The sequence below is a fragment of the Gigantopelta aegis genome, chromosome 9 (assembly GCF_016097555.1).
Source record: "Gigantopelta aegis isolate Gae_Host chromosome 9, Gae_host_genome, whole genome shotgun sequence".
Lineage (NCBI taxonomy): Eukaryota > Metazoa > Mollusca > Gastropoda > Neomphalida > Peltospiridae > Gigantopelta > Gigantopelta aegis.
In genome coordinates, this window is record NC_054707.1 from 65,517,906 (window position 1) to 65,662,084 (window position 144,179).

Here is a 144,179-nt window from a genome sequence, read left to right on the forward strand (position 1 = left end):
CCATTGAGCCTTGCGGAGCGCTCACTCAGGGTTTGGAGTCGGTATCTGGATTAAAAATTCCATGCCTCGGCTGGGATCCGAACCCAGTACCTACCAGCCTGTAGACCGATGGCCTGCCACAACGCCACCGAGGCCGGTAACTGCTTTAAATGCTGTGTTCAGTTTCAAAAGATTTCAAACCCATAACCATCTAGTAGGGTACTTATCATCTGTTTCGTTTTTATTATGTACCCTCAAATTAATTTTTGGCACAAAGCCTGACATTGGTAATTTAGATTACTTCTTCAATAGCAGAGATGAATTTAGAGCTGGAATAAAACCATGGAATTCAGATTTAGATCACCATTCCAATACTCAGGATGAATCACTAATCATATTATGAGCTATTATTTACCTAAAAACAACAACATGAATTTTGAGAAACTGATTTGATGCATGGTTTATTTAATTGCACCATGGAGTTTGAGTGAATTGCAAAGCAAGGCGGAGCGGAGCAGATAATTTTGTCAAGCTCATATACCACGAAGGTTTCGAGCATGTCCATCCCGGGTCCCGGGTCCCATCTCTGGATAGCCAGAGACCCGATCTGAGACAGATCAAAGCAAGGCACAGTTAATTTAGATCACTGATTGGATACCGAGAAGGATTTAACTACATCATGAACTTGCATGGACCCTCAAGCGAGCTGAAAGTAATATGGGTAATTTTAGATCACTGATTTGGTGGAAAGAATGCATGGATGGTTTAATTACCAGTATATTTAAGACTCCAAGATTTTGATACATATACATTGTTAATACCATTTGCATTAAAAATGATTTTTCTATTCCAACCAGTGTTGGAGAGTGGTCTAGTGGTTAAGCCATCGGACATAAAGCTGGTAGGTACTGGGTTCTCCTTCTGGAACCGGCTCCTACCAAGAGTTGAGTTTTAACAACTCGGTAGGTAGGTGTAAAAGCACTACACCGACTTCTCTCTCACAAACAACTAACCATTAACCAACTGACCTGTTTCAAGCATGCTATCCTGAAATCTAGAGGCTTAAAACATCAATATCAATAACCAATAAAACATTTGGTGGGGGGGGGGGGGGGGTAAGTTTTACATTGATGTGTGGTTTGTCTGGGATCAGAAAAAATAAATAAATTATTTAACGACGCACTCAACACATTTTATTTATGGTTGTATATGGCGTCAAATGTATGGTTAAGGACCAGATAGACAGGAAACCTGCTGTTGCCACTTCAAGGGCTACTCTTTTCGATTAGCAGCAAGGTTCTTTTATATGCACCATCCCACAGACAGGGTAGTACATACCACAGCCTTTGATATACCAGTGATGGTGCACTGGCTGGAACGAGAAATAGCCCAATTGGCCGACGACGGGGATCGATCCCAGACTGACCATGCATCAAGCAAATTCTGTACCACTGGGATACGTCCTGCCCTGTCTGGGATCAGAGTATCTTCTTTTTTTTTCTTGGAAAAAAAAAATAACATCTTCACTCTTTAGTTGAACTGGCAATTTGTCAAACCTTGCAAGTCGTTCTCACCTGTTTTTCTTTCATCTTGTTAAAACAGGTCATTTATAAAGCTAGCAATTAGTTCCTTCATTAACTTAAAGAAATCTTACAAGAGAATAACATCATTTGTACCTATCACTCACGCCAGTGGAGACCAGCATCTAGCCATGTAGGCTATTTTAATTGCCACGTCAATTTAACTACTTGTTATTGTGTTACCATTAGTGGAAGTCAGTCTTTAAAGACTTTTTGCACAAGGGTGAGCTTTTATCAGTTTAGGTTTTAAAAAATGATGTTTTGAAATAAAAGTAAAGTAGGAATAAGTCCTTTTTTGAATTATAAAGTACTTGTATTTCTATTAAGTTTTATTGCATTGTCTATAAGGTTACAAAAATTTAAGAAGAAAAAACAATTATGATTACGGTAATGCTTAAGTGCTCAGTCTTTGTAATACTTTTGAGCTACTCAGTTTTGTGTTTTAATTTTCTTAATATTTCCATCTCTTTTTAATTTTATAATAATTGTATACACACTATATTGTCAGTCATAGAGTAAAAAAAAAAAAAAAATTAATCAAATGTAATACATACAGGAATATGACGTACATAATATGCTGAAATTGGGTTTTTTTTAAGTTTACATTTAAGTTTTTTGGTGTGCATAATTTCAATGATTAATTTTCTAACACCGATTAAGATAAAATGTTCACATGACATTTGATTATTTGTAGTTTTTATGTCAGGTATTTCTTTTCCATATAGTTTATTTTGATTTGCCAGTATGTAAAATAATATTTTTCTGTACTGATTGTAAAAGAGTTATTCAAGCATGCATGATTGATTCTCTGGTTATCTGTCTATTAAAATGATGTATGCGGTCAGATATAAGTGGCATCAGGACAAAAACCTAACCCACAATGGTCTGAATAAACCATTTTTACAAATGATCGGGTTACTCCCTCCTTGACTCCCATGTTTTGACATGAACTGAGTGAATTTTAATAACTCATTGAAAACCACTAAAACATATTCAAGTAGTAATCACACTGCTGAATACTGGAAGTAGTAATCACACAGATAAATACTGGAAGTTTTTTTAAATAAACTAAATTTGAACACGTTTCCATCTAGAAAGTGTTGAAGCATGTCTTTCCTTGTTACAAACTAACCTTTCCAAAGACTTATCTGTGGGGGTGAACAACCTTTGAGGAATATCTGTTACAGAGATAGGCAGGGCTTGAAACAGCCTGTGGCCAGATGTCCTGTTTGGGTGACTTAAATATTAAAAAATAATGGCGTTAGTTGGCCAAATTATATTATTTGGGCGATCTTTTTTTAGAGCTCTAACATATGAGCCACTATTAATATTTGTATTGCATATATTTATTCCACATTAAAATCTTGCTTGTGGTTCATGGTTCGCTTATCTCAATTTGACAACATCCATTATTATTTTGTGGGCCACCACATTTTTTAGTGAGTTTCGAGCCCTGGATGAGTTTTTGTTATTTTCCCATGTCAATGTCAGACTCTTTCACTCTGTAATAACTTTATCCAAATGTGTTACATGTGTCTTCATTAACCAAATATATTGTCTACATCTTTAAAGCTGTAATGTCGAGAATAGATTATCTGCAATATTTTCCTTCCCGTAATATCCAGAGTAAAAGACGGCATCTAGCTCAATCATGATGTACAGTGCTCACATGAGGTGTTCAGGTCGAGTGATTGAATTCCCCTAGATGGACACATGCGAGTGTAATAATCTTTTTATTATCCATAGTATTATTGTTGTTTTCTTTATAAATAACAAGATCCAACTCAAAATGTTTCAGCCACAATAGAAGGTGAAATGACATCGTATTTCAAATGCACAGTCTGAGCTAGGACTTGAGAAGCAACGTCATGTTATGATGTCGCTTCCCAAAATTACGTCATTACACTTATTACACGTGTGCTTTGTATGATTATTAACATGGTTATATTGAACCATATGGATAATAAAAAATGTCTCCTGACTGCATGCCACAATACAATTTTTGACACCCAATGATTGATGTATCAATGTGCTCTAGTGGTGATATTAAACAAAAACAAACATATTATTCCTTAATCTTCTTTAGATTGAAAACCATCAGGTGAACATTTGTGTGTTTTCCTGTCAAATGTTGTATAACTGGTATATCAAAAGTTAAGGAATGTGCTGTCATGTCTGTGAGAAGGTGCATACACATGTAAAAGATCCCTTGTTTCTAATGGAAAAATGTAGCGGGTCTCCTCTGAAGACTATATCAGAATTACCAAATGTTTGAAATCCAGTAGCCAATGGAGTACATCATTAAATAAAACATTTCTTTCTTCTTCTTTTTTTCCAATAGCCAGTGATTAAATAATGATAATATTCTGGGTGTATCATTACACAAAATAAACTGTGGGTACTAAACATTAATAACTATTAATAAAAGGACTGTAGACAATAAAGCCAGCATCTAAAAGAATACTGGCTTCTGTCCAGAAATGTGGTCTGGTGTTTCTGGGCATCAAATAGCATAATCGTCTCTTTGTGGGTTCCAGAATAGTACAGCCAGGTATTCTGTTTCTTCAAAATTACGAGGTTGTCCGTGGTGTGATAGTTTATATAAAAGACTTTGTTGTAATGATATCACTACAAAATATTGATTTATTAATCATCTGCTGTTGGATGTCAAACATTTGATAATTCCGACATATTGTTTTAGAGGAAAACTGCTTCATTTTTCATTAGGTCAGGTCAGGTCTAACATGCACATTCAGAGCAAGCTGTTGTAGCACACGCATTTGTGGTGCTATTGAATTTTGGGGCATTTATTGGTGCTATGAATTTTGAATGTCCTGTAGGATTAAGTAAAATTTTAAAATAATTGCACAATTTTCATGAGATAATTTTGGCACATAATTTGAAACGGTTCATCAAAAGAAGAAATGGAGCTTTTTTTATTAACAGCAAAGGGTCTTTTATATGCACTTCCCACAGACATCTTGTTCCAGCCAGTACACCACAACTGGTATATCAAATGCTATCCTGTCTGTGGGATGGTGCATGTAAAAGATCCCTTGCTGGTAATGGAAAAGGTAGCAGGTTACCTCTATAAGACTGTGTCAAAATTACACATGTTTGATATCCAATAACCGATGATTTATAAATCAATGTGCTCTAGTGGTGTTGTTAAATATATACCATGGTCTTCGATATAACAGACATTTGGCACTGATTGGGATGGGGGAAAAGCAATGATAAAATGGGCTCACGGAGGAGTTTTGATCTTACAACGCAAGCACTTCAGGCAAGCATTCTGTTGACTGAGCTGGATCCCACCCCATGGTTTATAGCATGTATCGCATTCAGTGGATCCAGTGCGGTCTGCTCATCCCTTTTTGTGTCCATGACTGCTGTGCCAAAATCTCTGGTATGTGTTTTCCTGTCTGTGGGGAATTACTTAAAATATCCCTTGCTGATAATCATTAGGGAGGAAATGTTTTATTTAACAATACACTCAACACATTTTATTTACGGTTATATGATGATGGACATATGGTTAAGGACCACACAGATATTGAGAGAGGAAACCCACTGTCACCATTCATGGGCTACTCTTTTCAGTTAACATCAAGGGATTTCTTTCTTTTCCTCTCATTCAATAGATCACACTGGTCTCGGTGGTGTCGTGGTAGGCCATCGGTCTACAGGCTGGTAGGTACTGGGTTCGGATTCCAGTCGAGGCATGGGATTTTTTAATCCAGATACCGACTCCAAACCCTGAGTGAATGCTCCGCAAGGCTCAATGGGTAGGTGTAAACCACTTGCACCGACCAGTGATCCATAACTGGTTCAACAAAGGCCATGGTTTGTGCTATCCTGCCTGTGGGAAGCGCAAATAAAAGATCCCTTGCTGCTAATCGGAAAGAGTAGCCCACGTAGTGGCGACAGCGGGTTTCCCCTCAAAATCTGTGTGGTCCTTAACCATATGTCTGACGCCATATACGTATTTGACCGGAAATAAGCCCATGTCTTTGAATAAGCCCACCTCCGTTTTGATAGCATTTAAGAAATTAGGCCCTCATTCGTAAATAAGCCCACCCCCAACTTCGTCACCTTATAAATAACATGAAATTGCAAGTTTGCTCAAAGTTCATTTAAAAGGTCATACCTCCTGCAGATAATTAAACACAAATGTAACACAATATTTTACCACCAGTGAGATTTAGCAGTCTAACAATAACAGTGTGTAACATTGTTTTCAATTTCATGCCTGCAGTATTTCTCTGAAGTATCCAAGCCAAGTATGAACTAAAAACCAGTGTCTATTTTTACCACTACACTGGGTCCGCAGTTAATGCTAATTAAGCAAATACCGTATTCTGATTGGCTAAGAACAATGACCTTAGATTGACAATTCTTTGCAGTGTAAGCTAGCTGCCCTTTTCAGAAATGTGTGTATAGGCTATTGAGTTTGTTGTTAATTGCTGTTGTTTTAAGTCTTCTCAGCATTAAATTTTGGATGTAAATAAACAGCACTGGTAAGTAATTGTAACATAGAAGGTGTGTTTCTGATAATTAGATACTAGTAAAAAAACAACCAATTTAATTAATAAACAATTATTATTTATTAATAACAAATGGAACACTAATTAATAGATGTGCTACTGAACGTTTTTTTTTTTTTTCCTAGTTCATTTAAATATTGTTATTTATTTTAATTATTATTATTAAAAAAATTTTCAACAAAACTGGCCCCTTGTCTGGGAATAAGCCCACCCCATGCCAAGCTCACAATCAGTTGTCTTGGCCCCCTGGGCTTATTTCCGGTCAAATACGGTAACCGTAAATAAAATGTGTTGAGTGCGTCGTTAAATAAAACATTTCTTTCTTTCATTCAATAGATCAAGTATTGAAATAGCTGTATGTTAGACGAGTAACAACAGTAGTTTAAAATGTGCTCAGGTGTTATTAAACAAACTTACTTTCTTTTCTCTATTAAGTGGGGATGTGGTGGGTTGGGGGAGATGTATCTAAGTGTGATTGGTTGCAGGATTGGTCACCCTCAGTGGACTCTGATTATTTTCCATTCCAGTCATCATTGGTACATCAAAGACCATGGTATGTATTGTCCTGTCTGTGGGAAAGTGCATTTAAAAGCTCACTTCCTGCTTTATCAATAGAATTAGCTATATATTGGTACTGGGGTTTTCTCTTTCCATTGACAAAATGTGGGACATGAAATAACCAAATTTTAAATAGTGTCGGGGTGTCATTAAATAAATTTCCTTTCCTTTCTTCAGTTAAGTAAGATAGTGTACTTGAGGTGTGACAGTATCTTATGTTCAGTACTTGAGGTGTGATATATTTTATAATGGATCCACCTCAGTAGACTGGGATTCTTCCCATTCCAACCAGGTCCATATATCTGGTTAATGCTGCCCTCTCTGGTGAAAAATGAATATTGTTTATTAACACCTTGGCACATTTCAAACTACAGCTATTTGGTGTGTAACATTCGGTTAAACCCATCAGACTTACGGCAGATAGGTTCTGAGTTGATAATTAATCCACCACCAGCACAAATCTACTATGCAATGAATATACTCTCTTGGCACACAGTCTGTATGCAGTACATTCTGTATCACACGTACAGTTAAAACCACTTACACACAACAAGAACAAGTCCATCAGATTTAAGGCTGATAGGTTCTGAGTTCGTATGCCACCACCAGCTCAAATCTGCTATGCAATGGGTATGGGTAACTATATTTACGTGCCCCTATCCACGAAGGTTCAGGCACGCCCACTGCGGAATTAGCCTCTGACTTCGCCAGTGACTGACTCCGGAGCAGGGGGGGGGGGGTAAGTTTGAAGTGGGCGGAATTTGGAAAAAAGCCATTTAGTTAGCGCGGACCGACTAGCAGACACTTCATAAACAAGAAATAACACCGAGTGGGAGCCGTGTTCTGATTGGCTGAATTTCGATTCCTCGGTGAAGCCTGTTTTTTACCTAAGTCTACAAAGAGTACTGCATACCGATACATGTCTGGACTCTAAAATTTTAGCCAAAAATGGTTAAGACTGCTCGGCCGAAAAGTTTTAAGGTGATTTTGAGCAATTGAACGGGCGCCAAAATAAAATGCGTTAGACTACTTATAAAAAAATAAACATAAGAATTTAGAACTGCTTCCAAAACGTTTAAAGTCTAACTAGCCCAATAAAAAAGGTTGGTACTCACGGAGGTAAAGGTTGGTAGGAGGTTGGTATAACAGGACTCATGGTGAGGTGATGGACTGTCCAGGCCTGAAGTTGGGGAGTCCTTCAATCAAGACCTTGATATTCCTGTAGATGGCTGCCGGATATATATCTCTCAGCACTATCTTGAGGATACGATGGATCGTAGTATTGGTCATATCCGGTATCAAGAGTCCTTGCCTGTACAGTCCGTCCTGTTTTGCAGTCACGTGGATCTGGTTGCCAGTTCCTGTTGAGTGAAGTTGGTATTTTCCAATTCCGTTGGGTAGGTTTCGCCAGTTGTTCTCATTCCAGAGTCCCTTCAGTTGGTTGGTGTCGGTGAAGTCGCCGTGGATACAACCCTGCCATTTGGATGGGATGTTTTCACAGACGATAGTCCATTCGGATTGGTCGAGTGTCCCCGGTTCGGACACCGTTGACATCTTCCTCCTCTTGGACTCCCCTCCGGCTGCAGGGTCGGCAACAACATCATCAGTAGAAGGCGCTTGTGGGCTCGCTGGGGGGTCCGTCACGATGACGTGTCCAGTTTCCATCTCAGCAGGTGGGTCGTCAGGAGGGATCGCCACTGTCAGTGGAGCTGACAGCTTTGGTCCCCCCTGTTCCGCTCCTGGCGAGTGCTTCCGGTCAGAAACTGGGAGCGGCTGCGCAGAGTGAACCGCCCCCGGTGGTTTAGCCACCGGGTTTGGATCACCCTGTCTCGCTCCCGTTGGTCTGATCTTCCTCTTCGGGGCAGGTGGGACCGCTCCTGGCGGTTGAGCCGCTAGGTTTGGTCCCCCCTGCGAAGTCTTAGGTCGCCGCCTCCGGTTCCTCCTCTTCGATCCTGATGAGTTGGTAGCTCCGTAACTCAAGGTTACAACAGCACTGTCTCCATTGTGTTCAATGCGGTACTTGACTAGTGGGCCAAGTACACGCAACACAGCCCCCAGGGTGGGGGGGAGAGAAATCACCACGTTCTCGCTAGACAACTTCATTGTCTGAAGGTCGAGGTAAGAATGTGTGCTATGCAATGAATGTAGACTGTTGGCACACAGTCTATATGCAGATAGTCCTAAACCAATTAACTTCTGGCTGGGTCAAAGTTCAAGGTGAACACAACTTTTGATAGAGAAGTTAACACCACAAGTCCTGTGATTGGTGATAAATGTGTGTGTTGGTTGTTGAAAAAAAAAATACATGTAGTTTCATCGTTACCTGTTATCTCTGAAATGAGCAGCTTCACCCCCAATTTTTTCTGGTTCACTTTAAGGGTAAGGGGTGGAAGTATTTATATCTGTGGTGTTTACCATATATCTTCGCCTGTAAGTCGATCTCGGCTATAAGTCGAGTCCCTAATTTCAAGCCATGAAAACTTATTTTTTTATTGACCCGTTTATAAGTCAACCCATGAAAAACAACTTACAAATATTGAAGTATTTCTTATTTTCAGCACATAAGAACAATAATGTACAATATTTGAACAAAAGAAAATTATTTTACAAACTTTGGTTTTCACGTTTTGTACATCGCAATATTCCAATCAAACTACATAGCATCAAAATGAAATATTCCCTTAGTAGATAGTGAAAGCTGTTTGACTGTTACCGTATGGCACTGTACAGAATGGTTTTGTGCACAGACAACAACTTTATTTATAAACACTGACAACAGATCACTACAATAAAACTGAAAGTACATGTATCATCGGTTAATCACATGTTTTGCCGCCATATTAATACATGTAAGGAGGATAACTCTGGAAAGTACACTGGTTTTGTACCAAGTGATGTGTGACCCTATTGGTCTAGTGAACTGCAGAGATCAGTCTAAGTTATTTTAAGGGAAGGCTCAGTAATATTCATGAAGTTAATCACTGACAAGACATTGTTTGCACAGCCATTAATGACAGTGAGCAGATTTCAAAATAAACTCAGGCAACAGGTAGTTAGTATTGTTTACGTTTTAACTATTAGTGATGACTGTTATTTTAACTAAGTGTTGTCTTGGCATGTGAGCGAGATCGCACGCCTTTTCGCATAACCAAAACCGTTCTAATGCCAAAAAAACAAAAGGTTATAAAAAATAAATGTGTCAAATTAACATATTTGAGTATAAATACAGGGCATACTTCAACAATAAAACTTGTAAAATAATCCCCAAAACGGTAATATTTTTGGGTGAAATTCGACTTATAGGCGAAGATATACGGTATGTCGATTGATACACTGCAGGTAGGAGTTTTAGTCACATATGTTACTATTGTCATCTATGGGATTTGATTTTGTGGTATACACTGCAGTACATTCTGTACCACATGTACAGTTAAAAGCACTCACACACAGCAAGAAAATGTCCTGTCATTGGTGATAAATGTGAGTGTGCTTGTTTTAAAAAAAAGTAAGTTTCAAATGGGCAAAACATGTGTTCAATTTTATTTCATCTAGTACCACTGTGTCAGGTAGCCTTGTGCTTGAAACAAATTTGGGGTACCTGTAAAAAAAAAAGTACTAAATTTTGTGCAGAACTAGGGTAATCATAGATGCTGCCCATTACCTGTGAACTGACCCCAAACTTTTTCTGCTTCACTTTAAGGGTTAGGGGTGGTGGTATTTATATCTTTGGTGTATATGTCGATTGATACGCTGCAGGTAGGAGTTTTAGGCACATATATTACTATGGCCTATGGGATTTTAATTTGGTGGTATACACCCTTACGGCTGATAGGTTCCAAGTTCTTATCCCACCACCAGTACAAATCTACTATGCAATGAATGTAGACTGTTGGAAGACAGTCTGTATGCAGTACATTCTGTATCACACGTACAGTTAAAACCACTTACACACAACCTGCCCACCTGCCTGCCCTGCTGCACATCTCACAAAGCACACTTAAGTAGCATGAAGAGTTTTTATGAGTGTATAACAGGCACAGATCAGCACCTTACGAGATAGATTACCTAGGTGTTGCTTTGTAATGCACAACTCATGTCAGCGTGAAGTGCTCTCGTAACAAATTGGTATCCGGTAACAGACAGGATGATGTATTTCCATACTTATATTCAAATAAGGTTTACAGTTGCCCACAAGTGGTACATCAAAGGTTGTGGTATGTGCTGTCATGTTTATGAGATCCCTTGCTGCATTATTGTTAAGAGTATGGCCTATGCAGTGGTAGTGGGTTTCTTCTCTTTCTCTCTATAAAATTAATGTGAAAGTAACCATATGTTAAGACACCAAATAGCCTTAGTTTAAAATGCTATGATATTCCTTTCTTTTCCTTTCCTCTTTTTTTTAAATATGGTTTAAAGAAACTGTTCTAACTGTGCTGCCATTGTAACATGTTTTAATATGACCGTCTATGATCTGTCATATTATGGTATGGCGTTGTCTGTCCATACATACGTCCGTCAGTACATTTTTCTTGTCCGAATCATATCTTGCAAACAGATACATACAGGACCATCAAACCTCAGATGTAGGAACAACTTGGAATGGCGGTGTGTCACGTACTATTACTAGATCACTGTGACCCTTTTCATAGTCTACTGCAAATAACAGTAAATCCTTGTCCAGATCATATCTTGCATACAGGACCATGAAACCTCAGATGTAGGAACAACCTGGAATGATGGTGTGTCGCATACTATTACTAGGTCACTGTCACTTACTTGTCATGGTCTACTGCACATAACAGTAAATCCTTGTCTGGACCATATCTTGCATACAGGCCCATCAAACCTCGCATGTAGAAACAGCTTGGGATGTTGGTGTGTCACATACAATTACTAGGTCATTGTAATACAAGTAAATCAAATAATTTGTTTGTATTCACCAGTCCTGATGCACTGGCTGGAATGAGAAATGGCCCAATGAGCCCACCGATGATGATCGATCCAATACCGACCATGCATCAACTGAGCACTTAACTACCAACCTACGCTTACATTTTAAGCCGTATGTAAAAATGTTGTGATTGATTGCATGGTGTTGATAAATTGAAAGTTGTTGGGATCAGTTCTCATTTCCTGTGAGAAGGCTCATATATGTGCAATGTTTGCATGCAAATCTCTTTTTCCAGATGCTGTTGGTGTTTTTAGCACATTTGTATTCTTAAATTAATTATCCTGGATTAAAGTCATCGTAGGTCTGCAAGGTTGGCCAGACAAATTCCAAATTCCATCATCATATCTTCACAATGCTGATTTTATCGTGCCTCGGGTGGGGGGTTTCTCTGATGCCAATTCCATCATCATATCTTCACAATGCTGATTTTATCATGCCTCGTGTGGTGTTTTTCTCTGATGCCTATTCCATCATCATATCTTCACAATGCTGATTTTATCGTGCCTCGGGCGGGTTTTTCTCTGATGCCAATTCCATCATCATATCTTCACAATGCTGATTTTATCGTGCCTCGGATTTTTTTTTCTCTGATGCCAATTCCATCATCATATCTTCACAATGCTGATTTTATCATGCCTCGGGTGGTGTTTTTCTCTGATGCCAATTCCATCATCATATCTTCACAATGCTGATTTTATCGTGCCTCGGGTGGGGATTTTCTCTGATGCCAATTCCATCATGGGGCAGAACGTAGCCCAGTGGTAAAGTGCTCCCATGATGTGCGGTCGGTCTGGAATCGATCCCCGTCGGTGGGCCCATTGCACCATGACTGATATATCAAAGGCCATGGTATGTACTACCCTGTCTGTGGAATGGTGCATGTAAAAGATCCCTTGCTGTTAATCGAAAAGAGTTGCGGGTTTCCTCTCTTAATATCTGTGTAGTCCTTAGTCCTTTTTTTTTTTTTGTTCAATTCCATCATATGACAGCACCTACTCTGAAAATTTTTTATTGTGAGATACAGTGAAACCTGTCTAACCTGAACAAACCAGAATCATGTCAAAACCAGCCAAGTTTCACGGTCCCAAATTTTCTAACTTCTAAAACGCGACCCTCTAAACACCGGATTCTCTCTACAAATCAGATCAATCTTTGGTCCCTTTCGTGATCCAGGGGTGGGACGTAGCTCAGTGGTACAGCGCTCGCTCGACGCGCGTTCGGTCTGGAATCGATCCCTGTTGGTGGGCCCATTGGGCTATTTCTCGTCACAAACCAGTGCACCACGACTGATATATCAAAGGCCGTGGTATGTGCTATCCTCTCTCTGGGATGGTGTATATAAAAGATCCCTTGCTGCTAATCAGAAAGAGTAGCCCATGAAGTGGCGACAGCAGATTTCCTCTCTCAATATCTGTGTGGTCCTTAACCATATGTCTGATAACCATATGTCTGACTGTAATTAAAATGTGTTGAGTGCATCGTTAAATAAAACATTTCTTTCTTTCCCTTTCGTGATCCTGTTTAGACAGGTTTCACTTTATAGCACATTACTGTTTCAATCCAATTTCATCATACATCATTTATTGTAAGACACAATCGCAAAGATATATGTGCCCGACTTTAGTACAGAGTTGAGAGGAAACGAAGTTGGCAGTGATAAAAGTTGTGAAGAATAGCCCATACTCAAAGGCATGTCTAAGAAAGAACACACAAAATGATGAGTTGTTTTTAATATTCTTGCACTCACTGGCATGTGAAAGATGTACACACGGAACAACTAACATTCACTGGAACCGAGCAGAAGGTGTGGAATTTGGTGTTCCTGCTTAGCGTGGACTGACATCCAATTATCTTTCTTTAGTGTAACGGCCTACCTGAGAGAAAAAAACAAAAAAACAAACCACAGTGTGACTTGTGGAGGAGTAATGATCAGTTAAATATTCTTCTTCCTCATCGTATACCGGTATTTATTGGTTACTGGAGTACTTCTAATTACACCAAAAACCAAATACTAACAAGCCAATCACCATAGATACATACTGCATGCATGCTGTGTTTAGTTTTGTATACATAATAACCTTTGTGGAACTGATACTGATAGGTAGATAATACACCAGTGGATGCAAGGTGTTAAATATTATAATTAGAATATTTGACTGATATTGCAGCCTAATAGTCTACTCCTAATGGTTAGTTACAACCTGTCTTTTACTAGTATATGGTTTTGGCAGCATTATATGTTGGATTCTATGGGGGTTTTCCATTCCAACCAATACCCCCGTAACAGGTACATCAAATGTATAGTTTGTTTTGTTTAATGGCACCTCTAGAGCAGCACATTGATTAATTAATCATCGGCTATTGGATATCAAACATTTGGTAATTGTGACTTGTAGTCATCAAAGGAAGCCTGCTATATTTTTCCTAATGCAGCAATGGATCTTTTATATGCATATTCCCATAGACAGAAAAACACATACCACGTACAGCCTTTGACCAGTTGTGGTGCATTGTTTGGAGCACGAGAAAAAACATTCATTTGAACGAATCCATTGAGGTGGTTCAATCCTGTGATGCAAGCACCCCAAAATGATAACGATGATTAGTTTAATAATACACCAGTGGGTGTGAAGTGTTAAATATTATGATAACTAGAATACTTGGCTGATTTTGTAGCCTGACAGTCTACTCCTAATTGTTAGGAACAAACTGTCTTTTACTAGTACATGTATATGATTTTAGCAGGATTATATGTTGGATTCAGGGTGGTTTTCTCATGCTATCCAGTGCCCAAAAACTGGTACATCAAAGACCATGGTACTGTCCTGTCCATGAGAAAGTACATATAAAAGATCCCTTGCTGCTTGATCAGTAGCCAGAGTGACAGCAGCGAGGTTTCTTCTTTGCTTCTCACATTACAAAGCAACGTAGCCCAGTGGTAAAGGTTCTCGATGCATGGTCTGTTTGTGATTGATCCTCATCGGTGGGCCCATTGGGCTATTTCTCATTCCAGCTGGTGCACCATCACTAGTATATCAAAGGCTGTGGTATATGCTATCATATGTGGGATGGTGCATATAAAAGATCTTACTGGCGTAGGAAGCAGGGGGCAAGGGAGTTATGTGCCCCCCACTTTTCAAATATGTTGCTTTATACATGTATTTGCTTTATAATAATGTAAAAGTGTGTAAATATAAGCAAGTACTTTACCACTAGGCTACGTCCTGTTCAAATGCTCTATTGGTATTGTTAAACAAAACAAACTAACAAACTCTTATTAAAAATGTAAGCTTTTTTCTTTCTAAGACTATATGTCAAAATTACAAAAATGTTTGACATCCAATAGCTGATGATTAATAAATCAATGTGCTCTGGTGATATCGTTAAACAAAAAGAAACTCTGCCAAGTTTCAAAATAATCAAATGTTAAACAACAAATAGCCATTGGTTAAAATGTGCTGAGGTGTCGGTATATAAATATTCCTTTCCTTTCCTTCATTTTATAGGTTTGGATGATACATATAGTATGTAAAGCACTGGTCAGAATTACCTATATTTGACACCCAATAGCTGATGTGTATTTTTGTCCTGGGGTATCGTTAAATATTTGACCAGCCTTGGTGGCGTCGTGGTTAGGCCATCGGTCTACAGGCTGGTAGGTACTGGGTTCGGATCCCAATCGAGGCATGGGATTTTTAATCCAGATACCGACTCCAAACCCTGAGTGAGTGCTCCACAAGGCTCAATGGGTAGGTGTAAACCAGTGATCCATAACTGGTTCAACAAAGGCCATGGTTTGTGCTATCCTGTCTGTGGGAAGCGCAAATAAAAGATCCCTTGCTGCCTGTCGTAAAAGAGTAGCATATGTGGCAACAGCAGGTTTCCTCTAAAAACCAGTGTCAGAATGACCATATGTTTGACATCCAATAGCCGATGATAAGATAAAAAATCAATGTGCTCTAGTGGCGTCATTAAATAAAACAAACTACTTTTTTTTTCGTTAAATATTCATGGATTAATTCATTCTGGTCAGAATTATAAATTATACGATGACTGACTGACGTCAATAGAATAATCAGTTCTGTGATCCATCACAGAACATTACCATTGAGCTATACATGCTGCTCCTGTTTAATAGCATATGCCAGTTGTGAAGCATTAGCCATACCAGTAATATGCCTTTTGTTAGTTTGGACTTGAATAACACATACCAGTTCTTTAAACATTCAGTTCACTTTAAAAGTTTGACATTTCTGGCTGGGGAAGAACATAATCCATTTACCCTAAATTATTCAATATTTTTAAAAGATCTCTAACATGCTGTTATGTTAAAAATAACTTGTGCTTCACGGATACATGAATTGTACATCTACATGTATAAAGACCATCTGTTTTTGAACAGGCTAGAAGAAGAAGGAGGAAATGTTTTATTTAACGACACACTCAACAAATTTTATTGTATGATTATATGGCGTCGGACATGGTTAAGGACCACACAGATATTGAGAGAGAGGAAACTCGCTGTTGCCACTTCATGGGCTACTCTTTTCGATTAGCAGTAAGGGATCTTTTATATGCACCATTCTACAGACAGAATAGTACATACCACAGCCTTTGATATGCCAGTCATGGTGCACTGGCTGGAATGAGTAATAGCCCAGTGGGCCCACTGACGGGGATCGATCCCAGACCGACCACACATTGAGCAGGCTAGAAATCTATACATTAAATAATCAATCATTTTGTTCACCCGATGCTCACACAGGGTGCACTCCTTCCACCTCTCCTGAACATGTTCCAACTGTTCTGTCCTGGACAGCAAAAGGAACGATTTTGGAACAGAAAGTTACTTCAACAACATGGCTGCCTCTATTGTTGTGGTCAAGCATTCAATCATTTCAATTATTAAACATAAAATAAACGCTTTAACTTACACACTACAGTAAATCAGAATAACGATGTCGCCTCTTTGACTGGTGGTCATGTTGTTTAACTAGTCCTTGTAATTTTTATACCTGCATTTGGCTAGCTAATTAGTAATTTGTACTTTCCTAAAACACAAACCTTGCATTGTCCGCCATTTTGTCTTCCGGCTGCACCACGTCATCTTCTGGCAGAGGCAGAGTAAGTCCTGGACAGTGTTCCCGTTCACTCCATTGCTGTGCGGAGTACTCTGGCTCACCAGGAGAGTGAAAGGAGCACACCCACAGTCTTAGTTTTGTATTTAACGCATATTTTGTTCATGCATTAAATTTAGGTAAATTGCTCACTTGATGCTCCATTGATCTATGATTTATCCCTTTCAGTGGGTCCAACGGGCTATTTCTCATTCCAGCCAGTGTTCCACAGCTGGTCTCACAAAAGGCCATGGTATTACTTACTACCCTGTCTGTCACATAAAAGATCCTTTGCTGCTAATTAAAAAGAGTAGCCAGGTACTAGTGGCATGGATATTCCTCTGTCATCATCTGTGTGGTCTTTAATCATATGTCCAATACCACCCATCTATAAATATAAATGCATTGTGGGTGGTGTTAACTAAAACATTTATTTATTTATTTATTTATTTATTTATTTTCTTTCTTTCTTTCTTTCTTTCTTTCTTTCTTTCTTTCTTTCTTTCTTTCTTTTTTTTCTTTCTTTCTTTCTTTCTTTCTTTTTTCTTTCTTCTTTTTCTTTCTTTTCCTTTCTTTCTTCTTGCTATTTTTTCTTTCTAAATTTAGGATATCATTCACATGGTCATAATCGGTTATGCAAAATCAAATAGGCCATCATTAATTTTTTTTATAGTTTTTTTTTTGCAATCCATAAATGGATTAGGTCAAATTTTAGTTCTTAGAGTCCTGATCCCATCATTATCTACCATTATCCGAGCTATTGAAGAAGGAATGTTAAAATCAATGCTATACAATTGAACTTTGGTCATTTTAATTAATTTCAGAGCTTACCAAAACTTAGTGGGAGATTTTTGTGATTAGCACTGTGTATACAGTTTTACAAAGGTGACAATACCTCAGATCAGACAAATACCTCAACTTTTCTGCTTGATCAACCACAGGGCACTAATAACATGCGTGCAGTTAGTTCGAGATGGTTCACCGGTACAATACTTCACAATAGGACACAACAGGACCAATAACACATTTATAGCTACAACTACTATCAATAGTACACGAAGTAGGACACAGAAGTAGACCGTTTTGAAAACAAAAACAAATAGTAAAATTCTTCTTATGTTTGGAAAATAATTTAAAATTTTAAATATTGGATCCACAAAAAGTGTCCATATATTTTTTAAAAGACTAGTTCATTAAGCTTTGTGACACATACTAACTCCAGTTTCTCATGCTACCTACATAGTAACTTAATCCTTATTTCTAATGGATCTGTGATTTATCGGATGACTTGCAGTATCAGCTTGTTACACTATATAGTGTGGGTAATAAACGTAATTAGTGTGAGTGTCCTCAACTATACACACGTTAGCCACTTAGGCATGGAGATATTCTAGCAGCTTTGTAAGGCAGCTGACTCTTGTGATTTGTTTCAACAAGTTCCTATGGGAACCCACAGTTATATGGAATACTGGGGAAAAAACTGCCACTGAGCAAGCGTGAATCTGCTTAAGTAGGAAGATATTAGAAAGCCAATGTTTACAGTGGGGAGTGACGGGGAGGAAGGGATAGTGGAGTCCATGACTGAAAATACTTGTAAAGATGCGAGACTATCGATATCCAGTGAGGGCCGCCCACGGGCCGATTCCAGAGGGACAGCATTATGGAAGGCAATTGTATGTATTTGTGTGTGTGTGTTCGGTCAATTTTCAGTTTTAAGTGTACTGAATAAATATTTTTATTTAATGAATGAAATGAATGAATGAATGAATAGAATGTTCAATAAATAGATAAACATATACGTTTTAAATTATATACAAATTTAGTGCAAGGCAATTGTATGTATTTGGAAAAATGTTAGTGTTAAATATACTGAATATATTGTTCTAATGAATGAATGAATAGAATATTCAGTAACTAAATAAATAAATAAATATGTACATTTCTAAATTAGGTACATATTTTGTGGAAGGCAATTGTATGTATTTGGTCAATTATCAACTTTTAAGTGTACTGAATAAATTGTTTTAATGAATTAATAGAATATTCAACAACAACAAAAATATAAATGTATATATTTGTAAATTATGTACATATTTTGCGGACAGCAATCATATTTATTTGGGTGTATTCAGTCAATTTTCAGTTTTAAATGTACTGAAAAATTATTTTAAAGAATGAATAGAATATTCAATAAATAAGTAAATATGTAAGTTTTCATATTATAGACATATTTGGTTGAAATATTATACAGCATGTTTTAGTTTTTTCCTTTTCTGACACCCAATAGCCAATGTTTATTTTTGTGCTGGGGTGTCATTACTCACTCATTCATTCATTTGTTTATTTATTTGTATTATATTAATCCATTTACAGGCCTGTAGGAATTAAATCAGCAGTTGGGGGTGGGGGCGCAATCTTTAGTGGGGGCATAAGCCAGATGTTTTAATTTATTTAGAGTAGGACAAAAAACATATATTGTCGAACTCAGTTTGGGAAACATATCTCCTGCCATCCTTCCCACTGGTTCCTATGGGCCTGATCTCTCAATTAAAGCTTTAATTTTATAGATTACAATCCTTAAAAATATATTCAGATTGTCAGATATCTGTGGGAGTCATTGTGACTTGGAATTCAAAGTTGTAAGTCGGCAAATACAAAATGTAATATGTTCATTATTGCACCTAGTTGGATTTGTTTTGGTGTGTGGGTTTTCTTATTTTTTTATTATCGACTTATACTCAGTCTAAATTGTTGCCATGACTTTTAGTAATCAGTCTCTAATAAGAATACACACTGAATTTTAGCAACTTAACATTTGTCATTAAAAAAGGCAATATAGCTTAATTATAGATCTCCACCTATGGTACAATAAGTGATAACAATATCAGATGTATCTCTTTGGTAGGGGGCGGGATTTAACTCAGTCGGTTGAGTATTCCCTTGAGGTGCTTGCTCACAAGATCGAACCACCTCGGTGGATCCATTCAACTCGTTGGTTTTTTTCTTGTTCCAACCAGTGCACCACAGCTAGTTATGTGCTTTCCTGTCTGTGGGAAAGTGCTTATAAAAGATCCCTTGCTGCATTAAAAAAAATACAGCATGTTTCCTCTGATGACTACGAGTCAGAATTACCATATGTTTGATTTTCAATAACCGATGATTAATTAATCAAGGTGCTCTAGTGGTGTCGTTAAACAATACAAACTTACTTTTAACTCTGTGGTAGATAACTCGCCTGAGGGGCAGTGGGTTTAATGGTCAATCATTGTTAGTGGTCCTGTCGGTTATTTTTACCCTCATCCAGTGCAAAATGATGGGTAAAGGCAATGGTAAGTGTTGTCCTATGGAAAAGATCCTTTTTGCTTGATATGAGTAGCCTGTGCATGGTCTCTTTTACTGTCCAGACAAAGAGTTGAAGTAATATATTAGTCTCTCAATTAGATAGTCATGGGTTAAAGGGACTGTCCTGAGTTTGTTGCAATTATTAAGATGTTGTGACTAACAGAGACTTTTTGACAACTGTAATTATATAGTAAATACATATTTATGCATATAAAACTGCACATTACGTATAACGTTTTTTGCTTTAGATGATGAACTTTTAACAAATCTATGTTTCATTTTATCCTGGGTTTTTTTATAGTCACTCAAAATCCAGTTTATATGAAGAAAAAAAATATACTGATGGAAAGAAATAGAGGATCACACAGATAGCAACACGAAATAATGACTGCATCAAAAATCAATTCATATTGTCAGAAGTTGACTGGGAACATATACACAGCACATTCAACACTACAGACATTCAATCCCACATTACAACTTTATATGAAAAATAGACATTACATGTTAATTACATTTGGTCTACAATTCCATGCATTTCTTTATTTCTTTCCATCAGTATATGTTAGAATTTGGTGTTATTTGTCAACTAAAATTATTCCAAGGGTTAAAAAATAAATAATAATTTTAATTTTTAAGTTGAAAATAACTGATGTATGATAATGGCCAACATTTAACTGCCAAAATTTTTATAGACATCCATGACATCTATACTGTGTGCTAGTCTAAGTTGCTGAGTAGTTCGCAATGGTCCTATAATGCCAAACATGCAACTCTTATTTCTGGAGACAGTGTGTTAAGTTGTGTATCAAAATGTCTTCTATCACGTATGGTAATTTTGCATGTTTTACACAAATTTCTGTTCAGTGGATTAGGGAGTTTAACCCAATAATTGTCTTCAGACATTACTTCCAGTGGTTAGTGCTGCATCAATCATGGTCCTTCATGACACCAAATTATATTTATTACTCTATAAAGTGATTTCAGTGTGGCCCATAAAGCTTAAGACTTTGATTGGGAGTTAAAAGCCTCCATTATACATAAGCCATGCGCATTGTGTGTGAAATGGTGTAGGAGTGGAGTTTTAATTACAGTCTACAAATAAGGGTATTACGTACTGGCATTGGCGGCATGGTCCTTAACCGGCCTCATTGGTGTCGTGGTTAAGCCATCAGACATAAGGCTGGTAGGTACAGGGTTCGCAGCCTGGTACAGGCTTCTACCCAGAATGAGTTTAAACGACTAAATGGGTAGGTGTAAGACCACTACACCATCTTCTCTCTCACTAACCACTAACAACTAACAACTAACCCACTGTCCTGGACAGACAGCCCAGATAGCTGAGGTGTATGCCCTGGATAAGTGCTTGAACTTTAATTGGATATAAGCACGAAAATAAGTTGAAATGACATGAAATGATGTGGTCCTTAAAGGTACAATATCCTAGTTAAAGTTAAAGGTTGCTTTCTTTAATGGCACTGCTAGAGTATGTGTGTATTAATCATCGGCTATTGGATGTCAAACATTTGTTAAATCTGTCATGTAGCCTTCAGAGGAAACCTGCTATATTTTTCCATTAGCAGCAAGGGTTCTTTTATATACACTCTCACATAGACAGAATGGCATATACCATGGCTTCAATATACCAGTCATGTCTCAATAGTGGCTCAAAGCCAGAGGAAGTTCATATTATAATTATTATTATTATTGTTATTGTTATTGTTATTGTTATTGTTATTATTATTGCTGTACTTTAGCCAACAATGTCTTGGAGTTTGCAGGTCATTGGAATATGGGTGGAGGGGTTAAGGCTATTTAATCTGACACATATCTCACAACAAGGTATTGAAATAAGTCTAAAATGCCATTCAGGCTATACCTGGAGGTTGTCACATGCCAATAAAGTTCAGAATGGTACTTTGTTCTCCACGAATGTTTTTGAATAAAAAAGCCACCCCTAAATCTTGATCAATTGTGTTCTGTTTAAATATAGATTACACACACACACAAGTATCAGCACAATGAGAACATTGATATGAATGAATTACCGTAGTGTCAGGATGTTTGTAAACGAATGATACAAGTAATGGCAGTGGTGAACTTCATGAATGTGTCATAATCTGTAGATTACCAAGGGCTTATTTCATTAAGCTCTTGCACCTTTGGGAGCTCGCAGTGCAATGAAAAAAACATATGCAAGGACAATGCAATAACCGACCTCTGTGGTGTAGTGGTTAAGCCATAGGACATAGGGTTAATAGGTAACAGTACTGAGTTCACACCCCAGTATAGGCTCCCACCCAGAGCAAGTTATAATAACTCAGTGGGTATGTGTAAGACCACTACACAAACTTCTCTCTCACTAACAACTAACCACTAATCCACTGTCCTGGACAGACAGCCCAGATGGCTGAGGTGTGTGCCCAGTACAGCATGCTTGAACCTTAATTGGATACAAGTTGAAATGAATGAATGAAGAGCTATCACTCAACTTGAACTAGTCTCATGGGAGTGATGGGCAGCGAGAGTCATAGCTTCACTTCACTGCCATAAGTTCAGTCAACCGTTTTTCACTAACGTTCACTAGTCTGATATTTACACTATACAGTAAACAGAATTACTACTTTGGGAACCAATCAAATAGTTTGTGAACGTTAGCGAAATGTTTCCTCCCTGTTTTAGACTGTAGTGCAGTAGTTTAATCTAGCAACATATTTTACACCCATTCCAATTCTCTACCATTGAGTTTTTGAAAATAAAAATAGTTATTTTAGAGTGCTAATTGGTTTTATCATGACACACTGACAGAGTTAATAATTGTTCAGGTGAAGTTAAGTGTCATAATTTAATGGGACTTTTTTAGCCATTTTTCATTGTACATAATGACAAATTCTGCCCTTCTCTATTGATTTACCATCATGATTCTGAATTCTGACATGGTTTGTCTAACTGCTTCAGACAAATGTTTTTCTTCTTGTCACTGAAAAACAAGAATATATGATCTTAATTATGACTTACTTCCAAGATGGATGAACTGTGTTATTGCTGTATGGAACTAATTTATATAGACATTTGCTGTGTAGTTGTACGACGAGCATATTACTGTTGCCATCATGCTGGACTTAGTTTATATCCAGTAATTGTTTTGGTGTACATGAGTAAGCTTCCAGGCTTACTGTATGAATTTCATTGGGGATGTTTGAAAAAAAAATGTATTTAGTGTCAGGCAGCTGTGTGTACAGAAAATTATGCTAGGGGTGGAAGAAAATCTAGACTATGGCAAGTGAATTTTTCTAGAAGGTTTGAGTCGAGATCCCCAGAAAATTATGTTTTAAAAAATTACTTTGATCAACTCCAACAACCCTCCCCCCTCCCTCCCCACACAAGCACCTGGACAGGTCGGTGAATTGTTTAATCACCAACTAATTAAGTGGTGAAAACACATGGTGGGGGTGGGGTGGGGGAGAGGGAGTGTGTGTGTCTACAAAGGGGTGAGTTTAAAAGGGCTGAGTTCTAAAGGATGAATCTGTAGAAGGGCAAGTCCACAGCCCATACCATTGTTCAGTTGGCCAGTAGTTGGTGTAAAACATGCTAAGTAAGCAGTGAATCCATGGATCGAGGGTTTGATCATTGCTATCATATTCCATACTTGAAATATTCTATAGGCAAGAAATAGGTACAGTATTGGAGGTGATATATAGGTTTTGTCAACTAATACAAGTGTTGAACACCCTGTGTCAATATATGACTTAAACGTTGCCCATTATCACCAGGTTAGGAGAGAGATAGCAATTATGTCATTATGTTGTTAAAGCAGGTTAAGAGATACATAACAATTATGTCATTATGTTGTTAAAATATTTGCATTAAATCTGTTTGTTTAGTCACAGGGTTAGGTCATGTATATCTCTATATACTGGTAGGTGGATTAGCACTGATAAATACTCCCATACTTTACATGTATGTTGGTGGTATAAGGTTTCATAAACCAGTTTTGATGGTGTTGTGCTTAAGTCTTTACATTTGTGACTGGGACATGCTGCCATCCAGAACATGTGCTTAAAAATTATATTCCATTGTCATTGTTCATCACTAATAGAACAGTTACAATTTTTGTAAGCATAATGTAAAAACAACATGATCAATAACAACTTTTTTTCTAACCATAGCAGGCTAGGACAAAATCATAGAGTGAAGTCACTTTTCTTTCAAACGTTTGAGAGAGCGAAGTTTTTAACTTGAATTTTTAATGTAAAAAATAAAATACTGAAAAACAAATTGTATTTAACCCAGTATAAGCAGCCACACAAAGGAGTAGTCAAACACAACCATTTAAGACAATTGATTGATGAATACAGGTGCAACTTTTAAGGTCTGTATTTTTTTTATTTTTTATTATTATTTTTTTTTTTACCATTTTCTAAAATTACCTTTCAACATGTCGCTCATCTTCTCTTTTCATTTAATTACTACTCCATACAGAGTATTGTCATAGTAGATTAATCTACCAACGTCAAGCTCAGATTTCCCAGAGGCAATTAGATGCATTCCACTGTCACAATTTCTTAACTGATACACAGTGGAGATGTCGCACTGAATAGGTACTAGGAACCGTGAAGGTGTGAAGATCGCTTATTTGCTGCAACGTTACATATTTTGTTTAAAGGAACATTTTTAATAGAATTTACAGTGGCCACTTAACGCCAGCATTTTAGTGACTTGGGAGTGCATTTACATTAAAAAGTCTTTTGATAGAGGAAAAGTGGCCGCTTACAGCAGGAGTCTGCTGATTACATGTGGCTGCTGGGACAGGTTTGCCTATTATATTATATAGGTTCAATATCTTTGTTTTTATGTATAATTTATGCATTGGGAGAAAGTGTGTGCGAAACTGGTTAATCACTCCCCGTTGACGAATATTGTTTTTAGTGTATTTTTCGGTGGAGCAAGTCCCTAAAAATATTTGCTTGCCATAGTCTAGATCCCCACCCTTGTATAATTTCCAGCACACACGCCTGACAATAGAAGTGAAATTATATGCATCAACAGTCAGTAACACATGTAGGCCTACTTTTAGTGCCAGACACTAGTCTGAGCTAGACCACCTATCTTTGAGTCTTTCGCATGATTTTGTGATGCCAGTGTCGCTTCGAATTCTCAGTCAAGTTCACCATTCATCCGTAATTGTGTACAATGTATGTGGTCACTATTTTTAAAAGGCGACACAGATTTCACCTTACTGCTTGTCAAAGCGAAGTTTTGGCTCACTTTGTCCACTCACATGAGCCCTCATAGCCACTGTGGATTCTTTTAAAAAGTATCTCTATATTACAAGAATGAATGAATGAATGAATGAAGGTATATTTAATGGGAAAATGTTAAAATGAGAATGTTGAAATGAGAATCATTATCAAAGGGGTGGGAAGTATAGCCCAGTGGTAAGGCGCTCGCCTGATGCATGGCTGGTTTAGGATTGATTTCCATTGGTAGGCCCATTGGGATATTTCTCATTCCAGCCAGTGCACCATGACTGGTATATCAAAGATCATGGTATGTGATATTTGCTCTAGTAGTGTCGTTAAACAAAACACATTTAACTTTTCATTATCAAAGATCCATATCAACTAACCGAAGTAAACTGGTGCTTGTGCTTGTCCGACTTCTGACTAGTATGTTAAACACCATCTCACTGCCAGAATTGTGTAAAAATAGTACCACAAATTAATGGAGCCATGTTGAGTATTAGCAGAAATAATGTTAACTGGTTTCAGGAAAGAAGGATGTTTTATTTAAACATTCACTCAACACATTTTAAAATGGCATTGGACATATGGTTAAGGACCACACAGACAATGAGAGAGGAACACTGCTTCCACAATGAAATGGGCTAGTCATTCCGATTAGCATCAAGTGATCCAACAGACAGGATAGTACATACCATGTGCTATTACAGTGACAGTATTGGTGTCTGGTTACTCACATTCTTCCATCAGTACTGTTGGTCTTACTAAAGACTTGATACATTTCTCATCTCTCCACTATGAATCAGCCGTGGACAAAGAATCAGCAAGTTGTGTTCTGGGTTGATTGATGGAAGCAATACTCCCACATTTCTAGCTCCTTTACAGCTTTGTCTGGTTGAACGTTTTCCTAATGGTTTTGTCAGACGTTTGAGCTAGAAATTCTTCCGGATTCAAACAAAACACTAATAGTTTCAGTCCAATTTTAGCATTGTAGAACGTGTTCAGGTGGAATTTGTTGTTGAATTGGAGGGGGGAATATTTGTTTAAATTATTGAACTACAGTCGAATCCACTTTATTGCATGTCGGTTTATAGCATAACTCAGTTATTTGCATCTTATTAGGCTGCACAGAATCATTTAGCATTAAATCAATGCAAATTATGTCGCATATTTGAATTGCTTTATAAAGACAAACATCGGTTAATTGCATATGAAAACCAAACAAATCTAGAAAATGTATAGGTATTTAGTTATACCATATATCAGCAAAAACAATTAAGTGTTTTTTTGTCAATATTGTCTTGACATAAAAAGAAACGGAAACTGTTTTGGAAAGAACAAAACTCTTCTGTTATATAATGATGTTAGTTTGTTAAGATATAAATAAACCACAATACTCACTCATAGCAAAGAATGTCATCTGCACATGGAATTTGAAATTATATTTTCTCAGAGTTTTTTATATGTGTGTGTGTGTGGTTGTTTTGGGGGTTTTTGGAGGGTATCATTGTACATGGATACAAAATGGATCTCCAGCTAGTAGAGACATTTAACAAAATTAGTAATAATCAAATTTAAAATTTAGTAGGATAAACCAGTCAAGAAAACATAATTTTAAACTCCATAACGAGATTAAATTCTTCACTATGGTAGGGCAAGATGTAGCCCAGTGGTACGGTGCTCGCTTGATGTGCAGTTGGTATAGAATAAATCCCTGTTGGTGGGCCCATTGGGCTATTTCTCGTTCTAGCCACGACTGGTATATCAAAGGTTGTGGTATGTGCTATCCTGTCTGAGTGATGGTGCATATGAATTGTCCCTTGCTACTAATGGAAAAATGTAGCAGGTTTCCTCTAACACTATACATGTCAAAATTACCAAATGGTTGACATCCTATAGCCGATGATTAATAAATCAATGTGCTTCAGTGATGTCATTAAACAAAACAAACTTTAAGGTTTTCTTTACTTTGGGTGAATATTGTTGTTTTATTTATACACTGACCAATATGTTTTATATATTAAACATATAAATAGAACATGTGTTGTTTGAAATACATTTTGTGTTTTCTTTTTACATCAAGCCAAATTGGAATTATTGGCAAAAAAAATACTGAAACGTTTTACAAATACAAAGCACTTAATTTGACACTTAACTGAGAGAGAAACCCAGTGCATCCATAATATCTTGTATATGCACTTTCTCATAAACAGTACAAAAAAGAAACAAAGAAATGTTTTATTTAACAATGCACTCAACACGTTTTTTTACGGTTATATGGCATCAGACATATGGCTAAGGACCACACAGATATTGAGAGAGAAAACCCGCTGTCACCACTTCATGGACCACACTTTTTCTATTAGCAGCAAGGGATCTTTTATATGCACCATCCCACAGACAGGGCAGTACATACCACAGCCTTTGATATACCAGTTGTGGTGCACTGGCTGGAACGAGAAATAGCCCAATGGGCCCACCGACGAGGATCGATCCCACACTGACCGTGCATAGAGCAAGCACTGTACCACTGGGCTACGCATACACAGTACAAGTCATTGGCCGTAATGTCCTCAATATGGTAAACTGGTTAAAAACCCAAGTCCACTGTAATCAATCTTACAACAGAGACAGAGCAAGAGGTAGTTGCTACTTAAAAAACACTTCCTGATCATCAATTTTACAACCAGCTTTTGTTTTCCATCTTAAAATAGAGTACTGTTATTCAAATTAAGAAATTAATACCAACTGTGTTAACATAAGGTTAAAAGTATGTTTTGTTTAATGACACCACTAGAGCACATTGAATTATTAATCATCGACTATTGGATGTGAAACATTTGGTAATTTTGACATATAATCTTAGAGAGGAAACCCACTACATTTTTTCATTAGTAGCAAGGGATCTTTTATATGCACCATCCCACAAGCAGGATAGCACATACCACGGTCTTTGGTATACCACATGTGGTGCACTGGTTGGAACGAGAAATAGCCCAATGGGGATCAATCCCAAACTGACTGCATATCAAGCGAGCGGTTTACCACTGGGCTATGTCCTGCCCGTTGTTGACATAAGGACAACAAGTATTAAATTATTTAAAGATTGTTATGAACAAAAAATAATCCAATGAATGTAAAAGAAATAACAAATCCTCTTATAATTAAATCTGAAACATACCAACTGTACTCACTAATAATAATGCTTGAAGTTCATATTTTATTTTGAATTATTTGATCTCATCAGATATGAGGTTCCTTGACAATATGCTATTTTTATGTTAAGTATGCATGACATTAAAGTGTGATGAATGTAATTGAAATTTAACACAGGGCTCGAAACAGCCTGTGACCAGGTAGACAAATGTGACCAATATCCCATTTGGGTGACTTAAATATTTAAAAAAATAATGGCATTAGTTGCTCAAATAATATTATGTGGGCAATCTTCTTTAGAGCTATAACATATGAGCCACTATTAATATTTGTATTCCACATTATAGTCTTGCTCGTAGTTATCTTACCATAATTTACCAACATCCATTATTATTTTTTGGGCCACCATATTTTTTTGGCGAGTTTCGAGCCCTGTTAATTATATATGACTAATTGAAAAAGATTAAATAAGATTAAAGTTTATATCATTACAGGTAGTGGAGAACTGCTTCTCATTTTGTACCATTTGCTTCCAGATTAAAACAGTAGAAGCAGAGATTGCTCCCTGTATCATACAAAAAGAATTTCCAGCTTTGACAAGCCATTGTTGGCAGGATGTAGCCCAGTGGTAAAGCGCTCACTTGATGCGCAGTCAGTCTCGGATCAATCTCTTGTCGGTTGGGACCATTGGGCTATTTCTCATTCCAGCTAGTTTTTCACGACTGGTATATCAAAGGCCGTGGTATGTGTTATCCTGCCTGTGGGATGGTACTTATATATATATATATCCCTTGCTACTAATGGAAGAATGCAACAGGTTTCATCTCAAGACTAAATGTCAAAATTACCAAATATGCTGTAGTTGTATTGTTAAACAAAACAAACTTTTTGACAACACATTGCACATTATTGCCAGTTCTTAGTTGTCTACCGCTGAGCTAAACCCCACCTCATTGTTGATGAATTGTTTATTCGCTACCATGTGATACCAAATTAGCTTCTCCGTGACTGTAATTAAGGATAGCAGTGGCCTCTATGGAGTAGAGTGGAGGACACCAAGTCTCTAGGGAGTATTACTTGGTGAACAGATATGCACAGATTCATCACAAACCAACACACATGGAAGGAAGGAATGTGTAGTGACAGATCAATACATTGATTAATCAACAACTATTTGGTATCAAATGTGGAATAAAAGTTAGCATTCAATTGTTTTGTTTAACGACACCATTAGAGCACATTGATTTATTAATCATTGTCTATTGGATGTCAAACATTTGGTATTCACTATTTTGACATTATAGACTTAAGAGTTTTGTTTTTGTTTAACGACACCACTAGAGCACATTGATCATCAGCTATTGAATGTCAAATATTTGGTTAATGTGACACATATATTTAATCTTATTAGAGAAGACCTGCTTAATTTTTCCATTACCAGCAGGGATCTTTTATATACATTTCACACATACCATGTGATATATAACTATGGGATATTGGTAGGGATAGTACAACTATGGACTAATTGAAGCATTTGACTTGTGTAGAAAAAGAAACAAATGTTTTTCAATGACATTCAGCATATATTCTAAACTTGGGACATTTCTAATACCAGCCTTGCATCTGGTATATCAATTGAAGACTGTGGTATGTGCTATCCTGTCTGGATGGTGCACATAAAAGGCCCCTTGCTACTAATGGAAAAATGTAGGTTCCCTTTTTAAGACTATCAGAATTATCAAATGTTTGACATCCAATAGCCAATGATTAATAAATCATTGTGCTCTAGTGGTGTCATTAAACAAAACAAACTATTTTAGATAGGGATGGTAAAAAATCTGATTCCATGGAGAGTGATCAATGCTGCAATCTGTTATTTGCATTTCGCCTGCACCATCATCTTTTACGATCCCATTCATTTAGCATTAGGCACAGACATCAGGCCAATGGTGGTACTTTTCATCACAGAAACGGTTCTTTTATATATGTACTTTCCCTACAGACAGGGCAGCACATACCACAGTTTGATGTACATCAGAGATGAAGTACTTTGACAGTAGAGCTACATTCCACTCTACATTGATGATGGAAATATATAATAATGGACAATGATTAATCATTTTATAATACCAAGAACTTCATCATAACACAAAGCTTCTGTGGTTTTGTTTTTGTACTAAAACTAATTTCAGTGCAATTTCCTGTGAAGGACCTCCTATAGTTTGTGAATTATCATGGTCTGGGATCAAATAAAAGATCAGTTGAGTATTCATTGTGATCTCAGAGGTCAGGCATGGTTAGGCTTGCCAGTGTTTTGGTTATTCATATCTGTCAATGTTAGTTTTTGTGTGTTTGACCGATGGTGTGGAAAACCAAGTCCAGTATATATAGGTTACACTCTACCAAATCAGGGAGAACTACTCCATGTCAAAGTTCGAAGTGTGTCATCAAATCTTTATGGAGTAAAAGCAGCTGGCACTTGGCTCTTGTTGGTAATATATCATGTTACTTTTTTCTTTTATTTGTGTTACACTGTTAGCTATTCCTATTACATTAATATACTTTTATTTAGTGTACAGTTGTTACAAAGTGTAACACTGAAAGTTGGAAGAAGGGCTTGGGCTTAATAATGTCACCAATGGCAGTTGCTGTTTTGCAATCTGAATTGCATATGACAAAGACATTACCTGTGGCAGTTTTTTACCCCTGGATAAAAAGTATTGCTGTTGGTTGAAGGGGTAATATTTGTTTTGTTTTTATTTGTTGCAAAGGTTACTGGTTTAAAATTGTTGTTTTTGGCTTTGACAACAAAATTCAAAATTGCCATAGGTAACAAAACCAAATAAAGTTTGAGTCTTCATTTTGAGAGGGAAACATTTTCAACAGGAGGAAAACATTATTTATCTTTTTTTTAAATTTCAATAAGAAAATATTTATTACATGTATTCAAATTAAAGAGTGGCAAGATGAAGCCTAATGGTAAAGCGCTCACTTGATGCACGGTCGGTTTGATCCCCGCCTGTGGGCTCATTAATTAATAGGGTTATTTCTTGTTCCAGCCAGTGCACCATGACTGGTATATCAAAGGCCGTGATATGTGCTATCCTGTCTGGGATGGTGCATATAAAAGATCCCTTGCTGCTAATCGGAAAGAGTAGCCCATGAAGTGGCGACAGTGGCTTTCCTCCCTCAATATCTGTGTGGTCCTTAACCATATGTCTGACACCATATAACCATAAATAAAATGTGTTGAGTGTGTCGTTAAATAAAACATTTCCTTCCTTCAAATAAAACATTTCCTTCCTTCCAAACAACAGGGTTACTAAAAATTATACTTCAACAATCAAAAGCATACATTTTCTTTAGTGTCAGATGCCGGTGTTCTTTACAAGGTGATGAGTATGAAGTCCGGCTAATCAAAGCAGAGTATTTTAATGATGTATAATAGTTGGGGGTTTTTTGTGTGCAAAAACAAGGGTTTATAAGAAAAGTAGGGCCGAATTTACAAAGCCTGTTTGTGTCTTACATGCATGTAACTATACACATACATTTACAATGCTTGTACACCTGTATTTAAGAAAAACAGGCTTCATAAGTTCAGCGAATATTCTTTAGATGTCTTAATTAACTTGTACATGACACCCTATTTTCTGGCAAGATGGCTATACTGTATACAGGTAGATGTACCGCCTGCATGGTTTACACGATCATTGGTACATGGCTATACTGTATACAGGTAGATGTACCGCATAAATGGTTTACACGATCATTGGTACATGGCTATACTGTATACAGGTAGATGTACCGCCTGCATGGTTTACACGATCATTGGTACATGGCTATACTGTATACAGGTAGATGTACCGCCTGCATGGTTTACACGATCATTGGTACATGGCTATACTGTATACAGGTAGATGTACCGCCTGCATGGTTTACACGATCATTGGTACATGGCTATACTGTATACAGGTAGATGTACCGCCTGCATGGTTTACACGATCATTGGTACACATTTATTACTAAATGTTAACATTGTTGGCTGTGGGAATTGAGTTGGTGTAGTTGAACTAATAGCTGCAGCCTGGTTGATTATTAAAATGCTGTGAATATCTTATTACAGGTCTAATAATAAATGTCTTATCTTATATGTCTAAAATAAACATGTTTGGATATTACAGGCCTGGGTTATGAACTTGTGTCCACAGCGGTGTAAAATAATGTATAAAGTCACCTGTGAATGCAAAGCACCTACAAAAGGTTGAAATATAATCCAATAGCCTACTAAGGGCAGAACTGTTATTGTCATTGTTTTTTAAATTGTTTATCATTGTTAAAGCAGATAGAATCATTATGAATTCAGATGTAAAAATGTCAAGGAAAATGCTGGTCTTCTAGTTGTGTAATGGCTGATGATTGCTGTAAATCTAATACATTCTTTATGCAGTTGTTTTAATAAACTTACTTACAATGAAATCTGAGCACATTTTAACATTGTATAATGTTTGATGGCTGGAATCTGAAAATTAGTGGCATATCCTGTCCTCTATGTAGGATCAATTTAACTGATTGGTTTTTTTTCTCATTCCAACCAGTGCATCACAACTGATCAAAGGCTGTGGTATGTGCTTTCCTGTCTGTGGGAAAGTGCATATAAAAAATCCCTTGCTGCATTAGGAAAAAAATGTAGCGAGCTTTCTCTGATGACTGCCAAATTTACAAAATGTTTGACATCCAATAGCCGATGATTAATAAATCAATGTGCTCTAGTGGTGTCATTAACCAAACCTAACTTTTCTTGTAGACCAGTAATGGAAAAAATCAACAATTTGTAGACTCATTAGCACTTCATGTATGGTTCCAGAAATAAGGACAATGCCAGAGGTAACAAAAGAGTGAACAATTTAATTATTAAATGCTTTAAACATTTGTCAGTTGTAATCACTATAATTAAAACAATTTATTTGATTGCAGTGACGTTGATATATTCCCATTACCATATTCAGGCTGGTATCTCTTTATTCTAAACAATGTTTTCACAGTCAAGGATGAGAACAAAAAAATAATTTAACATGCAGGTTCAGATCAAGCTGTTGTAGCCAGGTTCTGATGTGGGCCACTTCCTTCAAGACAACCATTTCGCAGTGATTTTTTATCCTTAATGTAGCCATATATGTTTGCATGAATGTTCAAGTGTCTGATAAATGTAATTCCTTTAGGTATGTTGTAAGTCATTAGCTTATTAGTTATCCTGTTGCTCATGCCAGAACCATATGCATTGGCAGCTGCTTTCGGCTAACTCTTATTATGGAACATTATGTTCCAATGCCGGAAGTCTGTTCTTGAAGCTAATTATTTAATGAGCTCCTAAACCAACTATTTGTGTATTACTCAATTACATGAGAGTAACTTTCAGCCAGTATTACAGCACAGGACATGACAGATGCTGCCTTTTTTCTCATCTGCTAATAAAGATCTATTAAGAGAAAATTTGAAACATGTTTTTACATCTATTTTACCTCTCTGACTCTCTAGTCAGTGTTTGATTTATCTTCAGTAGGTCTGGGGGGAGGGGGTTAAGGAGTGATTACAATCACCATAAATCTGGGAGGAGGGGGTTAAGGAGTGATTACAATCACCATAAATCATCAAATTAGGTGTCATGGTGTTACCACATCAGGGTTAGTACAGTAAATATTTGAGGAGGAGTACCTTTCATGGTGAAAGTTAGTTTTTTTCTCTTATACTCTATACAAGGTGCCTGAACTTTGGAAGGAGTATACCTTCCATGGTGGTAGCTAGTTTTTTCCCTTATACTCTTACACCAGGTGCCTGAACTGTTATGTGGTTAACACATAATAAGTGGGATGTAGCTTAGTGGTTGAGCATTTGTATTAAATCTGATGGGTCATAGAATTAATTGTTTAGAATAGACTTATACAGAATAAGACGAAAACATTTTCCCCTCAACCCAGTTAGATGCCATATAACTGTAAATAAAATGTGTTGAGTGTGTCGTTAAATAAAACATTTCTTTCTTTCTCAACGCAGTTAAGTAGTATATACTGTCTTGTGTATAGGAAGGTGCATATAAAAGGTCCCTTGCTGCTAATAGCTAACCATAAATTAAACAGTGAGATAGGTTGTCTTCAAATAAAAATAGTTCTTTATGTTTGCAGTGTGAAGATATTCCTTTCCTTTACAAAACATCCTCAGATTAAACAGTGAGCTAGGTTGTCTTCCAATAAAAACATTTTTCTTTGTAAAGATATTCTTTTCCTTTTATAACATCCGTAGATTAAGCAGTGACCTAGGTTGTCTTCAAATATTCAAAGATATTAATTTCCATTACATATTAATATCCACAAATTAAAATTCACTGCATTATCTACTTGGCAAGTGCCAGAGTTAGCCCTGAGCTAGCTTGTCTTCAGATAAAAATATAATCTTTATGTTCACAGTGCGAGGATGTTCCTTTCCTTTACATGACATCCACAAATTAAACTGAGCTAGATTGTCTTCAGATAAAAATATAATCTTTATGTTCACAGTGCGAGGATGTTCCTTTCCTTTACATAACATCCACAAATTAAACTCTGAGCTAGATTGTCTTCAGATAAAAATATAATCTTTATGTTCACAAATGCGAGGATGTTCCTTTCCTTTACATGACATCCACAAATTAAACTGAGCTAGCTTGTCTTCAGATAAAAATATAATCTTTATGTTCACAGTGCGAGGATGTTCCTTTCCTTTACATGACATCCACAAATTAAACTCTGAGCTAGATTGTCTTCAGATAAAAATATAATCTTTATGTTCACAGTGCGAGGATGTTCCTTTCCTTTACATGACATCCACAAATTAAACTGTGAGCTAGTTTGTCTTCAGATAAAAATATAATCTTTATGTTCACAAATGCGAGGATGTTCCTTTCCTTTACATGACATCCACAAATTAAACTCTGAGCTAGATTGTCTTCAGATAAAAATATAATCTTTATGTTCACAGTGCGAGGATGTTCCTTTCCTTTACATGACATCCACAAATTAAACTCTGAGCTAGATTGTCTTCAGATAAAAATATAATCTTTATGTTCACAAATGCGAGGATGTTCCTTTCCTTTACATGACATCCACAAATTAAACTGTGAGCTAGATTGTCTTCAAATAAAAATATAATCTTTATGTTCACAGAGCGAGGATGTTCCTTTCCTTTACATGACATCCACAAATTAAACTCTGAGCTAGATTGTCTTCAAATAAAAATATAATCTTTATGTTCACAGAGCGAGGATGTTCCTTTCCTTTACATGACATCCACAAATTAAACTGAGCTAGCTTGTCTTCAGATAAAAATATAATCTTTATGTTCACAGTGCGAGGATGTTCCTTTCCTTTACATGACATCCACAAATTAAACTGTGAGACTAGTTTGTCTTCATATAAAAATATAATCTTTATGTTCACAGAGCGAGGATGTTCCTTTCCTTTACATGACATCCACAAATTAAACTGTGAGCTAGATTGTCTTCAGATAAAAATATAATCTTTATGTTCACAGTGCGAGGATGTTCCTTTCCTTTACATGACATCCACAAATTAAACTCTGAGCTAGATTGTCTTCAGATAAAAATATAATCTTTATGTTCACAGTGCGAGGATGTTCCTTTCCTTTACATGACATCCACAAATTAAACTCTGAGCTAGATTGTCTTCAGATAAAAATATAATCTTTATGTTCACAAATGCGAGGATGTTCCTTTCCTTTACATGACATCCACAAATTAAACTGTGAGCTAGTTTGTCTTCAGATAAAAATATAATCTTTATGTTCACAGAGCGAGGATGTTCCTTTCCTTTACATGACATCCACAAATTAAACTGTGAGCTAGATTGTCTTCAGATAAAAATATAATCTTTATGTTCATAGAGTGAGGATGTTCCTTTCCTTTACATGACATCCACAAATTAAACTGTGAGCTAGTTTGTCTTCAGATAAAAATATAATCTTTATGTTCACAGAGCGAGGATGTTCCTTTCCTTTACATGACATCCACAAATTAAACTGTGAGCTAGATTGTCTTCAGATAAAAATATAATCTTTATGTTCACAGTGCGAGGATGTTCCTTTCCTTTACATGACATCCACAAATTAAACTCTGAGCTAGATTGTCTTCAGATAAAAATATAATCTTTATGTTCACAGTGCGAGGATGTTCCTTTCCTTTACATGACATCCACAAATTAAACTCTGAGCTAGATTGTCTTCAGATAAAAATATAATCTTTATGTTCACAGTGCGAGGATGTTCCTTTCCTTTACATGACATCCACAAATTAAACTGTGAGCTAGTTTGTCTTCAGATAAAAATATAATCTTTATGTTCACAGAGCGAGGATGTTCCTTTCCTTTACATGACATCCACAAATTAAACTGTGAGCTAGATTGTCTTCAGATAAAAATATAATCTTTATGTTCACAGAGCGAGGATGTTCCTTTCCTTTACATGACATCCACAAATTAAACTCTGAGCTAGATTGTCTTCAGATAAAAATATAATCTTTATGTTCACAAATGCGAGGATGTTCCTTTCCTTTACATGACATCCACAAATTAAACTGTGAGCTAGATTGTCTTCAAATAAAAATATAATCTTTATGTTCACAGTGCGAGGATGTTCCTTTCCTTTACATGACATCCACAAATTAAACTGTGAGCTAGTTTGTCTTCAGATAAAAATATAATCTTTATGTTCACAGAGCGAGGATGTTCCTTTCCTTTACATGACATCCACAAATTAAACTCTGAGCTAGATTGTCTTCAGATAAAAATATAATCTTTATGTTCACAGAGCGAGGATGTTCCTTTCCTTTACATGACATCCACAAATTAAACTCTGAGCTAGATTGTCTTCAGATAAAAATATAATCTTTATGTTCACAGAGCGAGGATGTTCCTTTCCTTTACATGACATCCACAAATTAAACTGTGAGCTAGATTGTCTTCAGATAAAAATATAATCTTTATGTTCACAGAGCGAGGATGTTCCTTTCCTTTACATGACATCCACAAATTAAACTGAGCTAGCTTGTCTTCAGATAAAAATATAATCTTTATGTTCACAGAGCGAGGATGTTCCTTTCCTTTACATGACATCCACAAATTAAACTCTGAGCTAGATTGTCTTCAGATAAAAATATAATCTTTATGTTCACAGAGCGAGGATGTTCCTTTCCTTTACATGACATCCACAAATTAAACTGTGAGCTAGATTGTCTTCAGATAAAAATATAATCTTTATGTTCACAGAGCGAGGATGTTCCTTTCCTTTACATGACATCCACAAATTAAACTGTGAGCTAGATTGTCTTCAAATAAAAATATAATCTTTATGTTCACAGAGCGAGGATGTTCCTTTCCTTTACATGACATCCACAAATTAAACTGAGCTAGCTTGTCTTCAGATAAAAATATAATCTTTATGTTCACAGTGCGAGGATGTTCCTTTCCTTTACATGACATCCACAAATTAAACTGTGAGCTAGTTTGTCTTCAGATAAAAATATAATCTTTATGTTCACAGTGCGAGGATGTTCCTTTCCTTTACATGACATCCACAAATTAAACTGTGAGCTAGTTTGTCTTCAGATAAAAATATAATCTTTATGTTCACAGAGCGAGGATGTTCCTTTCCTTTACATGACATCCACAAATTAAACTGTGAGCTAGATTGTCTTCAGATAAAAATATAATCTTTATGTTCACAGAGCGAGGATGTTCCTTTCCTTTACATGACATCCACAAATTAAACTCTGAGCTAGATTGTCTTCAGATAAAAATATAATCTTTATGTTCACAAATGCGAGGATGTTCCTTTCCTTTACATGACATCCACAAATTAAACTGTGAGCTAGATTGTCTTCAAATAAAAATATAATCTTTATGTTCACAGTGCGAGGATGTTCCTTTCCTTTACATGACATCCACAAATTAAACTGTGAGCTAGTTTGTCTTCAGATAAAAATATAATCTTTATGTTCACAGAGCGAGGATGTTCCTTTCCTTTACATGACATCCACAAATTAAACTGTGAGCTAGATTGTCTTCAGATAAAAATATAATCTTTATGTTCACAGAGCGAGGATGTTCCTTTCCTTTACATGACATCCACAAATTAAACTCTGAGCTAGATTGTCTTCAGATAAAAATATAATCTTTATGTTCACAGAGCGAGGATGTTCCTTTCCTTTACATGACATCCACAAATTAAACTGTGAGCTAGATTGTCTTCAGATAAAAATATAATCTTTATGTTCACAGAGCGAGGATGTTCCTTTCCTTTACATGACATCCACAAATTAAACTGAGCTAGCTTGTCTTCAGATAAAAATATAATCTTTATGTTCACAGTGCGAGGATGTTCCTTTCCTTTACATGACATCCACAAATTAAACTGTGAGCTAGATTGTCTTCAAATAAAAAATATTCCTTTATGTTCCCAATGCAAGGATGTTCCTTTCTATTGCATTCTTAGCATCCACAATTTAAACCATGAATGTTAGCTTGTTTTCAAATAAAAATTAAAATATGGGGCAGGACGTAGCCCAGTGGTAAAGCGTTCACTTGATGCGTGGTCAGTCTAGGATCGATCCCTGTCGGTGGACCCATTGGGCTATTTCTCGTTCCAGCCAGTGCTCCACAACTGGTGTAACAAAGGCCATGGTATGTATATGCATATAAAAGGTCCCTTTAATTTGCTGCTAATCAAAAAGAGTAGCCCATGAAGTGGCGACCACAGGTTTCCTCTCTCAATATCTGTGTGGTCCTTAACCATATGAGGAGTTCAAGTGCAAAACCTCGTAAACGCCACATCCATGAAAATTGAGATAACCATTGGAGACAAACCTTCTCAGTCCCTGGTACCTGATGAGCAAATACATTTTGCTTCAAAAACCCGTTAATCCCATTCTAAATCCAAGCTAAAATACGATTTCTTTGCAGAACCTCGTAAACGCTATCTGAGTGTCTGCAGAACCACGTAGTTTGTAGACCACCAATCACATGTGCGCATCAGATCACATGACGCATAAGATGGCCGCGCCCATAATAAGTATTTTTGCGCGCTGAATTCGTATAATTCCTTCAGATTTTGGCCAATTTATCCACGCTAGTTATGGAAACTTATGATGTAGCTGACGAACCTGTGATGTTATCACCAACAGGAAAGCGTAAACGACATCGGCCACGAAGTTCGCCCGTTCTATAGCCAAAACAGCTTGCTACAGTGGTGATGGTTTGATTCCTCGTGTAACATGCGCACATATGACCAGGAATTATGTGGTGTGCCAGTTTGTTCAATATTGTGAAAAATTACTTTAACACTCACTAGCCCAATTTCAATAAATCGTGTGTTTAAATTGGGGAGGGGGCGAGATGACTGACTGAACTTTCGTGTAATCTTTTGATGACTTCCAATGGGGGATGGAGTATGTTGTGCCCCAACTGGCATTATTTTCCAGTCACTTTCCATAATTATAATTCTAGAGTGAGTATATTACTGTCATTGTTATTACACTGGGATGGCACAATCGTTTTAAATAAGTGTCAGTTTTAACGCTTTGTGAAGGCTAGGAACAATAGGCCAGCAACTGCCAAACTTTGGTATATCCATGGACAAGTAAAGTTCTTATTTTGTAAATATTTAATTAACCTTCACTTTTAAGATGTTTCTAATTGTCTGTTGTTTGATTCTGCAACATGTCCATAACACTAGTCTCCAGAAATGGACTTACTGAGTTTTGCAAAGAAACCGAAGGTGGACTTACTTGGTTTTTCAGAAAAATCAATCGCATTTTGGTAATTACCAAGTTTTTTAATAAAGGTTCATTTCTTACATTAATATATTTTTTTTCATTGCTCCATAACCATTTCATGACACGAAAAGTGGAATTAGTGAGAATTAAAATTACCATCAGGTAAAAATCTTCATTTTAAAACAAATGAAGTCAGATGGACTTACTGGGTTTTGCGCCTGAACTCCTCATATGTCCAATGCCATATAACCGTAAATAAAATGTGTTGATTGCATCGTTAAATAAAACATTTTCCATCTTACTTTCTTTTGTGGTTGAGTATATATATATATTCCTTTCCTTTAAATAACCTCCACAGATTAAACAATGAGCTAGGTAGTATTTAAATAAAAGTATTTGTTTGCAGTATGAGGATATTAATTTCTTTTACATAATATCCATATATTAAACTGTGAGCTAGGTTGTCTTCAAATAAATAGATTTCTTGTTTGCAGTGCGAGGTTATTTCTTTCTTTTACATAATGCCCATATATACAACAGAGCTAGATTGTCTTCAAATTAAAATAATCTTTGTTTGCAGTGCTAGGATATTCCTTTCCTTTACATAACATCCACATTTTAAACGGTGACCTATATTGTCTTCCAATAAAACTATTTTTCTTTTTATGTTTACAGTGCGAGAATATTCCTTTCTTTTTCATAACATCCACATTTTAAACAGTGACCTACATTGTCTTCAAATAAATATTTGTCTTTATTATCCACATAGTTCAAGATATTCAGGGAAATATAATCAGTATGACCCACGTGTATCACAATGATTTCACATGCACCACGAATGACGTAATTTTGTGAAGTGATGTCATAACTTAATGCGACTTCCCCAGTGTAAACGCATATCAAATATGACATTTTGAAAATGACATCGTTTCGTCGTCTGTTTTTAATTATGTTTCAAATGTTTTGACATGGTCCTAGCTTGTTATTCATAAATATAATATTTTGGATAATGTGGATAATAAAGAAATTATTACATTCGCGTGTGAGTCATACTGATTTTATGAAACTCTGGTAATACAATAATCCTGACACTCATTTCATAAAATCATTACAACACACAAGCTCGTTTAATAATCTCTATCCACAGATTAAACGGTGACCTACATTGTCTTCCAATAAAACTATTTTTCTTTTTATGTTCACAGTGCGAGAATATTCCTTTCTTTTTCATAACATCCTCATTTTAAACAGTGACCTACATTGTCTTCCAATAAATATTTATGTCTTTATGTTTGTAGTGCGAGGAGCACCTCAAGAGGCCGGTTCACTGTCGTGGCAGGATGTACGGGATCCTGCTGGAGAGCATCCAGTACTTCATCAAGGACCGTTACGGAGAGGACGTGTGGCTGCGCATCCTCGACACGGCCAGCATCCGCAACCTGGTGTTCTCCACACACAAGACCTACGAGGACAAGATCATGGTGCGGCTGGCCGAGAGCTGCAGCAAGGTCCTCGACAACATGACCATCAACGACGCCATGTACTACTTCGGCCAGTGCTTCGTCGACTTCTGCCGACACTACGGGTACGACAAGATTCTGCGGGTGGCCGGGAGGCACTACCGAGACTTCCTGCATGGTATTGACAATCTGCACGAGACGGTGCGCTTCAGCTACCCCAAGCTGCAGAGTCCATCCTTCATTGTGGACTCGGAGGACTATGATGGATGTGTGCTGACATATCGGTCGAAGCGGGTTGGCTTCACGTACTATGTCATGGGGCAGCTGAAGCAGTGTGCTCTCCGATTCTATAACGTGAACGTGATGATCACGATTCTGCAAGAAGTGAGAACCGAGCATGGCTGCCATGTTAAATATCGATTGGACTTTGACAATGTGGGATTTTGTCCAAAGACGCCGTTGTTTTCTGGTTCCAGTAATATGCAGTACATTCCTGTCTCTAGTAGTACATTCTTCAAGGTATGCATTGCTTTTAGTACATATAGAAAGAATAGTTATAATAGAAAATATTCTTTAAATTTCATATAATATATGAATGACGTCATCTCACATATTTATCGTATTGGCTTCCTTCCAGATAGGGGCAGGACGTAGGCCAGTGGTAAAAACCCTTGCTTGATGTGATGTCGGTCTGGGATCGATCCCCGTTGGTGGGCCCATTGGGTTATTTCTCGTTCCAGCCAGTGCACCACAACTGACATATCAAATGCCGTGGTATGTGTTATCCGGTCTGTGGGATGGTGCATATAAAAGATCCCTTGCTGTTAATCGAAAAGAGTAGCCCATGAAGTGGCGACGGCGGGTTTCCTCCCTCAACATCTGTGTGGCCCTTAACCTTAAGTCCGACGCCATATAACCATAAATAAAATGTGTTCAGTACATCGTTAAATAAAACATTTCCTTCCTTCGTCCAGATCTTTTTGGTGTTCACAGAGGTATATCAAGCTAACATTTAAAACAAACGTAATTTGTTGGAAATATCTAATTTACATAATAGATTAAATTCCCACGAGATACTGCCAGAAGTAATATACAGGTGCCACTCCATGATAATGTTTTTTAGTCCCCTACTGTTCCAACAGGAAGGGACTATAGGTGGTGCATTTTCAGGGTAGTACGGTATATATTATAAGACTCCATCATTTGTGGTCATGAGTGATAGAAAAAGTACACCCTTGATAGTAGAAATTTCAATCTGGGACAAGGGTAGAAATTTTCATCATTGATGGTGTACTTTTTCTGTCCCATGTGAAAAAATATGATGGAGTCTTTTTTTTCTCATCCATTCAGTAAATGAACTATTATTTTACAGGAATAGACAAAGATGGCTGAAAAAGTAACTTCTTTATTTGACCATTTTATCGCAAGTAAACTACACTATCATATTTGCTGAGTTTGTTTCATGTATTTAACATCATAAATTAACAAGATAGCTTTTAAAATGAAGATTTTAACAAATAACAAATATTTATCTAAAACTAGTGTCTAATGACCTCAACTCACCAACTTGCATTAATATGACATCATATATTACCAAATAAAATATCTTTCATAGCTTTCTTTCATGGGATAGCTCTGTCCTATATACCTAAGGATAAGATATATTAGTTACCTTCTAGATCTGCACAGTATTCAGAGATTACTGCCTGCTTTTTGTTAAATAAGAATTGACAGTCACAAATCATATGGAATTGCATGGATTTACAGAGCAATTTTATGCTGAATTTATGATTGATATAATAATTATTTATAAGTACAAACAACCTGGCTCATATAGTTAAAAATACACATAAATCAATGACTCTCATTCTTGCTATGATTTTGTTTATGAAAATGATATCCTATTATATTTAATGTCAGATTTTCTGCACTTTATAACATTTCAAGGCTTAAAATTCATTTTGTGGGAGGACGGGACGTAGTCCAGTGGTAAAACGCTCTCTTGATGTGCGGTCGGTCTAGGATCAATCCTCGTCAGTGGGCTTATTGGGCTATTTCTCACTCTAGCCAGTGCACCATGACTGGTATATCAAAGGCTGTGGTATGTGCTATCATGTCTGTGAGATGGTGCATATAAAGATCCCTTGCTACTAATGGAAAAATGTAGCGGGTTTTCTCTCTATGACTGTCAAAATTACCATATGTTTGACATCCAATAGCCGATGATTAATAAATCAATGTGCTCTAGTGGTGGTGTTAAACAAAACTTCTTTTTTTTTTCATTTTGTGGAGATGAAAGCTCAGATTTCAAGATGGAAGCAATGGTAGAAATTGGACAGTAGTCTTGTAACATTTGTAGTGCAACCTGTTTAATAGCAATGTGAAAGACTTCAGACAAAAGTGGATAAAAACACAATATTTATATGGTTGCTTCTGAAAATCAAGAATTCTTGATATATTTGGAATACTGTCTAAAATAAGATGGAAGGAAACACTGCTTGTTAAGCTGATCATCAGAAAGCATGTTGTGTATTTTGAGCGCCATTTGATGCCTTCTCCTGTCAATTTCAGGCCTTGCATTTGGTTTTTCTAGACATCATCCAATTACACCAATTATATTTAAGTAGATCATATAACAGCAGAAAGGTTGTAGCTGATTTTATATTAAAAATATCTATAAATCTTTAAATCAATGGGTTCTAGTGGTGTTGTAAAACAAAAGGAACTTTAAAAAATAAATTTACATTAGTTTTGACAACCCTGCAGCATCATTATATTTAGTGCTGTTTTCTGTGCTTTAATTTTGTAGTAGTTTCCATTTTGCCTTGTCTTTAACCAAGACATGGTACTCAAATATACCAGACCAAACCTTGACCTCATAAGAATGTAGTTACTTTTGTGTCAAAAATATCAATTCTGTTTTAGTATATTTTTTATTTATATTAATTTTAACAACCCTGCATAATTATAACACTTAGTACTGTATCCTATCTCTTGGTTTTGTAGTTGTTTCCATTTTGCCTCGTGTTTGACCAAGACATGGTACTCAAATACACCGGACCAAACCTTGACCTCATCCTACAGGGCCGAGACATCATTGACCAGCGCATCACGGATGTTTTCATTCTCCGGCGCCCACTCGTAGACTTCACCTGGGAAAACGTAAGACTTTATCTCCTAAATAGCTTTCTCTTTTAAAACTTGTTAATAGGAAATATTGTTATGAGATGCAAGTAAGCTTAGCCACATTGAAATAATTTGGGTTTGATGTACCATACAATTTTTATACTAATATGGATTTATTCTTTTTAAAACTAGTGAAATGATCACACTGAAATTAAAGGGGCAGACCCTATTTTTTAAACGCTAAAGTATATTTTTCACTATTTGAGCCATTTTTGATGACTGAAATCAAACATTACTTAGATTTTATTGTTTAGATTATCCATTCCTGTACATCAGAAGTGTTTCTGGTCATCTTGTTGTTTCTAATACCACAACATCCATTTTCCATATTTTTAAAAACGCATGTGTGTCTGAGAAGTAACTGTTCAGAAGACAAGGTCTAGTCTAATTTGGAGGGTATTTCCTTGCTCTAGTTTCACTCTGTTTTAACTTTATCCAAATGTGTTACAGGTTTGTAAACTTAACTAAACTTAGTGTCCATGTTTACAGCTTAAAACGAGGGTCTGCGTCTTTAAGGTGAGTTAATTACACAGTAATATCTTGGTAGTTATCAACCGTTCCAGGGCTCACGCCACCGGGCGAAGTGAGCTCAAACTTCGCTCTAACCAGCCTGACTTCGCCATGCTAGTCACCGTAAGGCGACATTTGTGTCGCCTTTTTGAAAATAGCCATCACTTGTAATGTACACAATCACGGATGAATGATGAAACAGGAGGAACACCTATTCATAGATAATAATTAAGTGTGAATAGCCTGAGAGTTTGAAGAGACACTGGCACCACAAAATCACGCGACAGGCTCATAGATAGACGGTCTAGCTCAGACAACACCCGTGTCTGGCACTAGTAGTGGAGTAATTATGTAGTTTTACGTAGACTTTGTCATAATGAATAAATTCAACATACAAAACATATGTCGAAATTGTGAAATAGCGGTGTCCTGTCCTACATACCCAGTGGCCACTTAAACTGGATCCACAAGTCGCTAAAGTGTCTGTGTTAAGCAGCCACTAAATTGTGAAATAGCGGTGACCTGTCCTACATACCCAGCGGCCACTTAAACTGGATCCCCCAAGTCGCTAAACGGCCACTAAATGGATAAACTGGATCCCCCAAGTGGCTAAAGTGTCTGTGTTAAGCGGCCACTAAATTGTGAAATAGCGGTGACCTGTCCTACATACCCAGCGGCCACTTAAACTGGATCCACAAGTCGCTAAAGTGTCTGTGTTAAGCGGCCACTAAATTGTGAAATAGCAGTGACCTGTCCTACATACCCAGCGGCCACTTAAACTGGATCCCCCAAGTCACTAAAGTGTCTGTGTTAAGCGGCCACTAAATTATTTAAACTTTTTTTTAAATTGTAAACAACAGTGACAAGGTGCAGCAGATAAGCAATGTTCACACCTTCACGGATACAAGTACCCATTCAGTCTGACAACTCCACAGTGTATTAATTAAGAAACTGTGACTGTGGAATGCATTTAATTGCCTCTGGGTAATCTCAGCTTAACCGTGGTAGATTAATCTACTAGGACAATACTCTGCAAGGAGTAGGTATTAAATGAAATGAGAAGACAAACTTGTAGCAGCACTAAATTGTGAATAGCGGTAACCTGTTCAGAGAATGAATTCTAAACGGTTAAATTAGTGCATTTCAATTACATTTCATTATTTCTAAAGAAGGCAGCATGTGGAAAGGTAATTTTTAAAAACAACCTATAGAGCACATAGCCATCAATTAGCAGTACAGACGGTAAATAAAATAAAATAAAATACAGATTGTAAAAGTTGCACATGTATTAAGATAACTTCTTTTTGGGGGGATTAAAAATTCAAGTCTCCCTGTTGTTAAAAACTTCGCCCACTCTAAAGTTTGAGAGAGAAGTGACTTCGCTCTATGATTTTGACCTTCTGTTTACAGTTACTTTCAAATCCTGTAATATTCTTTATGTGTACTTTGTTTATCTATGTTAAGAAAGAATAATAACTCAACACGGGATTGTCGATTAGGCCACATAAGTGACATGTAATAAAACTAAGACATAAAATAATAATACTAAGACAAAAACAATAGATATAACAATTTAGATATGATTGTTACACAACAATGCAGACATGATTGCTGCGAATGTTATTTCTGGCAAAGTTCTAATGTGTAACTGTGCTAAAGAATGTTCCGAAAAGTAAATTCCTTCCAATATTTTGGGGCTGAATGCGCCATATGCATTGAGCATGTCCTATGATCAATGCACAGGCCCAAAATGAGAAACCTAATCGACAAAAACAAGATAAAGTCATGAAACACTTGAATACTTGAACACACCAAATCTACTAACATGGTAACTACATGATCTACTCAAACTTACTAGCACATAAACAGATTAATTTGTACCATCCGCATCAAAGTAGTATTTTCGCTACAGGTAGCATACCTGAGACAATGACTTTCTCACTACAATTAATGGATACCTACTATTTCCAACATGATAAAATTTAATGACATATTTCTAAATGTATATATTCTAACTCCTATTATCTTCATTTAATTGTGTTAGAGTACAGGCTGAGAACCCACAAACCTGACTTCTCACAACAATCAATGAATAACCACTAATCCTAACATGATAAAATTAATGACAAATTTCTAAATGTAATTACATGTATATATCCAAGTGTCATATTATTTTCATTTCACTATTTACCGTGATAGAGTACAGGCTGAGAACCCACAAACCTGACTTTCGCACTACAATTAATGAATAACTACTAATTCTAATGTGATAACTTAAAGACATATTTCTAATGTAATTACATGTATATCATTGGACTATGCAAATGTAAATGACATCCAGTTTGACGTGATAACAAAACAATGCCAGATTGTGAACCCACAAACCTGACAATAATCATGGATTTGTATATCCCATATGTTTACACGTTAGATGTGTGTCCACTCAAACGGATATATCGCTTAAAAGCATCGGATTTCCATCGACCTAATACCCAAATGGAGCAGTCAGACATGCCTTGTGAAGCGCATTCACTGGCTGCACCAATACGAAAACTATGGGACTTGAACTGCTTGATGCTCAAGCCACAAAAGTTCAAAACACAATTTAATTCCTGCTTGAATTCACTTCTTGTGACAAGCAGTTGGTCCTTATTTAAGAACAATGGTCCTGATTTGGTGCCTCGGACAGCCAAATACTCCTTTAAAATATTAACTGGGCAGTATAATGGATCTGTTTGTTTCGCCACATCAAGCTGGAACGAACGACCATTCGAGTGTTTGTATTTAACAAATTTAATTTGAATAGTTGTATCACCAAGTACAATGTCTGCCAAATTCAACGTGTTAGCATCCAACGCATGCCTTGAGGTAATTTCCCCTATTCGCAAAAATGCATGGAATGTCAAGGCAAACATGGCCCGATAAAGTAACCTCAAATATTTGAGAGAAGAGACATGGTATTCAGCATTTAATAACATATGTAAAATATTTTTGGTAATAGGCAAACGTGTGTCTAACACACCACCATTTTTCCTGCAGGCTTGTAGCAACTTCTGGATCAAAAATGCAGCAGATGGATCAGGAAAACTTTGTAAACGATGGGCAAATGATATGGCGGACACATAAGTAGTGATGGTAGATGCTGCATAATGTTTTGAATTCAAAAATGATATGAATAAGGCCAGGTGAGCTGTTGAAATGGGTAAAGCAACCGAAAGTTTCAATTCATGTGCAAACTGATGATATACCGTAGTTTAAAAGCTTGCTGATAGCACAACATTGATTCCTTGGTTAACATTCCTTGCAAAATGTTCTGCGAAACACCCATTTATGACGACAAGCTTGGCAGAGGAGGAATCTGTTCTGGGTATATATCTGCGTCTGGCATCAGTTGTCGGAAATGATTGAGTTTCTGTCTGGACAGGGCATCCGCCTGTTGGTTATAGACACCATAAACGTGACAGGCCTTAAACAGGATGTTGAATTGCATACAACAAGTCACCAGTTGGTGTACTAGAAACATAAATAATTTGTCCTTAGAGGTTTGCTTGTTTATTATGTAGATTAATGCCTTATTGTCGGTATGGAAACATATACATTTGTTAGCAAGATTTGAACCCCATACTCTTACTGCCAGCATAATGGGATACAGTTCCAAAAATGTTATGTTTTGCTTACTCCATTTCTTATTCCAAATACCACAAAACCATTGCTTCCCCAAGAGTGCTCCATAACCTACACTGGTGCTTGCATCTGTAAACAGCTGCAGTGAATCTGAACTTAACCATCTACTTTCCAAAAAAAAAGATCTACCATTATAGTTTCGTAGAAATGAATCCCACATCTTCAAATTCTCCCTCATTTGTTGTGAAATTCTGATATGATAATGTGGTTTGCTGATCCCTATTGTCATGTCTCAAAAAGGCCCTTCCTGGCACAATTACTGCACATGCAAAATTGAGTGTGCCTATTATCGATTGCAATTCGGAAAGTCTAATTTTTTCTTTAACTATGTAACTAGAAATGAGTTGCTGGCATTTTTGCAATTTGTCTGCCGGCAATCTGACTTCCATTTTCCCAGAATCTAGTTCATATCCCAAAAAGGTCATGACTTTTGAGGGGTCATAAGTCTTTTCTTTGTTAACTGGCACAACTATATCATTGAAAAAATATTCTAACTGTGCCAGTTTACTACTGCATCTATCCCGGGATTTATCCAAAATTAAGAAATCATCTAGAAAATGAACCACTTCTTTCATGCCTAACTTTTGTTTTAAAACCCATTCTAACCCACAACTGAATTTTTCAAACAACTGACACCTGGAGCTGCAGCCCATCGGTAAATTTTGATCATAATAATATGACACCTTCCACTTGAAACCTAATAAATGATACTGGGTAGGCTTGATCGGAATTAACCTAAATGCATTGGAAATATCAGTTTTAGCTAAATAACAATCCTTTCCTGTTTAATAAAGCTGATAGCATCTTGCACTGAAGAATATGTGACACAAGCATTTTCTGGAGGAATGCCATCATTAATGGAACTGCCTTTAGGGGATGAAAGATTATGGATAAGTCTGTAAGTGTTAGGGGTTTTCTTTTCTACCAAACCCAGTGGCGAGACCCAAAAGTTTGGAAATGGGGGCTTCCCAAAGGGACCAACATATCTCCCTGCAGATAACTCCTTGTTTATTTTTTCATCTACAACTAACATATTTTTACAGACTGCGAATTACTCATTTGATGTGGTGAAAAAGAACCCTTATAACCCACATCAAATCCATAATGAAAACCTTGCACCAGAAATTCCTTTAAATCAACTTGATATCCCTCTAACCAGCACTGCAATCGGTTTACTTTGATTGGGCTAGGCTGCATCCCTACTTTAAGGGGAACAGAGAAGCCAAATTCCGAGTCCCCTGCAAATTTTCATTGCATGTTAGTACGAGGTTGATTCGGTCTGAACTGTCCCCTCATGACAGGAGCCTGTGCTTTCCTGTTTGTATTAAGTGATGGACTGCTTTGTCTAAATGAGTTTGTTCTCCCTTGAAATCTGGGAAGGAGTCTAAATGGTTTGGAAATTGGTTTTGTACAATTTTTGAAAGCATGGGCTTCAAAGAAGTTAAAACAGTTATGTTGAAACGTGCAAGCACTTCCATACTGACAGGCTATACCCTGATGATACTTGAAACAAACCCCCTTTGGGAACTGCGAAGTATTAACCCGATCCACATGTGTGCCTTTCGGTACTCCAGGGGTAGAGCATGTTAAACATGCCTTTAAATACAATTCTAGGTGGGTAATCCCCCAAGAAGCCTGACCGCCCTGTAATAATCTTCTAAATTCTGAGTCATAGAACTGCCAGTCCCCCATTTTTGAGGAAATCTCGCATATGGTCTCAAAATGGTGAGGCAGTTTGCTCCCCAAATCTGGGCTTTTTTGGCAGATGATAGCACAAAAGCGATTCCAAGCTCTTGTCCATTGTGTGAAGGAGAGTATGGACTTTGGCGGCTTCTGTACGATGGACAAACCCAAGCTGCCACTCTCTGCATCCAGGGAAAGACTATATTCCTGATCTTTTCCCTTTTCTAAAAGAGAATGAAAGTCCACATATTCTCCTGACCAAATTTTTGTTCTCAATCTGTCGGGTACATGAGATAGCATAGGCAAGGATGTTGTAATAAACTGTGACTGCCCATTGGTGTCGCTAACCCCCAATTCCTGCCCAAGGATTGAAATGTTATTCCTACCTGTCGAGGGAATATCACTGATAGCAGAGACTGCACGGTTTACAGTTGCTGTAACAGCAGAAGATGCAGAGTCTGGCTGGTCGCCTGTATTGGGCTGCAGAGCTGATAACAACAAGTCAAATTTCTTATCAATGTGCTGAGTCACTTTCGTCAGCACCTCCTCAGTTATCTTCCGCACTAGCGAAGACTCAGAAGATTCTGTTTGAGATGTTGATGTTGAAGACTCAGACGATTCTGTTTGAGATGGTGATGTTGCAGCCGAAGTTCTCTGCTTACGTCAGGGTCTTTTCGGAGGAACATCGCTCCCACTGGAAGATATCTGTGCCTGTTTCGGCATCCTAAAGCTGAATAAAACTACATTAGTGGTATATTCTGCACAACCATACTCGTATACTAACCCTATCAACATTAGGCTAAGAAACCAACATACCCCACTACATACATTCATTATATCCTTGAATATCCACTAATTCAACATGATAAATTTACTATTTAGTGAATGGACAAGTACTTTCTGCACCCCTGTTCATGCCTAAATTGTGGGTTTGTTTATGGTAGTCAAGGCTATACTATCAATTTACCTACTGTTCAGCATGTGGCAAGCATTAATAATTGCTCCCCTTAAAGATTTATACAAATAGTACTGACCTTTGGCATTCAGATGAACACCATCGGGACCAAACAAATCTCTGCCATTCACAGTGTCAAACTGAAACTTGCAGTGTTGCCAAAACTTTATATTAAAGAATTTGCCACCACTCATCTCAGATAACAATATCTCATTTACCTTCATGGCTTTGGTATAATACATGTCCTTGTAGGTCTTGTCATTCTGCACCAACTGACTAGTTAATGTCTTACCTTGTTTATAATACCTAGGCAGTAATTGACATAACATAATCTGTTTAACTTTGTGCCTATTCGTAAGAACCGTACAAAACGAAAGTATACGATACGCAATTTCCTCCGCCGAACAGTCGAACGTGACATCATTGCCTCCGACCAACAAGAGCACACACTGTGGAAGTTGCGCTTCCAATACTCACATGTGCTGTAGAAGCAGTCTATTCACATTCAAACCACCAATACCGTAAAAAGAAATTGTTGAAATTCTATTTAGCCCAAGAGAAAGCTTAAAACGGTCATCGCATTCTGACTGAATGTGATGCATCAACCACTTACAAATCGAATGGCCAAGTATTAAAGTGTGTACAGGCATACTTATCACTATTTCCTAAAATTTTCGTCTCTTGAAATTTTTCTGTCAGGTCAGCTTGACGACTGGTTCCGAAAAGATAGACGAAAATCAGTTAATTATGCTTTTGGTTATGTGAAAAACGGACCGGACAGGTTGAACTGAACAACATTGATACGGACCTAGATATTTACAAATTCCCCATAAAATCTTTTACTAACGTAAAATGTCTTTGTATGAGGTATCAGATTTTTCAGATTCTATGTATGATGTCTGTGTTCATTTTATATATTTCAATATGGTTTAATATTTTCAGATTCTCTGTATGAAGTCTGATATTTTCAGATTCTCTGTATGAAGTCTATGATATTTTCAGATTCTCTGTATGAAGTTTGTGATATTTTCAGATTCTCTGTATGAAGTCTGTGATATTTTCAGATTCTGTATGAAGTCATATTTTCAGATTCTCTGTATGAAGTCATATTTTCAGATTCTCTGTATGAAGTCTGTGATATTTTCAGATTCTCTGTATGAAGTCTGTGATATTTTCAGATTCTCTGTATGAAGTCTGTGATATTTTCAGATTCTCTGTATGAAGTCTGTGATATTTTTTGAGATTCTCTGTATGAAGTCTGTGATATTTTCAGATTCTCTGTATGAAGTCTGTGATATTTTCAGATTCTGTATGAAGTCATATTTTCAGATTCTCTGTATGAAGTCATATTTTCAGATTCTCTGTATGAAGTCTGTGATATTTTCAGATTCTCTGTATGAAGTCTGTGATATTTTCAGATTCTCTGTATGAAGTCTGTGATATTTTCAGATTCTCTGTATGAAGTCTGTGATATTTTCAGATTCTCTGTATGAAGTCTGTGATATTTTTTGAGATTCTCTGTATGAAGTCTGTGATATTTTCAGATTCTGTGTATGAAGTCTGTGATATTTTCAGATTCTCTGTATGAAGTCTGTGATATTTGAACTGGAGAATCTCCAGCGGATTCAGCAGCTGGTGCGTGTGAACGGGACGTCGGTGCCGCTCATTGAGAATGTGAACCAGGCCATGGAGGAGCGGTCCACTCGGAGGCTGCTACTGCGTGGACAGATGAAGTACCTCAGCGAGTGGAAGGCCATGGCATTTCTGTGCACACCACTGTAAGTCAGAGGAACAGGAATCATGATGAATCTTGTTTTCATGTTTATAGTAAGCGCACTGTTCTGGGCTTGAATCTTGGGAGCCTTTGGCATGGCAGGATGAAGTAGCTCAGTGGTAGAGCAATATCCTGATGGGTCGAGGGTCCAAGGAATTATTGCCTTTGATGGACTTAGCCATTGTTGCTTTTCAGTGGGTGGGGTATCCCACTCTCACACACACACACACACACTCTCTCTCTCTCTCTCTCTCTCTCTCTCTCTCTCTCTCTCTCTCTCTCTCTCTCTCTCTCTCTCTCTCTCTCTCTCTCTCTCTCTCTCTCTCTCTCTCTCTCTCTCTCTCTCTCTCCCCCTTCTCTCTCCTCCCACCTAAAGTCTCTCTCTCCCTCTCTCTCTCCTCTCTCTCTCTCTCTCCTCTCTCCCTCTCTCTCACTCCTCCCTCTCCCCCCTCCCTCCCTCCCCTCCCCCCTCCCTCCCTCCCTCCTCCCCCCTCATCCCCTCCTCCCCCCTCCCTCCCTCCCTCCCTCCCTCCTCTCCTCTCTCTCTCTCTCTCTCTCTCTCTCTCTCTCTCTCCTCTCTGTCTCTCTCTCTCTCTCTCTCTCTCTCTGACTCACACAGACACAGAGAAATACTCCTCTCATCTCACTGTTCTCTCTTTCTCTCTCTCTCCTCTCTCTCTCTCTCTCTCTCTCTCTCTCTCTCGCTCTCTCTCTCTCTCCCTCCTCTCCCTCTCTCTCCTCCCTCTTCTCTCTCTCTCTCTCCTCTCCTCTCCCTCCCTCCCCTCCCTCCCCCCCTCCCCCTCCCCCTCCCTCCTCCTCCCCTCCCCTCCCTCCCTCCCTCCCTCCCTCTCTCTCTCTCTCTCTCTCTCTCTCTCTCTCTCTCTCTCTCTCTCTGTCTCTCTCTCTCTCTGTCTCTGTCTCTGACACACACAGACACAGAGATATATACATACTCTCATTCTCACTGTTACTCCCACTCTCACTTTCTTCCATCCCTCCATCCCTCCATCTCCCTCTCCTCTCTGTCTCTCTCTTATAACCATTTGTTAGGCACCAAATAGCCATAGTTTAAAATGTACTAAGGTTTTATTACACAAATATTTGTTTCCATTTCTCAGCTGTAAAGGAAACATGCTTAGTTACATAGACAGCTCTTCCACATTAGCAGTAAGGTTTCTTTTACATGCACGTCATGTTCAGATTGCAGTTTTCTGAAAAACCTACTTGTAAACGCATCATTTTATGCACAGTAAAATAATTCTAGCAAGTTATTTATTTGCTTTGCTCCTAGATAGAATTCTAGTGATTAATATCATGGTCTGATTTAAGTAATAATTCTACTGTGTTTTCCAATTTCAAATTGTTCAGTGTGGTTGTTTTACTGTCACATATTTAAGAAACAAGAAATTTGTAACAATAAGACCATTGATTATCACTGAAAAACACAGTAGGGCTATACCTAATTGTAAGTCAACTGTTTATTCTGGTTGTTTAAAAGGAAATTGTCCTATTTTTAGTATGAATAACAATTTCAAATTTCACCAGCTGATGACATCATTAGGTAACCTAATAACAGGCAATGGGTAGTCAAAAAGTGATTGTAACATAAATTTGTTTAATCATCTCTCATATAAGGATAAAGCCTATTTAAAAAATACATGTATCTTCATTTGTGATTTTAAAATGATTCAATGGGTAACAAATTTTGTACATAATAATGTATACTAGAAAAATTGTCATCATTACAAAACACCCTTCTTCTTTGCTTAAGTTATGACATACTTCAATAAAAACGTAGACTTTACAACCTCAAATTTTAGTAGAGAGCTAATCAGATTAATTTTTACAAATGTGTAGAATTAGAATAACTATTTGCTGGGCACATGTTTTAATGGGAAAGCACTCAATGGGGCCACCTATGGGGACAATTTAACAAGGAGCAATATCTCACTTTAGAAACAACCTATTTTCTAATGTAAAAGTGCAAAAACATTTATCTGTCTTGTTCCCCAATTATTAGTTTGTTTTGACTGAAGGCAAATAATTTATGCTGAAAATGTTATTCTTAACTTCTATTTAACATACCAAAAACATTCTGAACGGCACAATCATGATCGCCCCTCTGTACACTCCCTAAATTCAGTCCGAGGTAGACAAAACATTGCACTCCTCATTTGAACAAACTGCAAAACCAGCTCAAAATCTCATTATCTTGAAGAATGCAATGTTTCTCTCTCCTGGTTAAAAAATAGAATGTAATGAAATATACCGATATCCAACAGAAACTTTACATACGTAAAATTTTAACAATTTGATAAATATTGTTGCTAATTGAAAAGAACCAATTTCGAAAACACTTTGCATGTGTCATGAAGTGCGTTGTGATGTTTAGATGTTGAACTTCATGATACTTTCATATACCACTATACTATTTGTTGGTTTTCTATAATACAATTTCAAGCATTGTAGGGTGTATACTACCAAATCAAATCCCATAGACGACAATAGTAACATATGTGGCTAAAACTCCTACCTGCAACGTATCAATCGACATAAACGCCACGGATATAAATACTACCACCCCTCACCCTTAAAGTTAATCACAAAAAAGTGGGTGTCAAGCTGCTCATTTCTGAGATAGCGGGTAGCGTCTATGACTACCCTAGTTCCGCACACAATTTGAGTACTTTTTTTTACAGGTACCCCATACATGTTCTAAGCACAAGGCTATTTGACACAGTGGTACTAGATGAAATAAAATTGCATACATTTTTAGCCCAGATGAAAGTAATTTTTTTTACAACCAACACACTCACATTTATAACCAATCACAGGACTTGTGGTGTTCACTTCTCTATCAAAAGTTTGGTGCACATTGAACTTTGACCCAGCCGGAAGTTATTTGGTTTAGTACTACCTGTAAAGTTTCTGTTGGACATCAGTATATTATGTTTTAATAAAATGTCTTGTAAAGAGAAGATAATCTGTTTTAACAGAATCTGTAACTTGGAAGACTTGGAGCAGTGTGGACTGTACATGAATGACCTCAACATGTTTGACAACAGCCGAGACATGGTCCTTGCTGGCTCACAACACGCTTCCAAGCTCGAGTATCTCGTGGAACAGGTAAACCAGACAACTGGTGGACAGCAGTCAGTGGCATGTAGTTTAGTGTTAGAGTTATCAGTTGTATGGGGATAAGTATTTGTAGAAAGCCACCTGAAATATCCAGAATGCATGGAGAGTAAAATTATATACCCTAAATTTTGGAAATTTAATGGCTATAATTTTATTATTAGTCCTCTACCGGTCCAACCAGAGTGGACTATAGTTTTCATCTCCATCCTTCTGTCTATATGTCCATCCATCTGTTTTACATATAGTTTTGTGGATGTTTGTTTTTTTCTCAATGCCTTCCGATATTGCGCTGACATTTTGTGTATAGCTTTGTCATGTACTGTTACAGATCGGGTTTGACTTTTATGGCATTTTACCCATTTTCCACAGACCCTTGAATTTAGGAGATAGGAAAAATTTGTTGGGTCTGTTTGGGGACATGTATTGCTTTAGCAGCACTCTGAGAATGCTTGTTTTAGGTAGATAACAGTAAAAGAACTGCTGTTTAACATTTGTCAAAGTGCATGACATGCAGTGTCCAATGTTTTAAACATTTCAAATACATAACCACCTACAGGTAGTAGGGGCTTCTACTGTTCATTTTGTTTTTATTGTGTGCCTTCAAATTGTTTTCTGTAAGGCACTCACACAATGCACAGTCAGTGTGGAATCGATCCCCGTTTGTTGGGCCCATTTGGTTATTTTTCGTTCCAGCCAGTGCTCCACAGTTGGTATATCAAAGGCTGTGGTATGTATTACCCTGTCTTTGGGATTGTGCATATAAAAGATCCCTTGCTGCTAATTGAAAAGAGTAGCCCATGAAGTGGAGACAGCGGCTTTCCTCTCTCAATATCTGTGTGGTCCTTAACCATATGTCTGATATCATATGACTGTAAATAAAATGTCTTGAGTATAACGTTAAATAAAACATTTCTTTCTTTTCTTTTTCAAATTATTTTCTGGCAAAAAGCCTGGTGAAGAGTGAGATATATAACTTAGTGGTAGAGTTTTTGCTGTAGGTCCATAGGATCAACTATTTTTTGACAATCTGCATGTAAAATATCCCCTACTGCTAACAGTATGTGTCATGTTTGTGTGTTTTCTCATAACCTTTTATCAAGGGTTCTTTCTTTTCATCTCCGTGAAGAGAACTGTTGATTTCGTTTCTGTATAGCAAAGTGTCACATAAGACTGAGTAGCAGATTTGATTTGATTTTACATATATTCCTTGTTTTCTGTTAGCAAATGGAGACCAGCAAAAAGATTGGAGAAAACCTACAGCAACTGGACCAGTGGCGACAGAAAAGTAATGACCTACTTTACTCCATGATCCCGAAGAGCATCGCAGTCAGACTCATCAGGGGAGAGGATCCCATTAACACGTGTGAGGTAGAGCAAACATCAATTCTGACTGAGTCTCCAATTTTGTTCTAATGTTAAGTTTCCAATCATTAAAATCACTTCTCCTCTTCTCATCTGCACTTTGAGGTTACCAGGTGCTGCATTTTGAAAGGATTTTTTGTGTGCTCAGGTCAAGACGACTACCATACACACATTGTGCTAAGTATTGAATACAAAGATGAATGCTATAAATACAACTATGGTGGAGGCTGCCATCGTTGTTACTGAACATAGAAATGGCTATATACATGGATGCCATATATACAGCCTAGACTAATGAGGGCTGGCTATATTTTGGGGGGAAAGTCCAGTGTAAGACCATCACAGCCCATCTAAACTTCCCCATGTGTTATTATATGTTATACTGGAAACAATATAACAAATAAGGTTATTTCTATTTGAACTTCATAATCATATGATTTCTAAAATGTCCATTCTTGTTACAGGGAAATAATATATGTGTTAAACAAATGTTGATTATGTTGACTTCACTTTTTTAAAGAAAAATATTACTTGACGCAATAGTCTAGTTACATTGAATCTATTTTTAGTTACTGTAATCTATTTCTAGTTATCAGCTGTAATATTTGTTTAGTTACTTGTACAGTGAAACTCCTCTAAACCAGACACCCTCAAGACCAAGTAAAAAGTCTGCTTTTAAGAGGTATCCAGTTTAGAGAGGTTCTCTTCTGTACAGATATTTAAAAAGGGACTATGAAAAACATCCGGTTTTGAGAGAATTCTGGTTAGCAGAGGGTCTGGTTTTGAGAGGTTTCACTGTAATATATTTCTAGGTACCTGTAATCTGTTTCAGGTGTTTGAGCAGGTAACCCTCGTGTTCAGCTGTCTGATTGGTTTCTATTCTAGTTACCTGTAATATATTTCTAGGTACCTGTAATCTGTTTCAGGTGTTTGAGCAGGTAACCCTCGTGTTCAGCTGTCTGAATGGTTTCTATTCTAGTTACCTGTAATATATTTCTAGGTACCTGTATTCTGTTTCAGGTGTTTGAGCAGGTAACCCTCGTGTTCAGCTATCTGATTGGTTTCTATTCTAGTTACCTGTAATGTATTTCTAGGTACCTGTAATGTATTTCAACTTAACTGGATCCATTTCAGGTGTTTGAGCAGGTAACCCTTGTGTTCAGCTATCTATCTGATTGGTTTCTATTCTAATTACCTGTAATATATTTCAAGTTAGCTGTAATCCATTTCAGGTGTTTGAGCAGGTAACCCTTGTGTTCAGCTATCTGATTGGTTTCTATTCTAGTTACCTGTAATATATTTCAACTTATCTGTAATTCGTTTCAGGTGTTTGAGCAGGTAACCATCATGTTCAGCTATCTGATTGGTTTCAGTGAGTTTTGTGAGCGAGCGTCGGCCATGCAGATTGTAGAGTGTATTAACCACGTCTTTGAAGTGTTTGATGCCATCGTAGACCGATACAGAGCTTTCAAGGTGCGTTTCTCTTAAGACCATTAAACTACGAGACATCATTTTATGTGTTTGCCAAACTGTGATAACGTCATCTTTAGTACCAACAAGGTCATTGGTTTTGAAGCATTAAATTGTCCACTAGTATTGTGCTGCATTACACCAATGCAGAATTTTGTCATTTAGAAAATATGATAAATATTTTCCCCATTGCCATAGTGGTTAAGCGTTTAGCAAGCATTGTTGTTAGGAAAGCAGCGATGTCTTAAATATATTGGTTTCCGTTTTCTGTGTTCCTGTTGTTTGGAGTTCGGCTTTTGTGAATTTGTGTTGTGGCTAATAAAGTAGCAGATGAAGTCGCTATTGTACTGTTACTTGTGGTGATTAGGTTCTGTGCTATTAACATTCTATTATTACTGGTGCATTATGAGTAACCGCTGGGGTAATAATAATGTGATTTTAGGTGGAACCAGATAAGATAATAGGTAGAACCACTGTGTGATGTTGAAAAGATAATAGTTAATAATATTGTGACTGTGATTTTAGGTGGAACCACTGTGTGATGTTGAAAAGATAATAGTTAATAATATTGTGACTGTGATTTTAGGTGGAACCACTGTGTGATGTTGAAAAGATAATAGTTAATAATATTGTGACTGTGATTTTAGGTGGAACCACTGTGTGATGTTGAAAAGATAATAGTTAATAATATTGTGACTGTGATTTTACATGGAGCCATTCAGAGATGTGTAGATAATAATTAATATCTTGAATGTGATTTTAGATAGAACCACTGTGATTTTTTTTTTTTTTTTATGAGGAGCAACTCAATGATGATGTTTAAATAATTAGTTACTAATATGTTGAACATGTTTGTAGGTGGAGACACTGGGTGATGCTGTGTACATGGTGGCGGCCGGTGTCCCAGATCGAACTCTAGACCACGCCAATAGGCTGGCGGGACTGGCACTAGAATTTGTGGAGAAATCACAGTTTCTCAAAGATCCAATCTCGGAAAACAGGCTGCGAGTAAAAATAGGTCAATATTGAAAAACAAAATCTTATATATTTACACCATCATAAATCATATATAATATTAATACTAATGCATGTACATAAATGTATTATATTCATTATTCCAATTTTTAAGCCACTAACCATAGTTTTTAAGTAGTGTAAAATATCAGTTTGGGAAAATTCAATGTTTCTGGTCATTCGGATGTTTAGTTCAAAATTCATTTTATGCAAAACAGAAAAGCGTACACACATACGTACACAGTACACACACACACACACACACACGTACACACACGTACACACACACATACACACTCGCACACAGTACACACACACACAGACATGCACACACACACAGACATGCACACAAACATATATAACACTGTGTGTAATAATTTATATGCAGTAACTTAAGATTGTAATGGTATGTGAACACCTTGTTACAGGTATGCACTCAGGAAGTGTGGTTGCAGGAATTGTGGGTAGAAGAACTCCACAGTACTGTTTGTTTGGAGATACTGTCAACACAGCATCTCGGATGCAGTCATACAGTGAGGTAGTGATGTTACACATTTGTTTTCATTACAACGTATTTTTGTGCGTATATCCAATTAAGGTTCAAGCACGCTGTCCTGGGCACACACCTCAGCTATCTGGGCTGTCTGTCCAGGACTGTGAGTTTGTTGATAGTGAGTGAGAACAGGGTATAGTGGTCTTACATCTACCCATTGAGTCGTTAAAACTCACTCTGGATGGGAGCCGGTACCAGGCTGCGAACCCTGTACCTACCAGCCTTATGTCTGATGGCTTAACCACGACACCACCGAGGCCGGTACACATTCAAGTACAAATCATGTACAATGCAGCATTAACTGCCCTTTTTATGCACTATATAATTATTACATTTGGATTATGTGTTCTGTTTGTTTAAAAGCTTGCAGTGATATACAATGTTTAATTATTTTGTCCATTAAACAATTTAAGAATATTGTTCATTAAAGTTAATCATTTATTTTTGCATCTCATATATAATAGTTTCTTTGAAAATACAACATCTCAGAAGTGTTTGGTATGTAGAAAATACATTATTAGTTACATAAAGCACAATGTACATTTAATTGACTGATTTGTGCAAAATGATGCTTGATCACAGAATTTCATCAGATCATGACACTACAATGAAGAATATTTATCTGTTTATTATTGATAACATCAGTGACCAATAGCGATATAGTTCATAAAACTGGAATTAGCATAGCAAAATCACTTGGTTTTTACATGAATTAGAGCCATCGAAGCAAAATAGAACTGAAAATAGCACAAATTAACAAACACTGACAAATCTTGTTCTATATTTTTTACACAAAATGTTCTTCTTAAAATTGATTATAACATTTTATCTTTTGATCAGTTAGAACTGGTCAAAAATATCGAAAATGATTTAATTTTGGGATCTCACAATTCAGTCATATTTGGAATCCTTTTCATGGGTTAATTGTGTGCTGTATTTCATCCTATAACTTACCCATAATACCCGTGTCATAAACACATTTGATATTTAACATTATTAACTCTGTTAATTATTTTTGCTGTCAATAGGTCATTTGTTTACAGGCCAACAAGACTTGTATATCATAGTAAAATGTTTCATAAGATTTAGTTAAAAAACACATGTGATGAATGTTTATTGTTTATTAATTGAATCTATATAATAATATTGCATAACAAAATTTCATAAGTAAACTGTTCATTTGATTTCAGCCATGTCGAATACATATCAGTCAGTCATGCCACGAAAGTATAAAAGGTTCCAACTTTGTGTCTGTCTTCAGAGGTCGAATAAATGTAAAGGTAATATTTAAAGTGACATTCCTGAGTTTGCTGCATTGTAAGATGTTTCCTACTAATAAAATATTTCTACGATTAAACTTACACATTAAATATATGTTCTTGTTTAGAATATCAGTATCTGTATATTCAATGTGTTTCTGGTCATCTTAATATTTGTAAGAAGCCCAAACTGGATTTTGTCTTCAAATAATTTAGTATGTACAAAGAAAACAATATTTTAGGAAATAAAATGAAATTTTCCTAGTAAAAATATTAGAATGGTCAAAAACATGTTTAATATACAGCCACTAATATTTTATGCAGAAAAATATATTTGATATCTAATTACAATCGTTAAAAAGTCTCTGTTAGTTGATACCATCTTAAAGATTGCAGCAAACTCAGGAATGTCCCTTTAATTATTTATTATAAATGACTGTTGGATTTCTAAATATCAACACAGTTGGCGGGTAATGGGTTTGTTTGTGTAGGTATTTAACATTTATACAGGAATTGTCTGTTATATCAGATGTTTTGTCTTTCTTGACTGACCTTTGATACATTAGCCTAGTTTTGACGGGCCATTGTTAGTAGATTCACTTTTCTCCTACATTCCTAATCTTTATGCTGTAACTAACAAAATGTGAAGATCCATGGGTCACACCAATACCAAAGTGGATATACATTCGGTAATAAAATTTCTCTAGATATATGAGTAACTTCTGTCTTGTCCACAAATTGTCCATGTTTGTTCATAAAGTGTATATATTGTTTCACAAATTGTCTGTAATATCATAAAGTGTCCATGTTTCTTCATAAATTATCTTTTTGCGTATGTCCACGTATGTTTATAAAGAGCCCATGTTTGTTCACAAATGATCTTATGTTCACAAAATGTCCACATTTGATCACAATTGGACTTATGTGTTCACAAAGTGTCCATGTTCAGAAATGATCTATGTTTGTTCACAAAGTATCTTCAATTGCTGGCACCATATGCGCCTCTGGCAGCTTGTTCTTGCTGGAGTCCTCAAACCTCTCCTGTAAAGCCTTCTTTGCCTTAACCTCCAAGATGGCCGCCCTTGGTTTGATCTTCATCTCGACCTTCTGGAGGGAATACGTGCGGTCCATGTTGAAGTGATACCAGATGACTCCATTGACGACGCCGTCGGGGGTGATGTTGTTCTCACCGTGCCTGTAGTATAGCCCGTTGAGGGAGGAGTAGTGACAGGCCTTGAACCACCACCCGGATCTGTCCTTGCGAGAGCAGCTCGTCCACCAGTCATCGTTATCCTTGTCCATGGCACTGAACTTCATGCCATTGTGGTAACTGAGGGAGTCGCCAGCGGTGCCGTTGAAGCCCTTGATGGACAGAGGGAAGGACTCAGACTCCTGTCCGACGCGGAAATAGTCGTAGACGGCATACTTGTGCACCTCGAGCCAGTCCCACATGTCGATGCGGAGGCTGTAGTTGGTGTCACGTGTCAGGTAGTACATGTTGTCAAGACCCAGCCAGTATTCGGAGTTGACATTGCCGAAGCCGAACATGTAGTCATCCCAGTTGCGCGTGAAGTTGACGTCGCCACTGAGACGGCGCTGGATCAGAGTCCAGCCACCGCTGTCGGTGTCCATGTCACACCAAACATTGACGACGTTGCGGTTGGATAGTTTTAGGGGGTACACACCCGACAGGGTTACCCCACCCATCTGTAGCTCATTACAGTCTGAAAGAGTTGTGGAATTAATTAATAGATGTAATTAAAACAACATAAAGTGTTAAAGTGACATACCCTAGTTTTTAAACACTAAGGTATGTGTTTTACTATTGGGGCCATTTATGATCACTGAAATCAAACATTACTTATATTTTATTGTTTAGATTATCCATTTCCTTACATCTGAAGTGTTTCTGGTCATCCTGGTGTTTTTAATATCACAAAATGCGTGTTTCATATTTTAAAAAACACACGTGCGTCTGAGAAGAAACGGTTATGTAGTAGAGTTCTAGTCTGTTTTTAAGAGTATTTCACCGTGTCAATGTCACAGACTTTTGTATCACTCTGTTGTAACTTTATCCAGATGTGTTACAAGTTTGTGGGTTTAACTAAACTTAGTGTCCATTTTCATGGTCCGAAACTAGGGTCTTCACCTTTAACACTTACAGTTCAAACATTTAAGAATCCCACAATGCCTATAGAGAATGGTACTAGCCTTGGTGGTGTTGCGGTTAAGCCATCAGGCATAAGGCTGGTAGGTTCTGGGTTTGCAGCCCTGTACCAGCTCCCACCCAGAACAAGTTTTAATGAATTGGTGGGTAGGTGTTAAACCACTACACCGACTTCTGTTTCACTAACCATTAACAACTAACCCACTGTCCTGGACAGACAGCCCAGATAGCTGAGGTGTGTGCCCAGGACAGTATGCATGAACCTTAATTGGGTATAAGCACGGAAATAAGTTGAAATGAAATGGAGAATGGAAAAAAATATATAAATAACACAATGTCATATTGGTGACAGAATTTAGTTTACAGTTTTACTTTTTTGTCTCTGGTGGAACATCATATCTAAAGTATGACAAAAAGAGCATACAACAGATACTTAGATGCTATGTGATTGGAGTAGTCTGTGTTGTGCTATCAGGCTTCCTCTGTCACTATTGAGACCATGTGTCAAAATAACATATGTTTGACACCAAACAGCCATAGTTTCTTCTTCTCGTTTGGTTTCAAAACAGCCATAGTTTAAAATGAATGAGTTCATTGCCAATTTCCAGAATTTGGAGTTATATAGCTATTAGCAGTGATGGTACAACTCAACAATACAATTTCCATCAAAGTAATACAATAAAGTTTTAATCAAACTGTGATCTATGCCCAATGGACAGGATATATAGCATTTTGGAAATAAACTCTTCAGATACTGATTTCTTTTTTTAGTACATAAAACTCGGGTTTTGTCATTGCCAGAACTAAACAATATTGCCCACAGAAGAAATATTGATAAGTCTTTCAGAATTTGTAATAACATAATTATTGCAAATGCTCTTCATAAAAATGCTGAAAAACAAATCTCTTACCCCTTGCAATGTTGACGTCTCTGAGCGCTGGAAATCCCCTCATTCTCGTACCACGTGATTTTGAGTTCCAAGCCAGTCTGCTGAAACCACGGCTAACTCGATTCTCTAGTCGGCTTAACTTCCTGCAAAATCAACAAAAACAGGTTTAACAGTCACACCCAATAATTTATTCTTTATACGGGCAGGATTTAACTGTCGGTTGACTGCTCGCTTGAGGTGCTTGCATCGCAGGATTGAACCACCTCAGAGGATCCATTCAAATGATTAGGTGTTTTCACATTCCTGTGTTTGGGAAAGTGCATATAAAAGATTCTTTAGAAATTAGAAAACATGTAGTGAGTTTCCTCTGATGACTACGAGTCAGAATTATCATATGTTTAATTAATCAATGTGCTCTAGTGGTGTCGTTGAACAAAACAAATTCTTTTTCTTTTTTTCATTCTTTATACATGTAGTTACAAAATATAAATTATGGTAAAATAAATCTATTTGGTTTTGATGAATTGTCTCTCTCTGTTTCTGTCTCTGTCATTCTCTCCATGCCACTATTAGCATGACATCATGAACGGTCTCTGTCCATTATGTCATTACAGCACAGACACAAAAAGCTTAATATGTCAATGTGCTCTAGTGGTGTCATTAAACAAAAATAAACCTTAAGGGCCAAATTTCAAATTCTGTTTTTGATTTAAATGTGTATATTGACAGATTTTCAATGCTTAAAAACCTGTTTAAAACATCTGAATGACAAACCCATAATAGGTGATCAGGGCCATATCTCTGTAGGCCCCTACAATGCAGTGTCGAATGGACATTTGGCAAAGTGGTGTTTGATTCCATGAATCTCTATCTAGTGCCTCCTCTATAGGAGGACAACCACTCCTAAGGAATTCCTTTGTAAGCTCTCTCTCACCTTATGATACTGTTGAGCTGAATGTCTCTGTGTGTCTTCTCGTCACTGATATCCAAGTGTACACGCTCTAACACCATACACATGTGTTCGTTCTGCATGGACGTTGGGAGGTTGCGGTAGTTCTGGCTTGTACACACGCTCATGTCTTGCGTGAGACACATCGTGATGGTGGACAGGGCTAAAACTGATTTTAGTAACATGGCAGACATCTTGGTCATCTGAAACTGGGATGACATTAGTAAAATAAAGCACGTCAAATGCATTGAAGCATAGCTAGATATTTGGAAACAAAATAAATATAATATTTATAATATTATAACTGTTTTTTCTCACTTTTTAGTACAATGTATATCATTCCATTAAATTTATATGCAAATCTATTTGGTAGTAATTTGTATGCAAATAATTACCTATAGTGATCAAATTTTGTTTAGAATATTACTTATCAATTTTTGTTTTTCCAAAACTAGTCATGACCTTATATTAAAAAAAATCAGTAACAATGTCCAATCCATGCCAAAGATGGTTGTTCTCATATTATCTATACATTTAACTTTGTTTAAACATATTCCTTTCTCTGTGCTGTTCCTTATCTTGGTACAAGGGTGGGAAAATTGTCATCATTTTATCTGAGAGGGTGAATACAGCACCAACTTTTGTATTTTTTTACCATTTTAAAGTGTTGTATACAGTTTTTGTTCTGTGTTGATACATGTAGTTTGATGCAGTATTGGTTTGTTTACCTCGGCTCCATGCACAACTTCCATGGTCTGACCACAGTATTGGTTTGTCTACCTCAGCTCCATGCACAACTTCCATGGTCTGACCACAGTATTGGTTTGTCTACCTCAGCTCCATGCATAACTTCCATGGTCTGACCACAGTATTGGTTTGTCTACCTCAGCTCCATGCACAACTTCCATGGTCTGACCACAGTATTGGTTTGTCTACCTCAGCTCCATGCACAACTTCCATGGTCTGACCACAGTATTGTTTTGTCTACCTCAGCTCCATGCACAACTTCCATGGTCTGACCACAGTATTGGTTTGTCTACCTCAGCTCCATGCACAACTTCCATGGTCTGACCACAGTATTGGTTTGTCTACCTCAGCTCCATACACAACTTCCATGGTCTGACCACAGTATTGTTTTGTCTACCTCAGCTCCATGCACAACTTCCATGGTCTGACCACAGTATTGGTTTGTCTACCTCAGCTCCATACACAACTTCCATGGTCTGACCACAGTATTGTTTTGTCTACCTCAGCTCCATGCACAACTTCCATGGTCTGACCACAGTATTGGTTTATCTATAGCTCTCTTCCAGTTTTTACAGATTTTTGTTCAAAGTGGTATATCGTTAAAATGTGTTATTGTGTTTTTCATGAATATGACTCTTTTACAGTTTTTTTACACTGTTATATTGATAATTTTGTAATTTGTAATTTGGATGTTGGTCATTAATAGCCATTTAAAACCTGGTAGCCAATTAAATTGTGACCTGATGCTAAATATCCATTTATTCATTTACACCATTCCTTCATCCATCCATCCATCCATCCATCCATCCATCCATCCATCCATCCATCCATCCATCCATCCATCCATCCATCCATCCATCCATCCATCCATCCATCCAGGCATCCATCCATCCATCCATCCAGGCATCCATCCATCCATCCATCCATCCATCCAGGCATCCATCCAGGCATCCAGTCAGTCAGTCAGTCAGTCAGTCTTTAAACATTCATTCTTTTGTATGAAACCTGGTAGCCAATTAAATTGTGACCTGATGCTAAACATCCATTTATTCAGTCAGTCAGTCAATCAGTCAGTCAGTCAGTCAGTCAATCATTTAGTCAGTCGTCAGTCAATCAATCATTTAGTCAGTCATCAGACATTTATTCATTCAGTCATTCAGTCATTCATTCATTCATTCAGTCAGTCAGTTAGTCGGTAGTATTTACATTATGGATATATAATATATATACTACTCGAAATTTGCTAAGGATCATAAAATTTTTGTAGGATAAAATTATTCAGTGACCCCATATTGAAATATATCTATTTACACTAAATGGGTAAGCCCACTAGGGCCTCAATCACACGCTTGAGTGATCACCATGCGTCTTTGAGGTCACGGTATGCACGTGCAACTTGACAACCTCTGTACTGGCTTGCTGAGACAGCGTCGTCGTACACATGTTATTGAAAGGTTAGCAACAGTTTCGAGAACATTTTTACTGGATTTGAGGTCCTCAATGCCTCCTCAACATCAACGTCATCAGTTGACCACCGAAGAATTGGCCAGGGCATAGGGTTGCCAACGTCTTTGGTGTGAGCCAAAGTGTGATAAGCAGAGCATGGAATCACTTCCAGACGTATGGCTCAGCTACCAAGTGCCATGATGGTGGTCGACAACAAGCAACCATGCCAAGAGAGGACCGATTTCTTGTGGTGCAGGCCAGACGTCATCCCTTCGTGAATGTGACTACTTTACGAAATGAGTTGAGGAATGCTATTGGCGTTAACATGTCCAGGCAAACAGTTCGTAATCGTCTTCGGCAGAGTAGTCTTCAGTCTAGGAGAGCATGCATTCACGTTCCCATGACCCGACTTCACAAACAGGCACATCTGGACTGGGCACAAGATCACGTCAACTTCACTGATAATGATTCGGATCCTGTACTCTTCACCGATGAGTCAAGGTACTGTCTTGACTTTACAGATCGACGTGCTTGAGTGTGGAAAAGACGTGGGGAGCAATTTCAAGATGCCAACATCTCCGAACATGACAACTATGGTGGAGGCTCCATCATGGTGTGGGGTGGTATCAGCAGAGGTGGAAGAACAGACCTGCACATCGTGATGAGAGCCATGATGACCAGCGTACGCTACAGGGATGAGATCCTGGACGTCTATGTCAGACCGTATGCTGATGCAATCGGACCCCTGTTCATCCTCATGGACGACAACGCTCAACCTCATCGTGCCAGGGTGGTTGAGGACTACCTCCAGCAGGAGACCATCGTCCGTATGGAATGGCCAGCACGCTCACCTGATGTGAACCCGATCAAGCATGTTTGGAACATGCTACAGGTGGTGATTTCGCGACGTCCGGTCCAACCAACAACTCTCGTGGAACTGGGAAATGCCCTCACTGAAGAGTGGAACAATCTTGAGATGGCAGCCATCCAGAGACTCATTGGAAGCATGAGACGCTGTTGCCAGGCTGTGATTGCATCATGTGGGTCACACACAAGCTACTGACAGTTGTTGCTGCTGGTAATTGAACTGTTTGGGACATTTTCATGACTTGGAGTAACATTCTGAAACCTCCATTTTTGGGGGTGTGCTTCTTTGATGACAGAACACGTGTTACCTATTGTTCAAATTTGGTATACAGCAATGAAATTCAGGAAATAAACATGTCCTCGAATACATGCCATTTTTAGTTTTTGTGTGATACCCATGCCAAAAAATATAATACCACCCTAAATAGTGATCCCTAGTAAATTTTGAGTAGTATATATATAAGAATAATCATACAACACCAACAAATAGATATGTGTATCTTGCCATGTTTCCATTCTCAATAAATTCTAAATATCTTAATGAAACTTTCAATATGTTAGAAAACAAAAGGAAACCTATCATAATCATCATGGTAATTAATACAGATTACTTACAAAGATACAAGTAAACAAATGTTTATGAGTTATTATTTGTAATTTAAACATATTTGATGAGTAACAGATAAAACCATAATTTTACATGTAGGTCACAACTTGTCTTCATTTAAAAAAATATTATGTAAAACAAATATTTGACATATTATTATCCAATTTTAATCATTCATTAGGTTTACGGGTAAATACACAAATACATGCATATGGTGAAAAACTTACATATATTAAAATGTAAACATCCAGAAACAAATGTGCATACGAGCTATTATTTGTAATTTCAACATTTGATAAATAACGGATAAAAACATAATTTTACATGTATTGAAATACTTGATTTTATTTTAAAATATTATAAATATAAAACAAATATTTAAAATGTTACGATCTGATTTTAATAACCCATTAGGTTTACAGGTAAATAAACAAATACATGCTTATGCATGCATATATTGAAACACTTACATACATTAGAACATAAACGTTGTGGAAAATGTGGGTACTGCATTTTATATGAGTTATTATTTCTAATTTAAATATTTGATGAATAACAGTAAAATCATAATTTTACATGTATTGCACAACTTGACATCATTTTAAACTTATGTAAAACAAATATTTGAATTATTATCATCAGATTTAAATACCCCATTAGGTTTACAGATAAATAAACAAAATCATGTATATGCATGCACAACTTGACTTCATTTTAAACAAATTATTTGAAATATTGTCATCAGATTTGAATACCCCATTAGGTTTACAAGTAAATAAACAAATACATGCATATGGAGAAAGACTTACATACATTAGAACGTAAACTTCCAGGCAAATGCGGATGCTGGGAGTCTTAGACAGTGTGCTTACTGCAAATGTCAGGTCACAGGGCAGCAACCGGGGGAGAGTGGCGTGTTAGTGTTTGTGCTGTGAATCTAATCATCTGGCAGCAGTATGTGGTTATTACAAATTAAGGAGAATAGTATTAAGACATGAAGCCTGCCATTGGAGTGAGTTTGTTGAAATATGTGTGTGTGTGTGGGGGGGGGGGGGGGTCCTGTTTTACGAAGTGATCTTAGTGCTAAATAGCCGTAAGTCACTGTCTGATAATACAGTGAAACCCCTCTGAACTGGACACCTTTAGGCCCAAGACAAACAGGGCCATACCCAGATCAAAATCCAGAGGGTATGGCTGTGAAAAATGTCCAGTTTTAAGAAGGATCTGGTTTAGAGACACCCCATATAATCATTGTATGATTTTGTAGAACTATGATAGCTTTGTAAATATGGACTCTGGAGTGTACTAGATTAAAGAATCAGAGTATAGTGAAACACTGGGACCTAATTCACTAAACTCTCACAACTTTACGATATCGCAGTGCAATGCTAAAATACTTGCAAAGAGGATGCTTTGTTGTCTAGCAGAGCCTAAGAAACCTTTGTGAATTAGTCCTCTGGTCTACAGCAACTACCTTATCGACCTACTAATCATGGTGTGTATGAGAAATAGGCCATTTTGGAAGAGGTCAAATTTGGGCATTTGTGTGCCCTTTATAAAAAATGTGGTTGTTTATACTAAATGCCTTTATGACAGTGCTGTCGACATACCTGTCATATTGCTGTAATAATGTGTGTAGTGTCCAGGTAGTGTCAACAGGGAATACACTAGTGGGTCTAAATACAGTTTGTTAAATTGTGTTTTAAAAGGTTGGTCGTTTAACTTTAAAATTTAAAATTTTGTTTCAAATTTTGTTGAACTTATTTTGGTTGTTCAACTTGTTTAAGATGGTTTAACTTTGTTAATTTAACCTTAATAGACTTATATGAGCTTACTTTTAAATCTGTTTATAGTTCATTTGTATCAAAAGAGAACTAATGAATTGACATATAATATATACTATATAATGTTAAAATTGATATAAAAGACACAATTAAGTTTTTAACCTATACCATCTCTAATTATTTTATTAACAAAAATATTTCTATGTAAATAAAAAACAAATTTGTGTCGATTAAATCTCATTTTTAATGCAGAGATGAAGACAAAAGGCAGGAAAAGCAGAAATAAGCCATTTCACCTGCAGTTTTACTAACATTTAACCTTTGAAATTTGATAGTAATTTCTAAAAGATTTTTTTTTTTTTTTTTTTTTTTTTACTTTGATGAATGTTTTATTTTTCCAAAAATGTTATACAAAATGGTATGGCTTTAAAACTTAATAATATGTTGGGGGGGGGTGGGGGTGGGGGTGGGGGGTTAAAATTTAACTTTATTCATTACTGAGTTACAAGCCAATCCCTTTTGATGCAAACAGACTTTAAATTTGTTTAACTTCAGTTAAGTTGATTTAACTTGTAATGTTAGAGGAGGTGTTTCCTTTCAGTTGTAGAAAAGTGCCACACATTTCACAATATGTTTTAAAGTTAATAGTCACTCATTCAAATATGTGTTTAATTTAATCATCACTGATTCAAGTATGTATCAAATTTAATAGTCACTAAATCAAGTATGTTTCAGATTTAATAGTCTCTGATTCAATGTCAGATATGTATGGTACTATAACATTTAATAGTTATTCAAGTATATTTGAAATTGTTAAAATCATTGATTTAACATTTCACTTTGTTGATTTTTTAACAAATATTCCACTGTGTTTCTGTGATAAGAAAATATCAATTGTCATTGGTTATATATATAAAGTCCTATAAAGAAAAAGTAATCAAGAAAGGTTGCAGCATACATGTAGGTTTCCTTTCTTAGGTTGTTAAGTTTATGACACCCCGGCACAAAGTAATCAAGAAAGGTTGCAGCATACATGTAGGTTTCCTTTCTTAGGTTGTTAAGTTTATGACACCCCGGCACAAAGTAATCAAGAAAGGTTGCAGCATACATGTAGGTTTCCTTTCTTAGGTTGTTAAGTTTATGACACCCCGGCACAAAGTAATCAAGAAAGGTTGCAGCATACATGTAGGTTTCCTTTGTGAGGATATGAACTTTTTACTACAATCATTTGAAAACTCTCAGGTTGTTAAGTTTATGATGTGAAGCATCAAGAGTCACTCCAGAGCGAATACATGTTATTATTCTGGGTCTGCCCTGCCCAACACTAAACAGATGTGTACCACTGACCTGAGCTAAACTTTATATCCACTTTAACCCTTATATTGCTAACACACCATAGACTGGCATACAATATAAGGGATGAACATTATTTGAAATTACAATTTTATTATCTTTAAGGTTTCAGTGATATATCATACAGTTTTCAGTTTTATTTTATGAAGTGAAAATGTCAAAAATATGTGGTCACAATGAAGATAAAGTTAGATGCATGAGTGGCTAGAAATCCCAACCCAGCAGATCCAATTCTTTGTCTTGATAGGGTTCCAATACTTATGGTGTAAAAACCGGCTTGATTCCTGCATGTATAACTGAATGCCATATCAAGTAGTGTGTTGCCTGTATAATGAGGTTTCATGAGAGTTGCTTCCCTTTTCAGACCCCTTCAAATAAAGTGTGGTAACATTTTAAACTCTTAAGTGACAAATTTGTTATTTGTTTTTGGTAGAATGATAATATAAGGCATTATTCTTTGAGGTAAAAGTTAAACATTAGTTTTTTGGTTTAAAAAGGTGTGTGTACAGGGAAGATGGGTTTCAAGGGTAAAATTCCCCCCCCCCCCCCCCTTCCGACTTCACTCCCCCTGTACAAGTTCATGCACAAAAATGTAATTTGTTTCCTCTCTAAGACTATATGTCACAGTTACCAAATGTTTGATCTCAGATCATGATTAATAAATGAATGTGCTGTAGTTAAACAAAATCAACTTTTTAACTTTAATTTTCTGCACACGTCTGTTAATTTCTATATTGGCTAATGTTTGTATGCTCGACTACATAAAAACAATAGTTGAAAGAAGTAGGAAATGGTTTATTTAACGACGCACTCAACACATTTTATGTATAGTTATATGGCATCGGACATATGGTTATGGACCACACAGATATTGAGGGAGGAAACCCGCTGTCGCCACTTCATGGGCTACTCTTTTCAATTAGCAGCAAGGGATCTTTTATATGCACCACTGGTTGTCCTAATAAATGAAAATCTGCTCAGTCATGCAATCAGAATGTATTTCAATTGTTATCTAGTTGACAAGTAAACATTTAAAAAGCAGAATCTCGATTTTGAGACATTGAAAACATTGCTGGTGTACTTGAATAAAGCAAATCACTTACATGGGCAAGTGAAAATATTGGTGGACAAGTATATTTATTTATATACTTGTTTGGAAGACTAGTGAAGAATGCTGCTTATTTCTTATCACTGAACAGCACTCTTGACAGTTGAAGGGTTAACATGTCACCTGCAGTACCTTTTGTTTGGTTGATATTTTCAGTGTGTTAGGACAAACATTAGTACATGTCACTGTGACCTGTCTCCATAGACCTACACACAGTGTGTGCTGCTGAATTTGATGAGACAAAAATCAAAAACATTATACGGCCTGCATTAAAGCTTTTAAAGCTCATCTGTGTATTATCATTATCTACGTTTATGTGAACAAACATTAAAACAACTGAAAAAATAAAGCATTAACTCGATGTTCAATGTCTTGTTTAAAGAATCTATCTCAAGTTTTTTGTCATTGTACGATGTTTCCGACAAATAAAATCATTTGACTACTAAATATAGTTTCTTGTTCAGAATATTAGTATCTCTATAATCAAATGTTTTTATGGTCGTCCTAATGTTTGTAAGTCGCAGTAATTTTGTATATACAAAAATACATGTCTTAGGAACTAAAATAATACTCTACCTACATTGTAGCACAAACACTAGTGTAATCAGAAACACATTTAATATATAGCCACTGATGTTTTAAAGGGGCAGACCCTAGTTTCAACCCGTGTTACTTCACAGATACATGTGTGTTTTTAAAAATATGAGAAATGCATTTTGTGATATTAAAAACACAAGGATGACCAAACACACTTCGAATGTACGGAAATTGATAATCTAAACAATAAAATCTAAGTAAAGTATGATTTCAGTTATCAAAAAATGCTATAATAGTACAAAATAGTGTCTTGGTGTTTAAAGCAAAAAATTTTATTTAATGTATAATATTAGTCATTAAAATGTCAGTTAGTTGACCACATCTTAACGAGGACAGAAAACAGGACAATTGTTTTAACAGCTGACGAGTGTTGATGAAATCTAGAAACAGGTGTCAGCTTTTAAAATAAAGAAATGGGTTTCTTACACATAAACACACAAAATCTATTTCTTTTCAAAGTGGGATATTATAACATTAAACCATTAATCCAATCACTCATTCATGCATTCATTAGATAAATCTCGTTCCAGCCAGTGCACCATGACATCAAAGGCTGTGGTATGTGCTATCCTGTCTGTGGGATGGTGCATATAAAAGATCCCTTGCTACTAATGGAAAAATGTAGCGGGTTTCCTTTCTAAGACTATATGTCAAAATTACCAAATGTTTGACATCCAATAGCCGATGATTAATAAATCAATGTGCTCTAGTGGTGTCGTTAAACAAAACAAACTTTTGTTTGATTAGCTAAAAGTATTTGTAAGGATCATTGCCAATTTCAGATATTTTACAACAAGGAATTCTCATAGGAATAATTAGGTGGGTTTTTGTACTAATTTTAATTAATGGGTAAAACTGTCTTCTGACTATGTAGGCTGTAGTATTTAGAGGGCAATGATTGGCCTTATCACTTTGTGATACATGTAAAACTCTACATCTTTCACTCGGCTAGTCATTTTGACATGTTTATGAAAGAGATATTGAGATATTTGCTCTTTGTATAAAAATATCAAGTTGACCTTTATTGAAATGCATCTGCTTTCAATTTTGGGAAAGTTCAAACCTGTAAACAACTTCCATCAGTCCACACTTTGCAGTGCACAGGCCACGGGGAATACAGAGTGCATTCTGCACATGAAAACAACACATCAAGTGTGCACTGTCTATTTTAATTGGACAAGTAATAGAAATAAGTTTCATAAAAAGACACTTTCTTTTTGCCACAATAACTTGTTACATCTTTTTGTTCCAAGGAGAAAGAGGCAAAAAAATCCACAATTTATGTATAAATCCAAGATTTTCAATTGTAGCCAAGTATGTTAATGACCTTGAATGCTGACTGACTGTAATATCTTATGCTAATAAACCTCTTCAAAATTAATGAACGTTTTAACACCCCAGTACAAAAATACATCAACTATTGGATGTGGGTGGGACGTAGCCCAGTGGTAAAGCGCTCGCTTGATGCACAGTCAGTCTGGGATCCATCCCCGTCGGTGGGCCCATTGGGCTATTTCTCATTTCAACCAGTGCACCATGACTGGGATATCAACGGCTGTGGTATGTGCTATCCTGTCTGTGGGATGGTGCATATAAAAGAACCCTTACTGTTAATTGAAAAGAGTAGCCCATAAAGTGGCGACAGCGGGTTTCTTCTCTCAATATCTGTGTGGTCCTTAACCATATGTCTGATGCCATATAACCGTAAATAAAATGTGTTGAGTGTGTCATTAAATAAAACATTTCGTACAACCACTGGATGTAGGCTACTTCAGATGCAAGAACCCATTGTGGAAGGCAAAAGAAAATACTCTTACAGCATATTTAATATTTGAAGAAATTTTAATTATACTGACATCCAACAGAAACTTTACAAGGCTTGAAATTGTATTATAGAAAACAACAAACGGTACGGTGGGATATGAAAGTATCCTGAAGTTCAACATCTAAACATCACAATGCACTTCATGACACATGCAGTGTTTGTAAGGTGGTTTTTAAATTGGATTTTTTTTCGATTAACAACAATATTTATCAAATTATTCAAATTTTATGTACCGGTATATAAAGTTTCTTCAGTTTGTTTTGTTTAACATCACCACTAGAGCACATTGATTTATTAATCATCGGCTATTGGATGTCAAACATTTGGTAATTTTAACATATAGTCTTAGACAAGAAATTGTTACATTTTTTCCATTAGTAGCATGGGGTCTTTTATATGCACCATCCCACAGCCAGGATAGCACACACCATGGCCTTTGATATACCAGTCGTGGTGCTCTAGCTGGAATGAGAAATAGCTGAATGGGTAAAGTTTCTTTTCTACATTAGTACATATTATTGTGGCCCTGCACCATAAATGCTCTAAGAACATATTTTACTTGTAGCCCTACATTGTAAATCTCTATGATCCCGACTTTGTATTACTGTTTCTGTTGTAGGGTAAAGGAGAGCAGAAAACATACTGGTTGGCAGGTCGTCATGGTGATGCAACCACGCTTCGCATGTGTCAGCTAATCAAGTCAGAACATTTCCGCAGAAAAAATACACCCCGACTTGGGTAGGCAGTTTATCAGTAGTTAACTCTTATGAAACTTGGAAGGCAGGACAGTGGTAAAGAACTTACTTTACTTTTAAAAGTTTTATTTCTTTAATGACACCACCAGAGCACATTGATTAATTAAACATGAGCTATTGGAAGTCAAACATTTGGTAATTCTAACATGTAGTCATCAGAGAAAACCTGCTACATTTTTCCATATGAAGCAAGGGATCTTTGATATGTACTTTTCAACACATATCATGGCCTTTGACCAGTTGTGGTACACTGGTTGGAACGAGAAAAAACCCAGTTAGATGAATGGATCCTTAGATGTGGTTTGATCCTGTGACACCAGCACCTCAAGCGAGCACTCAACCAACTGAGCTAACTCCCACCCCTTTACTTTATGTATGATCAATCTATAATCCATCCCTGATGGTGGGCTCATTGGACTATTCCTCATTACAGCCAGTTCTCAACAACTGGTGTAACAACGACTGTTGTATGTACTATCTTGTCTGTGGAATGGTGCATATAAAAGATACCTTGCTGCTAATAAAAAAAAGCATAGTCCATGTAGTAGCAGAAGTGGGTTTTCCTCTTATTATCTGTATAACCATAATAAAGATCTGTGGAGTTAGATAAAACATTTCTTTCTTTTGAAACTTCTATTCAAGACATGCTGAGTACATTACATGTATAATGATAACTAGAAGCTGAATGTTAATGTTTGCTCTGCCAATTTATTTACTAATTGCAGCTATTGTCTTTATTTATTGTCTACCATAAAAAGTCTATGACCCCAGTGTTCTTTATGATGTGTGCTTACAAACTTTCATTTTGTATTTTGTACCTTGAGAAATTATAGCTACATTTGTATGTGAATGAATGAATGTGAATGAATGAATGAATGAATGTTTAATCACACCCCAGCTTAAAAATCCTCAAAGATATAAAATGTGACATTACCATATGAAATATTGATTAACAATTCATTGGCTATGTTACAAAATAATAAAAAAAAACCCAGGAAAAATATACAATTAAAAGGTATATCTTGCAGTAAAGTGTATTCTGTCAAAATGTAAATGTTTTAAAACAAGATTTCAATTTTTGATTCTTCAATGTTAGTTCATGGTGAGCTTAACTAAACTGTTCTACATGTTGATATATATCAGATAGGTTGGATTTCAACAGCAAAAATATCTTATGCACAGTTTTACATATATTATTTGGATTACGTGTAATATTTTATATTTTTCACCTCAAGATCAATAAACATTTAATTTTATTTATTCAGCTCTTTTGACAGCCAGTTTGATCTTCACAGTCTGCACCGGTCGGCAAGTACGACAAGTTTTTCATCAAGCTTCGACGTCAGTGACGACGACAGTGACCTTGACAATGAAGCAATGGCCGTCCTGAATGCAGAGCTTGAAGCTTGGGACTTGGAATGTGAAAATATAAACCCCTCGGGTATCTGCTTCCACTATTTCTATCAACATCGTTGTTGCCAAAACGTTTATATTAGTGCTCAACTCTAGCAATTTAGAAAATGTCCTCAGCAAACAAATATGCAGAGGGTGCGGGGTGTAAATTGAATATAGTCCACAGCAAAACAAAAAAAGTGTCACAGAGAATTAAAACCTTTGCGTTGGTCTCCATGGCATCACCGACTAGCGTGGGTAATTGCAGGGGTTGACTGCTATGAACATCTTACTGTTGACAATACATATCCAATATATGTTCAATATTTTATAGAGTCTGAGACTTTAACATCATGGCAACGCCATAAAAATTAACATGCTTGTGATGTCATTAGATTCGAGTCTAGACTTTACTTTTGTGAGCATGGGCAACTTAATGAGGTATTTTGTCATAAACAGATTGAATGTTGTACAGTAGTCTCATATTGTGTTTAATGAAACATTAATATATTTTTTTTAATAGATCAAATTCTGGAGGACCTGTGTTTCATTGACAAGGACGTGGTCCCAAGTAACTGTTCGTGTGGAGACAGTAACTGTCAGAGACCAGGGTCAGGCGGGAGGAGGTCGGGACTGTGTACTCTACCCGAGGACGGCGAGGTGTTCTATGCCACCAAGAACAGTTAGCTGTTGGCCTTGTGGTCATTACACACTCATACAAATGGCAAACAAAAGTGTATTCACTTGAGTGAAAATAGGAAAAGAATATTTGATGTGCTTTAGTGCAAGATTCCAGTAACCCACAATTTTAGTATATTTGACCTTTTGATACCAATGTTCTGTCCATACAGACTACCTATTGGAAGCATTCAACCTGGCAAGCCAAGCTGTATCAATACAGACTACCTCTTGGTAGCATCCAACCCGGCAAGCCAAGCTGTATCAATACAGACTACCTCTTGGTAGCATCCAACCCGGCAAGCCAAGCTGTATCAATACAGACTACCTCTTGGTAGCATCCAACCTGTATCAATACAGACTACCTCTTGGTAGCATCCAACCCGGCAAGCCAAGCTGTATCAATACAGACTACCTCTTGGTAGCATCCAACCCGGCAAGCCAAGCTGTATCAATACAGACTACCTATTGGTAGCATCCAACCCGGCAAGTCATGCTGTCAATACAGAATGACATGACAAAGGATATAATAAAGGTTTTGCAGCCACATTGTTACTGTTACGGATAGTGATAGGTCACCATTTTGAGGGTAGTTGGTGACGTCACAGTAGTTTGCTTCTTACTCTTTATGATTAAAAGGCCTGCTATACATAATACATTTTGTGGCCAATCTGTAAGTAAAAAATAATAAATAATTAATAAATCTGAGAATGTCACCATCTTATTAAGTCGCTAATTGTGTTAATCTGCGAATCTAACTAAACGATTAGTAGTGTTACTGAATCAAAATGAGACAAATTTACAAAGCCCATTTTTGTTAAACGCAGATGTTTAAGCATTGTAAATGTATGTAATTACTCACATGTAAGACATAAACAGGTGTTTAAGCATTGTAAATGTATGTAATTACTCACGTGTAAGACAAACGGGTGTTTAAGCATTGTAAATGTATGTAATTACTCACGTGTAAGACATAAACAGGTGTTTAAGCATTGTAAATGTATGTAATTACTCACATGTAAGACAAACAAATGTTTAAGCATTGTAAATGTATGTAATTACTCACGTGTAAGACATAAACAGGTGTTTAAGCATTGTAAATGTATGCTTGCTCGATGCATGGTCGGCGTGGGATCGATCCCTGTTGGTGGGCCCATTGGGCTATTTTTCTTTCCAGCCAGTGCAATCTAATTAAAATTAGCTCCACTATTACATGTGGATCTAACAGCAGCCAGTTGGAGCTCATGTCCACCAATCAAAACCTTACTTGCAGAATCATGCCAGTGATTTGAAAATAATTTTAAAATATTCCGAATTATCCTGAGGGTATACGATGTTTCATGTGAATTACGAATGCCTTAGTTAGACCAGTAGAACTAATTTTAATCAGATTGCTAACAACACTGCGTAGTCTCCAATGTCCAGGTAACATTTCGTCTGTAAATAATAATTTAAATATTAACCAGTCACACTTCGCCTTTTATAACGTTATTTGGGAGCATACAAATTCTAAAAATATCGGGCGAGTCTATTTTAGTGGCCGCAGTACAGCGAACCATACCAATACATACGCGATGGGTTATCAGTCTTCAATTTTACATTAAAAATTATTTATTTATTTATAAAAAAAAAACCCAACTAAATCAGTCTTCAGTTTTACATTACAAATTATTTATTTTATAAAATAAAACATGTTTTAAGGCATTCGTAATTCACATGAAACATGTCGTATACCCTCAGGATAATTCAAAATATTTTCAAATTATTTGTAAATCACTGGCATGATTCTGCAAGAAAGGTTTTGATTGGTGGACATGAGCTACAATTGGCTGCTGTTAGATCCACATGTAATAGTGGAGCTAATTTTAATTAGATTGCAGCCAGTGCACCATAACTGGTGTAACAAAGGCCGTGGTATGTACTATCCTGTCTGTGGGATGGTGCATATAAAAGATCCCTTGCTGCTTATCGAAAAGAGTAGCCCATGAAGTGGCGACAGCAGGTTTCCTCTGTCAATATCTGTGTGGTCCTTAATTATATGTCTGACACCATATAACCGTAAATAAAATGTGTTGAGTGTGTCGTTAAATAAAACATTTCCTTCCTTCGTAACAGTAATTGTGTGATTATGAAACCTCTATATTGACTAGTGTATGACAACAGTTTTGGTAATTTTAGAAACATTATGAGACAATTCGTCCACATGAGTCAAACATTTCAACCATTGACAAACTTTACAGTAACAACTCTATAGGCTCAAATCTGTATATTTATGAGTACCATGAACATATTATCGTTATAGTGATAGAAAGATTCATCATATTCTTACAGTAGATGTTTTTTTTTATGCTGAAGTGTCTTTACATATCTGTTCACCAATTTATTTTATAGATATTAAACATACCTCATGACAATGTGTTGACTTGTATTTTAATCATCATACTGGGACATTATGACCAGGGCTCATGCTTATAAAACTATTAGAGTCCAGACTCAATCTCTAATGATGTCACACGTATACAATTTGTTGTCATGACGTTACTGTCTCAGGCTCTATTAGTCTCGAGTCTAGACTCTAAAAATTTTATAAGCGCCAGGCCAGGTGTTAAAAGAACTGGCCACCATTTCTAATTGGTGCCTAGAAAGAATAGTCTTGATCACATTTGGACATTAACCTTTCAAAACTAAAATTATGATCATTACTAGCAGTGTATCTATTTGATATAATCCTATTTTAATCAATCTTTTTTCATTCTTAGGTCCACTTTCCATTAATGTGATTCCGAGTGATTTATCATGTTTTTTCCATATCTTCTTTTTCACAAGCATATTACCATACAAAATTTGGCATCAAAGTGTACTTTTAAGCCATTAGTAAATACTAAACAGTGTGACATCACCGCACTGAAAAACTCAAACGTTTTAAGCACACCAAATACCCACGCACAGAATCTTGTATATGGAAAAGGCCATTTAATGGAAAGTGGGCCTAATGTTTATTTCGTTCACAATTCCCTCATATCTCTCTCTTTTTTTAGTATAAAGTCAATCATATATTCTCGTTCATTACATAGTGGCAACTTCAGCTGGTTATCTCACCCTATCCACAACAGTACTGGTACCAGTACTGATGGAAAGTGAGATCTCCCAATTTCAGTTTAATTATTGCTGTAGTAGCAAATTAATTTATGAAATCTATTAAATAAAAACAACAGTGCATCCTGATTAGTTATTTTTATTCAAATATAACATGATACACATGTATGAATACATGTTTCAGTATGATAATGACATGAATAATAAAGTTTCGAGTGACACTGATACTCATGTACATGTCTGTCTGTTAAAGTACAAACCCTGGTCTCAGAAATATGTTGAATTTCTCTTTCACATAAAAATCATTTAGGTAGTACTAGACCAAATAACCTCTGGCTGGGTCAAAGTTCGAGGTGCACCGAACTTTTGATAGAGAAGTGAACACCACAAGTCCTGTGATTGGTTATAAATGTGAGTGTGTTGGTTGTAAAAAATAATAGTTTCATCTGGGTAAAAAAAATATGCAATTTTATTTCATCTAGTACCAATGTGTCAAGTAGCCTGGTGCTTGAAACATGTATGGGGTACCTGTAAAAAAAAGTACTCGAATTTTGTGCGGAACTAGGGTAGTCATAGACGCTACCCGTCATCTCAGAAACGAGCAGCTTGACCCCCAATTTTTTCCGATTCACTTTAAGTGTGTAAGTGTGAGAGGTGGTAGTATTTATATCTGTGGCGTTTATGTCAGTTGATACGTTGCAGGTAGGAGTTTTAGCCACACATGTTACTATTGTCGTCTATGGGATTTGATTTGGTAGTATACACCCTTTAAAAAGCACACACTGTCCATTGTGTTTTCAGGATCCTAAATCTGTTTCCTACTTGATGCCAAACACTTTGGAGGCAAGTTTTTCTAAATTCCAAATACAATAATGAATAAACGTAGGGATCTTAAGATAAGTTTTTCAACTACATTTTATATATATATATATATATATATATATATATATATATATATTATACTGACGTCCAAAAGAAACTTCACAAGGCTTGAAACTGTATTATAGAAAAGAAACAAATGTTTGTAAAGTGGTTTCTACATTGGTTCGTTTCTATTAACAACAATATTTTATAAATTATTCAAATTTTATGTATGTAAAGATTTTTTTTGGATGTCAGTATATTTAATATTATATAAAGATATGAGATTTTAAAAATCTTTTGTAGACCCATACAGCTGCTATGAATGCTTACTAGTAGTGCTTTGTTAAAATCATAGTAAAAGTGTAGTCCTAAGACATTTAACAATTTACCCAAACCTTTAACTTCAGACCACTCTTTAACTATAATTTTTAACGAAGCATTAGTTACTTGTATGCAGTGCCAGACATTAGTTCATTGGTGGGGGGGGGGGGGACGTGTCATCAGCAAGTAAGTGATGCACTGAAAGGAAGTGAATTTTTTTGTTTTTTTTTCAATGCTGATGAATGGGATACACATTTGTTGGTGATTTTATGTAGATATATTGGACTGGAATCGATGTAAGCACTCGCCTTTTGGCTGTAGTCTGTGATACCAAATGGACAATACATAAACTGCAGAAATGTCTCTGCCTAGATAAAAATAATGTTTAAAAGTGATTTCTGCTCTGTTTTAGAAAACCTTATGCACATTTGCTTGCTTACTAAGTAATGAGGTTGATATATTTAACAACAAACTTGCAATATTCAACTGGTGGCAATTACAGAAGAATCTGTATCAAAGTTTGTTTTGATTAATTAATTATTTAAGCAAATGGGCGTCTAACATTTGGTCATTGTTAACATGTCTAAAAGAAAACCAAAAACATTTTTCCATTAGCAACAAGGGATCTAGAACAGGTGAAACATGCTGGACAAAGCAAGCAGATGTCTGTAATATAAATTCATTATGAGAGGGTCTTTAGCTCCTCTGTATCAGATGCCAAGTTGGAGGATATAATTTTATTACTCTAATGGTTAAACATATCTTGGTACAAATCAAAGTGGTATGTCCCACTAGAACGCCAAGTGGGACGTAAGACTTCGACGTCATCAATTGGCGCACTACAACCTTCCAGGAACTTCAGCCAAGCGAGTGGAGTGATATAAATAAAGATTGGCTATGTGTAATAAATAGGATATTAAACTAGCAACCACTTCAGATCATGTTTATGTCCCTCATGAAATCATTTTCATTCTGGACATAAAAATGATACGAAATGGAAGCTTGTTTAATTTCCTATAAATATGATAACCTTGTTGAGCCTCGTCGTCTGAACACAACGATGTTTCTCTGAAGTAGCTCACCACCGTGTGTGGATGTTTGAAACAAAATCACAAGTCTGTGGGGAAAACTACCTGGTATGACATAGGCATGCAAGTCGGTAAAACATTGAATAGATAAAGTGACATCAAGAGTTTCTTGGAAAATCATTTACTTCTTGATTACAAATGCATGACATTGTACAAGTCTGAAAGGATAAAAACCTATTTTCTTTACTGATAGTATTGTGGTTCCTGTTAAGACACCTACATATAACTGGCTCATATTGGGGATTAACCTGGGGGTCAAATGACCCCTGAAGATCTAAGTAACATTTCAATCCCTAATATATATATATATATATGGATAATTAATTAAAAGGTACTATACACATCAAAATATTAATAAAACTATATTCTTAAAAAATAGTCAAATTTTAAAATTTAAAAAGTGATCTTTCCTTTGAAAACCTTCAACTCAAACTAGTATATTCTAAACAAATGACTAAATGAACTATTAGTCCATTCCATCCTCCTGCAAAAATGTTTTTTTGCATGTAATTTGTTTGGTTTTACATAAGAAGAAAAGTAAAAGTCTTGGAAATAACACAAAAATACTATTTCTGTTTGCAATTTAAAAAACAATCATCTCGGAAATAAATAACTTGTAGTAAATTCCACAGTATGAAAAAACGACGTTCCCTGTGGGATATATGTGAATTTCAAAAAACAAATAATATGTTGGTAGGGGCTCAAACTCTGCTATGATGACTGTTCAAGTTCTCATTACAAGTTGCAATCTGGGAATTGTAAAAAAAAAAAAAATTACATACTTTAGATTTATATAATTTTTTTAAAATATGTATTGCACTCCATGAGGATGAATTGACAAAAGTTCGTAATAGGTTCAGGTCAACCTGAACACACATCTCAGTTATGTGGTCAGTCTGTCCTGGACACGCACCTCAAGTATCTGGTCAGTCTGTCCTGAACACATCTCAGTTATCTGGTCAGTCTGTCCTGAACACGCATCTCAGTTATGTGGTCAGTCTGTCCTGAACACATCTCAGTTATCTGATCAGTCTGTCCTGGACACACATCTCAATTATCTGGTCAGTCTGTCCTGGACACACATCTCAGTTACCTGGTCAGTCTGTCCTGGACACCCATCTCAATTATCTGGTCAGTCTGTCCTGAACACGCATCTCAATTATCTGGTCAGTCTGTCCTGGACACACATCTCAATTATCTGGTCAGTCTGTCCTGGACACACATCTCAGTTATCTGGTCAGTCTGTCCTGGACACACATCTCAATTATCTGGTCAGTCTATCCTGGACACACATCTCAATTATCTGGTCAGTCTGTCCTGGACACACATCTCAGTTATCTGATCAGTCTGTCCTGGACACATCTCAGTTATCTGGTCAATCTGTCCTGGACACACATCTCAATTATGTGGTCAGTCTGTCCTGGACACACATCTCAATTATGTGGTCAGTCTGTCCCAGTGGACAGGTTGGTGACCTATTGATCTGTGTCCTCATTCTGGTACTGAGATGCGAACCCAGTACCAACCAGCCTCGAACACAACAGCATGACCACAGAGGCTGGAATGATAAGTAATTGATGACCAACTGCGGCTAGATTTTGTAATGGTGTCCATCACTAATACAAATCTTGATACATAAACTGCACACAACATACACAAGTCTTGGACAACCACTTGATGAAACAATCACGTGTACTAAATATCAAAGATCTTCAAACAAATCTTCTGGTTCAATGTCGTTCGATGAGCGATTTGATGAATTTGATCCACTCTTGCGTAAACTGTTTTTCCTACTGCTGGAATTAAAACAACAATATGTTTTTATAAACAATTATTAACTGCAGATGACTGTGGATGAACCTTGCATTTACCAACAACAAGTACATACAAACACACACACACACACACAAAAATGAACATAATGATCACACTAAACTTTCTGGCATCGTTTAAGCTACTTGTTCTTTTGGTTAAAAACAAATAGACTTGTGTTTTGTTTTTTAATATTAGAAACATAATGTAATTCTTAGAAGTGACTTTAAGCCTGAATGCTTTATTGATATGTTCATGTACTGTTATAATACAATCAATGTGTTCTAGTGGTGCTCTTAAACAAAACAAACTTTCTGTCTTTTTTGTGTGTGATAATATAGGATGAACTTTGTATTGAATATAGAGATGAAAATGAGTTTAGACAAAACAAACTTTCTCTCTTTGTGTGTGATAATATAGGATGAACTTTGTATTGAATATAGAGATGAAAATGAGTTTAGACAAAACAAACTCTCTCTATTTGTGTGTGATAATATAGGATGAACTTTGTATTGAATATAGAGATGAAAATGAGTTTAGACAAAACAAACTCTCTCTATTTGTGTGTGATAATATAGGATGAACTTTGTATTGAATATAGAGATGAAAATGAGTTTAGACAAAACAAACTCTCTCTCTTTGTGTGTGATAATATAGGATGAACTTTGTATTGAATATAGAGATGAAAATGAGTTTAGACAAAACAAACTCTCTCTCTTTGTGTGTGATAATATAGGATGAACTTTGTATTGAATATAGAGATGAAAATGAGTTTAGACAAAACAAACTTTCTCTCTTTGTGTGTGATAATATAGGATGAACTTTGTATTGAATATAGAGATGAAAATGAGTTTAGACAAAACAAACTCTCTCTATTTGTGTGTGATAATATAGGATGAACTTTGTATTGAATATAGAGATGAAAATGAGTTTAGACAAAACAAACTCTCTATTTGTGTGTGATAATATAGGATGAACTTTGTATTGAATATAGAGATGAAAATGAGTTTAGACAAAACAAACTTTCTCTCTTTGTGTGTGATAATATAGGATGAACTTTGTATTGAATATAGAGATGAAAATGAGTTTAGACAAAACAAACTTTCTCTCTTTTTTGTGTGATAATATAGGATGAACTTTGTATTGAATATAGAGATGAAAATGAGTTTAGACAAAACAAACTTTCTCTCTTTGTGTGTGATAATATAGGATGAACTTTGTATTGAATATAGAGATGAAAATGAGTTTAGACAAAACAAATACAGAAAACTTTGTTGGGTTTTGAAAATTAGTGGTTATGTAAGCTTTTCAACAAAGAGCCAGAATAGAAACGTTTTTGGGTGGCACTAAAATCTAATTCTGCATGGTATGTGGACATTTTTCACTGCTGTATATAAGTAGGATGTATATATTTTTGTAGCTATTAATAAAAAATATCTTGTACCAGTATATTTCCAAGTCCAACCAATCATATTGTTTTATTCGTACTGAACAAAAATGAATTAACGTTTAATGATTATCTAGAATGAACACAAAATCATTGGCTATTAGGTTTCAACAATTCAGTCAAGTTTTAAATTTAACCAGTCATGTTTTAGGTTTAACTAAACAGATTTCAGGTTTAACTATCATATTTTAGACATAACCAATCATGTTTCAGGTTTAACCAATTATCTTTCAGGTTTAACTAACCAAATTTTATGTTCAACCAATCAATCTTACCCGCCATCTGAAGACTTGGAGCTCACTTTTGGTAGAATTGGTTTGGATGGAGTTTGTTTCTTCCTTCCCTGAGTTCGTCGAGCCGGCCTACAAACAGCAAGGTTTATTGATAAACTAGCGAAGGCAAGCATGTTAATTTTAAAACATTCTTAGCAATCATAAGATGCCAGTAATTACTGTTGATTTTTGTTTAAGAAGACCTGGAAAATGAACTAAATGGAATGTATTAAAAATGTGAAAAGATGAAAACAGAAGTACTGTTTAGTAAATCGCTAGTCTAACTAGACATTATTATACACGAAGATGTCATCTTGCATTGCTGAAGCATTGTTTCTACTAACATTGGTAAAATAATAATAATGTGTAAATTACATTAGTATGCCTGACATTATTGAAGTACCCAGATTTTTCTAGTGTCAAACACATCTGCCAAATATATGGAAATAGAAGAGCAACAATATATGAAGAGCATTTGTCAAAAATATTGTAAATTTGTTGTTGAGAATAAGACAATTTCTGCATAGGTACAGTAATATTAATAAACTTCTTTAATTCTGTTACAATGTCTAATTTAGAGGTATTCAAACTTATCAAGCAATAAAGTTCAAATCAAATGGCTAGTTTTGTACTAAAGATTATTAGAAATATTCTCCTTTTATTTCCAATCGCTAAAAATCCATGATATTACAATTTTGCAAAACCATTAAACAAATATTACTTTCTGTAGAATGCAAGATAAGGTGGATATAAAATATATGTTGTCTGCCACTATCAGTTTAACTATTAATAAACATGCTGGATAAATAAGTGTGATACTGAACAAATATTAAATGTTCAAGCTGAGTATATTCTACAAAGAGATGACTCAAAATGAAATCTGAGACATGTTTCTGACTGCTGACTGATCCACGGACCTTGTTACAGCAGAAAACATGTGGTTATTATTGTTAAGTGGGGTACATCTAGAATACACCAGTCTACCTTGTGACAGGATGAGTTGTCGGTTCATCTGTATCATCTTCCAGAACTAGAGACGAGTCATGGTCTGATGTTTTCACAATTGTAGGTTTCTGCCGACGTTTTCTTGAGGTTGTCTTAATAAAATGAATTTTCAGGCTAACTATACTAAATCTACATGGCATTTCATATCAGGACATATCTAAAAACTGTATCATCCACACTGCCTTTTGGCAATTATAAGCTTTATTCTCAGGTTATTTACATTGTAAATTAAAAAAACAAAAAGAAAAAAGTATTAAATAATTTATATAATTTTTTTTAAAGTTCTCACTGTGTTGTACAGAATGAATGCATATAAACAATTCTTACTATTACTAAACATGAACATATCACTGGTTAATATTTGCTTTACTTCTGTGCAAAGTTTTGCTAATTATTTTAAATGACATGGTAGCAAGGGCTGTAACTCTTACCTCTTCATCATCAGTATTTTCTTCTTCACTTTCTCTTCTGAAAACCAAAAATAAAATAAGTCAGTGTGGAAGGAGTGTTTGTTGGTATGCTTTGTGTGAGTGCATGCATGTATACAGATACACATGGCCGTGCATTTTGTGCTTATGCACTATATCTGTTAGTGCAAAGGTGTGTGTAAATAAAAATATTAATACATATGTGATTTTACTCAGATATGTGATAAATTATAACACATTACTTGAATATGAGTTTTTACTGCCATGTCATTCTTGTATAATTAACTACTGTATGTCTTATTTTTGTAAATATGAATATTTTTGTAAATATGAATATCTTGCCCCCTCTTCTCAACCCCAATCAAAGTTTTTTTTAGCTCTATCTCCCTCTTTGTGTGACATATCTGATTATTAACATATGTATTAGTAAAATTGTATTTATTTAAAGTAGGGCTAGTGAATTTTTAATCATGTCTAGTAAATATTTTAAATCACTGATCCCATGGCTAGTAAATGTTTTAAATCACTGAACCCGTGGCTAGTAAATGTTATAAATCACTGATCCCGTGGCTAGTGGATGTTTTAAATCACTGATCCCATGGCTAGTAAATGTTTTAAATCACTGATCCCATGGCTAGTAGATGTTTTAAATCACTGATCCCATGGCTAGTGGATGTTTTAAATCACTGATCCCGTGGCTAGTGGACGTTTTAAATCACTGATCCCATGGCTAGTGGAGGTTTTAAATCACTGATCCCATGGCTAGTAAATGTTTTAAATCACTGATCCCATGGCTAGTGGATGTTTTAAATCACTGATCCCATGGCTAGTGGATGTTTTAAATCACTGATCCCATGGCTAGTAGATGTTTGAAATCACTGATCCCATGGCTATTTAAATCACTGATCCCATGGCTAGTGGATGTTTTAAATCACTGATCCCATGGCTAGTAAATTTTAAATCACTGATCCCATGGCTAGTGGATGTTTTAAATCACTGATCCCATGGCTAGTGGATGTTTTAAATCACTGATCCCATGGCTGGTAAATGTTCTAAATCACTGATCCCATGGCTAGTAAATGTTTTAAATCACTGAACCCATGGCTATTTAAATCACTGATCCCATGGCTAGTGGATGTTTTAAATCACTGATCCCATGGCTAGTAAATGTTTTAAATCACTGATCCCATGGCTAGTAAATATTTTAAATCACTGATCCCATGGCTAGTAAATGTCTTAAATCACTGATCCCATGGCTAGTAAATATTTTAAATCACTGATCTCATGGGTAGTAAATATTTTAAATCACTGATCCCATGGCTAGTAAATATTTTAAATCACTGATCCCATGGCTAGTGGATGTTTATAAAATTCTAGAAGCCCTGAAAGTGGTGTTTCTCTTATGTATTTAGTTAACTGATGGTTGAATTATCCGACTGTATGTCAGATGATTGAAGCATCAGTTAATTAAATACAGTTTAGGTACTAGTCTGATCTATTTACCGTCTGACTTTATTCTGGCTGTTGGTCGAAACATCGTCAGCAGAATCCTCATCCACACCTGTCGTCTCCACTGAAATCCCCACAAACAATCACATAGAAGAGTCAGAGAAATAACCGCTACTTAGTATGTATTTATTGGTAAGTCAGTTACACTAATCTTCATAATATGCAGGTTGTCATCACCACTGAAATCCCCCAAAACAATCAGATAGAAGAGTCAGAGAAGTAACCGCTACTTAGTATGTATTTATTGGTAAGTTAGTTACACTAATCTTCATAATATGCAGGTTGAATAAAATGGATGTAGGATTATGTGTGAGGGACAGATACAGGATATTTTTAGGGAGGGAATGCAACTATGTATATAGTCTTCCAGAGAAATACCCCTTTAGAAAGAGTTGTACATAAAATAGTGGTAATTTTGGTACATACATTTATGAACTGTCTAATAATCAACCCTTCGAAATTAAATACATGCATGCACACGCACACACACACACAGAGACATACACCTGCAGAAACACACACACACACACACACACAGACAAACACACACACACACACAAATAGACACAGACACACACACCTGCAAATACACACACACATACATGAACACATTCAAACACAACACAGCACCTGTACATTTGCATATCACTACTGTTCAGTGTTTAGTTATTTTGAAAAATGGAGTTGCTAAAGATAGTTGAAAACATTTAGTGTAACTTATAGAACTTATATAATCATGGTGGATATATATATATATATCAAATAGCTGATAATAGGTGTTAAACAAATTATTATTTTTTTTTTTTTTTAATTCTTTCTTTTTCTTTTTATTGGCATAGGTACAGTTTGTAAAACATAAATTACAAAATACAAGAAAAAAAGAACAATACACTATACACACATCACGTCATTGAATACAAACAGTATTTGAAAAAAGAAGGTAAAAAGATATGTACATCTGATGTTTCAGGGAGGTATAACATGTATTTGAACACATGGGCTATTTCACTGCAGGTCTCCTATTTCCATTACTTCTATTTTTGCATAAATATATATTATTATAAATGCATTAAAACCAGTTGATTAAATCAACCTAAATAAAAAGAAAACGGAGAAGAAGAATATTTATTCACTGGCTTCTAATACCGCGACAAATAGGCACCATTTTTTAATATGGTCGTCCCCTTGCAAATTTATTTGTGATATTATTTTTTCTGTCATGTAATAATCCTTTACCATGGCTAGAAGACGAGGAAACGATAGTGAGATGTTAAACAAATTTAAGTTTTCTATTACAGCCAATAAAACTGAACACTAACCTTCCATATTGGCCCCTTCTGGGTGAGTTTGGTCCCCAGTGCCTAGAAATAAAAATTATTATCTATTAAATTTACAACATTGTCAACAACTTGGATGTTGCTGAAGAAATATCAAAAAACCTATTCTTTATAAAATCTCTCAAGAAATATTAATCAGTAAAAATTAGTGAAAGAGAATTGGATGATACAAAATTGTTTAGAAATGTTTAACTAATTCTGTTTCCAGTGCAACATTAAAATTTTCAATTTTGAGTGATAATGTTCAGACCTGTATATAAAGGCCACCTGTCTATAAGAACTACTCACCATGACATTTTAAACTTCTTATCTTCTCCTTTTTACTGTTCAACACTGCAACAAACTGAAATTTAAATAAAGAATAACTAGATAATGACGTCAGGTAAGAATGGGAAATTCTGTGAGGCTCTGCCGAGCGGAATTTATTCAGCCTGAAAAGAATAAAGCTGATATCCAACGTCATTAAATAGTTATTATCTTTATCCTGCAGACCATAAACATTATGAGGAAAAACTATTATTTCTGTTATTTCAGCTACATTGTACGATGACCTCGAGGTCAAATGAGCAATTTTGTAATGCAGCTTTGCGTGTGACATGAGTGATGTCAAAAGTCATATCGTGCTAGTAGCCGTCACAATATTCTATCAACAGAAACGGTGGCTGTAGGATAAAACACCACTAAATTCATTTCTTGAAATTTGACTTTCAAACAAAGAAAACAGTCGGATTTATCTCTTTATTTAAAAACGAAAATTATACTTCCAGCCATTGTAGGATAAAACACCACTAAATTCATTTCTTGAAATTTGACTTTCAAACAAAGAAAACAGTCGGATTTATCTCTTTATTTAAAAACGAAAATTATACTTCCAGCCATTGTAGGATAAAACACCACTAAATTCATTTCTTGAAATTTGACTTTCAAACAAAGAAAACAGTCGGATTTATCTCTTTATTTAAAAACGAAAATTATACTTCCAGCCATTGTAGGATAAAACACCACTAAATTCATTTCTTGAAATTTGACTTTCAAACAAAGAAAACAGTCGGATTTATCTCTTTATTTAAAAACGAAAATTATACTTCCAGCCATTGTAGGATAAAACACCACTAAATTCATTTCTTGGAATTTGACTTTCAAACAAAGAAAACAGTCGGATTTATCTCTTTATTTAAAAACGAAAATTATACTTCCAGCCATTGTAGGATAAAACACCACTAAATTCATTTCTTGGAATTTGACGTTCAAACAAAGAAAACAGTCGGATTTATCTCTTTATTTAAAAACGAAAATTATACAGCCATTGTAGGATAAAACACCACTAAATTCATTTCTTGGAATTTGACTTTCAAACAAAGAAAACAGTCGGATTTATCTCTTTATTTAAAAACGAAAATTATACTTCCAGCCATTGTAGGATAAAACACCACTAAATTCATTTCTTGGAATTTGACTTTCAAACAAAGAAAACAGTCGGATTTATCTCTTTATTTAAAAACGAAAATTATACTTCCAGCCATTGTAGGATAAAACACCACTAAATTCATTTCTTGGAATTTGACTTTCAAACAAAGAAAACAGTCGGATTTATCTCTTTATTTAAAAACGAAAATTATACTTCCAGCCATTGTAGGATAAAACACCACTAAATTCATTTCTTGGAATTTGACTTTCAAACAAAGAAAACAGTCGGATTTATCTCTTTATTTAAAAACGAAAATTATACTTCCAGCCATTGTAGGATAAAACACCACTAAATTCATTTCTTGGAATTTGACTTTCAAACAAAGAAAACAGTCGGATTTATCTCTTTATTTAAAAACGAAAATTATACTTCCAGCCATTGTAGGATAAAACACCACTAAATTCATTTCTTGGAATTTGACTTTCAAACAAAGAAAACAGTCGGGATTTATATCTTTATTTAAAAACGAAAATTATACTTCCAGCCATTGTAGGATAAAACACCACTAAATTCATTTCTTGGAATTTGACTTTCAAACAAAGAACAGTCGGATTTATCTCTTTATTTAAAAACGAAAATTATACTTCCAGCCATTGTAGGATAAAACACCACTAAATTCATTTCTTGGAATTAGACTTTCAAACAAAGAAAACAATCGGATTTATCTCTTTATTTAAAAACGAAAATTATACTTCCAGCCATTGTAGGATAAAACACCACTAAATTCATTTCTTGGAATTTGACTTTCAAACAAAGAAAACAATCGGATTTATCTCTTCATTTAAAAACAAAAATTCTGCTTCCAGCCATCAAAAAATGATAATTCTGCTTTCCAGTGGAATTAATCACTAAAACTTCTGGCTTTAAGAAAAACATATCATTTACCTTCATAAATATCCTATTTTGATAGTACAAGGCTGACTGCACTGTTGCATTAAAACAAGATTAAAGAGTTGATTTATTATCTGACACTAAGTAATACTTTTCCCCTCAAAACCAGACCCTTTGTAAATTGGAATTCCCTCATAACTGGACCATTTGTAAATACCAGTGCAGACCATAACATCAAAGTTCGAAACTCACCAAAACAAATGGTGGCCCAAAAAATAGTAATGCATGTTGGCAAATTATGGTAAGCGAACCACGAGCAAGATTTTAATGTGGAATACAAATATTAATAGTGACTCATGTGTCATAGCTTTAAACAAGATAATATTATTTGAGCAACTAACACTATTATTTTTTAATATTTAAGTTGTCGAAACAGGACATTGATTGCATTTGGGACCTGGGGGCTAATTCACTAAACTCTCGCAACTTTGCGATCTCACAGTGCAATGCAAAAAGACTTGCAAAGAGGATACTTTGTTGTCTAGCAGAGCCTAAGAGACCTTTGTGAATTAGGCCCCTGGCCACAGGCAGTTTCGAGCCCTGAACATGGGATTCCCCTTAAAAAAGGATTTTTTACTCGATCCCATGGATTTCACTGTAAATGGAATTGCAGAGATTATGAAAAAAGAGACAATGTAGTGTACCTTTGAGTATAAATCCTTCTCCATTTCCTCCTTTGCTGTTACACATTTGTCTAGTCTCTGCAAGAAACAAATCTACAGTTAACAAATGATGTTTTAATCGAAACGGTTACTTCTGCTCATATTTAACACACACAAAAATAACGACACAAATAACCTGAACAAGATCTCCAAACACAATGAATCTATGAAGATGTATACCTAATCCGAGTTTACCCCACTGCTGAAGAGATGATGGCTTTGGTAAAAGCTACATTTGTACCTTCCCTTCATGTCCATGGTGAATAAGCAATTTCTTCTTACCAACTGCTGGTTGAGAAGCATGTTTACATATAAATACTTAAAGCATGCTGTGTTATTGGCCAAAGGTTCATTGTCAGTCTCCAAAAAGCTTAGCCTGCCTGAGGTGAAGTTATTTTTGTAGTAACTAAAATATTACAAATAAACATCTGATCGTTTTTCTCAGAAATACATTCATTGTCCAGTTCTAAGCAGAGAATTTGAGTCCAAAGTTGTCAAATGTTTTCAGTGTAGTAAAGCTAATCACACAATGGTAGGTTGAATATAATCTTGCCACAGTATATTGGTGACACACTGACTCATTGCAGTCCTTTTAGATTGAAAGTTAAACAGACCTGTCTTGACTTTGCTACTGTCACTATTTGTTTTCGACTAAGCATCATTTTACCAACTACAAATACATATCAAATAAAAGGTCATATTTACAATATGGATATCCATTGGTTGTCCTACTGGTTATATGAGCTCAAACTTCATTTGACAGTTTAATTTAAAAAATAAAATAAAAATTATGTTCAAAATTATTATGAGGTCAAAATCCAGCTTTGGATAGACAATAATATGCAAATAATAAGTACTTCTAGCCAATTAAATGTAACATTTGTTGGAAACATCTTGCAATGGCAGTAAATTCCGGACAGTCTCTTTAGCAACTCAAGAGATAAACACTAACTTTCAAAGCCATTGTGCGTTCCTGGGACAAACGCTCATTATCTGTTTCTAACGTGTGAATCTGAGTCTGTCGCTGTCCGATCTTCTCTATACAGTGACTGAACATCTCACAGATCAAAACTCTGCTGTCTGGTTTCAGGTCGAGGCTTGCTGATCCCATTTGAAACTATATAAAGATAAAATCATAAAGATATAATCGTAATGCTTTTATTTGCTAAATTTTTATGACAGAAATAAATTCTTGGGTTACTTTTGGGCCAACTAATTATAAACATGTGGTTTACATCAAAGACACTGGATAATTTTAAGTTATAAAGGATGAGCTAACAATGTTTAGTAATAAATATATTTTATGTAAACAAATATGGTCTGTATGTTAATGGAAATAACATCTAAGTGATATTCATATAAAAGTAATTTTTTTGTTTTAAACATTAACACATTTTAAAATCTGTCCCCCAACCCCACCACACATGTACACCACACTTCATCCCAGCTGGTAAAATATGTTGAGCTTTTACACAATGAAAATAGGATAAAATTAACTGGGTTCCTATCAAACATTAGTACAAAAGTATTGTACAACTCCTTCTCTTTATAAAACAACCCTCATACACCTAAGGTTATGACATACTAAAACTGTTACTTCCACTCTAAATATTTTGTTTATGGAAACAAATGCAGGGATATGGTGCCAGTTAAAATAAAAATAAAAAATCATCTAAAATTTCATTTTTAAACTTTTCATATCAAATCAAATCTAATTTGTCGTTTTATTTTCTTGTCCATCTGCTTTATGAAAATTACTTTGTTGCAAAAAAGCTGAAATGTAATAAAAAGCTGCAGAAGACATCCCTAATATGGTATACAATGACCAAAGCATAAAGTAAGCTTTTTATAGTTGAATTTAAAATCTTTTACCCGGATGTCATCTGCAGGAACATATTTCTTCCAAATAAAGCTGACAGAGTTATCTCCCTGTGGTTTGACCTGATACTCGAAACTGAGGTCACCAGTTTCTTGTCGGGTGAACGCCTTTGCAGTCTGCTTGACAAACGTTTCAAAATCCATCTTCATCTTGGTACACAGTCGATCAAGGTCATCTTCAGTTACTGAAAAGAAAATATATATATGACAATACATGATACTCAGTTAACAGTTTTTGTTAACAGACACAAAAAGGAAAGGAATGTTTAACACTACCTCAGCACATTTTAACTATGGCTACATCAGGCCTCCAGATTTCTCAGAAAAGTTCATTTCTGATCAAATGTCACCAAAAGTATGGAACTAAAAGTCTACTACTTATTATCATAATGACCAAAATTTTTTATTTCTGATGGGTTCGGATGAATGCAGACCACAGAACCAAAACAAAGAGAAGTGTTTTCAATTAAGCTACTCCTAACAAAAAAACAGCAACAGATTTATTTGTGTGCTCTTTTTCATAATCAGGACAGCACATACCACAATTTTTTATATACCAATAAAGGGGTACTGGTTGTTTCTGATAAAATGCAAGTACCTTGAAAGAGATCAATCCTACATGTATGGCTTATCACAAATGAAGCAAGCACTCTACCACTAAGATACATCCTATCATTTTCTTTAACAATACTGAGGTGAAAGCTAAACAAAAGTTTGATAATAAAAGTTGATCTATTTTTTTTTATAAATAGAGATTAAAATTATCAAGGTGTTATTGTTTTACAAGTTTTCATCCCTGAATAATGTTGTTTTCATAAAACAACCACATCTGTTTACGTTTTCAGTTAGTTTAAAGGTAGGGTCAATTCAAACAAGAGCCTTATGTGTTGGAAAGATACTAACACATACTGACACTTTAGCAAATACAAAACGCGTAATTTTAGAGTTAATAAAAAACCATGATTATTCCTGCTAACTGGGGGCAGCCATTTTGTTTTGTGTTTGTGACGTCCGGTGGGATAGCTTGGGGCAAAGCTCCTGACCATCTCCTGTATGTACAGTGTAAACAAAAGCAGTAATTTTCGACAAGGCGCTTCTCTTTGATCAACCTGACTTGTAAAACAGCATAAATAACGTAATAATATAATAAACTATTTAACTAAATACATTTCAAGTTGCATTAATGGAACAAAATGGGGTTATTATATAGTATTTTTCTCTGTTAAATAATCCAAAGGGAAAATGTGCACTATTAGGCCTATTGATATGCTACGTTGGAGCAAAAACGACAACCCATGATACCCAAGTGATAGTTTTCTTTTCTTTGGGACTACGTATTTGGTCAGTTCTGTGGTTTTAGATGGAAAAGTCTACTTAATCAATAGTTTTACATAACTATTTACAGTAATAAACCATGTCCATTACCATTTTAGGGGCGACAGGTAATATTCCACAACGCCGGTATGTATTTTTGTGTCTAGACAGTGTCAGTTAATTGGCTCGTCTGGTTACCAATCAAATACACACCTGCCAATCAGGAATCACAGGTAGAAGCAACTAACAGCATAGACCAATTAACTAAGAAAACACTCCGTGTATCATTTCAGTGCGTAGGTTAATGCATGGACAAAACATTGTTAATTATTTCTACTTGTTGTGTAGCCACTTTGACAAAGGTATTTTATTTTGTATTGAAAAATAATATATATAGTCCTGGCTATACTTATTGCTAGCTTACTGGGATGTGTATTATTACAGAACATTGCAATGTATGACTATTTATCATCCCGCAAAAACCAGGTAGATTGTGTTTCTCTAGTTCTAAGGCTTATTCCTGATGTTACGCGTTAAGTATTACATAACCACCAGCTTGCCAGAGGGCGTACTCACTGAGATGGTACAAAATGGCTGCACCCATTATATATAATAGCCGTCACATTTAACCATTTTATTAATTAACTATACAATTATACGTGTTGATATTAAGTAATAATGTGCATTATATATCGTTGCATATGCATACCAGGCCAAATGCCGTAATTGTCCCTTCCTTTAATAAATAGTCACATTAAAAAAATGCAGACAGGCAAGACTAAGGAAGTTTATTGCAAAAAAACAAACTCAATAGAATGTATTCAGGGAGCAAGGAGAGACTAAATATGTGTATTTGTTAAAAGTAGGGTGAGGCCTTAATATACAGTAGGCATTAGCCTAGTATTTGATTACATAATAAAATATTGTTTAAACAAGGGGAGGGGAGAGAGCAAAAGAGGGAAGAAAGAGAAATATTGAGATAACAGATACAAGGGGGGGGGGGGGTAAAACAGATGGAGAGACACATGGATAGACAGATGGACAGGTAAACTGGAGAGAGCTGAGAAAAATTAATGAGAGAGAATTAGAAAGCGGAGACAACAAAAACTTAATTTTATAAAACCTAATAAAGTAAAATGGTAGTGTTTTAACTCTTAAAAGTCATTTATTCATCTAGTCCCAGAAGCAGGATGTAAAATTTTCAGTGTGAGTGGTGGTATAAACAAACCGTCTCATCTCACCCCTTCAGGTCAGTTCCTACTCCAACTGGAGTTCATTAACTCACCCTGCCCAGCCCAAACTCGTTCTCCATCTGTGATGGTAAGTTTGAAGCCTTCCTTGCCACCATCCTTGAGTTCAGACAACAGATAATATGACTTCCTGGGGGCTGTCTCAATCTTCACAAAACAAGTGGTTGTCATTTTTACTAAAACAAAATCAATAAATCTTGTTATAATGAACACAGGTACATCTATATTATTGTTTCACTGAGAATTGAAAATGGAACCATTTTCCTAAAAACAAATTCATTCTAAAATTTACATTACTTTCATGCCTATTATGCTTTATACATATAGTCAGACCTTGTTACAATGAACCTGTTTGTCCTTGGGTCACTTTGTCATTATATCCAATTTGCCACTGCAACAAATTATCAAGTTATCTCCCTTGTTCCAATAAAAGAATTTTTAAAGTACACAAAGTGCCTAATAATTTATTAAAGTATAATCAATAAAGCAAGGTCTATTCTCTGTCAATAGTCATATACTTGTTTAAAAATCCTGTAACTGGTACATGCTTCTGTCCAGCACGTTTCTAAATCATGCATCGGTTTCCACAAATTGTCAACGTGCACACCCCCTAATTCTGGAAATTGTTCAAAGCAAGCAATTGTTTTTTCTGTTCCTTTTTGGCAACACACCAACTTACATATAACGGTTCATCATCAGAATCGTCATTGCTATACGTAATACAAATGTACAGTATTAAATCAAATAAACACAAGACACATCCGAGATTATTCCTTTAATAGAATGACTAAACCTTAATTACCAGCTTCACCTTCTTATTCATTCAAATTCATCTCCAGAATGAAAGTCAAACTGTGGCCTTGGCTGTGGAGAATCCATCTGACTACAGGATGAGAATTCTGACTGATGTTCTTCCACAACAGGAGAAGGGAAAGAAGGAAGGAAATGTTTTATTTAACGATGCACTCAACACATCTTATTTATGGTTATATGGCATCAGTCTTATGGTTAAGGACCACACAGATATTGAGAGAGGAAACTCACTGTCACCACTTCATGGGCTACTCTTTTTTATTAGCAGCAAGGAATCTTTTATATGCATCATCCCAAAGACAGGATAGTACATACCACAGCCTTTGTTACACCAGTTGTGGAGCATTGGCTGGAATGAGAAATAGCCCAATATGTCCACCAACAGGGATCGATCCTAGATCGACCGCGTATAAAGCAAACGCTTTACCACTGGGCTGCATCCCACCCCCAACAGGAGGAGGGAGCAAGGATAGAGTTTCTCTGCACTGCTTACACAATTTATGCTGTGTGGTCAGTCCCCAAATTGGACTTTTTGAAGCCAGCTCTTCACTGACATTTTGCAAACCCTTTGTCTTGCGTTTAGTCGGGTGATTGTTCTGAGGATCAGCACACTTTTTAAGCAGGTTTAAGTCCTTTACTCTAGTATCCATAGTTGCATAACAATTGCAGCCAATGAGGTTTGAGAGTATTTGTATGATTCCTCAGCACTGGAAAACTAAGAATCAGATATCACATGAAGAAAGTTGCAACTCTTATATGTTCTTGTTGCATGAACAAAGATTACTATGAACAATGTGACTGAAACTACTTCCAGAAATTTCCAGATGTAAGAGTTTAAAGTTTGTTTTGTTTAACAACACCACTAGAGCACATTTCAGATGTAAGAAGACAATTTAAGTTTCCCTAGTGGGGATTTCCCAAATTTCCAAGTGGGGAATCCCATAATGAGTACCGCATATTCTGATAAAGCACAGTGTGCGATTTTGAGGAGAGTCTTAGAGCCCAAGGCTCGCAAAAATCATATAATTATTTGTACAAATTACATTGATTCTTCAAAATGACACAATCAACATATATCTCATAATCCTGGGAAACCTGTCTTGAACAGCGATCTTTTCCACAGATTCATGCCCAGCATTTAGTGTGTCTTCTGTTCTACTGGAGATGCACAGCAGGGCTCGCTGTGTTAGTGGTGGGCTCTAAAGAACTGCAAACAGGGAGACCTTATGACACTTCAATTTTTAAAACCAAAATCGCACACTGAAGCATTCTAATTAGAAATGAAATAATATGCCAAATACATTACACTATATAGTCTGTTCATTTTAAAAGTGGCACCTGATGTAGATTAGTACTATTCATTGTAGTACATTAAGTGTGACTTAAGATGAATAGAGTACCCATGTATACATAACTGACTCTCAGAAACCCTTCAAGTGCCCATCCTGAGCTTTACAAGGACTTTTCTACGAATATACATCTATGTTCTGTGGACTTGTTGAAAACATCTGAGATTATGCATTTCAGGGAGGTGAACCGGCCTCGGTGGCGTCGTGGCAGGCCATCGGTCTACAGGCTGGTAGGTACTGGGTTCGGATCCCAGTCGAGGCATGGAATTTTTAATCCAGATACCGACTCCAAACCCTGAGTGAATGCTCCGCAAGGCTCAATGGGTAGGTGTAAACCACTTGCACCGACCAGTGATCCATAACTGGTTCAACAAAGGCCATGGTTTGTGCTATCCTGCCTGTGGGAAGTGCAAATAAAAGATCCCTTGCTGCTAATTGCCCATGTAGTGGCGACAGCGGGTTTCCTCTTAGAATCTGTGTGGTCCTTAACCATGTCTGATGCCATATAACCGTAAATAAAATGTGTTGAGGGCGTCGTTAAATAAAACATTTCTTTCTTCTTTTTTTCAGTGAGGTGAAGGTGAAGGTCAGTTTGAAAATATATATTATACATTTTAGAGCCTTCACCAAAATTTGTTCTTGTAAAAAACTTTAAAATAATAGATGAGTCACCTTCCTACTTTGCCCTTTATCTCAGAAAACGCTTGACCGATGGGTTTAAATTTTTGGCTGTAAGGCTATTTCCTGAGCCCTAACTAGAGTATAAAGTTGAAGTGAAATCCGAGAGGGTCATTGTTTTAGGCGAAAATGTGGACATGGAATGACCCAAAGACAATACATGGCTCCCGATTTAGCAGATATAAAAAAACTTGAAAATCAGGTGATACTTTTGTAACACAGAAAAATCAACCTCCACTGAGGGGATTCGATCAGTATGAAAGTTCATTGCTCTACCAACTGAGCTAATAGGGAAATTCGCATTAGCTACTGCCAGTAGGAACACTTTATACCAACACTCCCCCCTCAAGGGAAGCTACGTCTTGGAGCTGTTGGCCACAGGCAGTTGAACTGTTTTGGGTCCTGACTGGGTTATAATTTGCATTCTTGTAACATTGTAACACAGAAAAATCAACTTCCACTGAGGGGATTCGAACCAATGACTCTTTAGTATGAGAGTCCAGCTCTGTACCAACTGAGCTAATAAGGTAATTCCCACTGGGTACTGCCAGTAGGAGCACTTTGTACCAACACTACCACACTTTGTTGGCTTGCGACAAGATCAAGGATGTAAAGTAGCTGCATGTGTGTGGTGTGTAGGGGAAAAACGGGTTAGTTGAGCCAATTTTTACTGTTAACAAGTCCAGTGCTTGAATTAAGACATGCTAGGTGATGGTTTATAGTCTAATGTTTGCAACATACAGTTGTGCACACATTCTAGTCAAGTTATCATAAGTTAGTCGTGTCCCTGCATAATAGTGGGTTATCAAACATTTTATAAAAAATGGCTCAAATAACCCACCTTCTGGGTGCCAGGTCAAGGGGCAAGTTGATCAATATACTGTACTTTACTTGAAGATTGTTTTATTTGAATGCAAACAAATTCAAACATGATAAACATAGTAATTTGAAACTCCAAACATATTAAGCATATAGGAATGTCTGATAAACATATTGTACGACTGAAAACATTCATTTTGAATATGTTTCTCTACAATAGCCTACTACGAGAAATTTCTCGAGAACATATAACACAAATAATAATATACTTTCATGACTATATAAGATACCATCAATCACGTTAAATCATAGAATAAAGTCAATAAGAATGCATTAACATTTGAGAACTAACTTCAAATCCTGTCTCAAACATAAATTACTTGAATGTTCCATCTTGACACATGTTATTCTGTATATCTGTAAGTCCCACTTAGTAAGATCACACATGAAGATTGTTTTATTCGAACGCAAACAAATTCAAACATCGTAATTTTAAAATCCAAACATATTAAGCATATAGGAATGTCTGATAAACATTGTGAGTATAAGACTGAAAATTTTCATTTTGAATATGGAAAAAACATACTGGAAAAAAGACTATAGGGGTAAGTTGATCATATTTAGAAAACACAATAGGGTAAGTTGTTCATGGATCAACATACCCCAATCAGACTGACACAACTTGCCCAATACTGGCCATTTTAATATTTTAATCCATGATGTTAAAATGGTGGCACAAACTTAACCCAAACTGTTCATGGAAATACACAGTAATACAATGTTTTAATCACAAGTGAGGGAACATGCAAAATATTTATGATTCTCTTGATATAAATCAATATACCTTGAGTGATGAATCTTACTTTCTCCTGTTTTAAAATGTCTTTTTCAAAGCAAAATTTACATAAGTGTGCCTGCTGCCTGACCATTACATCATTGAGGCACAGGGTCATGGCCTCTCCAAATATGGTGCCAAATGTCACATGTCTCTATTCAGAAACCAATGGGAAGGGGTGGATCAACTAACATGTCCCTCCCCTACTGCTGCCTTTGGTGGTGAGCAGTTATTACAGGTGGCAAATTTAATCAGTTTTTAAATCATTGAAATTATATTTTTATTGTAATTAAGTGTTTTCAGGTGTCGGATGCACATTTGTTCCTAATTTACTCTGTCGGTGTCAAAAGGCTTGAATTCTGGTGTAATGAACAGAATGACATTGATGTATGCTTGTTCCTGACAAATTGTGGTCAGATGGTGTAAATGTTGTTGTAACAATGGTCAATGTAATGAGGTGTGACTGTAGATATAAATATATATATATATATATATATATATATATATAACTTTACTACAGTTAGACAAACAATCATTTCATTCTTTCTTTCAACCATTTCTTTTCTATATCAAATAAAGAATGTTTTGAGGTGCAAAAAAACTTGTTGCTGTTTTTTCTTTTACATTCTTGTCTGGCTAAAAAGTATCAAAAGTACTAATTTTAACAAGTTTACCGACATCAACAGACTCCTGTTATAGCAGCAAGAAATACTTTATAATATGCATTTTCTACAAATAAGAAAGCACACCCTACAGCTCTAACATGCCAGTCGCAAAGCACTGGCTAAGATAAGGTTTTTCCTTAATTTATTTAAAATAACAAAAACCAAAACCAAGTTTGAGCGTCCTCTGGTTGTATTCTTTTTATTTGTGAGAATAGGTCTGGAGTACAAGAGTTCAAAACTGTCACTTTCACCATTTTAGACAACTAAATTAAAGGGTTATTAAGTATTGTGTCTAAAATACACACACAGGTACATGTAGTTTCTTACACCTAATGCTAATAGTTTCATTATTTTGACTAAGATTGACGACAGTCACTTTTGACACCCTTGTTTTGGCTTTGTATACAATAAATATAGCATATCTTACCGTCATTTTACTTAAAATCAATATTTCGTAAAAGGTACAATGTTTTAATCACAAGATTTTCTTCAAATACATTCAGGTGCAATAGTAAAGTTCAAACAAAACATTTTCAATAGCATGTTCCGCAAGGCTCAATGGATAGGTGTAAACCACTTGCACCGACCAGTGATCTATAACTGGTTCAACAAAGCCCATGGTTTGTGCTATCCTGCCTGTGGGAAGTGCAAATAAAAGATCCCTTGCTGCTAATCGGAAAGAGTAGCCCATGTAGTGACGAAAGCGGGTTTCCTCTCAAACTCTGTGTGGTCCTTACCATATGTCTGACGCCATATAACCGTAAATACAATGTGTTGAGTGTGTCGTTAAATAAAACATTTCTTCTTTTTTTTTCAATAGCAATTTTGCACTGGAATTTTCCTAGCATTCTTAAAACTGGTCCACTAAGTGACTAACCCTGGGCAAAATATCCGCCCCCCCCCCCCCCCAACACACACTCATTAATTCCATATATAAGCCCCATAAAAAAAAATCCCTCTTTAAATTCAACATTGATGGGAGGGGGGGGGGGGGGGGGTAGGCGGGGAAAGACTTGCTAACTTCCAGCATGCTAGCCCGAGTACTCTGACTGTAAGAGAGCTAGACGGACATTTGGACATAAATACGCTCTCATTACAGTCAGAGACCAACCTATGTATTTTTTTGGCAATTCCTGACAACCAAAAAGTTGGTAAAGATTCCCGCTCTAATACCACACCAATCCTATGTTTGATGTCAAATACCTTTACATCGATCATTTTCAAGTTAACTGATAAAAAAAAAATCCACATATTAATCACTAATACACCTACTACAGAAAGAAATCTGACAGCACCCACATTCAGCTAAGCTTCGGCAAACTCCGGACAGCAGAATTCTAAGTTCGTCAACCTATATCGTGACGTTGCATCACATGATCGCCCACTCAGCCATTCCGTCTACTAGGTGGAATAGCCCAGTGGCGATCACGTGATCTACGTTTCGAAATAGGTCACTGAGCTTTGTAATTATGGTGACGGAGAGAGCTAGATGGACATTCTGACTGTAATGAGAGCGTATTTATGTCCAAATGTCCATCTAGCTCTCTTACAGTCAGAGTACTCGGGCTACCAGCATGCATGTTAATACCATCACTAACCTTAACCCTAAACCTAACCCTGAATGAACTGAATGCTGGAACGTTCGGAAGTCTTGCCCCAGCGGATATCTTTCCCATCAATGATAAAAAGAACAACAATAATTTTTAAACAGAAAATAAGTTGATTACACCGATACGGTATTAGGCAGATCACGAAAACATCATGTTGCGTCATAACATATGACTTTCAATAAATTATGAAATTAAATATACTTAAAATTCATAATGCTGTTATATTGCCCAAAAATCCCCACACTAATTCGTGTACATTTACCTATTACAAATATTCCTCAAACATCATTTGTCTATATGACATTTTATTTAAACGAACAAAACAGAAAACTGACAAGTGCTTTTAACTGGTTTTCTTGCTTTTGATACGCATTTACTTACAATTTTTATTGTCGATTGATTACCAGTCAACAGTAGGAAGTGTCTCCACGTTGTCAATAATGGTTTGTATCTGTGTTATTTTACATATTTAATCTTATTTTAATCGCATACACCAACGTTTCATATTCATTTTATGATACAAAATCAGTGTTACATGTATTGAATCTAGATCGGTCATTAATGAACCCTTCAGTTTAATTATATTGTGATATTGTGTAGGCTACTCCTTCAAACTCCTTTGAAAAAAAGAAAGAAAAGAGGACCGGAGACAGATTTCTGGCTATTCAGAGACCGGCCTCGGGACAGACACGCTCGAAGCTCTAGTGGCATATGAGCATGTCCAAAACGTACCCGACCCAAGAGGACCCCGTTAAAAATTGCACAACTTAAAATGTTGAAACGGGGGAAAATCGCACTAAACAAAATAATGAGATTTAGGTGCAAAACCATGGCACTGTCCATAATCCGCAAGCATATGCATAATCAGTAATGCGTAATCAAATGGGTTGATTAGAGGCATTAGTTCAACCCGTACCCCCCTTTCAATGGTTAAGGTAGTTTTAGGGATAGGGTTAGGTTTACGGATAGCCCGAGTACTCTGACTGTAAGAGAGCTAGACGGACACTTGGACATAAACACTCTCTCATTACAGTCCGAGACCAAGCTATGTATTTTTTTGGCAATTGCTGACAACCAAAAAGTTTTCAAAGCTTTCCGCTCTAATACCCCAACAATCCTATGTTTGACGTCAAATACATTTACATCGACCATTTTCGAGTTACTTGATTAAAAAAAATTCAGACATTAATTACTAATACACACACTACAGAAAGAAACCCGACAGCACCCACATTCATCTAAGCTTCGGCAAACTCCGGACAGCAGAATTCTAAGTTCACCGATCTATATCGTGACGTCGCGTCACATGATCGCCCATCAGTAGCAAGTGATCTAGCAAGCACATACCACGGCCTTTGATATACCAGTCATGGTGCACTGGGTGAAGCGAGAAATAGGGCAATGGACTCACCGATGGGGATCGATCCCAGACCGACAACGCATCCATTGAGCGCTTTACCACTGGGCTGTGGACAATCACCAAAGCGACAGAGAATGGTACACGCGCACACACACACACACACACAGAAACAATATTTCATTCATGTTTTCTCAAGGTCAAAAAAGTATTTCGTTTACGAGTTGTATGCCTGCTTGGTATGTGTACCACTCTGGCATATCAAAGGCCGTGGTATGTGCTATCCTGTCTGTGGGATAGTGCATAGGCCTATAAAGATCACTTGCTACTAATGATAAAATGTAGCGGGTTTCCTCTCTAACACTGATAAAATTACCAAATATTTGACATCCAATAGCCAATGATTAATGAATTAATGTGCTCTAGTGGTGTCGTTACACAAAACAAACTTTTTTTGTGATTGTCGGGCACTTGTCATTTTGAGACGGCCCCTGGAAGACGGCATGGCTGAGTGGGCGATCATGTGACGCAAAGAATTCTGTTGTCCGGAGTTTGCCGAAGCTTAGCTAAATGTGGGTGCTGTCGGGTTTCTTTCTGTAGTGTGTGTATTAGTGATTAATATCTGAAATGTTTTTAATCAAGTAACTCGAAAATGATCAATGTAACTGCATTTGACATCAAACATAGGATTGTTGTGGTATTAGAGCGGAAATCTTTGACAACTTTTTGGTTGTCGGCAATTGCCAAAAAAATACATAGCTTGGTCTCTGACTGTAATGAGAGCATGTTTATGTCCAAATGTCTGTCTAGCTCTCTTACAGTCAGAGTACTCGGGCTAGGTTAGGGTTGATCTTTAGAGCCTTTGATATAGAGGGGAACGGGTCGAACTCTTTCCTGAGTTGATTCCATTTATTAGTCTTCCGTATGAGTGCGTAACCGATCACTCAATGCCTTGTTGATTGTGGACATATGGATTGTAGACAAATGGAATTTGCCTCTAAGAATGGAAGTGTGGTTTGATCCAACAATACACATTACAGGGACATGATATTTCATATCCCTTGTATTCAGATTAGAAGTTAACAGAGGCGTGATTAAGATAATTAAAGTGCGATTATTCTCGCACTCCAAAAGTCTGTTTACTAATAGATGTACTAATATAAATAAAGTAACTAGTTGGAACACATTGAAAACAAACAAAACATTTAAATTTTAGAATATGTTTTATCTTTTCAGTCGGCACTGTTTAACTTTCAAAGCCTGCTGACAGTTGTGTTGCTTCTCATTTGTACCTGTACTTACCTGAGAGCCATCGCACCAAGTCTTCTCGACCGCAACAAAACAGGGTAAGTCTTTTTTGTCAGTGCTACCCAGAGTGATTTGTAGATATTTTAGGAATTGTAAGTGATCACACTGAGACTTCAATGGTCTTGAGTGGCAAACCTCATCCAGCTGCTTTGTGTAGATCTATAAATATTTGAAGACAGCTGCCTGGAACAAAGTAAAAATACATAAGGATTGTGAAGAAGTATAGCTTAGGCTTAAACAAAAATAATGTGTGTTTCAGGTATCATCCTTGAAAAAAATAGGCTTGGTAGGAACTTCTGGTTTTTTTAAATCGAATGAAACCAAGAAACCATAATGAGCTGAGGTGTTCCGAATCTAGTTTGCCAGTTGTAAAAAATCAGGGATCATGATTTTAAAAACAAACAATTTTTTTTTTATTATTATTTTTTTTTACTTCAAAATATTTAAGGGTCACTACATAAAATTAGGGTAGGTCGGGAAACCAGAAACACGCATATTTGTTCTATAGGCCTTATTCAGCCAGTCACTTCTGAGGCTGGTGACAACAAATCATTGACTGAGCAGGGATCATAACAGGATTAATTTTGTTTTAGCCAATTTTTAGATATATATAGAGTATAATTTCTTTGAAAAATATTATGAAATACCTCATTTTACACACATTTTATAAGCCATATATTAAATGTTGTAGCCTCTTTGCATAAGAATTTGCTAATTTGGTTATGGGCAGGTCTCATGCAGGCTTCTGCATATCACATTTATGAGTGTATGTTACAGACTTGATCATATTTGATCAAGTCTCCCGCCGGGAAAACAAGTTTCTAAATGGAAAATCCTTATTTTCTAAGCATTAAAAAAATTCAAGCTACCGTGGCTATGTATTGACATTCAGTGTTGCCATATATAAAACTATCCAATATAGTCGGAATCCTAATAACACCTCTAATTTCCCACTGGTCTCCCCACAAGATTACGTAATGCAGCTATGACTGAAGTGCTAAAGTTGACAGCGATACATACAATGTCAAATGTCACATGTCACAGCAAGACAATGAAAAGACCACTTAGCTATATTAACAATACACTACTTGTATCAGTCAGTTTTGTATGTGTATGCAGTCAAATGTTAGTAACAAGAGTACACTTCAAGGGATTATTTTTGTACAATTAACAAATGTGGTGTTTTACATAAAATTAGTCACAGAAATGGGTATAATTCTGGTACATTTCACACAATGTCAGTAATGAGGTTTTACTTATGATTAGTGGAAATACAATGTTTATTGCATCGCTATGGTGATTTTAAATAAGTACTACACCACTGTTCCTCATAGTAAAAACTGAATATTAATTATAAGATTGATATAAATTTGTCTTATGTAGGTTCTTTTCACAAACCACACATAATGATGATGTTACATAACCTGTAAGTGTAATACTGTAAATGTATCAATGAATATTTATATTTCTTGTTCGTGTTAACATTTTTGGATAAAAGAGTTCTTTATATGCCTGGCTATGATGGGTTGTATTGTGGTATGGCGTTGTACGTACGTCCCTCTGTTAACTCTTGTCCGGACCATATCTTGCATACAGATGCATACAGAACCATCAAACCTCACATGTAGGAACAACTTGGGATGGTGGTGTGTCACACACAATTACTAGATTACTGTGATACAATTAACAGGCATATCATGTACCTCACCGGTACTCTTGTTTAAAATATGTATTAAATCATAATAATATTTAAACTTAAAAACAATTAAAATAATAATTAATATGATTTTTTTAAATTAATTAATTATAAGTATAGATGACATTATGTAGTGTTCATATAACTTATTGTAATAATTTTTTTTAACTTGCAATTTTGTGTTAAATTGTGTGTGATTTTGTGTTAAATCGTGTGCATTTAAAACATCTTCTGCTTTTTCAACACACACCTCCTGCTTTCTCTTGACTAAAGGTCGACAGGTCTGGTATGTTAGCGCTGATGTGGTGTTATTTTTTATGAGATAATGCATATATGTATTTAATTTTTTCTTTTTTTCAGAGTGCTGGGAACATTTTGGAAGTTTGCTAGGATAGGTATGTAGTCCCTAAATATTAAAAGTACTTTGCCTTTAAAATAATTTGAGCAATATTTCTGTAAAATAGTTATGGTTCTTCTTGAAATACTGTCCTACACGTCCATTTGCACCTTCAGACATGCCATTATTTATGGAAGCTATAGAAAACTTATTATTAGCCTGTACTGGCATGTGCTATACAGTGGCAGTCCTCTTACAGATGGTAGATGGAACCACATGTCGTGGTCAGTACCAGCTCTCTGTCACTTGTTAAAAAAGTTTAATGTTTTTACTAGCTTGTTTTAGCATGGTGCACCACCATACCTCAGTACTCAATCGCCATCTTGTCTTAATCAGAGCCATGTTGCTCTGAGATTAAACAAGCCTTTTTCAATCATTATTTAAAAAATTGCATTTATAAAAAAAACCCACTTGGAAAATGTATTATTAATTAATTAAATATCCATTATATATTTTGCCATTCATTTATTAAAGTAAGAACATTAAAATTTACATTTATTTTTATTTCAATTAATTTTTTGTTTTTAATGGGGGAGGGAGTGTCCTGAAAATGGTGAAATTTCCCCAAAGTGTTTAATCTACCATGTCTTGCCAAATTTTTAGGAAAAACGCTATTGTTGCATGTTACAGTTTTTAAATCAGTTTTTTGTTTTGATTTGGTAACTGGCAACAGGGAACAGTTTGTTATAAAAAAAAATTATACAGTGCTAATCAATTTTAATTGTTTAGTGATCTATCAAATTTGGTTAGTGAATCACAATGCGATAAATATTTGCTGGACAATGTTCTAAAAGATTATTTCATACTGTACATTAAATTTTGCTTTTGTAACAGATAAGTTAACCTACCAACACTGTTACACTTTGTTATGATAACTGATTTGTTTTTTCCAGGTGAACGGAAAAGTCCTTATGTGGCAGCATGTTGTGTTGCCATGGCAGCCAGCATTCTGTTTTGGACATAGAGATGGTATAAGAGTATGGCGGCTTCCATTTTGTAATTTGAGACTGCATCTCATTGTTACAAGAATGTTTGAAAGAGAGCCAGCTTAAATAAGAAAATGGCAGAAAAGCTTATTTTCTGAGAAAATATCTTTGGCACAAATGCAGATGGTTAAGAACTGAATTTGCTATATGAATTTTAGCAGGGTAGGGGTGTCTCTACTGTGATGATCAAACTTTATAGGGGGATTGAGTCAAGCTTCCTCAGAAAATATATTGAGAAAAAATTTAATTTGCTTGATCAGGGAGGCCCCTGAAACACTCCCCCTGCACACGCACCTTAAGTCAGAATATTTATGAATATTATTGTCATCATTATCACTGCCAAATAATGAAACAACAATATTCATTTTAAAAACAGACTTAAAAATAAAAGAACAATTGATTTGGTTCTGTGTATTTTGAAACATTCTGTATAACAGTTTTGATTAATGAAGCCACTCTGGATTGTAAACCATCAGTAGCCTGTGCTTTGAATCACTGTTGATTGGTTGAAAGTTTAAAACCATCTGAAGGAAAACCAATCACTGCTGATTGCTTATAATATCATGAAAGCCATATGAAGTAAAGATATAGCTGTTGATTGGTTGAATTATTCTGTGAATCAACCTCTGTAAGTTGAACACATGTTGGTGGTAAAGTTATAAGAAGCAGTCCATTGTTTCAAAGCGGTTGTTGATTGGCTGAAACTTTAAAATGTGATTGTAATACATGTACCTGTTTATGTTCATTCTTTATGGTTCTTTTTATCTCCATGTCATATTGTATTGTCATTGTAAAATATGAGACTAGTTAACCTTCTGGAATCGGTGGCAAAGTCATTGTCTCTATGTTAGACAGGTCGAGGATGCAGGGTTTCGCAGACTATGTAAAGACATTGCAATTTGTTGACTGACTGGTGAACTATTTTTCACTGTGGTGCTTGTGTATACACATGTATAGGTAACAATTTATAACAACTATATGTGACAGTATCCAGTCTAGTAAAATCAGGGTTTGTGCCCATGAGAACTTGCTTGAACATTCAGTATATGTAAGTGTCAGCATGTGTCAAAGTTGTTTTCAGTGCAGATTGTTTACAGTTTTGTAAATTAAATTGGTAATTTTATATACATTTTCATTCGTCATAGAACTTGTAAAAAAACTGGCATAGCCAAGAATTTATAATGGATTGGGGGGCAACAACATTGCCTACGAGTTGTGCGGTGGGGCAACATGCAAATATAAAAGGTGGGGTTGGGATTTGGGGGATGGCAAGAGAAGTGGTAGAAGTTTAACTTGGTGGTTAAATGTCAAGCAGGGAGGGAGGCTACAAATGATGGCAATAATACAAGTAAAAAAAAGGAGGGGTTGGGGTTGTGCCAAATTTTATATATGGTTGCATGTCATTATTGTTCTGTAGTTTGGTCACACCATTTAGTAAAATGTCTATGAATGGGTCTTTTTATAAAAGTATACTTGGCCACCTACAATATTCAAAAGTACATCGCATGTATTATATATGGCCGTTTTCCTCTGAAACACCAAGGTGACCAATGTATCACTTTGCTAAAGATTGGATTATCATGGCACTTCAAGATGTGGTAGATAGGGCACCTCCTGTGACCTCTCGCGGGTTCTGTACCTGCTTGGGGGGGGGGGGGGGGGGGGGGGGGGGGGTGAAGAGATATGTTATGATTTTTAAATTTAAACAAATTAAAATTGGTATTCATGGCAATATCTATGAACTGGTAGAGTTATTATAATCTGTTTATGTGTGTCATAAAATTAGTTATGTGATCTTTATGTTCATCATTCTTGTTACTTTACCTAGATTTTGAAAATGCTTGCAGTTGGACCCTTTTGTTTTTCATGAGTGCCCGTGATATAAGATGGGAGTCCACACAGAAAAGCAGTTGTACTATACAACATTGTATTTAAAAATTTGGTTTATGTGTCTGCTTTGAACATGTAAGTAACTTATTAATGACTGAATGAGTTCAGTGCCTCTACTTATGGAAATAAAACTAGACTCAAATCTAACGATTGTAATTACACATCAAATATATTTTTCTGCATAAAATATTAGTGGCTGTATATTAAACATGTTTCTGATCATTCTAATATTTGTACTGGGTTAAATTTCATTTTATTTCCTAAAAACATTTTTTTTCGTATGTACGAAATTATTTGAAGACAAAATCCTGTTTGGGCTTCTTACAAATATTAAGACGACCATAAACACATTGAATATACAGACACTGGTATTCTAAGGCATCTCCAGAAATAATTGTCACGTGGAGGGATTTCTCATTTTTATTGTAAAATAATGGCACGAACCCTCATCCATATATAAATAATCCACTCTACCACTCCCATGTGATTAATTTCTGGAATAACTGCTAGTAGATTATGTCATTTAAGCTGTAATACTGTATGCATTGTCTTGTATCAGGGACTAAAACTAAAACTACCTTATACTGATATGCATTAAAATATTTTTCTTGACTTTTTATGATTTGTTTTGTTTTTTGTTTGTACATATTTATTATAATACTTCAGAAAAAGTTAACTAAATATATTTCAGTTTGCAGGCTACGTTTGAGCAAACACGACCACTCAGACTTGTATAACAACATTAATGACTTGATAATATAATAAACTATTAACTAAATATATTTCAGTTTGCAGGCTATGTTGGAGCAAAAACTACCACTCATGATACCCAAGTGATAAGTTTCTTTTCTTTGGGGAGGGCAGGACGTAACCCAGTGGTAAAGTGCACACCTGATGCACGGTCGGTGTGGGATTGATCCCTGTTGGGCAATTTCTCATTCCAGTCAGTGCACCATGACTGGTATATCAAAGGCCATGGTATGTGCTATCCTGTTTATCGGATGGTGCATTTAAAAAATCCCTTGCTACTAAAGGAAAAATGTAGCAGGTTTCTGCTTTGTGACTGTCAAAATTACCATATGTTTGACGTCCAATAACTGATTATTAATAAATCAATGTGCTTTAGTGGTGTTATTAAACAAAAGAAACAAACGAAACATTTTCTTTGGGACCACGTAATTGGTCAATTCTGTAATTTTAGATGGGGAAAGTACTTATTTACAGTAATAAAGTGTGACTGCTGATAATGTCCATTACCATTTTAGGGGTGGCAAGTTATTTCACCATGCCCTGTGATGTTAATAATATCGGTCTAGACGGCGATAATTAATTGCGCCGTCTGGTTACCTACCAAATATACACCTGCCAATCGGGAATCACAGGTGGAGGTATCTACACGATAGACCAATTAACTAAGAAAACCCTCCGATTATCATTTCTGTACGTAGGTTAATGCATGGACAAAACATGATACAGTTATGTCGACCACTGACAATGGTGATTTACTTTGTATTAAAAAATAATCTATGCTTTTTGCTGGCTTAATGCGATGGGTATTAATTAGTACAGAACATTATCATGACTGCTAATGGCGTAATGCCTTCGCCAGATTAACGTTGACTTATGTTCGCACTTCGACTTGCAGTCAACGTTAATCTTGAGGAACTACAGGAGTGGGGCAATGCTCGAATTTTCTGTGTTGGAGTTCACAGACTTGAAGCTGGCGATTCTTCTACGTACATATTTTAACGAGCAACCATGTGAGTTCCTCATGCCCCACTACCTTCGACTGGTGATGCAGAAGGACCGGCATGTACGAATACCAACCCTGTTCAAACACATGGGCGAGCATTCATTCTTCACCAACATTACACGAGACAACATACGGGTAAATACATTTTTCCAACGCAGGACTAAAGTCATCAAGGGAGACAATCCAGATGCAGACGTGCATACAAACATGGCGGCTTTTTATAGTTATCTTCCTCAAAATGCTTACAATTCGAAAGTATTCAGCATTCTGGGCAATAACACCAAAAGAGGGCGATACAATAGAAATACTATTTAAGCGTCCTACAAATATTAGCAGAATCGTTGTGGAGACGGCATTCTCCGACAATCGCGAACATGGCATTTTAATGTGTGCTCGGCAAGACGCTGGGTACACAGCATGACATATGGCGCATATTTAAAGGAACATTGTACTGATGATCTTCGTAAACTTGGAGAGTTTGTCAGTGGGAGAATTGACGTCAGTATTACCTAGCCGTCCTCAGAGATTGGCTGTCTTTTAATTACAGTCACCAAAACTGAAAACATTTGGCTGTATGTCCGTGAAATTGCAGTCTTCGTGTAGTTGGGGCGGGATGTAGCCCACTAGTAAGTAGTTCGCCTGATACGCGGTCGATCTAGGATCAATCCCTGTCGGTGGACCCGTTGGGCTATTTTTCGTTCCAGCCAGTATACCACCACAGGTATATCAAAAGCCGTGGTATGTGCAATCCTGTCTGTGGGATGGTGCATATAAAAGATCTCTTGCTATTGATGGAAACATTTAGCGGGTTTCCTCTCTAAGACTATATGTAAAAATTACCAAATGTTTGACATCTAATAGCCGATGATTATTAAATCAGTGTGCTCTAGTGGTGTCGTTAAAAAAAAAAAAACCTTTAAACTTTGATATACCAGTCATGATGCACTGTCTGGGACCAGAAATGGCCCAATCGGTCCATCGATATGGATTGATCCCAGACTGATTGTGCATCAAGTGAGCACTGTACCACTGGGCTACGTCCCGCCTCTTCGCAACGCCCCCCCCCCCCCCCCCCCCCCCGAAGGCATAATTGCACGAGTCAATAACCTTTTCGAAACTCAAATGTTATCTTGTAGAATATACTAGTTGACAAAAACGTGCCATTTCGTTTTATGACTTAATCCCTCTAATAATAATTCACATGTAGCCTATTCCAAATTACCCATGTATTGGCGCTAGGTTTATGTTTAATTCCAAAAATTATTGTGTAAGAATTTCGTTTCTGAAAAATCGGTACAACTTGTTCAATAATGAACTGGCATAAGTTGTGTATTTTGTGATAAAAGCATGAAACGTTGCCATTATTATATAGACTAACATACCATGAGAATCATTCTCAGATTATGGATCGATCTATGTGCGTTGGAACAGCATTGTTTTTTTTTGTTTGTTTTTTTTCGAAATTACAAGCAAAAGACCTACTTTTAACACCACTATATATGTTAAAAGGTTGAACAATCAAAATCATGGATCAAACAACACACCAGGTATATGCAACACAATATATAATGAAAAACCGAAGTAGTTATGGAGATATACGAAAGAAAGAAAGAAATGTTTTATTTAACGACGCACTCAACACATTTTGTTTACAGTTATGTGGCGTCAAACATATGGTTATGGACCACACAGATATTGAGAGAGGAAACCCGCTGTCGCGACTTCATGGGCTACACTTTTCGATTAGCAGCAAGGGATATTTTATATGCACCATCCCACAGACAGGGTAGCACATACCACAGCCTTTGATATACCATTCGTGGTGCACTGGCTGGAACGAGAAATAGACCAATGGGCCCACCGACGGGGATTGATCCTAGATGAAAATATATAAGAACCCATTTGTTCACCAGCGGTAAGTATGAATAGTTAATGTCAGGAGTGTAACATTCAGCTTCAGATATGATTTTAGAACTTGGTACTTCAGTAAGATTTTGCGTATTTTCTTGTAATTAATAAGTACATTCTGATATGCAAGTTCAATTGTAAACAAACATAATTTTCACATATTATAGTACTGCAAACGTGAGGGTTCTGTCTGGTGACAAAAGTTGTTTGACAAAAGAACTTCAAGTAAACAAACCTTAGTGATTATATCTACCCATTTTTTTATTATCTTAATACAAGCATCACCGAAGACTTCTCAGCAATATGCTTTGCCATTATATGAACACTTACCAGATATAAAAGCACACAACTTTCAGTTGAAGCTTATACACCGCCTAACAAAAATGAATACATATTTCTACATGTAGCTTGTACAGGCTGATAACAGAGGGAGTTTTGGTGAAAACAATCCAGCATTAGTTTTCTAAATCATCTAACCACATATGTAAGGCGTTTAAAATTTGGTTTCAATCCATAACAAGAACATCAATAAACTATTTCTGTTGTCTTACTAGGTAGCTCTATAAATCATGTACTTGTTATAGTGAAAAAATAAATGTAAAGTTTTAAATATTTAACAAAAACACCGAAATTGATTGATGTCTGATAAAGTTGTCAAAATATAGAAAAAATACTATTTTTCAGATGATGAAAAAGTATACCACTTTTGATAAAAAAGATAGTTGTACTCACGTTATTTAAAGTTAAAAAATCTGTCCGCTTCAATACCTGTCTCCTGTGATTGTGCTAATATTTTAGTTATACCGCATGTTACGTTGAATATATCACGGTTGTCAGTATATACCAATGTATGACCACGTGGTAATCCGAGTGCGTCTACTTCTAATTTTATTAAAGTTAAAGTTTGGTTTGTTTAACGACACCACTAGAGCACATTGACCATCGGCTATTGGATATCAAACATTTGGTAATTTGACATATAGTCTTAGAGAGGAAGCCCGCTACATTTTCCCATTAGTAGCAAAGGATCTTTTATATGCACCATCTCACAAACAGGATAGCACATACCACGACCTTTTAATTAGAACATTTCCTTCCAACTAATCACTCTGCAGCTAAAATTAAACAGCAACGACAAGTTCAGCAATGAAACTAAAGATATTTGGTCCTCTTACAATAATGAATATTCTTGTAGTTTGTTTAATATTTGATTGGTTTTGTTTATGCTTGAAATTATATAATTTTTTTTACATCGAATCATTTGGAATTTGCGCTTGCAAATTTGTCTGTCTCAGCCATTCAAAATGTTCATGGAAATGAATAAATACTGATTTTCATAATCTGTAGAAATGTTCTGAATTGTCACACATGTGTTTCTTAAAGATTCTAGTACTTAGGCCAACCAAAAAGCAAAAGGAAATCCAGGTATCAAGAATCACGTGTCAAACGGTCACACCAAGACAACGTATTGAGCCCGACGTACAAAAAACAAAAACAAACAATTTTCCAATCAAGAAGGTAGGTAGGTATGTAGGTAGGTAGAACTAATTTAATTAAGGTTCAAACTCGCTCATTGTGAATACAAACCGGCCTCGGTGTCGTGGTTAAGCCATCGGACATAAGGTTGGTAGGTACAGGGTTCGCAGCCCGGTACTGGCTCCCACCCAGAGCGAGTTTTAACGACTCAATGGGTAGGTGTAAGACCACAACACCTTCTTTTCTCTCACTAACCACTAACTACTAACAACTAACCCACTGTCCTGGACAGACAGCCCAGATAGCTGAAGTATGTGCCCGTGACAGCGTGCTTGAACCTAATTGGATATAAGCACGAAAACATGTTGAAATGAAATGTGAGTACAAACTAATCAAGACAGTAAGCATTAAGCATGTACCGTGTAAATGTTTTCACAGGACTATTCATAGTTAACACTATCCTGGTTGTTTTTTCTATGTTAGTCCATCCAATCTTTACTAGTTTTAATGGTTTCTTGTCGCCTTTAATTAACACGTTCTCTCTTGTCATCTGTTCTATTTTGAACGTGATTTAGTTATTTTCTGACTAGCTACAACAGTATGACATCTACGTTTAAAAACTTATATCACCTAGTCATTACATGAGATTATTGTTTGGTTTCGGGAGGCAGGACGTAACCCAGTGGTACAGCGTTCGCTCGATGCGCGGTCGGTGTAGGATCGATCCCCGTCGGTGGGCCTATTGGGCTATTTCTTGTTCCAGCCAGTGTACCACGACTGGTATATCAAAGGCCGTGATATGTGCTATCCTGTCTGTGGGATCGTACATATAAAAGATCCCTTGCTGCTAATCGGAAAAAGTAGCCCATGAAGTGGCGACAACGGGCTTCCTCTCTAAATATCTGTGTGGTCCTTAACCATATGTCTGACGCCATATGACCGTAAATAAAATGTGTTGAGTGCGTCGTTAATTAAACATGTCTGTCTTTCTTTTTGTGTTTCGGGTATGTCAAATTCATAATTCCGTACAGTCTATTTAATAAGAATAATTAAATATGATGTAATGGCTAAATAAGTTATTTCATTAGTCTTTGTTTGCCAAAGAAAAGATATTGCGAGAAATACACATAAAGAAACCAATTATCATTATAACAAAATACCGGTTATATAGCTGGCGCTCCACGTTGGGCCCTACCATGGAGAGGCAGCTTTCTGTGGGTTTTTACTAATAATATTTCTCGTTCACAAGTTACTAATACTAATTAACTATTCACAGTCATTAGATAAATATTCACAGTCCACTGTCTCCAATCAATAAAACTTTATTTCCTCTCATTTTGGAATTTAACGGCATAATTAGTATCTTATTTTGTGATTACATTCATGTTTAAGTTTAGTGATATTAAACTCACTGCACTAAGCTACGAATTTGACACACTTCAAACTAGCAACACCTTGAAAAAAAAAAAGAGACATGATTTTAAAACACCCCCCCCCCCCCCCCCGCAGCCCCCAATCAGAAAACGAGAAATCACGTTAGGAATATAACGTACAGAAAAATATCATGATAGGTGTTAACTAAATTTCAGAGCTAACCATTCATATAAAAGCAAATTAACAAAATATATGTACACCAGAAGTCTGGGGGGTTTTCTCCGGTGATTAAAAACTTTTTAATTAAATGTCCTGAAAGGAACATTTTTAGCGATATTAAATAACCGTTTTTTGGAAGACACACATTGTTTTTATTTTAAAACAAAACAAAAACCCCCACCTAAGTCTCATTATTGATTTGAAATCGAATTTATCTATTGATCTATCTATTGATCTTACATATAACAATGTCCAGCACGGTATCAAACATTCTACGCATACACAACCAAGGCGGGGAATATGTGTTTATTTAAAACTAAATATGCTAAGTACAGTAATCGCCTAATGAATGAAAAGTAATAAATTGACAATCGCTGTGATCTAAAGCACCAATGCTGTCGGAATCGTGATCTGTTTATCCTACCAAATAGGTCGGGATTTAGCTCAATCGGCTGAGTGCTCGCTTGAGATGCTGGAGTCGCAGGATGAAACCACCTCGATAGAACCATTCAACTGATTGTTTTTTTTCTCGTTCCAGCCAGTGCACCACAACTGAAAAACGGCCGTGATATGTGCTTTTTTGTCTGTGGTAAAGTGCATATGAAAGATCCCTTACTGCATTAGGAAAAATGTAGCGAATTTCCTCTGATAACTACGTGTCAGAATTACCAAATGTTAGTCGATCATTAATTAATCAATGTTCTCTAGTGGTGTCGTTAAAGAAAACAGACTAACCTACCAAATAATAACTTGTATATGTGTGTATACTACTCATGTTACTATTATCCTGTTCAATTATTTAGACCCAAAGTTTTTTGCAAATGTTACGTTTATTTCCTATTCGATATTTGTTTTCTTTGCATTTACATGAAAACAAACCCAAACCCCGACAGGTTTTATATACAAATCATCATATAAAATGCACGAAGTTGACTTAATTCCACTTTTTAAAAATCTCTGTGTGTTCGGAATGCACGTTATTTCTCCTATAAATAACTACGGTCATTTGCATATCAAAAGCATCATTCTATAGTGCGTTTCAAACTAATGTTCGGTTCTATCGTCCTATCCGCACAAATCGTAGTATGAACTATATTTAAGAAAATATCTGTAAACATGAAGCAGGCGCGGATTCAGGTGGGGAGTTCAAGTGACAAAACCTCAGTTTGAAAAAAAAATATGTATCAAATATTATAATTATATTGTGGAATACACAAGCGCGCGCGCTGAAGGGACACAGAGACAGAGACAGAGAGAGAGAGAGAGAGAGAGAGAGAGAGAGAGAGAGAGAGAGAGAGAGAGAGAGAGAGAGAGAGAGAGAGAGAGAGAGAGAGAGAGACGTGATTTATGTAACGACGCACTCAACATATTTTAATCTATGTGTAACCCGGGGAAGAAGTAAAGACAATACTCCTTGTGGTTCCAATATTTTATTTGTAGACCAATTGGAAAAACCAGACATCCACAATATCTATTTGATCAGACACTGGAAATGCAGTAGTGTATAAAATATATATATAATAATCAACCGATTCTCTGCAGAATAATTGGATAAAATAGTACTGACTGTCTGCTTCTGATGAAAGCTGATCGTAATCTGACAATTAGGAAAAATCTAGTTATAAAGGGCGTAGTCCAAAAGCATGCAGTGCGTGTCTCGGTGTCGAGTCATCAGTCTTGCGTGAACTGTCATCATCGCACGTGAATTAACAACTACTAACAAACCCAACACAATAAACAATGACCACTGCTAACACAAAAGATGAAATAAACAACACACCTTTCTTTAACTATTTTATATTTAAAGATCCACTCCCTACAAATTAGTTTTTAAAAATACTTAATATATTATAATTAATATTTAATTGAAATCTTTGATAATTAATAATTTAACGCCTGGTTACATATGGTTATATGGTTATAGGGAGAGAGAGAGAAGAATATGGTATGCATGCGATTGGTGGAGGTGTGACCCTCTGCACAATCCCAACTCCACTTAAGGCTTCTTTTGTATATGGTGCGGGACGTAGCTCAGAGGTAAAGCGTTCGCTCATGGTAGGTCGACTGATCGATCCCACATGGTGGACCCATTGGGTTGTGTCTAGTTCCAGCCTGTGCACCACAACTGATGTATAAAAGCTGTGGTATGTGCTATCCTGTCTATGGGATGGTGCATATAAAACGTCCCTTATTGCTTATCAAAATTGCTTATCGGAAACAGTGGGCCATGTGGCGGTAGCGAGTTTCTTTCTCACTGTCATAATGTTCCTTAACCGTTTTGTCTGACGCCACATAAACGTATATCAAATGCGTTGAGTGTGTCGTTAAATAAACATTTCTCTCGTATGTATGTGTAGTCTATATGCATTTCTAGTCGATTAGTTTATAGGTTGTTAGGTTGTTTGATAGTGAATGATATGGAAATAAATAGTTTTTGGTGTTAAATAGTCCATGCATACATTAAAGTAATACTCCTGATGGGTATGGAGAAATAACTTAATCAGTCGACGAACTCATTTCTTCATCACTATCTTCGTTAAGGGGGACTATCACAGGGGGTATTTTATTTCTTATAAAACTATTTTGTTTTCTAAAATCTTCTTCGATCTTTATTACATGTTTAACTGCGTCAGAGAAGTGTGCAGGTGTGACATAGTTCAATGCATGTGCAAGTTCTCTCCGCACCGTGCTCATTTTACCATCATTATGACGAGCTATGTGCCCTTTGACTTGACTCCAGATCAGTTCTATCGGATTGAGTTCAGAATGTCTTGGCGGCAGTCTTAGACACAAGTGCCCATGACGTTCAGCAATATCATCAGTAACAAATTGCGGTGCACATTTGTTACTTTTCACAAGTTCATAAAGAACTGGCTTTGTCATGTTACTCTCAAAAGGTATATTTTTGTTTCGTAGCCACGACTGAATTTCTTCCTTTTTAGCGTTTAGTGCAGGACATCGTGTCATCTCAGTTAATATGTTGTGGTAGCTTGCGTTATCCATGACGATAACAGAAGGTTCTGGAAGAGAAGGCATAAGTTGTTCTTCAAATCATTTGATGAAATTGTCATGATTCATCTCACCATGATAGTCTCCGTCTGTTTTTTAGCCTCAAAGATCAATTCACAGCCATCTATCAATCCATATTTATCACAGCCAGCATGACAAATAATAAGTCTTTTCCCTTCCCAGTCACCGAACAGAGTTTAGGAACTCGATCAGCAGCGTCTGATTTCGGCAGGTGATTGGCGGTACTTGTGCCCGGGTGGATATCTGTCCAGTGGTGGGATGTTGTATGGTTGACATTCACCCAGGTCTCATCTTGATACACTATTAAATACCCCTGTTCTCGTAAACTGGATATTTCATGGAGATAGGACAGTCTCCTGTTGGTGTCCTCAAAAATCACTTTTCCGGTTGTAGACATATGTTGGTATTTAAAATCGAGGTCATGGAGTGTTCTTCGTAAAGTTGATATGGATATGTTGATTCCACATTCCTCCCTTAAAGCCACGTTAATCTTATGTAATGTAGGTAATTCGCCCTCTCTATAAAATCTGTATACTCGTCGTCTAATAACATCTTTATCAAATAAATCGATGAGTTTTCGGTCGCGTTTTTTAACAGTGATTTCTGTGCTCGGATTCGTAGAGCTTAGATTTTTCACAGTTCTTTTTACTGTTGAAACCGAAACTTTAAGTGCAGCGGCAACTCGATCGACAATTCGATAAGAAGCATACCTAGGTCTACCGCGCTGATATTCATCTTCAAAATAATCGAAAACGTTCTTAATACACGATTTTACATCAACTGAAGTGTTTTTCGATTTACCCATATTTTTCCTCAAATAACAATAACAAGAATGTCGACTATTACATTTTCAATGAATTTATATACCCTACCTAACTTGTATTTTACGTGGTTTACACATTGCTACAATAGCACGTGCAGTCACAGATCGAAATAATGATGTTATTGACCAAGCAATGCTATCGTATTTTGGACATTCAGGGCTGTGTCTGCGGGATGAAAAAGTGGTTGAACCCATACGAGTCCGAACAATAGCCCTTTGGTTTTTCGCATTACAAATGTAACACCCCACCCCCAAACCCCAGCCCCTAGCACCACCATAAATAATAATAATAATAATATATATATATATATATATATATATATATATATATATATATATATATACGTATGAGTCCCCAATTTAGAGGGAAATTAAATAACATTTTTATTATTATTTGATGTTGGTGGCCTTTGACATTTTATCACCCCCCCCCCCCACCCCCCCGGTCTTCTGGGTCCGGCCCTGCATTAAATTTATTTTTAAATTTGGAAAGCACATTCCTGCGGTGTGTGAGGTGATTTGTGCTTATTACTGTGCTACACCTCAGTTGTGTTAGGTTAGGTATGGTATGCTAATATAGAATTGATATAATAAAATAAAAATACATAATACATTAGCTAAATTGATTAAATATAATGCACCTACAAGAAAGGGTTACATGTTCTGTTTGTTTACATTTATGTTTAACGGAAAGATTAGACAATGCAAAACAATAATAACCTTGATTTAGTGAAACAAGCTATAATGGCCTTCACGTAGCCTCAGATCCCAATCTTTTGGGAGAAATAACGTGCATTCCGAACACACAGAGATTTTTAAAAAGTGGAATTAAGTCAACTTCGTGCATTTTATATGATGATTTGTATATAAAACCTGTCGGGGTTTGGGTTTGTTTTCATGTAAATGCAAAGAAAACAAATATCGAATAGGAAATAAACGTAACATTTGCAAAAAACTTTGGGTCTAAATAATTGAACAGGATAATAGTACTTTTATATTACTAATGTTGCAGTTATAACGATTAAACTACGTTTGGTACAACGTACACTTTATTTTTCATATATTTATGTATTGTTTGCAACCGGCCTCGGTGGTGTCGTGGTTAAGCCATCGGACATAAGGCTGTTAGGTACAGGGATCGCAGCATGGTACCGGCTCCCACCCAGAGCGAGTTTTAACGACTCAATGGGTAGGTGTAAGACCACTACACCCTCTTCTTTCTCACGAACCACTAACAACTAACAACTAGTTCACTGTCCTGGACACACAACCCAGATAGCTAAGATGTGTGTTCAGGACAGCGTGCTTGAAGTTTAATTTGATATAGGCACGCAGATGAATGAATGAATATTGTTTGCAAAAATGTTTAGTTTTTTGTTAATGCGGCGTGGGTAGGTGGGTATTTATATATCAAATTAAAGTGATAATTTATTATATCTCTGGGGAAATGATTATTAACAGTTAATATATTAATAAAATCAGTTAATTCTCTTATATCCATCAGTGCACATGCTTGAAAGTATTGTTGAACTAACAAAGGGAATGCCACAGAAATTCGAACTTATAAATTATATTTATTGATTTATCTTTAAAGAGAAAAGTCCTACGAGCTGTACCCCCAAGTAAGTGACGCAAGGTTAGTGAATATTAATATGTTGTGTTCTGAAGAACGAACCATTTTAAATATAGTATAATCCCACAAGTGACGCAAAATTAGTGATAATCCCACAAGTGACTCAAGGTTAGTGAATATTAATATGATGGGTTCTGAAGAACGAACCATTTTAAATATAGTATAATCCCACAAGTGACGCAAGGTTAGTGAATATTAATATGATGTGTTTTGAAGAACGAACCATTTTAAATATAGTATAATCCCACAGCAAAACGTCACGTCAGTTCTGGATTAATATTACGAGGGAAAGTAGCCAGTTAGTTTTTTCAACTGTGGGCAATGACCTAAAGCATAGGATACTCGACATCATCCATACGAAGCATTTAAAAACATATAGGGTTATACTAGGTATTTTCCAATAAAAATCAAATTAATGAGACAATATGCTTAATACTTAATGACCATGTCCTTGTTAAGTGATGACCAGTCTTCTTCCCTCTCCCTAGATACAGCCAGTTTTCCTGTTTGACAGTTCTTTTGCAGCCTGTGTCCATTTCAAACTCAGTTCTATTTGTGAGGACATCGCATCTTCATCTTCTTTGCTTTGAATCTTGGAACATTATTGATGCTTTTTTTCAGATAGTTCTTTGTTGGTCATTTATGTTTGATAACATTCTGACGATCCATCTAAGACATTCTCTGGAAGTATCCCATTTCGCTCTCAATAGTATTTTTGATATTTCTGGGCAGACACTGGATCTGTTGGCAGACAACATAGAAACAAATTATCATGCGAGTACTTCATCGAACCCGAAACTTGCAAAAACAACTTATAGTCCTTCCCACAGGGAACGCCTTTTTGTCATACAATGGAATGTACTCCAAGTTATTTATTTCTGAGCCGATTGTTTTCTAAATTGCATACAAAAATAGTATTTTTAAAAATTATTTATTTCCAAAATAGTTTTACTTTTCTTCTTGTGGCTGGGAAAGGACATCACATCAAATTATTTTTCTCGATCGATCGATTTAATATCTCGATCGATCGACTTACTATCTCGATCGATCGACTTACTATCTCGATCGATCGACTTTCGAACTCGAGACTTTCCGTCAAGACAGGCGACTGGAATACCATTATAGGTTATACTATACCATATAAAATCATATAGGCAACAACGTTAACGTTTGTGGTTAAAACACAATATGCAATATATCAACCAAACTATGACATTCATCCAACACATAAATACAGGCCATCACATGCACAGGTCATTTTTCTTTTCTCAAAATGGAGAAGAACTAATCCCCATTCCCTTTGCCTTGCCAATTTGGTCGGGATGACATGAGCAGGTATGTATACACTGTACTAAAAGCCACCCATTGTTCACATCTCTCAAGTGCACTCACTGATGCAATAGCTACGGCAACTACGTCTGTATCTGTAGCAGATAGCATGATCCATACGTAGCTTTGCTGATATGCATCGAATATGGAGGGGCATGTTGTAGCCCAAAATGTCCCAATTGGGACATCTTTGGCCGGTGCTCTAATTAATGCATTTAATTAATAGCATTTATAAATTAGGCCCTGGAAGAAGGTTTCGCAAACGGGTGGGCTTCGCCGACAGGTTGCTGACGTTCCAATACCAGGAAAGTACCCAAAATTGCTGGGCCGGATTTCCATGGGTAGGGCGCGCCGGGGGAGGGGGGGGGGGGGAGAGGCCTCCTACCAGGCAAACCTAACTGCAGAGACCGCCTACGCCCTAACGCATCCTAACACGGAGTCACCCCCCCCCCCCCACACACACACACACACACCCCTACCGGTCCGACCCCAGGTTATTCATTCAGCTATTGTGGGCACATTATTTATAATGTATATGAAGGAAGGTTGTTGGGATAGGTATGGGAAGGAATGATGGGGTGAGGAAGGAGAGGAATGGTGATGTTTATGAACAGTCCGCCATTCGTCCACCGGAAGAGCAGGTGGGTGTAACGCATGATGATCTCCAGATGTTAAAGTTGTTATATTGAAAATGTTGTTGTTGTTGAACTTCCGAGGTGACCCATAAAGTTCCAAGAGCATTCGTGAGCTTACTATCTGTGGATGGGCCACCTATACGGATAACCACTTAATGTTATTGTTATATAAAAATCCAGCAGTACACGAATAACCACTAATCGTTTGACGCGGTTACGGTTAAGGACCACACAGATATTGAGATCTAAGAAACCCGCTATCGCAACTTCATGGGCTACTCTTTTCGATTAGCAGCAAGGGATCTTTTATATGCAACATTCCATAAACAGGATAGCACATACCACGGCCTTTGATGTACCAGTCGTGGTGCACTGGCTGGAGCGAGAAATAATTACGATTCAAGCACGCTGTCCTGGATACAAACCTCAGATATCTGGGCTGTCTGTCCAGGACAGTGGCTTGGTTGTTAGTTGGTTAGTTAGTAGTTGGTGAGAGAGAAGAGGGTGTAGTGGCCTTACACCTACCCACTGAGACCTTAAGAACTCGCTCTGGGTTGGAGCCGGTACCGGGCTGTGAACTCTGTACCTACCAGCGCTAACAACAATCAGTTTATTCAACTTACATGGCCTTTTAATTACAAACATCACAGACGTTGTATTGAGCTTAAATTTAAACAGAATCGAGAACCAGTCAAATAGTTCTTGAACGTCGATGCTGTTCATTGTCGCTGAACGTATCCCTATTTTACGTGGATAACAAGAACTGAATATTGTGTTGCTGTTTATAATTTTGAGTAATAATAAGGCACACAATATCAAACTTTATTGTTGATAGTTATATTGGTTTGCACATTTTAAATAAGGAATAACCCGTTAGTTGCTTCGTTTAGCACTTTATAAAATATTGTATGTAATTGTGTACTGTTATAATATTCTAAAGGTGTAAACGAATTGGCCAATATCACTTCAAAAACAAACCAATTAAGCCAAATATTATGTTTATTATAATTGGCATAATATCTTTACACACACACACACACACACACACACACACACACACACACACACACACAAATTTACATTAAATTTAGTTTATTATCCAACTAAATATATTTAGTATACATCTTTGGAGTAAAAACAAAAATGTAATTGAAAATTCATTGAATAAAAAATTATTTTACACTAAATTGCGGATGTATTGTTTTCTTGTGTCTGTTTGTTTGTTTCTATTGTGTAGATTCCTATATTTGTGATAAAACAAAAACAAAACAAAAACGCCGCCACAAACATTTAACACAGAGACAAAGACATTGTCTTGTTTTAAAAAATGCAGGTCTAATTGGTAGTAACATGCGATACCGATTATTTGTGCTATTATCTATTCCCACTAAGTTAATATACTTTTATGTAGTATCAAGCACGGCGGAGCACGGGGGTGGGGGCTGGGGGTCTACTCAATCACCCCCCCCCCCCCCCCCCCCCGATGTCTACATTTGATATGTGGTGTACACTTGAGGTTGAAACCAGTACAGGGTAAAATATTATTTTCTTAAATGGAATGCGATTTTCAGCTAAAATGAAGGTTACTAACATACTCTTTAAATCATAAATGCCATGTGGCACCTTATTTTCTTGCAAGTAGATTAAAATTATTATGAGGTGACATACTTTTTATGTCGGTGGACCCATTGGGCTATTTCTTTCTAGCCAGAGCTCCACATTTGGTGTGACAAAGGCCGTAGTATGTACTATCCTATCTGTAGGATGTTGTCTGTATGAAAGGTCCCTTGCTGCTAATCCAAAAGAGTAGCTCACTGCGTGATGGCGGCGAGTTTTCTCATTCATCATTTGAGACGCCATATAACCCCCATTAGAATGTATTGCGTGCGTCGTTCCTTCAGTTAGGTCTCGCTTGGTTTCCTTTGGACAGTGGAATCACCAAAAGTAGACCAACAAGATATGAATACCAATACATTTAGATGGAAACTTTAGCTCACTGTACTTTTCCGTATCGCCTGTCCGACAAAATCCTGGTTTATACAAACTAGATATATTAGGTTATCAGCACAAAATCCTGGTTTATACAAACTAGTTATAGCATGTTACGAGCACAACAACCTGGTTACCAGCACAAAATCCTGGTTTATACAAACTAGTTATATTAGGATACCAGCACAACATCCTGGTTTATACAAACTAGTTATATTAGGTTACCAGCACGCCTGTGGCGGAGACAGACATTTGAAAATGGGTGTGTGAACAGTTATTGGGCTAATTGTAAAAAGTTCAATGTAATTATTCAATGTGTAAAAGATCCGGGAAATATTAATAAAAAACAAGTAAAATATTTAGAAGCCAGGTCACAATCACAAACCCGGAAATTTTATCTACTTCTAAAAATCCATAAGCCAGTCGATACATGGACCGATGTTAACACACCACCCGGTCGTCCAATCATTTCAGACTGATGATCAGAATCGTACCGTATTTCAGAATACATAGACTTTCATTTAAAACCAATTGCAAATAGACATGAAAGTTTTGTGAAAAATACTGAAGATCTTTTATCAAAATTATCAAAAACCAAAATCTCAAAAGATTCATTTGTTTTGGTTACCCTTGATATTGACTCCATGTACACCAACATAAGTACTGATGCGGGCATTGATTCAGTTAAAAGAGCTGTTATAATTAAGCCTAAAAGGAAACGATTCTGAGTTTGATGGAGAATTGTATCAGCAAGTGTGTGGTTGTGCTATGGGCAAACGTTTTAGTCCACATTTTGCATCTATCTATGTCGCCGAATGGGAAGAGGCTGCTTTAAAGAAATCGAGTAAAACACTTCTTTTGTACCTCAGAGATATCTCGACGATATACTTATCATTTGGCCACATTCCAAACAGGAATTTTGGAACTTTTTTGAGCTATTAAATCAACAGGATGACATTATCAAACTTAAGACCACAATATCAGATAAATCAGTTGACTTTTTGGATGTAACAATTTATAAAGGTACACACTTTGAAACATCAGGTTACCTAGACTACAAAGTGTTTTTCAAACCCACAGACACACACCAACTTCTCCACTACAAGTCTTTTCACCCACGCCACACTTTAAAGGCATTGTTGAATCTCAGATTATTAGATTCCACAGAAATTCGAGTAACAAACATAATTTAAATGAGGCTTGTTCACTTTTATTTAGTGCTTTAAAACCTAGGGGATATTCAAAACGGTTTTTAAGAAAAAGTAAATCTGAAACTGTTCGGTAATTAGAAAATCACATTCGGGCAACTGAAGACTATAAACCATACAAACGTCAACATAACCAACCACCTCAAATGAGTACTGGCTCCTCTGCTACTTGTGACAAAACCAGGTGTAGACTTCCTTTGGAAAAGACACGGCACCATATTATATGCATACGTCATTTGAATATCGAGTAATGGCTGACTGGAATTAAAGTCGTGTATGCAGTTTACAAAGACACACGAGAACATTGAGTCGGCATGGACGAGAGACGGCGTCGTGTTTGCCAAAATAAGGTCGGACGGCAGAATCAAACGTATTACCTCAATGGCTGACCGTCAACAGTAACCGAATGTGCCTTACGTTATCCCTTGTACTGTATGTTGTTATATTCTTCAAAACTTATTACTGTTCTAAATTAATATCCAGTTATTTATTTCTTATTCTTTCACTCATTCGTTCGTTCGTTCATTCATCCATTTCCCATATATATGTGTGTGTATGTATGTTTGTGTGTAATTATGTATGTGTGTTTATGTGTATATGTACATTGTCTGTATGCGTGTTTATATGTGAGGATTATGTTATTCGTGTATATTTGTGAAAGTGTGTTCATATATGTGTAGCTGTGGGGTTTTGCATGAATAGTGCTTACATAGGCTAAATTCCATGAAAAAAACATTATGGTGTTAGAGTACTCGCGCACAAACCCAAGCGCGTGCAACTATGTGTGAGGCAATCAGTTGATTGAGTGAGTTGGCGTCCAGATACGCTTGTGAGTCGATATGTACGAGAGCGTGGCGCAAATATCAGTGCAGTAAAATCGTTTAATCCTGTAATGTGGGCAGGTATACGTTTATATGTGTTTATGTATGTACATGTATATATATGTATGTATGTGTATGTATGTATATGTATGTGTATATATGTGTATGTGTGTATATGGTTGTTGGTGGGTTGTTCACTAGTGACGGGATTAATCATTTTCAAAATTCATTAGCCAACATTGGACATTCAATGGTCTAAGCAATTACTTAATAACCCTACCATGAGAATCGCCAACACGCGAGTGAGGCTACCATTTTCTAGAAGCCCTGTAATATTTATGTATATATGTAATATTTATGTATGTATATGTGCATGTATATCCTAAATTCAGTTATATTCATTATTAGTGTCCATGTAGATATTTAATTCCATTCTTGGATTTATGCACAACTGAATATGGGTGTTAGACGAACGATTGATATTTTAATTTATTTGGTTTAAATTAAGTTTGGAATCCTTCTGGTTATATAACCTATCAAACATTCTGGGGTTGGGGGAGTTAATTCCCCATGATAATACCTTTGTTTTATATTGTATTTAGTGTAGTGTGTGAATGTGTGTGTTTGAATTCACTGCTGTGTTCTCTATGTTTGAATACGCATGTCGATGTTTGCAAGGGTGTGGATTTGTTTTTGTTTTGTTTTTTTGTATTCAACACTTCTTTTCCATTTCTATCTGTTCTTCACGTATTTTTTCAGACTCCTATTTATTTTTGTCAAAGGCACGTCAAGCTTTATAGCCAATACTCGAATTTTGCTTACAGTAGTAGTATTATCTGGATAGGGAATGGTGCCAATTATCAGATCCAGTATAACCAAATTCGAAATATAGAAAATTCCACCTATAAAAAGAGTAAACTTAATCATTTAAGATGGCGTGTGTAAAAATAATGACGGTAAACTGTCAGGGACTAGGAGATCCTAAAAAACGTCAAGACGTACTTAATTACTTCAAATGTAAAAATTATAATATTTATTGTCTGCAAGATACCCACTTCAGAGTAGAACTAGAACCATATATAAAAACACAATGGGGATATAAATGTGTGTTTAATTCTTACGTTGGAAATGCAAGAGGAGTAGCCGCCATTATGTTTAATAATAACTTTGAATACGAAATACACAAAATAGAAAAAGACAATTCGGGCAACTTCATATTGATAGATATCACTATAGAAGGAGAGAGAATTATTCTTACGACCTTATACGGACCAAATAGAGATAATCCTAAATTTTATGAAAATATTTTTAACAATTTAGAAGACTTCCAAACTGATAAATATATAGTTTGCGGAGATTTTAATTTAGTACTGAATCAGAATTTAGATACCAAACACTATAAATATATTAATAATCCTAATTCACGTAATACAATTATAGAAACGGCAGAAATGTTAGATTTAAAAGATCCGTTTAGAGAATTTTATCCACATTTAAAACGATATACATGGAGGAAGAAAAATCCAGCAAAACAAGCCAGACTAGACTTCTTTTTACTTTCAAATAATTTAATACCATACGAACAAAAAATTGTAATCGAAAATAGTTACCGATCTGACACCTGTAAATATGAAGAGTATAATACAATATGGGCACCATGGAAACGACTCTTCAGTCAAGAAAGTAATTTGATGGAAGATAATAGAAACAATTATCAAGCGAGCGCTTGACGTGAATTTTGACATTATCACTTATCACTATAATTACCTACTATAACTTCTCTTTTTAACATTCTTTCTTTCTAAACTTATATATTTATTTTATGTCCCCATTACATCAACCAGCCTATTTAAATATATTTCTATTAACTAGTCATTTATAATACTACTATCTACATGTACATATGCATTAATATTAAATATATCACCATGTACATTATTTGTATAAGTATTACGATTACTATAATCAGCATACTACCACAAAGTGTATGTACTTCCAGTATTTAGCGTGTATAATCTAATTCATATTCTGTGAGGCGATGAATCAGGGCACCCCAACCCTGGCATCGTCAAAATGACCTGGGGACAATAAAAAAAAGACAAAAAAAAGACACGTTGTATTAACTTTGAGATTATATAATAAAGAGATTATTACCCTTCTGTGTTTCGGTAAATATTATGAGTTAAAATAATGTATTATGCCAGAGGCTCACATAATACAACTTTTATTCCTAATATATGATATTGGCGATATGCACAGACAGAGAGAGAGAGAGAGAGAGAGAGAGAGAGAGAGAGAGAGAGAGAGAGAGAGAGAGAGAGAGAGAGAGAGAGAGAGAGAGAGAGAGAGACAGAGGGAGAGACAGAGGGAGAGACAGAGGCAGAGAGAGACAGACAGACAGACGAAGAAGGGATATCACACAAATATACCAGTGATCAAAATATATTTTTGTGAAAGAAGAACCAGGATATCATCATGTGTGTTGTTAGATAAGTACGACTTATAAATATAAGTGAAAGTCAACATTAATGTATCGCCATAACTGGGATATAGCTAAATATGCACACACAAACACATTTACATTTACATAACCAGATACACATACAGGCACACATGATCACACAAACATACATGCATCCATCCATCCATGCATCCGAGGCAGGACATAGCCCAGTGGTAAATAGTTCGCCTGATACGCGGTCTGTCTAGGATCGATCCCCGTCGGTGGACCCATTGGACTATTTATCGTTCCAGCCAGTGCGTCACGAGGTGTATATCAAATACCGTGGTATGTGTCATCCAGTCTATGGGATAGTGCATACAAAAGATCCTTTGCTACTAATGATGGGGAAATGTAGCGGATTTCCTCTCTAAAACTCTAGCCGGTCATAAATAAATCAAGCAATGTGTTCTTGTGGTGTCGATTCATACGTACGTACGTAACTACGTACCAACCCACCCACCTACCTGCCTACATCCATCCATCCATACATACATGCATGCATACATACATACATACATACATACATGGATTTAATTATCCCCTGCGCCAGTGCGTTAATATCTATGTATGTAATAGTCAACCTCGACATACATACAATATATAGATATTCATACATCAATACATACTAGCCAGTGCCAGGTCTGCCCACTGTTTCGTGCACGTACGCGGGATCGACCGCGTAGATTGTAGGCCCCATGCATATGGTTGAGTTAAAAGAGCTTCCTTTTTATGGAAGCTTCGATAGCTCAGAGCATATCGTGGTTAGCCTTGCAATTTGCGGGCGAATCGGTGCCACAGGTTCGAGTCCCAGCAACGGCATGGGACACTTTGTGAGGCCAGAAAGGATTTAATTATCCCCTGCGCCAGTGCGTTAATATCTATGTATGTAATAGTCAACCTCGACATACATACAATATATAGATATTCATACATCAATACATACATACATACAGATAGACAGATAGATAGCAGATACACGCACACACATACATGTACATACAAAGTATATACATATTTACACAGCATATTTCATACTATTTCCTATGATATGCCGTTCATGAATCACTGGTTGGATTAGAAAAACTAGATAGCTTCACCCAGATGATTGACCCTTCATTGTAGTCTATTTCAAACGAACGGATTGCAACCGAGCGAAAATCCCTCGTTTGGGTAGGCACAGTTTTTAAAATGTCCACATGTCTTTAAATGGTGTAACAGAGACATTTTAACGAGTTTAATTACATATCAAATATATTTTTCTACATAAGATATAAGTGGCTGTATATTAAACGTGTTTGTGATCGTTCTAATATTTGTACTAGGTTAAATTTTATTTTATTTCCTATATTACACATATTAAGACGACCAGAAACACATTGAATATACAGACACTGATATCCTAAACAAGAAAATATATTCAATATGTAAGTTTAATCGTAGAACTATTTTATTAGTCGGAAACATCTTACAATACAGCAAACTCAGGAATGTCCCTTTAAGCAAGTGTAACTGCCCAAGATGTCCCAATTGGGACATTTTGGGCTTCATCATGTCCCTCCATATTCGATGCATATCAGCAAAGCTACATATGGATCATATCCGTTACAGATACAGACGTAATTGCCTTAGTTGCAACAGTGGGTGTACTTGAGAGATGATAACAGTGGGTGGCTTTTAAAACAGTGTATACATACCTGCTCGCCTCATCCCGACCAAATTGGTAGGGCAAAGGGAATGGGGATTGGAGAAAAGAAAAATGTGGTGGATGAATATCATAGTTTTGTTGATATATTGCATATCGTATTTTAACACACCCTCACTACACCCTCTTCTCTCTCACCAACCACTAACAAACCAACTAACAACAACCCACTGTCCTGGACAGACAGCCCTAATATCTGAGATGAGTATCCAGGATAGCGTGCTTGAACCTTAATTATTTCTCGCTTCAGCCAGTGCACCACGACTGGTACACCAAAGGCCGTGGTATATGCTATCCTGTCTATAGAATGTTGCATATAAAAGATCCCTTGCTGCTAATCGAAAAAGAATAGCCTATGAAGTTGCGACAGCGGGTTTCTTAGATCTCAGTATCTGTATGGTCCTTAACCGTAACCGCGTCAAACGATTAGTGGTTCTTCGTGTACTGCTGGATTTTTATATAGCAATGACCTTAAGTGGTCATCCACAGGCGGGGGTTTGGGTGACGCCGTGTCAGGATGCGTTATGGCGAAGGTGGTCTCGGCCGTTAGGTTTGCCTGGTAGGAGGCCTCCCCCGCCCACACCCCCGGCGCGCCCTGCTCATGGAAATCCGGCCCAGCAATTTTGGGTACTTTCCTAGTATTGGAACGTCAGCAACCTGTCGGCAAAGCCCACCCGTTTGCGAAACCTTCTTCCAGGGCCTAATTTATAAATGGTATTAATTAAATACATTTTGGGCTTCAACATGCCCCTCCATATTCGATGCATATCAGCAAAGCTACGTATGGATCATGCTATCTGCTACAGATACAGACGTAGTTGCCGTAGCTATTGCATCAGTGGGTGCACTTGAGAGATGTGAATAGTGGGTGGCTTTTAGTACAGTGTATACATACCTGCTCACATTATCCCAACCAAATTCATAGCGTAAAGGGAATGGGGATTAGTTCTTCCCCAATTTGGGAAAAGAAAAAAATGACTTGTACATGTCGTGGCCTGTGTTTATGTGTTGGATGATTACCTAGATGAATGTCATAGTTTGGTTGATATATTGCATATTGTGTTTTTAACCACAAATGTTAACGTTGTTGCCTATGGGATTTTATATGGTATAGTATAACCTATAACGGTATTCCAGTCGCCTATCTTGACGGAAAGTCTCGAGTTCGAAAGTCGATCGATCGAGATAGTAAGTTGATCGATCGAGATAGTAAGTCGATCGATCGAGATATTAAATCGATCGATTGCGAAAAATAATTTGTTGTGATGTCCTTTCCCAGCCACCGTATATATCAAACCAAACTAAAAAATAATAATTTTGAAATGTAGGAGGGTAGGACGGACTATAAATTTTATTTTCCCACTGAATAGTTTATGAATTAAAAGTATAATATATACTCAACGGCAATGATCAATCTATGATAGTTATTTACAACCGCACAGTAGTTAAAGAAACCCCCAAATATGAAAGATATATATATATATATGAATGAATGAATGAATATAAATGTGTTTTTATGCTTAATGAAACGTCATTTAACTACATTGTAAATAACTTATCGAAAACTTTAAAACTAATTCACATCGATGTACTTTGTATCACTAGGTTTTGTTTCCAGCTCGAAGTTGTCAGTTCGATGTTGTCAGTTCGATGCTGTCAGCTCGATGTTGTCAGTTTGATGTTGTCAGTTCGATGTTGTCAGTTTGATGCTGTCAGTTCAGATTTATTTGTGATTTCTCTGTTAGTTACCTACTACTCCGTCCTGAGAATCTTCCACCAAATCGGCCATTTCAATGATGGTAGTCTGTTTTTTAATCACCCGGCAGTACCAAAGGCTCGGGTTTGCAACATTCATTCACTCAGATAATTAATAATTCCTCGTAGCTCGTTAATTATTCTCTAAGTATGGGGCAACTATGCTGTATTTGACCATTTGCGCGCTGGTTTGCTGTTGCAATAATCAGCGCCTCGATAGCAATGCATCGGTAGTTAATTCAACTATCGATAACTATCGCAATTGTTTGCTCAACTATCGATAGTTCGATAGTATGCATAGTGAAATCCTTTGATCTTGTGAAGTAAAAATGATCACAGAAATCCATCGTTATTCATCATCACAAAAAACGTATTTCTGCGTCCCTGCTACGTCGGTGCCCTCAGAGTTTTCAACGTTGATAGGCTCTTGGGCAATCCCCCAAAATTTCCAACATACTAATGCTGATTTTTGTGACGTAAATAGATTTGATTAGCCAATGAAATTGAATTTGAAATTCTTTATTAACATCGGGCTTTTACTGCTAATTGGTATGTATATAATAACAATTTATAGATAAGGAGACCATAAAAAGATGTGTATAGAACACTAACAATTTAAAAACACAAAGTGTTAAAATGTAACTATGGAGTTTTGTCTTTTAAACATAAAAATATGTTTCTAATTTACATAATTCGTTTACATTATTATTATTATTATTATTATTACTAATATAATATAATATTTCTAATTTTCTTAATATATACAACTCTGTAATCTTGGAAAATGAGCAATAGTTACAATAGTGTATAAAATTCATTCTCAGTCTTGCCTAAATTGCACAACCATTACAATGTTAGATCTATTAGTTTTTTTGTGTCATCAACCGACCTCGATCATTACACTGTGTGACAACAATAATACTAGTGCTACTACCAATAATAATATAATCTTTATAATGCACTTTTTATATAAAGCTTGGATACGTTACATTAGATAATATTGTAAAATAATCATTTTTATTATATATTTATCAATAACACCCACCTGATGACTTGAAGAAGATCATAGTGAGATCAGATCATCAACAATGGTCTTGTTTAATGACTGCCGACATTGTCCTTGAATTGCTGTTCTCAAGAATATATATAAAATATCATTTTAAAATTGTATTTTTTTGTTTTATGATTCTTAAAACACATTTATTATATATTTGAACAAATATATTATAATTCTCTAAAACATGTTGTGAAAATTCTGTGCATTCGGTTTTACTTAGTGTCTGTCAGTTTTTGTAAAACTGTTGTGCATTCGGTATCTGTGGATTTTTGAACTGAGAAAGCATGGGTGGAGAGAGAGAGAGAGAGAGAGAGAGAGAGAGAGAGAGAGAGAGAGAGAGAGAGAGAGAGAGAGAGAGAGAGAGAGAGAGAGAGAGAGAGAGAGAAAATCAAATCAAAACAGTATAAAATTTGTACAACAGCTTCTGAAAAAAATACTGTCACTCTTGCTTATGTAACAATACCTACTGACTTCTTAACAAACTATTCATGAGTTGGTTATTACACTGATGAAAGCAAAGATCTGAAGTAAGATTAAAAAAAATGTGTATGTGTAGTATGAGAACGCAGATATCAAAACATTAACAACCACAATAACACGGACTAACAAAATATTATATGGGCTATCCATATTTAACAAAACCATAGGACTAATTTCGTATAAACTCGCTCGTTGTGGAACACACTAATAAAGAAAGTAAGTTTCAAGCAGAGGTACCGTGCAAATGTTTGTACAGGACTGTGTATATGTAACAATATCCTGATTGTTTTTTGTATGTTAGTCCATCCGATCTGTACTAGTTTTAATGGATTCCTAGGAGGAAGGAAAACTATTAACGTGCCCATATCCATTGAAGATTCAGGCACATCCATCCTGGGCTCGAGTTTTCATCGTGGGCTCGAGTTTTTATCCTGGGCTCGAGTTTTCATCCTGGGCTCGAGTTTTGATTTGCGCCAGACCTCCCATCCAAGACAGAAAGAGGGAATTATTTTATTTAAACGATACATTTAATTTGGAATAAGTTAGTAAATTGAAAATACATTAATAGTAATTTGAGTTAAAATATAGGGGTGGGTGTTGTTTAAATGGCTTGCGTAGTACGAATAAAAATACTATTGAAATACACGCCATTTTAGATGACCAGCCTAAAAATAAACATTACTCAACCTATTGGCATAGTAGTTATCCCCTGGCGGTCAAGGACTGGATGAGGCTTTACATCCAATACAGACGAAAGGTTAGATAAAAATGTTATCTACTTAATTAGGAACTAATCAGTTCTACGGAGTAGATGGTTACCGGTCGCCAATTTTTAACACATGTTCTCTCTTGTATACACAGCAATGAGATAAATATTCACACTCCAATCAATAAATTTTATTTCTGCTCATTTTGGAATTTAACTACATAATTAGCATCTTATTTTGTGATTACATTCATATTTAAGTTTATTTATATTAAATTGACTTCACTATGTTACGACTTTGACACATTTCAAACAAGCAACACCTTGCGAAACAAAAAGTAATCGAAATATGATGTTACCCCTCCACACAATAAAATAAAAAAACCAAAAGGAGAAATCACGTTATAACTAGAACATACAGAAGAATATGATAGGTGTTAACTAACTTTCAGAGCTATATAAAAGCAAATTAACAAACTATATGTAAATCAGAAATCTGTGTTTGGTGATCATGGCGTGTACTATGTCTGTGGTGGTAATATGCATATAAACAAACGTTTGATATATAGATGCGCATTGATAACAATAACTGATGTGGCTGTTGCGGATTTATTCCCTTACTTTGTAAACAAAACATTGCAGTTACACGCTTAACATTCGGCAAATAAATCATTATTACTTCGGCATTCCTGTCACTGTCACACACTTGACGTTACCGCATTTTCCTTCATACAAGATTCAAAGGTGATATTTTAGAAGTAAATACGGCCAACTAAACAACGAAAAGTAGCGTATGGATATGTCAACAGACTCTTGGGCAATCCTAAACATTTCCGACACATTAATGCTGATTTTTGTGAAACAAATGGATTTGATTAGCCAATCAAATGTGACGTTATATGCAAATTGAATATTTGAATTTAGAATTTTTTATTAACATCGAGCGTTTACTACTAATTGGTTGACATACATGTATATAATAACAATTTACAAATAATAAATACATAAAAAGATGTGTATAGAACACTAACAATTTAAAAACACAATATGTCAAAATGTACTTTTTTAAACATATAAATATTTTCCTAACTTACGTAAACTGGATGCATTTCGTATTGCTAGGGCTAAGGCTCGTAGAGAGATTAGACAGAGTAAGAAAACATCTTGGAGAACTTTTGTCTCCAAGTTGAATTCACAAACATCGGTGAAATCTGTCTGGAATAGGATCCGTAAAATCAAAGGTAAGGAATCCAGTAATACAGTTCATCATTTGTCTGTCAATGATACGGATGTCACGTCTCATCGTGGCATTGCCAATGCATTGGCAGACAACTTTTCTCATAATTCATTTTCTGCTTTCAGTACAGATGCCTTTACATCTGTCAGAACTAAAGCTGAAAAGCAGTCCATTAATTTTTCATCTGAAAATGCTGAAGTGTACAACAGGCGTTTGTTTTTCTATGGAGGAATTGCAGGATGCTCTTCGTAGAGCCCATGATACTTCAGTAGGACCAGATGAAATTCATTATCAGTTATTAAAACATTTACCTGAATCATCTTTGATGGTTCTTTTGAATATTTTTAATAACATCTTGATTTCTGGAGACTTTCCTTCTGATTGGAGGAAAGCTATTATCATTCCTATTCCCAAGCCTGGTAAGGATCCAACCAATCCTACTGGTTATCGCCCTATCGCTTTGACAAGTTGCATTTGTAAAACCATGAAACGCATGATCAATCGTCGACTTGTCTGGTATCTTGAATCTCACAAATTGCTTACTAACGTGCAATGTGGGTTCAGATCTAGACGTAGCACGGTTGATCATCTTGTTCGATTTGAAACGTTTTGTAGGGAAGCTTTCATCCATAATCAGCACTTGGTTTTAGTGTTTTTTGATTTGGAGAAAGCTTACGATACCACGTGGAAGTATGGGATTTTAAACGACCTCCATGGCATTGGCCTTAGAGGTCAACTTCCTGTTTTTATTTATCAATTTTTAAAAGATAGATCTTTTAAAGTCCGGGTGGGGTCGACTTTGTCTGACATTCACTCACAGGAGATGGGTAGTATCCTGTCTGTAACTCTATTTTCTGTGAAAATTAACAGCATCACCCAGTGTTTAACACCTGGTGTGGATTGCTCGTTATATGTCGATGATTTTCAGATTTGCTATAGATCGTCCAATATGAGTATCATTGAACGTAAGTTGCAGCTTTGTTTGAATAAACTTCATCAATGGGCAACTGACAATGGCTTTAGATTCTCAAAGGCAAAAACAGTTTGTATGCATATCTGCCAGAAACGAGGTCTCCACTTAGATCCACAGTTGTTTTTGGACAAAAATCCAATTCCAGTTGTGGAGGAGACTAAATTTCTGGGGGTTATATTTGACAGGAAGCTATCTTTTGTGCCCCATCTCAAATATGTTAAAAAGAAGGGCTTGAAAGCTCTCAATATTTTAAAAGTTATTGGTAATACAGAATGGGGAGTAGACCGAAAGGTTATGCTCCGTCTGTATAGATCTCTTGTGAGGTCTAAACTAGATTATGGATGCATTGTGTATGGGTCGGCACGCTAGATCCTTCACACAATCAGGGACTTAGGCTTTGTCTTGGTGCATTTAGAACATCTCCTGTAGAGAGCTTGTACGTTGATGCACACGAACCTTGTTGGGTGCTAGACGTGCCAAGCTTTCTCTGCAGTATGCTGCCAAGATTAAATCTTTACCAAAACATCCAACACATGATGCGGTGTTTGATAACAAATATATGAAGTTGTTTGATGCAAGGCTAAATGCTATTCGTACATTTGGTCTTCGCATTAAGCGCTTTTTGTCGCTTTCCAACATTGATTTATCAGACACTTTGGAAACTTCTTCATATTTTGTTTTACCACCCTGGTGTATTACACCACCTAAAATTGGGTTTGATCTGGTGCATCTGAAGAAAGGTCGCACAGATGCTGTTATTTATAAACAGTTTTTCGTGGAAATTCAAGACAAGTACCGTGATTACATTCCTGTGTATACAGATGGATCACGGGATGGGAATTCTGTGGCTTGTGCTACAGTCTTTCCATCAGACACTATCATTTCCATGCGCCTGCCTGACTCGGCATCGATCTTTAGTGCTGAAGTTTGGGCAGTCATTAAAGCCTTAGAAGAAATCAAAGATTCCATAGCATCCAAATTTATTATTTTTACTGACTCACTTTCGTGTCTCCAAGCTTTAC

General features: G+C 36.3%; 3 protein-coding genes across 4 annotated transcripts; 1 reads left to right on the forward strand and 2 right to left on the reverse strand.

Annotated features, from left to right (window-relative positions):
- The first annotated feature begins 41,628 nt into the window (after nt 1-41,628).
- On the forward strand, nt 41,629-79,510 carry LOC121380950 (soluble guanylate cyclase 88E-like). Its single transcript, XM_041509995.1, has 12 exons — nt 41,629-42,267; nt 44,755-44,910; nt 53,342-53,544; nt 56,537-56,666; nt 57,900-58,046; nt 59,367-59,513; nt 60,369-60,528; nt 60,953-61,062; nt 62,268-62,357; nt 77,296-77,414; nt 78,697-78,872; nt 79,347-79,510. The coding sequence occupies exons 1-12, from the start codon at nt 41,629-41,631 to the stop codon at nt 79,508-79,510; spliced, it is 2,241 nt and encodes a 746-aa protein (XP_041365929.1).
- On the reverse strand, nt 62,646-70,876 carry LOC121380949 (fibrinogen-like protein 1). The gene is made up of 4 exons (XM_041509994.1): nt 70,823-70,876; nt 66,328-66,551; nt 65,415-65,536; nt 62,646-64,060 (listed from the first exon to the last, which is right to left on the reverse strand). The coding sequence occupies exons 2-4, from the start codon at nt 66,543-66,545 to the stop codon at nt 63,303-63,305; spliced, it is 1,098 nt and encodes a 365-aa protein (XP_041365928.1). The 5' UTR covers nt 66,546-66,551; nt 70,823-70,876; the 3' UTR covers nt 62,646-63,302.
- A 6,671-nt stretch (nt 79,511-86,181) lies between the features above and the next one.
- Nucleotides 86,182-107,263, reverse strand: LOC121380494 (DNA repair protein XRCC4-like). 2 transcript variants are annotated; one of them, XM_041509322.1, is made up of 12 exons: nt 107,175-107,263; nt 100,179-100,319; nt 97,574-97,764; nt 96,654-96,818; nt 95,684-95,740; nt 92,969-93,023; nt 92,663-92,704; nt 91,338-91,407; nt 89,838-89,874; nt 89,386-89,498; nt 88,405-88,491; nt 86,182-86,663 (listed from the first exon to the last, which is right to left on the reverse strand). In XM_041509322.1, exons 2-12 carry the CDS (start codon nt 100,312-100,314, stop codon nt 86,573-86,575), a joined length of 1,044 nt encoding a protein of 347 aa, XP_041365256.1. In that variant the 5' UTR covers nt 100,315-100,319; nt 107,175-107,263; the 3' UTR covers nt 86,182-86,572. The 2 variants fall into 2 exon arrangements, with proteins under 2 accessions (XP_041365256.1, XP_041365255.1); XM_041509321.1 differs by having other exon boundaries at nt 86,182-86,666.
- Nucleotides 107,264-144,179: the final 36,916 nt, after the last annotated feature.

Excerpts from the sequence above, each read along its gene's own strand:
- LOC121380950 (XM_041509995.1), top strand. The coding sequence starts at position 41,629 with ATGTACGGGATCCTGCTGGAGAGCATCCAGTACTTCATCAAGGACCGT. Across the intron at positions 44,911-53,341 it reads TAGACTTCACCTGGGAAAAC|ATTCTCTGTATGAAGTCTGT; the intron begins GTAAGACTTTAT and ends TGATATTTTCAG. Across the intron at positions 60,529-60,952 it reads CAGGCTGCGAGTAAAAATAG|GTATGCACTCAGGAAGTGTG; the intron begins GTCAATATTGAA and ends ACCTTGTTACAG.
- LOC121380949 (XM_041509994.1), bottom strand. The coding sequence starts at position 66,545 with ATGACCAAGATGTCTGCCATGTTACTAAAATCAGTTTTAGCCCTGTCC. Across the intron at positions 65,537-66,327 it reads CAGCTCAACAGTATCATAAG|GAAGTTAAGCCGACTAGAGA; the intron begins GTGAGAGAGAGC and ends TTGATTTTGCAG. Across the intron at positions 64,061-65,414 it reads AGACGTCAACATTGCAAGGG|ACTGTAATGAGCTACAGATG; the intron begins GTAAGAGATTTG and ends CAACTCTTTCAG.
- LOC121380494 (XM_041509321.1), bottom strand. The coding sequence starts at position 100,314 with ATGACAACCACTTGTTTTGTGAAGATTGAGACAGCCCCCAGGAAGTCA. Across the intron at positions 89,875-91,337 it reads AGCCAGAATAAAGTCAGACG|AAGAGAAAGTGAAGAAGAAA; the intron begins GTAAATAGATCA and ends TTTGGTTTTCAG. Across the intron at positions 88,492-89,385 it reads ACAACTCATCCTGTCACAAG|GCCGGCTCGACGAACTCAGG; the intron begins GTAGACTGGTGT and ends TGCTGTTTGTAG.